This window comes from Macaca nemestrina, chromosome 17 (genome assembly GCF_043159975.1).
Source record: "Macaca nemestrina isolate mMacNem1 chromosome 17, mMacNem.hap1, whole genome shotgun sequence".
Lineage (NCBI taxonomy): Eukaryota > Metazoa > Chordata > Mammalia > Primates > Cercopithecidae > Macaca > Macaca nemestrina.
The window spans coordinates 61,229,119-61,368,067 of NC_092141.1; the positions used below are offsets into that span (position 1 = coordinate 61,229,119).

General features: G+C 50.7%; 5 protein-coding genes and 1 long non-coding RNA gene across 16 annotated transcripts in view; 3 read left to right on the forward strand and 3 right to left on the reverse strand.

Moving 5' to 3' along the window:
• Positions 1 to 1,300: 1,300 nt before the first annotated feature.
• Positions 1,301 to 22,390, reverse strand: LOC105472297 (CDK5 regulatory subunit associated protein 3). Of its 2 annotated transcripts, XM_011725410.3 has the most exons (17): positions 21,990 to 22,390; positions 20,985 to 21,160; positions 16,037 to 16,159; positions 13,154 to 13,264; positions 12,467 to 12,512; positions 9,487 to 9,618; positions 9,106 to 9,206; positions 8,693 to 8,741; positions 7,781 to 7,959; positions 7,439 to 7,578; positions 7,077 to 7,221; positions 6,270 to 6,380; positions 5,176 to 5,254; positions 4,159 to 4,247; positions 2,289 to 2,494; positions 1,750 to 1,921; positions 1,301 to 1,647 (listed from the first exon to the last, which is right to left on the reverse strand). In XM_011725410.3, exons 1-17 carry the CDS (start codon positions 22,273 to 22,275, stop codon positions 1,582 to 1,584), a joined length of 2,211 nt encoding a protein of 736 aa, XP_011723712.3. In that variant the 5' UTR covers positions 22,276 to 22,390; the 3' UTR covers positions 1,301 to 1,581. The 2 variants fall into 2 exon arrangements, with proteins under 2 accessions (XP_011723712.3, XP_011723711.1); XM_011725409.2 differs by lacking the exons at positions 13,154 to 13,264; positions 16,037 to 16,159; positions 20,985 to 21,160; positions 21,990 to 22,390 and adding an exon at positions 12,723 to 12,828.
• A 29-nt stretch (positions 22,391 to 22,419) lies between these two features.
• Positions 22,420 to 44,356, reverse strand: LOC105472300 (pyridoxamine 5'-phosphate oxidase). Of its 3 annotated transcripts, XM_011725418.3 has the most exons (8): positions 44,121 to 44,355; positions 42,761 to 42,885; positions 41,193 to 41,292; positions 40,297 to 40,350; positions 39,920 to 40,048; positions 39,532 to 39,602; positions 22,875 to 23,015; positions 22,420 to 22,569 (listed from the first exon to the last, which is right to left on the reverse strand). In XM_011725418.3, the coding sequence occupies exons 1-8, from the start codon at positions 44,256 to 44,258 to the stop codon at positions 22,551 to 22,553; spliced, it is 777 nt and encodes a 258-aa protein (XP_011723720.2). In that variant the 5' UTR covers positions 44,259 to 44,355; the 3' UTR covers positions 22,420 to 22,550. The 3 variants fall into 3 exon arrangements, with proteins under 3 accessions (XP_011723720.2, XP_070939124.1, XP_011723719.1); XM_071083023.1 differs by having other exon boundaries at positions 22,472 to 23,015; positions 44,121 to 44,356; XM_011725417.2 differs by lacking the exons at positions 22,420 to 22,569; positions 22,875 to 23,015 and adding an exon at positions 36,172 to 39,311 and having other exon boundaries at positions 44,121 to 44,349.
• On the forward strand, positions 27,003 to 32,876 carry LOC105472299 (proline rich 15 like). Of its 2 annotated transcripts, none has more exons than XM_011725411.2 (2): positions 27,003 to 27,229; positions 31,585 to 32,876. In XM_011725411.2, the coding sequence occupies exon 2, from the start codon at positions 31,614 to 31,616 to the stop codon at positions 31,923 to 31,925; it is 312 nt and encodes a 103-aa protein (XP_011723713.1). In that variant the 5' UTR covers positions 27,003 to 27,229; positions 31,585 to 31,613; the 3' UTR covers positions 31,926 to 32,876. The 2 variants fall into 2 exon arrangements, with proteins under 2 accessions (XP_011723713.1, XP_011723714.1); XM_011725412.2 differs by having other exon boundaries at positions 27,005 to 27,229; positions 31,582 to 32,876.
• Positions 44,357 to 44,461: 105 nt separating the features above from the next.
• On the forward strand, positions 44,462 to 95,708 carry LOC105472302 (uncharacterized). 4 transcript variants are annotated; one of them, XR_011615788.1, is made up of 5 exons: positions 44,462 to 44,597; positions 67,188 to 67,305; positions 85,703 to 88,871; positions 89,147 to 89,977; positions 95,372 to 95,708. It is a non-coding gene; the product is annotated as an uncharacterized lncRNA (long non-coding RNA). The 4 variants fall into 4 exon arrangements; XR_011615789.1 differs by having other exon boundaries at positions 85,703 to 85,892; positions 86,778 to 89,977; XR_003015943.2 differs by having other exon boundaries at positions 85,703 to 89,977.
• LOC105472301 (Sp2 transcription factor) lies at positions 53,713 to 89,872 on the reverse strand. Of its 3 annotated transcripts, none has more exons than XM_011725420.3 (9): positions 89,768 to 89,872; positions 70,280 to 70,356; positions 68,539 to 69,513; positions 62,953 to 63,265; positions 61,097 to 61,271; positions 60,650 to 60,843; positions 58,381 to 58,477; positions 57,140 to 57,264; positions 53,713 to 56,468 (listed from the first exon to the last, which is right to left on the reverse strand). In XM_011725420.3, exons 1-9 carry the CDS (start codon positions 89,772 to 89,774, stop codon positions 56,437 to 56,439), a joined length of 1,995 nt encoding a protein of 664 aa, XP_011723722.1. In that variant the 5' UTR covers positions 89,775 to 89,872; the 3' UTR covers positions 53,713 to 56,436. The 3 variants fall into 3 exon arrangements, with proteins under 3 accessions (XP_011723722.1, XP_011723721.1, XP_011723723.1); XM_011725419.3 differs by having other exon boundaries at positions 56,355 to 56,540; XM_011725421.3 differs by lacking the exons at positions 53,713 to 56,468; positions 57,140 to 57,264 and having other exon boundaries at positions 57,812 to 58,477; positions 89,768 to 89,870.
• A 36,511-nt stretch (positions 95,709 to 132,219) lies between the features above and the next one.
• Positions 132,220 to 138,949, forward strand: part of LOC105472296 (Sp6 transcription factor) — a 10,819-nt gene continuing 4,089 nt past the window's right edge. Inside the window, exon 1 of one of the 2 annotated variants that reach the window (XM_071081967.1) lies at positions 132,220 to 132,263. The gene's annotated coding sequence lies outside the window, so the exon portion shown is untranslated. Of the gene's footprint in view, positions 132,264 to 136,766; positions 137,028 to 138,949 lie in introns of those variants that run through there. The other variant, XM_011725407.2, reaches the window with a different exon arrangement.

Here is a 138,949-nt window from a genome sequence, read left to right on the forward strand (position 1 = left end):
TGGAGGCCTGAACCCGGTCTGCCACGGTCACCTGCTCCACAGGGCTTCTCCCTAAAGCTCCACTGCTGTAAGCAAGGGAGTCTGCGTAACAGCTGGTGACCGGGCAAGGGACATTAGAGTGGGCAAGGGTAGCATGCCTCAGTGAACTGACTGCTACTGCAAGAGGCCGGCCAGACGGCCAACAGAGCCAGCAGCGGAACAGGTGGGGTAGGAGCTAGCAGGCATTCTCCCAGAGGGAGAGGGACCAAGAGCAGCAGGCAGTTCACTAGGCCAAGAGCCTCCCTCCTGAGCTCTGAGGCCAGAGTGCAGTCCACTCACCTCTTCTAGACTCTGCTAGTCTGCGGAGTCTTACCTCCACGTTCAACACCAGTATTTTTCCTTTTTCAATTCCTGGACTTCTCATTTCGGCCCCGATCCCCCAAAAGGAGGTGACCAGGCAAAGATTGGGGGGAAGTGGTGGGTTGACATTAATTGATAGGAACGGCTTCGAGCAGTTCATGCTGCCTTATCTCTCTCTCCTTTGGATAGCGTATGTCCGCCGGAGTCCGCGGGGTCGGTGATTAATAGGGGCCATCACTCACTGTCCAGGGCGGCTGAAAGGCAGCAGGGAGGGGGCGGCCCTCCCCAGAACTGAGATAACAAGCAGCAGGAATAATGAGTGGTGTCACTCCACTTTTCATTTTGATGGAAAGTCATTACGGGAGTCAACGCCAGCGACAAAGAGCCATGAATCAACTGCTCTGCTATGAAATTAAAATCGAATTGCCGGCCACCCCCAACCCCTACCCTTCCTGGGAAATGGGGATGGGTAGGTGGCTTGGGAGAGGGCTGCTACTCTGGGGTGGGCTCTATCCGATCACAGAGCGGGCAGTTATGGGCAGGAAGTGGACAGGCAGCCAGGGAAGGTGACAGCTCCTGTCTCCACCTTGTTTATCGGACCCTTCCTCCCCAAACCGCATTTCCCTCTGCCTGGAGGTAAGCTGTGACTAAAAGGAAAATACAGCTTTGCCGGCTCCAACAAGGCTTCTGCTTGACTGCTCCCCCTGGGCTTCTGGCCTGAGTCGGGGAGCCTGGGCCTGGTCATGGAAAGGGGCCCACACACAGCCATCCCAGAGCCCCCTGCTGAACCATTTGTAGGTCTGGGGTCCTCCTTATCACCAGAAGCAAAGAGGAAAAGTCCTCAACTTGGGGATCCACAGTGACAGCTGATGGCCCGGGGAGCCCACAGGATCAAGAACCCCACAAAAACGGGTGTGGAGCCTCAACTGCAGGCTCGGAGAAGCAGCATAAGGAACTGTCAGTACTGAAGCAAGAGTTTTTTTCCTCTTTTATTAAGTCTGCTATACTAACTAGAAGGAGCAGCTGTGGTTTTTGCCTGACAGGCCACAGGGCCAATCACCACAGCTTCTTGTAGAGAACATGAAGAATGCCAAGATCACCATCAGGTACTGCTTCCTTCCTGTGGCTTTCCATCTTCCAGTTGGCCTGATCTTTTGCCTTGAAGGGCCTCAAAACATCAGCCCTGGCTATCATCTTCAGCCCAAAGGCTGAGAAGATGGGCAGGCAAGAACACGGAGGGTGTCACAGAGAGGTTCCCATCAGGTTCACAGGGCGCCCGCTGTACCTCTTGGAGATGTCAGCTTCAATCTGAAATAGTGATACCAAGTGGGCGGAAGCAGGGGTGTTCAGGGCCTCGCTCTGCACAGATTGGGAGTCCTCCCACTGGCAGGCCTCCCTTTCCCATCTCACCAGCTTCTGCAGCTCCTTGCTCTTCTCCAGCAGCAGGTCCAGCTTGGGCTCCAGAGCCGCCTGCTCCCCAAGTGCCTCCTGCTGCTTCTGCACCATCAGCTCTTTCTTCAAAGCCAGCAGCTGGGACTGCTTCAGTTTTTGCTGGAGGAATTCAGTCACTCGGTCCACATACCTGTGCGGGGCACTCAGGTGAGTGCTGGGGTAGCTGTGCACCCTGAGCATTCCCATTCAGCTGCTGGGGAGGTGAGAGGCTCGGAAACCAAACCCCCAGTTGGCCGCTTACCCTCATATCCTTAAACCCTTTCCTTCCTTTTAAGGAAAACCCACTCCCAGTTCCCCTGTCCTACTCAGGAAGCAAGCAGATTCTTCCTGTATATATCAAACCACCCCCTCTTGCCCCAAAGAGAACCCCTATCCCCAGTGGATGGCAACAGCCAGGAGGCAGGGACGGGGTCTAAGGGGTCGTGGAACAAGAGGAGGAATACAAGGAGGCAGAGTTGCTCAAGATGGCAGAGCCTTGCATCAAGGGGAAGCCAGACCTTGGTGAGGCCAGGATCATAAACAGGTGTTGCAGCTGAAGATTGGTGAGCTTGCCTATCAGATTATCCAGCACTGACACCATGGTAACCATCTTCTCTTTGGTCTGGCCCTGCAGGATGGCCGGAGCCAGCTGGAACTGGCTCACAGACAGGACGTCTGCCTCCTCACTCAACTCCACTGCTCTCTGGGCTAAGAAGATCTCAAGCTGAGGACAGAAGAAAAATTGGTTCAGGCTGTACCTGATGGCTCACACTTGCAATTCCAGCACTGTGGAAGGCCGAGGCGGGAGGATCACGTGAGGCCAGGATTTCAAGACCAGCCTGGGAAATAGTGAGACCCTGTCTCTAAAAAAATTTTAAAAATTAGCCAAACATGGTAGTGCATGCCTGTAATTCCAGCTACTCAGGAGGCTGAGGCAGAAGGATCACTTGAGCCCAGGAGTTCGAGGTTATAGTGAGCTATGATTGCTCCACTGCACTCAACTGGGTGACAGAGAAACTCTTTTTAAAAAAAAAGGAAGAAAGAAAAAAGATAAATTGGTTCAAACTGAGAAAAGAACTCAGAATCTAAGCCCTTAGACTACTTGAAATGCAAAAATGAGACATGAGGGCTAGACTCTAGGTAAGGTGGGGTTATTTCCTCTGAACACTGTAAGCGCTCGGAGAGACTACTGTCACCCTTCAGTCCCCCACTCCTTTCTCAGCCTAACCCCAGACCTCGGTCCTTTCTCCCAGCCTGGGATCAGATAACTGAGAATACAGAGACTCAAAGGGTTCTCTCTGCCCAGGGAAGATATTTATTTTGTCTCCATGGGAGGAATGAGATTCAGGGAACAGAAATACATGTTTGAGAAGCACTGGATTAAGGCAAAGCTGAAAAGAATACAAGAGCCAGTCACATTATCTTATCAATCCTATTCTGCCATTAAAACTTGACAGATATCTTTTGTCCTCTCCCCTCGAAGCCGGGAGGAGCCTCTGGGCAGAAAGAGGAGGGAACTGGGTGAGGACAGAACTTTCAGGAGGCTCTCTGAACCAGCAGGCTACTGGGAAGGGAGCAGATACAGAGATTAACAAAGACAGGACCCCATCCTCCCAGCCCTTTAACAAAGGTCCAAGAATGCTGGCTCCTTACGCTGGGCTGCTCAACACCTCAGCCACAGGGATCGTGCTTAAATACAAATGAGATCACGTTCCTAACCTGCCCAAAACCTCCAACAGCTTCCCAGGTCACTAAGAGGCAAACCAAAGTTCAGATGCTGTTTTTCTGAGCTCTTCTACTACCCACCAGCTCTCCCTCCTCAGCCACACCAGCCTCCATGTTGCTGGTCAACTGTGCAAGGCCTGCTCCCACCTCGAGACCTCTGCAGTTGCTCTCTCTGCCTGGGAAGCCCTTCTGCCAGACATCTGCATGGTTCTCTCTGCACCGCCTGCAGTCTTGATTACAGGTCACCTTCTCTGAGGCCTTCCCTGACCACCAGATACAAAACTATAGCCCTTCCCAACATCTCGTCATCCTTCCCTGCTTTCTTTTTCTCTGTGGCACTTAGTACCATCTAGCATCCTGCAAATTTTATTTATCTTCTTCGAGTCTGCATTCCCCATTAGAATATAAGCTCCATGAGGTCAAGGACTTTACCTGTCTTATTCACCACCTAAGTTCTGGTGCCTAAGACAGTGCCTGGTGCCTAGGAGGTACCTGATAAGTAACTGGATGAACGGGAGGCATCTAATATGTGAGGTTCCTGCTGCAGGACACAGAAAGCACTCACACCCTTCACACAAACAGGAGGGTCAGGTCAGGCGTCCGGAGTGAGGCCACCTGTGCTGGTGCCATGCCTCCCCCTGCATCTCCCAGAGATGATAGTACCTCCATGAGCTCATCAAGGAACTGATTCCGGGTCTCAGTGTACTCAAGAAGTGTCAGAGCATCTGGGCCCCTGGCAACACCTTCTGGAGCTGCCAGGAAGAGAGACAGAGAAGTGATAAAGGATCAGAGGACTGGAGAAGGAAAAGACCCTCAAGTTTGAGAAGCCCTGGAGGATCAATACGGACAGACTCACTGTGCTAAAGCCACTTCCTGTTCCAATCCAAGGGAGAAGGGTACCTTGTCCCAGGTGTCTCAGCTCTAATCAGGTACCACTTTTCAACCCCCAGCCTGAGAGAAGGACTAGAGCTGGGTTCAGAGGGGTAGAAAGGCGGGTTCTCTGTTCTGGTGGACGGTAGGAAGTAAAGTTTCATCCTGCACCGCCCTCTAGTGGCTCAGACACCACTACATTTTCTCGGCTGCTGGGGCGGGGGTCACGTCACACTCCAGTGCCCCCTGACCCCCCTAGCACCCTCCTACCATAACAGCTGGCCCACATTTGGTCTCTAAAAAGTTGAGAGTTTCTAAGCTCTCAACTTTTAAGAACCTCTCTTGGGCCAGGCGCAGTGGCTCACACCTGTAATCCCAGCATTTGGGAGGCCAAGGCAGGCGGATCACCTGAGGTCAGGAGTTTGAGACCAGCCTGACCAACATGGAGAAACCCTGTCTCTACTAAAAAAATATAAAATTAGCTGGGTATGGTGGTGTATGCCTGTAATCCCAGCTACTTGGGAGGCTGAGGCAGGAGAATCGCTTGAACCCAGGAGGTGGAGGTTGCGGTGAGCTGATACGCCATTGCACTCCAGCCTGGGCAACAAGAGTGAAACTCTGTCTCAAAAAAAAAAAAAAAGAAAGAACCTCTCTTGGTCCCCCTCAACTCACATCCTCATCAAGGTTTTCAGAAACAGTTAAACGTGCGAGAAGCCTCATCTTGGTGCTGCATTTTTTTTCTGTTTCTAGACACCTGGGGGCCCTTGAGCACCCCACTTTTGCCAGGGCTGCAGGGGATAGTGCACTTACCCTGGGTTCCTGCTTCCAGCACTGTGATCTGCAAAGCAACAGCATCGTCACCCCAGTCTATCCCATCACCTCCAGGGTCCTGGAAGGAGAGCAAAGAACCACAGCAATGGTGGGAGAATTTTCTTGAGCCAAGGAGCCAGAATAAACCAAAGCCCTTGATGAGGTCAATGGCTGCACGTTCCAACTCTATTAAGGACTTGCAGCCCTGAGTTAGGTGGCAAAGATGGCAGTAGGGCCCATCATCCCTGCTCTGTAGTGTTCCCACCTGCCTATACCCCTACATCCTGCACCAGACACCAGGCAGGAAAAAGGACACCAAAATTTAACTCTGACATGGGCTGGGTGCGGTGGCTCACGCCTGTAATCCCAGCACCTCAGGAGGCCAAGGCAGGTGGATCACCTGAGGTCAGGAGTTACCAGCATGGCCAACATGGCGAAACCCCAACTCTATCAAAAATACAAAAATTAGCCGGGCGTGGTGGCTCACGCCTATAATCCCAGCACTTTGGGAGGCTGAGGCAGGTGGATCACGAGGTCAGGAGATTGAGACCATCGTGGCCAACATGGTGAAACCCCGTCACTACTAAAAATACAAAAAAATTAGCAGGGTGTGGTGGCGGGCGCCTGTAGTCCCAGCTACTCAGGAGGCTGAGGCAGGAGAATGGCATGAGCCTGGGAGGCAGAGCTTATAGTGAGCCGAGATCGCACCACTGCACTCCAGCCTAGGTGACAGAGTGAGACACTGTCTCAAAAAACAAACAAACTACCAAAATACAAAAATTAGCAGGGTGTGATGGTGGGTGCCTATAATCCCAGCTACTTGGGAGGCTAAGGCAGGAGAATCACTTGAACTTGGGAGGCGGAAGTTGCAGTGAGCGGAGATTGCGCCACTGCACTCCAGCCTGAGGGGCAGAATGAGACTGCCTCAAAAAACAAAACAAAACCCTGACATGTAAGGTGTGAAACTCTGCCTCCCTTGGACTATACCTGGTCTTAGAGCTATGAACTTCAAGTGATGCCTTTACAGACACAAATGACACTTTTCTGATGGTTAGAGTAGTAATCAGAGAGACAGACTGAGAAGGCCTCCTCACCTTTGAATCTGATTCCAGGAAGACGCCCCAGTCGATTCCAGCAGCCTCGGCAGAGATGCCAGAGTCAGTCCCCTCAGACACTGCCTCTACCCCAAAGTCGCCCCAGTCAATCTGGAAAGGGAAAGAGAGTGTTAGCTCATGGAAGATGGATTTAAAAAGGGCCAGGCGTGGTGGCTCATGTCTGTAACCCCAGCACTTTGGCAGGCTGAGGAGAGGGGATTGTTTGAGCCCAGGAGTTTCAGACCAGCCTGGGCAATATGGCAAAACCCTATCCCTACAAAGATGTTAATAAAAAATTAGCTAGGAGTGGTGGCGCATGACTGTAATCCCAGCTTCTTGGGAGGCTGACTTGGGAGGATCGCTTGAGGCTGAGACGCAGAGGTTGCAGTCAGCTGAGATCATGCCACCGGACTCCAGCCTGGGCAACAGAGCAAGGCCCAGTCTCCAAAATAAATTAATTAAAAAGGAGGGGGGGACTGCCTTCCCAAAGGCCTCAGCTGCTTCTGTAGAGAGCACACTGTTCAAATGCAGTGGCCTCTAAGCTCCCCCAAAGAAAGCCCATCTTCAGAGAGCTCACATGATGGAGGCTCCCAGTTCAAACTGAACCACCTTGCAAAACCTCTGTGGCACTCACTCACCTATACTCAGAAAAATAAAGGAGTAGGGCCTCCTGGGCCCTTCTACCTACAGTCATTCTCACACAAATCCCCTTTCTTCCCTCTGGGTCTTGGGTTGGGCTGTTGGGGGTGGGGAGGGGACAAGCAGCTCCCACTACACTCCCACAGCTCATCACAAGGCCCATCTTACCGCGTCCTCTGCTATCTGCTCAGGAAGTTCCTCGAGGTGGGGTCGCTCCACCACAGAGGGCTCTGTCCCTGTCCTCCACTCATACACCGTTGAGTTTCCCCGCTTCTGCACGAACCGCAGCATTGGCAACACCTCCTCTGTGGGGCTTCAACAGAGCACACAACTGACTCTCCTGCAGACCATGCATGAGGCCAACACTGGCCTTTGGCCTGAGCCACATGGTCAAATGGGCAAGGCCCCCACAGGTTCAGGTGTGTAAAAAGAGTTCAAATGTTATATGGGAAAAAGACAATTGGAGAAGGGACATGAGCTGGGGAACACAGGCAAAGCACGCCCACCAGGAGAAGCTGAGGCCTCTTTACCTGTCACACACAAACCCCACAGAGGCCTGGTACACGTCGATGGCTTCCCCCAGGGACTGCTGAGCCGCTGCCCCAATCTCAGCCAGCTGACTCGGCAGGTCCTTCACCAGGGCCAGCAGTTCTCCTCGGACATTTTCGCCCTACAGAGGGGAGAAGATGGGGAGTGAGACAGAAGCGGTGAGAGGTGGAGTCCAACAGATTGAAGAAAACATCCAAAGACTGAAGAAAAGTAAGACACTGGCCCAAAGGGGACGCAACCGGGCTGAGGAGTCAGACGGGGTCAGAGGAAGACAAGCAGGGGCCCAGGTGTCCTCTGGCTTCGAAGAGGCTGCCGCTGCTCACCGTGATGCCATACTGCTTGCAGGAGTGGTAAAACTGCTCCCGCATCTCAGCAGCCCCTGCCTGGCACTCCTCCTCCTTGCGGCTGTATTCTTGCTGCAGCTGCTGGCACTTGGCAATCTGCTTCTTCAGTGAGGGGATCTCATAGTTGACATTCCGAACCAGGAGGCTAGAGAGTTCCACTGAGAAGGGCCCAAGAAATTCAGCCCAGGACACCCCCCTATGAGGCAGGCAGGCCCCAGCATGCACACACCCCCTTTGTGGTAGTGAAGAGCATGAGGTCAGCTTCCCAGCACCGCCTGTTCCCAGCTGTGGAGCCTAAGACAAGTTATTTAACCCCTCTAATCCAACGCTCATCTGTAAAACAGCGACAATAACATTTATCACGAAGATGCAAGAGAGAATCCAGACGACACACCAAGCACAATTCCTTGCGTTTAGTAGATGCTCAGTAAATATTAGCGATCATTACTATTTATACTAAACCCAACCCAAACACAGTTAGTCCTTTAGTTGCTCTCTCTCAGGCACTTGATATTGCTCCTAGGAAAACCTGTGCCTCTTCTGTCTTGTGTAGAATGGGGGTGCGGGGGTGGGGGTGGGCAGCACACTCCCGCTTACCAAGAAGAGGTGAGTGGTGGAGGACCCACACATGCCTGCTCGCTGAGGCACGGTGAATGCCCACTACCAGCCTGAACCTCTTCCTTCCCCCAGCACTCCACCCAGTGGAAAATCAATTTGTAGGTGGGAAAATCAATTCCATCAAAAACAATTGATTTTACCACCTACAAATAGGCAACATCTACACTCCAGTCTCTTCCCACTCACAGACTGTGCCTCCTATAAGCCTGGTATCTCAGAACTCTCAGTGGGCTTTCCCATGGATACCGGGGCTCCCAGGCTAGGCCACTTTACCTAAGTAGGTGTTGTCCTTCTCATACAGGGCTATAATCTCCTGCCAATCCTGAGTAAGAACAGAAAGATGATGTTAAGCCAGAAAAGCACTCAACAGCCACATCCCAGCTCAATCCCTAAACAGGGGAAGTTTTCCCAGCCTTCATGTTACATCAAACACAAACTCCTTGTCCTTTCAACTCTACTGGCTGGACCACCCACTTTAAGAGTGCAGGCGATCCCTAAAGCAGTGGGTTTGAAAATTAAACTCAGGGATAGGATCCACTTTGGAATAAGCTATAGAGACAGAGCAAAAGTTCAGGAAATATTCTATGTAGGCATCTCCACTGGAGCCTCAGAGAGACAACACAGGCTATGACTCCTTGGACTGGATGTCCCCAGGCACATACTACCAGCCCTTGGCCCACACTTGCCTTCATCCGCTGTGAAGAGTATCGGCCAAAAATATTTTTTGTGGAGGCCTCTGTGCCTTTGAGAAGGTCCACGATTCTTAGGCAGTGAAAGTAGTGAATGTCTAGAGAGCAAGAGACAGGATTTTGAGAACTAAAATATCTTCCTCACCTACTCTGGGCACTGCAGGTGGCTGATTCATGTATAATATACTGCCAGTAACTTTAGTGTGTAGCTCTTCCTTTCATCATATCATAGTGGAAGAAGCCAGCATCTATACCTCAAATAAAAATTGCTCCCTCTCTAAAGGCCAGCCCTGGTGTCTACATAACAAGGGAGTAGCTCAGCTGATACATACTACCTCAGCAAAGAAGGGACTCCAGTGACAGCCCCTAAGCACTCACAGGACCCAGACAGCAGCTGCGCAATCTCTTCGCTCTCTGGCATGTCCTGGATGGCAGCATTGATCTTCTCTCGGATCGTCAGCACCAGACTCTGCCATTTCAGGCTGCAGTGCCTTCTGTCCACCAGCCAATCTACATGAGAAGCACCCAAACTGGAGTATTCCCATTCACATCACCAAAATTCCTTCACTAATGGGAGTGAAATACACTGAAAATAGTCTAAAAGTTGTCTTTACATTGATTAATAAAGTATGGGGTTCTGGAAAGATGGGAATAAAGACAAGCCCAAAGAGATGCCTGGGGCTATACAGGCTCTGACAATCTGACTTCATTAGCAGTGTGATTTTTATAGAGCAATTGCCTCAACACAGGGATAACACAAAGTTTCAATTGGTCCTGACATGAAAGTGCCACTTTTGACCATTCTCAATTCCCCATAATATTTTTGCTTCTATGGGTAATTATATCTTTCTTCCTGACAGAGGATGCTGCTCAACTTCCATTTCCTCAGGGCTGGGATTAACCATGACAATGGAAAATGCAAGATGGTTATGCCAAGTACCGGATGAATGAACAGCTGCAAAGCCTCTAATACCTACAGCGCCCTAAGGACTAGATAACATGACTCTATTGTGAACAGTGAAGTGCCACCCTGTACATGTGAATACCAATGGGACTGACCTCTCAAAGTCTGGGCCCAGATTTGTGGCTTCAGAGCCATGCATATTTCCTCAGTGAGAGCTAAGAGCTGAGCTTTGTGGTCAGATGGTCCTGGGTTCTAGTTATTGTTATCAAGTTTCTTGAGCAAGTCTACTATTCTGTGCCTCAGTTTTCCCACATGTAAAATGGGGAATAATAAGACACTGACTAGAAAGGGGAATGCAGGTAAAACACTGAACAGTGTGCCTAAGACATGGCAAGGACTCAAAAAATCATAGTGATCATTTTTATCATGTTAAGTGCCTAAAACGGCACCTGGTACAAAACAAACCCTCAATGAATGGTAGTCATTTTATTGGTCCTTTTCATGACCAAGAACAAGCTCACACAGCAAGACTGCACATGGGCTGAAGGGCCAGTACAAATCTGAAGGGAGGCTAAAGAAGCCCCTCATGGCCACCAAGCAGGACAGACTAAATGGACCCACAGAGTGGTGAATTCAGAACCTGTACTCTGCCAACCAGTCAAACACTGGGGTCCCACACTAGTATCAGTTATACTCCCTCTGCTATATTCCTGTAAAGTTTTCAGAAAGAAAAATTATGTTGATGTCACAGAACTAGAAGCAATGGACTGGGGTAGTCAGATACCATCTTTTTTTTTTTTTTTTTTTTTTTGAGACAGAGTCTCGCTCTGCCACCCAGGCTGGAGTGCAGTGGCGTGATCTTGGCTCACTGCAAGCTCCGCCTCCCGGGTTCACGCCATTCTCCTGCCTCAGCCTCCCGAGTAGCTGGGACTACAGGCGCCCGCCACCTCGCCCGGCTAGTTTTTTTGTATTTTTTAGTAGAGACGGGGTTTCACTGTGTCAGCCAGGATGGTCTCGATCTCCTGACCTCGTGATCCGCCCGTCTCGGCCTCCCAAAGTGCTGGAATTACAGGCTTGAGCCACCGCGCCCGGCCTTTTTTTGTATTTTTTAGTGGAGACAGGGTTTCACCATGTTAGCCAGGATGGTCTCGGCCTCCCAAAGTGCTGGGATTACAGGCTTGAGCCACTGCGCCCGGCCGTCAGATACCATCTTAAGGACAAGACTGGCATCAAATCCATGAATCCAATAAGCATTTTAAAATGCCAGGAGCTGTGATCAGACAAAGAGGCCTTCCCTGATTATGAACTGGGGAGGAAGCATGCAGGCCCCATACAGATAACCTGGAGATGGCCTGGACACTAAAAGGTCTTCATTTCCAACTGGGTCTTAGGTCTCTCTTCCTCCTAAAATCAAGTGGGAGGTGAAGATTTTTAAATGAGGGGTGTTTTTTTTTTTTTTTCTGGCCTAATGCAAAGGGCATGGACAGTGGGTCAGACAGACTTAAGTTCCAAATGTGCCACTTAGTGGTTGACTGTTTTTTTGTTTTTTGTTTTTTGAGACGGAGTCTCGCTGTGTCGCTCGGGCTGGAGTGCAGTGGCCGGATCTCAGCTCACTGCAAGCTCCATCCACCTCCCAGGTTTACGCCATTGTCCTGCCTCAGCCTCCCGAGTAGCTGGGACTACAGGCGCCCGCCACCTCGCCCGGCTAGTTTTTTGTATTTTTTAGTAGAGACGGGGTTTCACCGTGTTAGCCAGGATGGTCTCGATCTCCTGACCTCCTGATCCGCCCATCTCGGCCTCCCAAAGTGCTGGGATTACAGGCTTGAGCCACCGCGCCCGGCCGGTTGACTGTTTTTTGTTTTATTTTTGAGATGGAGTTTCGCTCTTGCTGCCCAGGCTGGAGCACAATGGTGAGATCTCGGCTCACCGCAACATCTGCCTCCTGGGTTCAAGCGATTCTCCCGCCTCAGCCTCCCGAGTAGCTGGGATTACAGACATGTGCCACCAAGTCCGGCTAATTTTGTGTTTGTGTCTGTGTATTTTTAGTCATGGAGACATGGAGACAAGGTTTCTCCAGGTTGGTCAGGCTGGTCTCGAACTCCCGACCTCAGGTGATTCGCCAGCCTCGGCCTCCCAAAGTGCTGGGATTACAGGCATGAGCCACCGCGCCCGGCCGTGGTCGACTGTTTTTAAAGCGAGTCATTTATCCTATCCCTGAATGATAGATAACATATGTTATTAAAGGAGAAAACACAGGTCAAACAGACTCTACATATGGTTCCTTCCGGCTGCTCTCAGGGAAGCAGGTCTGGCCACACGTGGGGCGTAGAACGAAGCCAGTGGTCAGCACCTCGACCCCGGCTTTCAGGCGTCAGAGCTCCCAGCTGTTGGACACAGGGGGCAACGAACACGCCTCCCCCCGACAGCCAGCTAAGCGGTGGCGCCCCCTCCTACCGAGCAGCTTGCTGGTCTGGATGTCGATGGGCACGTGCTGATGGTCCTGGAGGGAAACACGGTGGGGAGGGGGGCGTGAGCGCGGCTGGGAGGACGAGCCACTCGCGCGCTTATTTCACGGTCCCAACCACCACCCTGCAGGGCCAGAACAAGGCCAGAGCGATGGGCTGGGTTGAGCCGCGCCCGGAGGGAGACCGGGGACATAGGTTAGGGGTCCGCGGCCAGTTCCCAGCACACCCAGCTCCTGTCCCCACACCTCCATCTTTCCTCCACTTCCGCTTCAGGCCGGAGACTCTGGCCCGCCCCCCCCCCACCACCAATCCAGTGGCGTTACGGCCGAGCCTCAGTTTAGACACAAACGGGCTTCCTTCGGCCACGTCGCCGCCTTCCGTACAGCCAATCAGGGTATACGCTCCACTCAGGCCTCCAGCCCCGCCCACCCCAAGGCTCCAAAAGGCTGAGCTCGGGAGGGGCGGGAGAATGGAGACAGCCAATCGGAGACGCGAGGCGGGCTCACGGCCGGGGACTGGCGGGGGTGCGCTGCAGCGGCCGTGCGATTGAGGCAGGCGGCGCCCGAGAGCCCAGCTTGGCAGCAGCTTCCCCAGGCGGGCACTGGGTCCTCTCCGTGCGGATTGAGGTGTCTGCTGGCGGGGTCCTAGCGCCGATCTGGGAGGCCGTTGCAAATGCCTTCTTCCCTTCTTGCGTCACTTTACCATCCAGAGCAGTGTACAGGTCTCTTGTGGCACTTGTCATGCTTTGCCTTCTCATTAAGTTTCTCAAGTAGACATGGTTGAGCACCTGCAACGTGTTGGGCGATTAGGGCAGGGAAGGGGAAGGAGGAGGATCAGTGAGACGTCCCAAAGAGAACACCTACATGGAGTCTAAACGAACAGCTGAAGATAGCTGGGTGATGTGGGAAGAGGAGTTTGCTGAAGATAGCTGGGTGATGTGGGAAGAGGAGTTTTAGATGGAGGAGACTACAGAGACACAGCTTAGGTGGCCACAAACTGCAAGAGGGGTGCAAGCAACAACAGGCAGGCTGGACGGGCAACGTAATTTGTGAGGTCCAGTGCAAAATGGAAATGCATGGCCCTTTGTTACAAAATGAAAAATTTCAAGATGAAGTCGACTCTGCGGGCAGGCCCGAGTGGCTAGAGGAGAGGCTGTAAAGGTGGAAAGGTCATATCAAAGGGAGCCTCATTAAGGAACTTGGACTTCATCTCTTCAGACAGAGGAATCACAGAAGGGGTTTGAGGCAGGGAGGAACCTGTACAGATAGGCTGCTGGGATGATGAATGCATGGGAGATAAGACTGGGGGCAGGGAGGCTGGAAGGAGGTTGTTATCGAGGGATTATAGCCTGAGCTGGGACACAAGGTATAGGGAGGAAGGGGAAGGGCTGGATCTGAGGAATATTTAGGAGGAAAATGGATAGGACTTGGCAATATGATTGGCTGTTTAGGTGGAGGAGAGAGACACCAAGGATGACACCTAGATGATTAGGTGGAAGCCACCACCTGAGACAGGAATGCAGGATGCTGAGCAGGTGTTGGGGAGGAGGGGGTCTAGCTTTGAACCTGGTCTGGCAATGCTGAGATACCCCCAGATGGAAAGTGTGCAGAAGGCACTTGGGTCTATAATTTTGGAGTTCAAAGGAGTTGTCGGGGCTGGAGATACAGCTTGGAGAGTCACAAGCTGGCTAATCTGTGGTCCGAATGGTGGCTGAAGCTAAGGGAGAGTTTGAGATTGGCCAAGAAGTGGGTAGGGTAAGGAGGGAGGGTGGGCTGAGGCCAGATTCCCCAGGATCTCACAAAGCTGGGTATGCCATTTCTTTTTTTTTTTTTTGAGACGGAGTCTTGCTCTGTCGTAGGGGCTGGAGTGCAGTGACACTATCTCGGCTCACTGCAAGCTCTGCCTCCTGGGTTCACGCCATTCTCCTGCCTCAGCCTCCCGAGTAGCTGGGACTATAGGTGCCCACCACCACGCCCGGCTAATTTTGTTTTTGTATTTTTAGTAGAGACGGGGTTTCACCGTGTTAGCCAGGATGGTCTCGACCTCGTGATCCACCCACCTTGGCATCCCAAAGTGCTGGGATTACAGGCATGAGCCACCGCGCCCGGCCCTGAGTGTGCCATTTCTAAATATTCCTTCCCCAGCTCCTGCTCACCACAGCACAACACTTGAGGCTTAGTAAATTTTTGATTGAAATGCATAGTGTGATACAGCAGCGGGAAGACCTAGATTCTGCTCAGTGAGGTCTTGGAGCATTTCTATACCCTATCTGATAGCCACAGTTTCCCCACATGGAGATAACAGCTATCCTATTTCAGGGTATTTCTGTTTAGAGGCATAAATAAACACACTAGTAACTCATGACAGTTTACAACATACTGTAGATATATTTCTCATGCTTTGTAAACTCTCCCTATATGAAATATCATATATGGGCCAGGCGTGGAGGCTCACGCCTATAATCCCAGCACTTTTGGGAGGCCAAGACAGGCAGATCACCCAAGGTCAGGAATTTGAGACCAGCTTGATCAACATGGTGAAATCCCATCTCTAAAACAAACAAACAAACAAAAACCACGCCAGGCACGGTAGCTCATGCCTGTAATCCCAGCACTTTAGGAGGCTGAGGTGGGTGGATCACGAGGTCAGGAGTTCGAGACCAGCCTGATCAACATGGTGAAACCCCGTCTTTACTAAAAATACAAAAATTAGCTGGGTGTGGTGGCGTATGCCTGTAATCCCAACTACTCAGGAGGCTGAGGCAGGAGAACTGCTTGAACTCGGGAGGCGGAGGTTGTAGTGAGCCGAGATTGTGCCACCGCACTCCAGCCTGGGCGACAGAGTGAGACCCTGTATCAAAAACAAAACAAAACAAAAAAATAAAAACAAACAAAAAAAAACCAAAAACCATCCTGGCGTGGTGGGTGCCTGTAGTCCCAGCTACTTGGCTACTCAGGAGGCTGAAGCAGAAGAATCACTTGAACCTGGGAGGTGGAGGTTGCAGTGAGCCGAGATTGTGCCACTGCACTCCAGCCTGGGCAACAGAGTAAGACTCCATTTCAAAAAAAAAAAAAAATATATATATATATATATATCATATATGATCATTATTATTATAGAACAAATTGAAAAACTGCTCTGAAAATGGCTCATAGGGCTGAACTAAGGGCCTTTTCAGGGATCTTTCATGGGAATTTGGCTCCCATCTGAGTCAGCCTGACTCAGGCTGTAGGAATTGCCCAGGCTCCTCCATGATTAAACAGACACTTAACTGGGCCCCAACTATGTGCTCGGGGCTCTCTGGGACATCCCAAGAAGCAAGGCACTGCCCTGCCCTCAAGGTGTATCTATCTCTCTTCCTGGGCAGAACAGGACAGGGCGGGTCTGGAAGACCCAGCCCAGGTGAGTTGATGGAAGCAAGGACCACCAGCCCTTAAACCCCACCCGCAGCTCCCCAAGGTGACTCACGTGGAGCAAAAGGATGTTTGAGAACAGTTCTGCCCAGCTACTGACTCCAGGGAGGCTGTCCTAAAGCCAGAGGCTCTGGGACAGAACCTACCTCTGCTGACTGCAGAGGCTCTGGGGGAGAGCCTGCCAAAGGCACATGCTTCTGTGTTCTCAAAGAGTGTACGAGCATTGGCGGGTGTCTACACTTTTCCAAGGCCACAGGGAACTTCAGGGCCTGTGGGCAGATAAGCACATAATTGGTCTGGCATCCAGGGCATCGACTCTGTCTACTTCAGGAGACTTTAGTCGTTGGGGCTCCCAGCAGCTAGAAGGAGGCAGAGAGAGGTATGGTAGGTTTCTGATCAGGAATCTCTCAGTTCTCTGCTGATTTAGCAGATGGGACCCTAGGAGAGGGGCAGCACATGTAGAGAGGTGAGGGAGGATATACCAGGGCTGTGCCAGCTTTGGACAAGGAAGCACAGAGCCCTGAGGCACTGTGTAGGCAGCCTGCCTTGCCATTCATTATTGTTGTTGTTAGCTTGCTTATTACGTGATAAACATGTCCACGTGCCAGTGTAGATCTAAATGTTTTACAAGCCCTATCTAATTTGATTCTTCTAACAACCTTATAATGTGGGTACCATCATTAACCAGATTTTAAAGGCAAGGAAGCCAAAGATTAATTACATAACATGTTGAAAATCATACAGTAGGTCAGGTACGGTGGTTCACGCCTGTAATCCCAACACTCTGGGAGGCCGAGGCGGGCGGATCACAAGGTCAGGAGATCAAGACCATCCTGGCTAACACGGTGAAATTCCGTCTCTACTAAAAACACAAAAAATTAGCTGGGTGTGGTGGCACATTGCCTGTAGTCCCAGCTACTCAGGAGGCTGATGCAGGAGAATTGCTTGAACCCAGGAGGCGGAGGTTGCAGTGAGCCGAGATCGCACCACTGCACTCCAGTCTGGGTGACAGAGCAAGACTCCATCTCAAAAAAATAAAAAAATATAAAAAATAAGAGAAAAGAAAAAGAAAAGAAAATCATACAGATCATACAGTGGGCCGGGCGCAGTGGCTCACTCCTGTAATCTCAACACTTTGGGAGGCCAAGGCGGGTGGATCACCTGAGGTCAGGAGTTTGAGACCAGCCTGGCCAACATGGTGAAACCCCATCTCTACTAAAAATACAAAATTAGATGGGTGTGGTGGCGCATGCCTGTAATTCCAGTTATTTAGGAGGCCGTGGCAGGAGAATCCCTTTAACCTGGGAGGTGGGGGTTGCGATGAGCCAAGATTGTGCCACTGCACCCCAGCCTGGGCAACAGAGAGACTCAATAAATAAATAAATAAATAAAAATAAAGGAAAATTGTACAGTGGGTAGTTGGTGGGCTGGGATTCAAACCCAGGCCTTTTGGGCTCCCCAGCCTGCATTCTTCTTCTCTGTGTGATGTGCCTTTGCTTCTCCTGTACCCCTGCCTGCCCCTTTGGCTCAGCCACAACAGCTTCAGATCTGTTCCTCCCTTGGACCTGATTCCTATTTTCTCCTCAGCTGTTGTGCCAGACACTTAGAACTCCCACCCCTGCAGGCCCTGCCCCTTTCCAAAGTTCATTCTTACCACACCCCATTCTGGGAAAGGGAGCCCATTACTTATCCTCCCGCAATATCCATAAAAAGAAGGCTTACCTTCGACATTCAAATAACTCATTTATTTTATCTGCTATATTTTTATTACTTTATGGTCTGTGTGTCTGCTCACAGCCACAGTGACTATGGGGTGTGGTGTGTGTGCCTGTGTGTGTGTGGTGTATCTGCCTGCCAGGCTGGAAGCTCTGGAAACATAGCAGCCTTGGGCCTCTTGCTGTGTGGAGTGTAACCTTGGTTGCTTTTTTCTTTTCTTTTTTTTTTTTTTTGAGACGGAGTCTCGCTCTGTCGCCCAGGCTGGAGTGCAGTGGAGTGCAGTGGCGCAATCTCGGCTCACTGCAAGCTCCGCCTCCCGGGTTCACGCCATTCTCCTGCCTCAGCCTCCCGAGTAGCTGGGACTACAGGCGCCCGCCCCTGCGCCCGGCTAATTTTTTCTATTTTTAGTAGAGACGGGGTTTCACCATGGTCTCGATCTCCTGACCTTGTGATCCGCCCACCTCGGCCTCCCAAAGTGCTGGGATTACAGGCGTAAGCCACCACGCCTGGCCTTGGTTGCTTTTTTCTTTCTTTCTTTTTTTTTTTTTGAGACGGAGTCTCGCTCTGTCACCCAGGCTGGAGTGCAGTGACGCGATCTCAGCTCACTGCAACCTCCGCCTCTCGGGTTCAAGCGATTCTCCTACCTCAGCCTCCCAAGTAGCTGGGATTACAGGCACACGCCACCATGCCCGGCTAATTTTTGTATTTTTAGTAGAGACGGGGTTTCACCATGTTGGCTAGGGTGGTCTTGAACTCCTGACCTTGTGATCTACCCACCTTGGCCTCCCAAAGTGCTGGGATTACAGGCGTGAGCCACGATGCCCTGCGTGTTGCTTTTTTCAGTCTGTCTCCCCACCTAATCTGCGAGTACCTGTGGGCAGGGAAGCCAAAGCAGACTTGTTCATCTCTATAACCCCAGCATCCGGCGTGACACTTGACATTGAGTGTCAGGAGCTTAATGGATGCTTATAATAAAGGAAGGCTGTGTGCAGGAAGGCATTTGATGATGGTGGTAGTTGTGATAAGTGGGGACCATGATTGCTTGGTCTTGGGACAAGAGGTTCGAGGTCCCCAGATCCTTCTCTCATCCTTTCCTCTACAGCTCAGGACTTGGAGTCAACATCCCCTGAGCCTCTTGGGAGTGAAGGGAGGAAATCAGGGAGAAGAAATTAGGGGTGGTCAGCTTCACAAGTTTGGTACAGACCAGTGAAAATCTATGTGGGGCCAGTCACCTGGGTCATGCTCTGGGGCCACTCATTGCACCCTTAACCCTGGCCACCCATGCCCTCCTGGCCACCTCATCCCTCCACCTTTGTTAGTCTTCTGGGAAAAAGAACTCCCTGGGTGGCTTCATGAAATGGGTCCTGTGTGTCATCTCCTAAGGATGCCACTGTACTTCATTATTTCATCACACTTATAATGGAAGGGAGTGGGAATCTAATCTGCTAAGAGAAGGAAAACCAAGGACACTACCAAACCACCCATCCATTTGCCTCTTTTCCCATGGAGTTCAACGTTATGCACCCTGAGCACCTTATCACGAAGACACAGTCCTAGGCCTCAAAGAAAGTAGCAGTATGTTGAGTGAGGGGCCCGCCACTTTCCAAATCCCATGACAGCATCTCCAGAGTGTGTCATCACAGAGTGTGAGAGTACTGTGCTCATGCATAGAAGGTGCTCAGAAAATCTATACAAAGCAAATAAGAGGCACCTGTAATCCCAGCACTTTGGGAGGCCAAGGCAGGCAGATCACCTGAGGTCAGGAGTTCGAGACCAGCCTGAAAAACATGGAGAAACCCTGTCTCTACTAAAAATACAAAATTAGCCAGGCGTGGTGGCACATGCCTGTAATCCCAGCTACTAGGGAGGCTGAGGCAGGAGATTCGCTTGAACCTGGGAGGTGGAGGTTGTGGTGAGCCGAGATCATGCCATTGCACTCCAGCCTGGGCAACAAGAGCAAAACCCAGTCTCAAAAAAAATAATAATAATAAAGCAAATAAGAGGTCCACTCAGAGATGCTCAGAGTGCTAAGGGAACAGAAAGAAGGAGAAGGAGTACCCAACTCAGCATGGGAAAAGGCAAGGGAGAAGGACAGAACACCACCAGAGCAGACTCTTAGGAGAAGTAACACTTGAGCTGAGTCTTGCAGGATGGCATGAATTGTAATAGAAGGGAGAGGAGAGAAAAGAGGAAGGGAAATGACAGGTGTCATTCTGGGGAAAAGGAAAAGCAAGGACAAAGCCCAGAGGTGAGAGAATGGCTGTTCCAGAAGGAAGAAGTTTATTATGGGAACATGGATGTTTATGGGATGAGTGGAGAGAAATTAGGCTGAAGAGATGGGCAAAGAGAGATCTTGAAGAACCTTCAGGTCCATCATAAAGGGTTGAAATGTAATCCCGTAGGTTAGGATTCCCAACCAATGGGCAAGCAGGTCCCTGGAAAGCTGTAGAATTATGCAAAGGTGGAAAGATCGCTTGAGCCAAGGAGTTTGAGGCATCAGTGAGCTATGACTGTGCAACTGTATTCCAGTCTGGGTGACAGAGGGAGACCCTGTGTATAAAAATAATAAATAAATAAATAAATAAATAAATAAATAAATAAATAAATAGAATTATGCAAAGGGGCCAGGGATCCATAAATACATTGATTTTTTTTTAAGTCAGCGGATACTAGAAAGACAACTCTCATGTGATGAGATGGAGAAGTTTTTCTACATTGAAAAAAATGATCATTTTGGCTGGGCATGGTAGCTCATGCTTGTAATCCCAGTATTTTGGGAGGTGGAAGCAGGAGGATCACTTGAGTCCTGGAGTTCGAAACCAACCTGGACAACATAGTGAGACCCTGACTCAGAAAAAAAAAAAAAAGAAAGAAAAACAGAGAGAGGAAGGAAGGAAGGGAAGAAGGAAGGAAAGATCATTTCAGAGAACATGATCAATAAATATATGAAAAGATGTCCAACCTTACTAGAAACAAGGTGTCTAGTTTCCCAGAGCTGTTGTAACAAATCATCACAAATTGGGTGGCTTAAAACATAGAAATTTACTCTCTCACAGGGCTGGCACAGTGGCTTACGCCTGTAATCCCAGCACTTTGGGAGGCTGAGGCGGGTGGATCACCTGAGGTCAGGAGATCGAGACCATTCTGGCTAACACAGTGAAACCCTGTCTCTACTAAAAATACAAAAAATTAGCTGGGCGTGGTGGCGGGCACCTGTAGTCCCAGCTACTCAGGAGGCTGAGGCAGGAGAATGGCGTGAACCCCGGGAGGTGGAGGGTGCAGTGAGCCGAGATCACACCAGTGCACTCCAGCCTGGGCGACAGAGCAAGACTCCGTTCCCCCCACCCCTGCAAAAAAAAAAGAAAGAAAGAAATTTACTCTGTCACAGTTCTGGAGGCTTGAAGTCTGAAATCCAGGTGTCAGCATGGTTGGTTCCTTGCAGAGGAGATGCTGTGCCTCTTTCCTGGCTTCTGTGGCTGCTGGCAGGCCCTGGTGTCCTTGGCTTGCAGGTACCTCCATTGTCACATGGTCTCCATTGTCACATGACATTCTTCCTGTAAGAACACTGCTCCTCAGCCTTAGGACCTACACTAACCCAGGATGACTACATCTGAAAACCACATCTGGAAACCTTATTTCCAATGCAGGTCACATTCTGGGGTTCTGAGTGAATGTGAATTTTCGGGGACACTATTAAATCCAGTACACTAGGGAAATGCTAATATAAAGGACACGGGCCAGGTGCAATGGTGCACACCTGTAATCCCAGCACTTTGGGAGGCCGAGGTGGGTGGATCACTTTAGGTCAGGAGTTCCAGACCAACTTGTCCAACATGGTGAAACCCCATCTCTACTAAAAATGCAAAAATTAGCTGGGTGTAGTGGTGCACACCTGTAAGTCCAGGTACTTAGGAGGCTGAGGTGGGAGAATCGCTTGAACCTGGGAGGTGAAGGTTGCAGTGAGCCACGATGGCACCACTGCACTCCAGCCTGGGAAACAGAGCAAGACTCCATCTCTAAATAAATGAACAAATAAATAACATGAGGAAGACCACTTCACTTCCATCATACTGGCAAAAATGGAAATGTCTGTGTCATGGGTTGCATTCTACAGAAGTAGGTGGTGTTTGGGGGGGCAAGATGTTTATTAGGAATCATTTCCTGTGAGAGGAACCAGATGGAAGCAGGACTGGGCAGAGGCAGAAATTCAACTGCACTGCAGGCCCAGCAAAGCTTCAGTCAATGTGGTGGGGGCCTCTGAGTGAATATTGCCCCGAGAATGTCCTTCATGGGGCTGAAATGGCTGGGCTTTATATTTCTAGAAGTGCACTGCCCCAGAATGGTAGCCCTCGGGCAAGTTGACTTTCTATCGCTGAGACAGACCTTGAAGGAGCTGATGGCCAACTGCTGACCACACTTCTGTGACCCGGCAGCAAGTCCTTCCCTGAAAAAGGATGTGGGAAGCACACTTACGTCTGACAATACAGAGAGGTGATCTGAATGAAGAATGTGGAAGGCTGAAAAATGATCCCTGCAAAGATAACCATGTCAAATCTCCAGAAGCTATGAGTGTGACCTTATTTGGAAAAAGACTCTTTACACACGTGATTATGTTAAACATCTTGAGATGAGAGAATCCTGGATCATCGGGGTGGACCCTAAATGCCATCCCAAGTATCCTTATAAGAGAGAGGTGGAGGGAGTTTAGCCAAACCCACAGAAGTGAAAACAAAGGAGGCAGAGATTGGAGTGATGTGGCCACAAGCCCAGGAGTGCCTGCAGTCACCAGGAGCTTGGAGCAATCAAGGACAGGTTCTCCCTGGAGCCTCCAGAGGGATCACAGCACTGGCAACTCCTTGGTCTTGACCAGTTAAACTCATTTCTGACTTCTGCCTTACTGGATAGGTCAGAAGAATCCATTTCTGTTGTTTCAAGCCATGGAGTTCATGGTAACTCATGGTAGCTACAGGAAACAAATGCAAACATCAACAGGAAAATTGCTGAGGGGGTGCAAATGGGTGTACTGGGTTAGAGAATCCACCTTAAGGGGCGGCTGTGGGGATCAAAATTTCACACCTATGGAACATTTGGAAGAGTGCCTGGAACACAGTCCCCCTAATATTGGCTGCTCACACCCCGACTCCCTGCTGAGATCTCCTTGAAGGGAACGCCTCGCATGAAAACAAGAGAGAGCCCCCTCCAATGGCAGCCCCACCACCCACCTCAGATCAGAATGCAGCTTCTGCCTGCCCCGCCTCCCCACGGCACCTGGTATAGCCCGCCAGAGACTGATCTTTGGTTTTGCCCCACTTGTCACCTCGACCAGGCTGGACACCCCCAGGATCTCCAATCTCCTGGCCTTCCAGAGAAGGGGGAACACTGAGGATAATGGCAGCACCTCTCTTCTCCCTGTTTTGGGGAAGAAATATCCCTGAAGCCTAGATCTACTTGCTGGGCAGAGGTCAGTAAAATGGGATGGATATGCCAGGCTGATTGGATTTGTAATTCAATGGGGCCCCATGGCTGTGCACCCCAAAAGGGCACCAAGGTCTTTGGGGCTCCCTTAGGTGAATTTAACTTGCTTTACTCAATGAGAACACATTTCTGAAAACGTGCACACTGCATGTATATGGCATGTTACACTTAAACCTAGTTTTAGGAAGGTGTGCTTAAAAGTGAATTTTTTTTTCTTTTTTTTTGAGACAGAGTTTCACTCTTGTTACCCAGGCTGGAGTGCAATGGCGCAATCTCAGCCTCACCTTCCAGGTTGAAGCGATTCTCCTGCCTCAGCCTCCCGAGTAGCTGGGATTACATGCATGCGCCACCATGCCTGGCTAATTTTGTATTTTTAGTAGAGACGGGGTTTCTCCATGTTGGTCAGGTTGGTCTCGAACTTCCAACCTCAGGTGATCCACCTGCCTCAGTCTCCCAAAGTGCTGGGATTACAGGCATGAGCCAGTGTGCCTGGCCAAAGGTGAAAATTTTTATAAAGCAATAAAGTGGGCCGGGCGCGGTGGCTCACGCCTGTAATCCCAGCACTTTGGGAGGCCAAGACGGGCGGATCACGAGGTCAGGAGATCGAGACCATCCTGGCTAACACGGTGAAACCCCGTCTCTACTAAAAAGAAGTACAAAAAAAAAAAACTAGCCGGGCGAGGTGGTGGGCGCCTGTAGTCCCAGCTACTCGGGAGGCTGAGGCAGGAGAATGGCGTAAACCCGGGAGGCGGAGCTTGCAGTGAGCGGAGATCCGGCCACTGCACTCCAGCCTGGGCGACAGAGCGAGACTCCGTCTCAAAAAAAAAAAAAAAAAAAAAAAAAAGCAATAAAGTGGCCTGTACGTGAGGAGTTATATTTGTAGCTCACAGTCTTATCTCAAACTCTCCTCCCAGTCCTGCTCCTCCCAGAAATAAATGCCCTTAAGGCCAGAGGTTGCGCCCCAGGCTGGCCCCTCCCTGGTAATGCGCTAGGGCCTCATACCTGCACCTGGTCCTGGTGGTGCTTGGGAAGGGAGAGCCACAGGTGGGCCTGCCATGGCACCTGGCAGGTGGGCCTGCCAGGTGGGCCTGCCATGGCTCCTTCTTCAGTGTGGGGTTAAGAGAACAAGAATCTGCTCCCCTGGGCTCAGACATCAGAGAGGCACGGGGAATGAGTGCCTCCAGGGCAAGTCCTTTCCTCTATGGAGGGAGAGCGGGGAACTGACTCTGAGTTACTGTCCCCCAGACCAAAGCCCATCCCACTAACCTTCTGGTCTCTTCCCAACACCTGAGCTGGAAGGAGTTTTTGTCTTCTGAACCAGATATCCACTCTGAGTGGACCAGGCTTTTATAGAAAGTGACAGATCTAGGAAGCTGTGGGCACCTTTCTGGGACAGCTGTGTGTACTTTGCACTAGAGGCAGGGGACCTTGCAAAATTATATCCTTCAATTCCAATCAACCCCCAGGGAGATGATGACATGACAGCAAGTCAGCTGTAGCTGGAACCACAAGAAGGCAAATAAATGGTTTTTTTTGTTTTTTTTTTTTTTTTTTCTGAGACGGAGTCTCCCTCTGCCGCCCAGGCTGGAGTGCAGTGGCCGGATCTCAGCTCACTGCAAGCTCCGTCTCCCGGGTTCACGCCATTCTCCTGCCTCAGCCTCCCGAGTAGCTGGGACTACAGGCTCCCGCCACCGCGCCCGGCTAGTTTTTTGTATTTTTTAGTAGAGACGGGGTTTCACCGTGTTAGCCAGGATGGTCTTGATCTCCTGACCTCGTGATCCGCCCGTCTCGGCCTCCCAAAGTGCTGGGATTACAGGCTTGAGCCACCGCGCCCGGCCATAAATGGGTTTTCCTGCACGTTTACCTGCCCCAGGGAGCGTGGGACAAAACAAGGGGCTATATTACCAGTTTCTTTGGGTAAAAACAATGTTTCTGTTTCTCATTTGTGTTTTCAAGCTTGCATAAGTACCTACTATATGTCAGGTCTGGATCAGTGATACATAATTCTGGAATCTAAGAGCTAAAAGTCTATAAGTGGAAATCAATCATGGTATACATATCGTGTTAAATAGAAGTATATGAGCAGGTTCTATAGGAACACAGAAGGGGAAACAAGAAAACTCCTGGTGGGGTGGGAGGTGTGATCATTAATTCAGGTTTTGAGGGATGAATAGGAGTTTATCTTAGGTCGCACAGGCGATGGGAAGACATTGTCACCCAAGAACACACCCAGCACTCCTAATCTCACCCTTCTAAGGCAGCCTCGTGCCTACAAAGGCAGGCAGAGAAGGGCCTAGTGTTCGGGGAGGGTTGGCAGGGGTGGGTGGGCACGAAAGGAGGCTGCAGAGGCCCCGTCCTAGGAGAGCCAGGCCAAGCGGGTTCTGCTGTGGGCTGTGGGGAGGCTTTGGAGGACTGTCTACCCAAGGACTCTTTAAGGGAAAGGGGGCTATTTCAGATGGAGGAGAATACAAACCCAAGAGGCCATCAGAAGCTGGAGTGAGTAGAAGCAGGATTGGAGATGGGGGACAGCTTTAAGAGTTGGTAAGCTGAGATTTCAAATGTAACTTAGAGGGAGAGCCAGGGAAAGGGGGATTTTATGCTTTTTCTCTACCCGTGCCTCACTCTGCCTGACACGCACACCTCTGGTACATGGAGGAAGGTAGCTGGTGGGTGAATTGGGCACCTAAGCTGGTAGCACTGGGCCCAGGAAGTGGCAGAGACACTGAGTATGCAGCAGACGTTTTCCACTCTCCAGAGATGCCCATCCGAGGGGAGAGAATGCCGGCGCAAACAGGACAGGCCACCTCCGGGTGGCTGCAAAACAACGTTCCCCAATCACGGAGCCATCTGCCAAGAGCAGCCCCAGCTGAGGGCTGCACACAGGCTTGGCCAATGGTGGGTTTGCAGGGGGAGTGAGACTGCAGATCAGTGAGGACAATGGCCCCTGTGCGCACACACTCTACCCTTGTCCCCAACCATGTGCCCATCCCCTGCCTTCTTGCCTTTCCTTCTCTTCCAGCCTCACTAGGGACCCATCTCTCCTTTCCTTGAGAACTTGCTCCAGCTTTTGCCAACTTCATAATACCCAGGAAGGCCTTTCAATAGGCTGCTGGACATCTGGGAGGAGTTGAAGCCAGTGGCACTTTGCTAATGGGGAGACTGTCACAGGTCTCTTTGAGAGTCTGATAAAAGTATAATCTATGCAGAAGAAGCAATGCCCCTCTGCCCACAAACATGGAATTCTGCATAAGATCTCAAGGGCCTTGAAGCCCACCTCCAAGCAAAGTGGGAGAGGAATGACGGTGTTTGAGGTTGTGGTGGGTCTGGAGAGCCTGGCCCGAGGAGAGGCTGGTGCCCATTTTTTTCTCCCTAGGAAGATTTTGAGGAGGGGCTCTTCAGGTCAGGAGGAAGCCACAGCCCCCAACCCAGTCCCCACTTTGTGGCTTCAGGCAGGGGAGGGACAGCCTGGGAACCGGTCTGCCAACCAGTTTAACCAGGGACTGGTTTCGACTCAGGGAGTTCAAAGGAAGCTGGGGTGCACCCCGTCCTACCCAGCCTGCCAATGGAAGCAGCAGCCCTTAACTCTTTCCTGGTTGTGCCCTGGGCAACATCCAGGTGGTGGTCCATACTGCAGAGGGGTCTGAGCCTCCTCAGAAGATGAAATGGGTGGGGTGACCTTGGCTATAGCTGGGGAGTGCAACCAGACACCCAAGAGTGGGGAAACAGAGACAGCCTCCTGTGCTCCCTGACCCCAGATCTCCCTTGGGATTCCCTCCTCCTGCGTGGCGGTCCCTGGAGGACCCTGGCTTCTGGGTGGATGCAGGGGCGCTGGGATTGGATTTCTGGCATAATGAATATTCATCAGCCTGAGCCAGCCTCTGCTTCTGTTTACTTAGCCGGGAGGGGCTGGGTTTCAGGTTCACCTTGACTCCAGGAGCTGCAGCAGAGCAGGTACCAGCTCCTGCACCTGTTTCTCTTGCACCTGACGTGCAGCTGCTCCTACCCACCTCTCCTGGCTGAGCCTTGCCTGATACAGCACCCCGGAGGCAACCCTTCCTCCCCGAGTCTCACCCTCCCAGGCAGCTCCTACACTCAACTGCTTCTCTAGGAAAGGTCTCACCTCCAGCCTGGAGCAGTCAGGATTACAGGTACAGGCAGAGGGGTGGTGGGTGGGGAAACCAAGGCACAGACTCCAGTCAGGGCATCCAGTTCTGCCTCCATGGCTGACAAGCCCAGCGGGAAAGAGGAACCCAGGCCTCTAACCTGGTCTCCACTCAGGACTCATCCCACTGCCTCTTGGAGTCAATCCAGGCCTCCAAGAGAGCGACTGCTGAGTAGTTTTCTGTTAACTCTTGCTGAACTGGAGCCCACCCCTCTGACCCCCCAGTCTGGAGCATTTTTCCAGCTGTCTGGTAGGAACATCTCCCCATTCCTATCCAGGGTACCCCCGTCTCATCCTGCAGGCCCCCTAAGTGCCATTGGGGCCCTGCAGAGGGATGGGGGAGGGAGTTCTGGGTTTTTGTCTTACAACATATTAGCTGACTTGCTTCCCCTATCTGTCCCCCTGCCCCTCCACCTCTGCCCCAGTCAATGGTTAACTTGACCCAGCTCAGGAGGGGCCTGGCTCAGTCTGGGCAAAGCCCTTCAGAGCAGCTCACTGAACCCAGCTGGGATGGAGGGGCCTGTCCTGGGACACCCATGTGCACGCTATAGCACTGGCCACCAAAGACCGGGGGTGGCAGGCTGTCCCATGAGGCCCTTCATGGCCCCAAAGCTGTGCAAACAGCAGAGGTGAAGCTGGCATCCTCAGGGGCTGATTTCCATCATCCCTGGATTGCAAGGCCCCAGGGCAAGGGCCCAGCCCTTAGCTTGGCCAGCTCAGGAACCTGCACGAGCGAACTGCAGGGCCCACCATGTGTCACCAAATGCTGGGTCTGTTTGAAGTCCCAAGCTACCTGCCCCTACTCCCCAAACCCCTTTCAGCCCTCTGTGATGAGGCACGGGCACACGGTTGTAGGTATCTTGTTCTTTGCAACTTTGAGAATCTGGGAAGTTTGGATATCACATCACCTTTTTTGTTTGCTTGTTTTTAAAGCAAATCAGATTTTACACTATTTTTTATGATGACTATTTACAGGATCCTACAGCTGGGTTATTTTGTAAAACAAAGAATAGTCTGCTAATTTTTCTGTTTTGCAAACTCAGATTTCCATAAGTCCGGCTTGCCTAATGGGGCAAACACCTGCTTACTGGTGCCCACATGTCCTCCTGGGCAGAACAGACAGGAAGGCCTGGCAAAAACAGTATTCTCTTTTTTTGTTGTTTGTTTTTTGAGACAGAGTCTCACTCTGTCACCCAGGCTGGAATGCAGTGGCATAATCTCAGCTCACTGCAACCTCTGCCTCCTGAGTTCAAGGGAATCTCGTGCCTCAGCCTACCGAGTAGTTGGGACTACAGGCACACGACACGACATCCGCCTAATTTTTTGTGTTTTTATATTTTTAGTAGAGATGAGGTTTCCCCAAGTTGGTCAGGCTAGTCTTAAACTCCTGGCCTTAAGCAATCCTCCTGCCTCAGCCTCCCAAAGTGCTAGGATTATAGTTTGAGCCACTGCACCTGGCCTCTGGCAGAGTATTCTAGAGAGACCAGAGTACAAGGCCAGAATGCAAGGGCATCAGAGCTGATGCTTTGATGGAGGCCCCAGGGCAGGGCATAAGGGCTGTTCCCATCTCTACAGTTTGCTGACAAGTTCCTCGTGATCTGTGGCTCCCTTTACGCCAAGGAGAGTTAAGCCCCAGGTTTGCCAACTTGAAATTCCTGTTAAAACAGGTGAATTTTAACGGGCACAGGCAGAAGCCCTTTTCTCTCCGGAGCTAGAAAATCTGGTGGTTATGACAGTCTCAGGAGCTGGATCTTCTGTTCTTCCATTCCCCAAGTTCCTTGGTAGCCCCAAATGGGCAGTGGTGGGGCTGTGGGCCTCATTCCAGACAAGGCAGTGACTGGGGCATCCACAGGCCAAGCAACTGCCCTGTTCCTCCTTCTCTGCTCTCCCCCACCTCCTTCCAGAAACCCATTCTGGAACACTAAGTTCTGTACAAGGCTGTGCTAAGCCCAGGTGGGGCAAGCTGCCAAAGCAAACCTCTCAGGCTGTCCCTAGGTGCGCTCACCTCTCCAGGGTGCCCTGGAAGTATTTATCAAGCCCCTCTCACCGCTCCTTCACTTTCTGAGCATGAGCTGCACAAGATCTCCCCTCAGCTTCTCTTGCTACTTGAGCCCAGCTAAAGGGACAGAGCTGGCAATGTGGGAGCTGCTTCCCAGACAGAGAGGTGTTGGAAGGAACCCACCGGCTGTGTGCTCTGAGGGAGGGGGTGGGGACATGGAGGATCAGGACACCAGAGCACGGGGGGTATGGATGCAGGCATTCAGCTCATTGTAAAGCCTAGGCCCACATCATGCTCTCCTCTTTCCTAAATTTGATATGCCCCCCAACCCTTAAATAATCTATACTAATTACGGAAATTCCAGAAATCAGAAAACTAGAGAAGAGAAATCCTCTACTCCTACACAAAGAAAGGCACTATTGGACTGGGCACGGTGACTCACGCCTGTAATCCCAACACTTTGGGAGACTGAGGCAGGCGGATCACCTGAGGTCAGGAGTTTGAGACCAGCCTGACCAACATGGAGAAACCCCGTCTCTACTAAAAATACAAAATTAGCTAGGCGTGGTGGTGCATGCCTGTAATCCCAACTACTTGGGAGGCTGAAGCAGGAGAGTCGCTTGAACCTGGGAGGCGGAGGTTGCGGTGAGCCGAGATCATGCTATTTTACTCCAGTCTGGGCAACAGAGCAAGACTCTGTCTCAAAAAAAAAAAAAAAAAAAGTCACTATAAAAATGCAGTGAACACCCCTCCAGTTTTTAAAAGGAGGTGATACCCTCTAGCTTTCTGGTGTATACCAGCTGCGCCTTCCTTCCTGGGAGCTTTCACAGCCGGCAGCTAGGCGTCCCGAGAACCAGACCACTGACCTCGCCAGTCATCACCGTTCCTCTACCTGTTCTGTCATTGATCTTCCTTCATCTAGCAGACTGTCATCTGCTTCTATCTTACATACCCCAGCTATCAATGATGTCCAGGCAACCTTATCTCCCAGAAGTTCTGCTAGCTCAGACAGCACCTTTGTGGAAATTAGTCAAAGGTGAGGCCCCCAGGGAAGGCAGCTCCATGGCAGGGCACATGGCCTGTGAGTGGAGAAGCCTGGATTTCAGCCCCAAGCCCCACCCTGAAAGGTACAACCCGTGATGACCATGTCTCCCTGTACTTCTGGGATCCTTCTAATTGCTTTCTGCCTTTTTAGCTCCCCTTCCAACTCCTGTCCTTGTGGAAGCTTGGTGGGGAAAGGGAACCATCCCTTAGTAATTATTCCCATTATCCTAAGTTTTACTTTGCAATGCATGGGTACCTCTGTGGGCAGGGACTAACAGTAGAGCTAAATACTAGGGCTGGATGGGATGGGTGAGGAGATGGAGGCCCAGAGAGGTGGTAGCTTGCCAGAGGTCATGAGGCTAGGACAGCCCCCAGGACTTCCCACTCCCAGCCTGAGGCTCTGACTCCTGCCTTAGGAACAGCCCAGCAGCTACTTTAGCCCTGCTGGGCACCACTGGGAAGTTCAAATTGCTTGAAATGTCACTAATTATATTTAATTTTGTAATGAATTCCAAGCAAAATGCACAGGGCGTTTCTCTCCCTATGCTACCAGTCAATGGTCTGCCCACACCTGGCTGCAGGGTCTGGTGGTGTAGTGGGAAGTTCGGGAAAAGCATCAAATGCCTGGATGCTGTGTGACTCGGGCAAGCTGTCCACCTGCCTATGGCCCTGAGGGGCCTGGCAGGAATTATCTCAAAGCTCCCGACAACCCTGCAGGGCAATGGTGTGTGCCTATCCCACTGCCTCTCTGTCTGGTGGGTGACTTCCCTGTCTTGACCTTGACTTTGACCCTTTTCTTGTCTCACACTCTCCAAAAGCATTGTGTCACCCCTACTGATTTCAGTCTTGGGTTTATTCAGCCCTACCTTAAATTCTTTCTTTAATTCTTCTTCTTCTTTTTTTTTTTTTTCTTTAAGACAAGTCTCGCTCTGTCACCCAGGCTGGAGTGCAGTGGTGCGATCTCAGCTCACGGCAACCTCTGCCTCCCGGGTTCAAGTGGTTCTCCTGCCTCAGCCTCCCGAGTAGCTGGGATTACAGGTGTGTGCCACCACGCCCAGCTAATTTTTAGTAGAGACGGGATTTCACCACATTGGCCAGACTGGTTGAACTCCTGGCCTCAGGTGATCCACCTGCCTTGGCCTCCCAAAGTGCTGGGATTATAGGTATGAGGAACCGCGCCCAGCCCTTTCTTTAATTCTTAAAACAGCCCATGATTAGGAGTCTACAGCACGCTGGTCCAAAGGCACCCACCCCCTTTTCCCACTGACCCCTTTGTCTCCCCGACCCTGCTCCAGCAGAAAGCCCCACCCTCGGCTTAGGGAGCGCCATGACGACTGAAATTGGTTGGTGGAAGCTGACTTTCCTCCGGAAAAAGAAATCCACTCCCAAGGTGCTGTATGAGATCCCTGACACCTATGCCCAAACAGAGGGAGGCGCAGAACCCCCAAGGCCTGACGCTGGAGGCCCCAACAGCGACTTTAACACCCGCCTGGAGAAGATCGTGGACAAGAGTACAAAGGGCAAGCACGTCAAGGTCTCCAACTCGGGACGCTTCAAGGAGAAGAAGAAAGTGAGAGCCACGCTGGCAGAGAACCCTAACCTTTTTGATGATCACGAGGAAGGACGGTCATCAAAGTGAAGGGCTGAGGAGGGTGCTAACACCTCCTGGCTCCCTGCCATCAGCCAGATCTGAGATAGGACTTTGCCACGCTGGCCTCTTTGGCCATAGCTGAAGCCGTGGGGGTAGTTGATACCTGCTGGCAGGAAATGACTGGTTTTTAGGTTTGTATTTATGTGCCTCCACTTTTGTAAGGCCTGGGAGATCCCAGGGTCCTCCCACCCTCCCCCCGACCACATATAAAGGCACTCTAGTTCAAGGGTGAAAACTCTCACCCAAGAGGAACAGCCCTCCTTGAAGCAATGGCAGGGCCAGCAGACAGGTGGGCATGGCAGAGAATGGAGTGAGCCAGACAGACTTCACCTCATCACTGGACACAGGGTCAAGGTCAAGTTTGAACTGCTCCTCCCTTTACGTTCTCTACCCGTGACTACTCCCTGGACCAATCCTGAGGAGGGCACATTTTCCAGAAGCCACGTGATAGGGGCTGGTTTCTGTGGAGCCAGAGGCAGAGACACTGAACTTGAGCTCACCTCCTAACACCGGCAGTAAACTTCCTGGAACTTTGCCCTCAAGTGTGGAGGGGGCAGAGGACACTGGCACTCTGTTAGGGTGCTGTAGAAGACTAGATTGATGGTAGTTTGGCCTTTTGGCTCCTGTTTTGGCCATGACTTGTGCAGGTGGCAAGTCACACACCCTCGAAGGGAAGCTACACGGGCCAAATTGGGGGAGTGGATGGGGAATTGTCTCCTCTCCCTCCCCTACTGTAATAGTATTTAAGACGTATCAGCTCCAGAGATGAGTCCTGGAGCCTTGAATTTTAACAAACTAATTGTAGGTTTCTCTCTTTGTAATAACAATGCTGGAAAAGCAGAGAACCTCTTTTATCCTCATGTCTTGCATTTATTGAGATGACTGTTTCTCATGCCTTTATCTTCCTTCATGTAAGTAAAGTGGACCTTTGTGCTCAAACTGTTCCTTTCAAGCTTCAGGAAGGGTTGCCAGGTGTGACAATATAGGAACTGGGTCACTAATTTTTACCATCAAACTAGCCTTAGTATGGGGATGGGGGAGCAGAAGGAGCTAGTTACACGTCAGTGGTCGGTTCTCTCCGGTTAACAGAGAGGCCATCAGGTGCTCTAAGAGAGTAGGGCAGACCTTTGGTGATTGACCCCAAAGAGTCAGTGGTTTGGTTTGGGATTAAGATTCAAACTCTGGCTCTACCCCTTAGTAGCTGGGTGACCTTGGGAACATCTGCTTGTACTCTGAGCCTGGGTTCCCTCTTCTGTAAAAGGGGGCTGAAATAATACCGATCACATAGGGACTGTCAGTATTAAGTGGCGTATGAGAGGCCCCATAGTAAGCACTCAGTTTAATACTGGCTTCCTTCCCCCTTACTTTATAAGGAACTCCACCATACCCTACAGCTTTGGTTTAAGAAAAAGGAGAAGGTGGGTATGGTGGCTCAGGCCTGTAATCCTAGCACTTTGGGAGGCTGAGGTGGGAGGATTGCTTAAGCCCAGGAGTTTGGACTAGCCTAGGCAACATAGTGAGACCCCATGTCTAAAAAAAGAAACCAACCAACAAACAAAAAGGAGCTGACTGTGCTGGCACATGCCTGTAGTCCTATCTACCTGGAAGGCTGAGGTGGGAGGATTGCTCGAGTCCAGGAGTTCAAGACTACAGTGAGCTATGATTGTAGCACTGCGCTACAACCTGGGTGACAGAACTAGATCTTATCTCCAGAAAAAAAAAAATGTTGGCCAGGCGCGGTGGCTCAAGCCTGTAATCCCAGCACTTTGGGAGGCCGAGACGGGCGGATCACGGGGTCAGGAGATCGAGACCATCCTGGCTAACACGGTGAAACCCCGTCTCTACTAAAAAAAAATACAAAAAACTAGCCGGGCGAGGTGGCGAGCGCCTGTAGTCCCAGCTACTCGGGAGGCTGAGGCAGGAGAATGGCGTAAACCCAGGAGGCGGAGCTTGCAGTGAGCAGAGGTCCGGCCACCGCACTCCAGCCTGGGTGACAGAGCGAGACTCCGTCTCAAAAAAAAAAAAAAAAAAAAGTCTTTTAATAAATAAGAAAGAGAGGCCGGGTGCGGTGGCTCATGCCTGTAATCCCAGCACTTTGGGAGGCTGAGGTGGGTGGATCACCTGAGGTTGGGAGTTCAAGACCAGCCTGGGCAACATGGAGAAACCCCATCTCTACTAAAAATACTCTACTAAAAATACAAAATTAGCCGAGTGTAGTGGTGCATGCCTGTAATCCCAGCTACTTGGGAGGCTGAGGCAGGAGAATCGCTTGAACCTGGGAGGCTGAGGTTGCGGTGAGCCGAGATCGCACCATTTGCACTCCAGCCTGGGCAACAAGAGCGAAACTCCATCTCAAAAATAAATAAATATGCCAGGCACGGTGGCTCTTGCCTGTAATCCCAGTACTTTGGGAGGCCGAGGTGGGTGGATCACGAGCTCAGGAGATGGAGACTATCCTGGCTAATACAGTGAAACCCCGTCTCTACAAAAATACAAAAAAATTAGCCAGGCGTGGTGGTGGGCACCTGTAGTCCCAGCTACTCGGGAAGGCTGAGGCAGGAGAATGGCGTGAACCTGGGAGGTGGAGCTTGCAGTGAGCCGAGATTGCGTCACTGCACTCCTGCCTGGACGACAGAGTGAGACTCTATCTCAAAAAATAAATAAATAAAAATAAATAAATAAGAAAGAAGAGAAAGCTGTCATCTTATGAGGCTAGGTCCAGCTCTTTCTGAAGCCATAAGAGCTGGGAATTAAAAAAACGTTGGCCAAATCTCTGGAGCTCGTGGTAGAAACACAGGGAGAGACCAAGGTGGTCACTAAACAATGTGGTCCTGTAGCTTCCAGGTCAGCTCCTGGCAGGCTGCTGGGCCACCCCACCCCAGGAGCTGTTGCTCAGGGAATTTATTACTGAAACAAACAGACCTATACAAGGGAGCCTTTGTTAGGTGCCTCACCCAGGCCAGGGGGACCTCAAATGATGAGTAAGGGAGACCAGGAGCTGGAGGGATGGAAGGCAGGCTTAGGGGTGCTGCCTTTCCCAAGGCCTCTTTCCACTACCCCTTCCCACTACACAGAACTTCCTAGGGTCTCACCAACTACTCAATCCATGAGACCTCCACAGAGGAGCTCAGACTTTCCCCACACCGCAGCCCTGCGGTTAATAGCTAACATTTAGAGCGTGCTTACAGCAGGCGGCCCCTAGAACAAGTTCTCCCTAAGCTTGTTCATTTAATCCTATCATCGCCTGAGACAGATACTGTCATTATCCCCATTTTTCAGACAAGTTGGCTGAGGCTTAGAGGTTAAATCACTCACCCCGGGGGCCAGGCACTGGCAGTGGTACAGCTGGCACTGAAGCCAGAGCTGGCTTGTACATGTGACCACTGTCCCACACAGCCACCTTCCACTCTTGATTCTCATCTGCTACGGGAACAGGAAACTGAAGCTCGGAACAAAGAAAAGCACAGACATCTTCTGCGGAAGGGGAATTTGGGAGGGAAGGGAGCAACCTCTGGGTCTTAGGATCCTGGGAGGTGAGCATCATTCGAGGGAACTGGACAAACTCTGGAAGCAGTTGGATAAAGCCAACCAGTTTTGAAGCTGAGTGTCCCTTAAGACCCTAGACTACAGGCATCTCCCACATCCGCCCATTCTCGGTTTCCCTGAGGTGGGAGATAAGGATGGGCCCTGGGCCACCAACCTAAGGCTCTAGATAATACTGGCACTGTACTGCCAGCTCCTCCAGTATCACCATTACCCCTCTGGGTTAGAGTATCCACAGCCCCTCTGCCCCTTGCTTGCTGACCCCGGCTCCATCTTCTAGGTAAAGTCTATCTATGTTTCTAAGCTGGGGTACCAGATAGATATGGGGTAGGTACTAGAAGCCAAAGGGAGATCTGGCTGCCCAGGGAAGCAGAGTGAGGCAGCTGCAAGTTTTCATGAGAACAGGCGAGGAGGAGGAACCGAGAGCGCAAATATGTGCGGGAACAGGGAGAGGCTATGGGTTATCGACCACAGTTTCACTGGGACGCGACCCAAGCGGATGAAGAGGGAGGCAGGGGAGGCCGGCTAGAAGTGGCTTTCACCGCCCGGAAGGGGCCGACACTGGGAGGAGGGCTCCCCCTGCTGGACGTACTGCCTACATGGTGGGGAGAAGAGGGGGCAGGAAAGTCGCTTAAATTTCCCAAGTCCCCGCCTTGGGGGTTGAGAGAGACCAGGCCGGGTTGAACATCAATAAAATGCACGGCTGACAGGCTTTTATTACAGACTGGGGGCAGTAACGGCTGGACAGAGAACAGAAAAGGAACATCTGAGACCAGGCTCAAAGCTGGGGGGGATACACAACCTCCAATAATACAAGGTGGGTGCAGCACTTCTAGACACACACACAGACACACATACACGTACTCATAAATGGCACAGCCTACGGTACAAGAAAAAGGGCAAGGTAGGTAAGGGCACCCGACACCCTCCTGCCTGCAGGGGGCCACAGGGTTAATGTGCCTTCCTGCAAGCAGGCTTAAGGGGGATAAACAAGGAGAGGGCTGCCGTTGGAGGAGCCCTGCGGATAACAGTGACTGATAACAGGTCCATGCAGGGGAAGGAAGCACAGTTCACAGAGTGGCAAGCTCAATGCCAGCCAGTGCAAGAAACAGTCAGTTCTCTGATCCTGGCTTAGTCACGGCAAATATTTACCCGGCTTGGCTCCTCTCCATAGCCAGCAGGTTGCTTGCTCATCCAGTCTGTCCCTGGTAAGCGGGCTTGTGCTCAACGAGAACAAACACAGTGACTCAGCTGAGGGTCACTAAAGGACCACAGACTGTGAGGGTGGGAGGTCATGGTTTAGAGGTTGAGTCTAGTGCAGCTGGTCACCTGGGATCTAGTGAAAATGCAGGGTCAGATTCAGTGGGTCTGGAGTCTGAAATCTCTAAGGGGCTGCCAAGTGATGCAGATGCTCCTGGCTTGTGGACCACACTGTGTACAGCAAAGCTCTAGACCAGGAGGTCTCAACCTTGGCTGCACAGAATTCTCTGGGGAGCTTTTAAATTTCCCAGTGCCCAGGCTGCACTCATATCTTGGCAGAGACAGAGTTTTGCCATGCTGGCCAGGCTGGTTCAATCATCTCTGAGGGTGGGACCCAGGCATCAGGGTTTTTAAAGCTCCCCAGGTAATTCCAGTGTGGGTGAAAAGCCAATGATCTAGGAATAATCAGCAGAGATGGGGAGTAAGGAAAGCAGATATGTGAATAGTCTGAAAAACATTATATCTATAATCATTTAATTTTTCTTTTTGGAAAATGTATCTATATATACACACAATTTCCATAAACAAACATAGATAGTAAAGCTGATTAAAATCTTCCTGTCCGGCCGGGCGCGGTGGCTCACGCCTGTAATCCCAGCACTTTGGGAGGCCGAGGCGGGCGGATCACAAGGTCAGGAGATGGAGACCACGGTGAAACCCCGTCTCTACTAAAACATACAAAAAATTAGCCAGGTGCTGTGGCGGGCACCTGTAATCCCAGCTAGTCCAGACGCTGAGGCAGGAGAATGGCGTGAACCCGGGAGACAGAGCTTGCGGTGAGCCGAGATCGCGCCACTGCACTCCAGCCTTGGGGACAGAGCGAGACTCCATCTCAAAAAAATAAAAATAAAAAAAAAAAGGCCGGGCGCGGTGGCTCAAGCCTGTAATCCCAGCACTTTGGGAGGCCGAGGCGGGTGGATCACGAGGTCAGGAGATCGAGACTATCCTGGCTAACATGGTGAAACCCCGTCTCTACTAAAAAATACAAAAAACTAGCCGGGCGTGGTGGCGGGCGCCTGTAGTCTCAGCTACTTGGGAGGCTGAGGCGGGAGAATGGCGTGAACCCGGGAGGCGGAGCTTGCAGTGAGCCGAGATCACGCCACTGCACTCCAGCCTGGGAGACACAGCGAGACTCCGTCTCAAAAAAAAAAAAAAAAAAAAAAAAAAAAATCTTCCTGTCCGATTGGTACCAGCACATGAAGCTCTTCTACAAAATCCCTGACTGACTGGGAATAAAATTTCCTAGTGACAGCCCATTCCTTCTTAGGCAGGTCTGACTGTTTGAAATCTCTCCCACTATTGAGATGAAACCTGCTTCCCTGTAACTTCCCTGTAACTCTACAGGTTCCTTGGAGCCACAGACAAGGCAGCAATCAGTAGGGGAAGTGCTATAAAAATATACTATCCTGGCTGGGCACGGTGGCTCATGTTTGTAATCCCAGCACTTTGGGAGGCTGAGGTGGGTGAATCATAAGGTCAAGAGATGGAGACCATCCTGGCCAACATGGTGAAACCCCGTCTCTACTAAAAATACAAACATTAGCTGGGTGTGGTGGGTGCCTGTAGTCCCAGCTACTCAGGAGGCTGAGGCAGGAGAATCGCTTGAACCCGGGAGGCAGAGGTTGCAGTGAGCCAAGATCACGCCACTGCACTCCAGCCTGGGCGACAGAGTGAGGCTCCGTCTAAAAAAAAAAAAAAAATCCTATCCATAAATGAGTTAAGTTGTAACCAACAGAAATATATTCTAGCTAGATTAAGTTAAAAAAAAATAGAGAGAGAGAGAGAGAGACTTTACAGATAGTGGGGTGTTTCAAGGCAGGGGGAGGAACTGCACGGCCCAGACCTGGGAGGGAGGGATCCTGGGAGTTGCAATAGCAGCAGGCAGAGGCTGTTGGTTCCTGTTGTTTCCTGGCTGCCATGAATGACTTGGCTTCAATGACTCCCAAGGTTCTGGATCCCTCCAGTTCAAATTTCAAATTACTGACAAAACAATCTGATTGGCCACGTTGGCTCAGGTGAATATGCTGGCACTAAGCTTTGGCCAGTATGACTCACATGGTAACAGACAGGGCTGCTGGGGCCCTCCCTGTCACCAGAAACGGAGTCACGCCGGTTGCTACCCCTAGAGGGAGCTATCCTAATCAATCATAGGCAGGGTCAAAAAAATAATTATGGAATGATTTTCCATTTGTGATTCTCTACACCACCATTACACTATACTTGACCAGCTAACTGAAAACCAACTGAGTACAAAGAACTTAGAGCATGAGCTCTGAAGAGTCCTCAATATAAAGGGTAGGGAGGGAAATGGGTTGAGCTTACAAAGAAGGGCCTGAGTCCCAATCCCACACCCTCTCTTGACACCCAGCCCTAGCTGCACTCTGGCCTGGCAGGTCCCAGAGTCAAGGTGCAAGTCTCTCATAGAGCCAGTCTTCCTCCCCGCGGTGGGTCATGGGCCCCAAAGGGGAATCTCCTGTGGGCAGGCCCCGCCGAAAGACTATCCGGTCATGCAGGCGGTTGGTTTGACCTTGCCAGAACTCCATCACCTGAGGGTACAGGACATAGCCACCCCTATAAGGAGAAGCAGAGGTTTCAGTGCTCTGTGGATTTTCCTAGCCAGGTCACTCTCCCACCCTCACCCCTCATCCCAGGGCCTCTTGAAGGAAGTTGCTGGGATGCATCTGATGAGGGTGGCCAGGGAGGAGGAGATCTGTGATTCCCCAGGCAGGTGGCTTCAAGTAAACACAGGGGCCTGGTGTCCCTTTCTAGATGACTACCAGATGTCACTCACCAGGATTTTGGCTTGGGCACCTCTTGATCCTCGTAGAGCTGTTCCAGTTCCTCATTTTTCTTTCTCAGATACTGTCCAGGGGAAGGAGTTAGAAGAAGGGCCAGGCCCAGTCAATGATTCATTAACAAGGACTTCCTGGGGATATGTGCTGGGGACACTGGTGAGCAGAGCAGACTGGCCTCTGCCTTCCAGGAGCACACAGTCAACGGGATGGCCAGATGGACAGAGGAGGCCTATTTTCCCTCTCCCTACCCCTATTTCCCTTCTCACTGCCCTTTTCACTGTTTTCACTGGGCTGGAGAGAGGAACGTGGCATCTCCTGGGGACAGCTTCTGGGGATAAGCCAAAGCCTCCGCCACCTGGAGGACTACAGTGGAGCCCCACTCACCTCCCGATCAGGGATCACAGAACTCTGGTGGCTGACCACAGCCCCAATCTGGCTGCTCTTGGGGCGGGAGTGGAAGTAGCACTCAGCCTCCTCCTCCGGCAGCTTCTTCACAGGGCCTTCCACACGCACCTGCTCAAGGATGGCTCTGGGTGAATGGCGTTCAATGCCACCTGCCCTTCCTACCAGCACAGGCCCTATTCCTCTCTATTCTATCGGCTGTCCCACCACTCTTGGCTCCAGCTAACTGAGGGCTATTATAGAGGCAGAGTGCCCAGCTGGGATGTTTGCCCAGTCTGGGGACCTTCACTAGACTTAGCCATAAACTCAGGCCCTGCCAACCCAGCCCATCCCAGGCTGTCCTGGGAAAATCCACTCACCTGACGGTTAAGTGGCTCCCAGTAGAAGACAAGGGAAGCAAAGGGATTCGAGTCCTAGAAGTAAAAGAGAATCCACAGCCAGTCATCAGGATAGGGAGAGGAGGCCTCCGGCATGCAGGGAAAAGGCAGGAGAGCTGTAGTGTGCAGGCCCACAGCAGATGCATCCACTGTATGAGCTCATTTAAACCCTCAAAAGTAGGCCTATTGTCACAGATACGGAGACAGGCTAAGTCACATGCCCAAGTTCCTGCAGTAAGTGGTGGAGCTAAGTTTAAGCCAGTCAGACTCCAAAGTGAGACCGGGTGATTTCTCTCACCCACAGATTTGCGAGTCTTGAGAAATGCATGTTTGGCTGGCATGGACTCAGGGAGGTTTACTCACTTTGGATTCATTCATTGAATGCACACGAAGTGCTTACTCTGGGTCTGACAACAGGAGACATGTGGGGGATACAGCAGAGATAAAACACAGCATCCTCCACTCCTGCAGAGCTTACTGTTCAGCAGAGGAGACAAATATCAGTTACATAATCACCCAAATAAAAGCTTAGTTACAAACTGAAGAAAATGATAAAAAGGAAAGTTGCAAGTTATAATGGCAGCAAACAACATGAGGGGCTGAGTCTGAGTCAGAGTCAAGGAAGGCCTTCCTGAGGAGGTAACATGTGGGCTGAGATCTGAAGGAACAGGTGATGGCTGATGGGGTGAGGTTGGTTAGAAAGTGCATTCATTCATTTATGGCAAAGAGCACAGCAAGTGCCAAGGCCTCATGGCAGGAGGGCACCTGCAGAGAGAGAGCAAGTAGACTGAGGGGTGGGGTAGCATGAGAAGGTGACTAAGGAGGAAAGGGCCAAATCCCACAGGCCCTGGGAAAGATTACCAGCTCTTTTCACACACCAGCTCTTTTCCTTTTCGACTCTCGAAGTTAGTGAAGAAGCGGAAGCCATCTTTCCCAAAGCCCTTCAGTAGCAACATGCGAGCAGAGGGTTTTCCATCTCTAGGAGCAAACAGCAGAGCACTGTGGTCAGAGCCTGCTTCAATGTTCTGGCTACAGTCCCTCTCCCCAAAAGATGTCTCAGCACCCCCTCCAGCTGTACCTCCTTTACTGGGCTGTTAGGCTGGGGCCCCCTCCCATGTGCTCCTGGGGGTTTGTCCTAGAGGTATGACACCACAGCCTAGGGCCCTGTTATGGACTGAATAGTGTCACCCAAAACCGCTGTGTTAAAGCCTTAAACCTCAATGTGACTGTATTTGGAGACAGGGACCTTATGGAGGTAATTAAGGTTAAATAATAAGGTCATGGGGTGGGGCCCTAATCCAATAGGACTGGTGTCACTGTAAGAGAAGAGGCACTTTAGAACCACCTCCCTTGCCCCCCACAACACACACAGGAAAGGCAGTATGAGGACATGGCAAAAAGCAGCTGTCTGCAAACCCCAAGCAGAGGCCTCACCAGAAACCACCCCTGATGGCACCTTGATCTTGGACTTCTAGCCACCAGAACTATAAGGAAATAAACTCCCGTGGTTTAAGCTATCCAGTCTACAGTATTTTGTTAAGACATCCCTAGTAAACTCATAAGACCCTAAGGGCAGGGACTAACAATAATGCAATCATCCAATGCTTCGGGATCACAGTGGTGCTACGAGATCAGCTCCTCTGCTCAGAGGTCTGGGAAATATCCACTCGCACAGTACAAGAGCGCTGGCTTCAAGGCCTTACACTTTAGCAAGGAGAATTGAATAATAGGCTAATACAAGTGATGTCTCAAAGGGCATATGATTGTCAAAGGAATGATATAGTCAAGTACTGTGCTAGATTTCGAGAGAGAGACAGAGCTTCACCAGAAGTAGCTCCTGAATGACAGACGAGGCTTGGGTAGATGGGGAGATGAGGGAGGCAAGGGGTTGCTTGTGGATATATCAAGGGCAGAGATGAACAAGCTACTGCATTTTTTTTTTTTTTTTTTTTTTTTTTGAGATGGAGTCTCACGCTCTGTCCCCCAGGCTGCAGCGCAGTGGCACGATCTTGGCTCACTGCAATCTCCACCTCCTGGGTTCACGCCATTCTTCTGCCTCAGCCTCGTGAGTAGCTGGGACTACCCACCCGGCTAATTTTTTGTATTTTCAGTAGAGACGGGGTTTCACCGTGTTAGCCAGGATGGTCTCGATCTCCTGACCTCATGATCCACCCGCCTGGGCCTCCGAAAGTGCTGGGATTACAGGCGTGAGCCACCGCGCCCAGTCTAAGGCATTGCATTTTTATCACTGAAATATAATTTTGTGTTCTGGTCTTTGGTTTATAGGTAAGGACACAGGCCCAGAGAGGACAAGCATCTCATCTAAAGCCACACAGCACATTAATAACAGAGCTGGAACCATAAAGTTGGCATCCAGAGTTGAGAGCTTCATAAGCTTCCTAGTTCATATGTATCCACCCAAAGAGGGGCCCACGGCCATGCCCACCTGGTACAGGTAGCCAGACACATGGCATTTGCTTCCCCTATGTCAGGACACTGAACAGCCTCCTCAAACCAGGCAGCAAACTGTTTCAGTGGGTCAAGGGAGGTCAGATGAGTCTCCTCAAATGCCTAGGAAGGGAGATTTATTCCATTTAATAAACATATATAGTGCTTACTAGGTACCTGGCACTGTTCTAATCATTTTTCAAATATCAACTCATTTAGTCCTCATGACAGTGACCTTAAAATAAAAAATAGTACGCAGTAAGAAGAATCTGTGCCCCATTTTACAGGTGAGGAAACAGGCATAAAAAGGTCAGACAACTTGCTGTCCCACAGCTAGTGATGGATAAATCAGGGTTTTCATGTCATGGGTAATCAAAACTGTCTGTGCATCAGAATCACCTGGGGAGCATAAAAAAAACTTTCTGGGCTCCACCCCCATAATTTCTCATTCAGCAGGTCTGAGGCTTAATCAAAAACTGCATTTTTATTTACTTATATGCTCGACTAATTTTATTTTTTTGTAGAGACAGGGTCTCACTATGTTGCCCAGGCTGGAAAAACTGCATTTTAAACAAGCATTTCTAGAAATGACCACAAGCAACCAGATTTGGCAACCAGGGCCCTGGACCCCAACTCCTAAAAGGTTCTCTTGGTTCCCCTCCTGAGAAGGGAAAAGGAAAAGAACTTCCCAGTGGTCAGCAGAAAGTACTGAAGGCAGTAAGCTAAGAGCTTTCTCCTCTCCTCCCACCTGAGGTTTGGGTGACCCCCAAACCTCCTTGCCCCAGGGGGTGGCCCCAGAAGCCCTGAGAGGCTGGTTCCTCCTACTCCCCTCCCCCTAGTAGATGACTCCGAGGACCACTCTTCCCCCGCCCTTGAGGGAGGCCCAGCACTGTCCTGACATCCATCACATGAAACCCTGATTCATCCATCACTAGCTGTGGGCCTGAGCAAGTTATCTGACCTTGCTACCTGTCGAGTAAGCAGGGTTCTAAGCACTTTACAAACATTTAAGACCATAACATCCCCGTAAGGCAGGTACTATCACTTCCCAGATGAGGAAACTGAGGCCCAGAGACACTAAGGATTCCAGCCCAGGCAGGCTCCAAAGTTCGAGCTCTCACCCATTACGAAAGGCTGCCTTTTGAACCCATTTCATTTGCGTTTTCCCGGAACTCCTCCCCCGGTGGGATGTCTTTGAAGCCCCCTTTTCCCACTGGGGGTGATCCCCAAACCTCCTTGCCCCACCGGGTGGCCCCAGAAGCCCGGAGGGGCTCCTCCTACTCCCCGCCCCGCTGTAGATGACTCCGGGGACCCCTTTTCCCCCGCCCCTGCAGGAGGCCTGGCCCTGGCGGCGGCACCTCTCGGTCCCCGCGGTAACTCTTGCGCATGGGTCCCAGGTCCATGGCAGCACTGCGACCACGCAGGTGACGGAGGTAGCCTGGCCACTCGGCAGGTCGCCCGAACGTCGCTGTGACGCCCCGCAGCCGGCACGTCATGGGGGCCGCCGGCCACGTGACCCGGCTGTGGCCCGGCGCTGGGTTCCTTTGAGTTCGGAACCAATTTCTCACCCTGGACTTCTACCCCGGGGAAGGAAGGATTTGCTAGTCGTCCAACCAAGCTAACAGGTCCTAAATCCTCGGAGCCAATGAGTTTCCAGGATCGGAGGAGGGAGACAGACATGGAGAGGTCATTGGTTGGAGCTTTTCGGTAGCAAGGCCAATTAGAGCGAGAACAGAGAAACCCAGCGACCAATGGGTAGCGCCTTTGGGGGCGGGAGCAGAGAGACAAGGAAATGCTGTCACCGCCGTTAACACGCACGTGGAGGTTGGTTAAAGGTATAGGAGGATCTCCTGCAGCTCAGGCGGGGTGGAGGATGTGTCCCGGGGGCTTGAGAGGAGTAGTCAGTATTAAGTGGCTGGCCCATAGTAGGTGCCTGTAGGCGAGCTTAGGGCAGGAAGTACCCCTTGGGAAGGGAGACTAGTGGAATGGGAAAAGAAAAATGGAAAATGGAATTAGGGGCCAGACTCTGAAGCAAGGTGATGGGGGCACATAGAGAAAAGGGTAATCTGGTTGTGGGGAGGAATTAGGGCATGAGAGTGGGAGAGGTTGAAATGACTTGTGGACCATGCCCCGAGTGGGGAGGTGCAGTGGGGTTAGGAAGAGACGGTGAGGTGAGAAGGAAGATGGCTTTGGGAAGGTCACAAAGGAAATTTGGTACCAAGGTTTCCCAGACCAGAGTGGTTTTCCTCTTCTAGTTTTGTTTTTGTTTTGTTTTGTTTTGTTTGAGACGGAGACTAGCTCTGTCACTCAGTTTGGAGTGCAGTGGCGCGATCTCGGCTTACTGCAACTTCCACCTCCCGGGTTCAAGCAATTCTCTGCCTCAGCCTCCCGGGTAGCTGGGATTACAGGCGCCTGCCACCACGCCTGGCTAATTTTTGTATTTTTAGTAGAGACGGGGTTTCACCATGTTGGCCAGGCTAGTCTTAAACTCCTGATCTCAGGTGATCCACCCGCCTCGGCCTCCCAAAGTGCTGGGATTATAGGCGTGAGCCACCGCGCCCGCCACCTCTTCTGGTTTTAAACCCCCTCCCTCCAACCTCATTTATTTAAGCAAGGGTCAGAGTACTTTGCTCCCTTTGCTCATGGTTTCCCCTGCAACGGTGCATTGGAGTTCATAGGAGCCAGTGACCTGGTAGATGGCGAGGCTGCCAATGTCCCATCTCTCCAGGGCCTCCCCCATCTTTGTCAAGCTTCCCTTTTTCCACATTTTGCCCTTGCTAGGTAGTAGGAGTCTAGCCCCTAGGTCAATGCAAGTAATTGCCAAGTGAGAGTACACGGAGCAGGTGGCTGTGAATAGCCCTTCCAGGCTGTGGATGCAAGGCTGAAAAATGGGAAACCCACTCGTGCCCAGTCCAATTCTGACCTGGCTGGGGCAGCCTTGGGTCGAGACCTCTCTGTAGCCCTGCTTTCCACCAGCATCAGGAAGGGGAACTGCAAGAGCCATCTAGGCAGGCACCCAGGACTGTGCCAGGTAAGGGGAACTTCCTGGCCTGGCCAGGTGTCTGCATTACAGCTGAGCTTCATGAAGCCCTACATTAGATACCTGTCATCCTTTATGTGTACATAGCTTGAGCCAGATAGAATCTGGAAGACAATTTTGCTGCAAAATAATAATACATGTCTCAAAACTTAATGATATTGGTCTATGGATTCTCCACTGGTTGAATTTTTTTGTGCTGCCGTCATTTTGCTCCATCAGCATAATTGAGAGGAAGCTGACTAGATTTACTTTCCTGTTGAAGTTATCTTTCTTTCTTTTTCTTTTTTTTGAGACAGAGTCTTGCTGTGTCGCCCACGCTGGAGTGCAGTGGTGTGATCTTGGCTCACTGCAAGCTCTGTCTCCCAGGTTCAGGTCATTCTCCTGCCTCAGCCTCCCGAGTAGCTAGGACTACAGGCGCCTGCCACCACGCCCGGCTAATTTTTTGTATTTTTAGTAGAGACGCGGTTTCACCATGTTAGCCAGGATGGTCTCAATCTCCTGACCTCGTGATCCACCCGCCTCAGCCTCCCAAAGTGCTGGGATTACAAGCGTGAGCCACCACAGCCAGACGAAGTTGTCTTTCTTTCTTTTTTTTTTTTTTTGAGATGGAGTCTCGCTCTGTTGCCCAGACTGGAGTGCAGTGGCCGGATCTCAGCTCACTGCAAGCTCCGCCTCCCGGGTTCACGCCATTCTCCTGCCTCAGCCTCCCTAGTAGCTGGGACTACTACAGGCGCCTGCCACCTCGCCCGGCTAGTTTTTTGTATTTTTTAGTAGAGACGGGGTTTCACCGTATTAGCCAGGATGGTCTCGATCTCCTGACCTTGTGATCCGCCCGTCTCGGCCTCCCAAAGTGCTGGGATTACAGGCTTGAGCCACCGCGCCCGGCCAAAGTTGTCTTTCTATACAAGAACATTGCTGTACTCCCGCCCTCTTAAGCCCCTGCAGTTAAACCTGTGTAAGCAGAGTAATGAGTGCACTTCAACTCAGGATGGGTTTTGTTCATGGGTTTTTTTTGTTGTTGTTGTTTGTTTGTTTGTTTTTTGAGACAGAGCCTCCCTCTGTCACTCAGGCTGGAGTGCAGTGGTGTGATCTCGGCTCATTGCAACCTCTGCCTCCCGGGTTCAAGCCATTCTCCTGCCTCAATCTCCCAAGTAGCTGGGATTACAGGCGTATGCCACCACACCTGGCTAATTTTTTGTAATTTTAGTAGTACAGATGGGGTTTCGCCATGTTGGCCAGGCTGGTGTGGAACTCCTGACCTCAAGTGATCCACCTACCTTGTCCTCCCAAAGTGCTGGGATTACAGACGTGAGCCACTGTGCCCGGCCATGGGGTTTTTCTTCACATTCTTTTAGTACTCCTGGGCTGCCGCTACCCTGGACCTGGATTCTAGGACACCAAGACTAAGCTCATCCATGTACTTAAAAGCCAACAGCTCATTGTAATGGAGGTAGATGTATATTTATGTATTAATTCAGTAGACATTTCTTTCTTTTTTTTTTTTTTTTTTAGACGGAGTCTCGCTCTGCCACCCAGGCTGGAGTGCAGTGGCCGGATCTCAGCTCACTGCAAGCTCCGCCTCCCGGGTTTACGCCATTCTCCTGCCTCAGCCTCCCAAGTAGCTGGGACTACAGGCGCCCGCCACCTCGCCCGGCTAGTTTTTTGTATTTTTTAGTAGAGACGGGGTTTCACCGTGTCAGCCAGGATGGTCTCGATCTCCTGACCTCGTGATCCGCCCGTCTCGGCCTCCCAAAGTGCTGGGATTACAGGCTTGAGCCACCGCGCCGGGCCTAAAGATAATAAGTAGACTTGTGTTACGCTTTTCTACTTAGTTGGATTTGGTTTCTGGATCACAAAGCAGCCCTGCAGTGCACAACCAGAAGGGAAACAAGCCTACTAGCTGTTTTTGCTACTGATGCAACCACCAGCAGGGACTTTCTGAGTGGGAGAAAGGAATTATTTTACTGTTCCAGTCTTCTCTTGAGAAAGTCTTAAATGAATAGAAAATACATAGCGACATTTTTATTGTACAGAGAGGCACACTGTTTTCTCAGGATGAAACAAAAAAGTCTGCATGGCTGGGTGTGGTGGCTCACGCCTGTAACGCCAGCACTTTGGGAGGCCGAGGTAGGTGGATCACTTGAGGTCAGGAGTTTGAGACCAGGCTGGCCAACATGGTGAAACCCTGTCTGCACTAAAAATACAAAAATTAGCCAGGCGTGGTGGCGGGCACCTGTAATCTCAGCTACCCAGGAGGCTGAGGCACAAGGATGGCTTGAACCCGGGAGGCAGAGGTTGCAGTGAGCTGAGATCGTGCCACTGCACTCCAGCATGGTCAACAGAGCAAGACTGAGTCTCAAAAGAAAAAAAAATCTGCATGTGGGTTTGGGGACTGTGCCTTGCCTGTTTTCTTCTAATGCTTTTCCTTTTTTTTGAGATGGAGTATCACTCTGTTGCCCAGGCTGGAGTGCAGTGGTGCAACCTGGGCTCACTGCAACCTCCACCTCCCGGGTTCAAGCAATTCTCCTTTCTCAGCCTCCTGAGTAGCTGGGATTACAGGCGGCCGCCACCACGCCTGGCTAATTTTTTGCATTTTTTTTTTTTTTTTTGAGACGGAGTCTCGCTCTGTCGCCCAGGCTGGAGTGCAGTGGCCGGATCTCAGCTCACTGCAAGCTCCGCCTCCCGGGTTCGGGCCATTCTCCTGTCTCAGCCTCCTGAGTAGCTGGGACTACAGGCGCCCGCCACCTCGCCCGGCTAGTTTTTTGTATTTTTTAGTAGAGACGGGGTTTCACCGTGTTAGCCAGGATGGTCTCGATCTCCTGACCTAGTGATCCGCCCGTCTCGGCCTCCCAAAGTGCTGGGATTACAGGCTTGAGCCACCGCGCCCGGCCATTTTTTGCATTTTTAGTAGAGACAGGGTTTCATCATGTTGGCCAGGCTGGTTTCGAACTCCTGGCCTCAAGTGATCCACCCTCCTTGGCCTCCCAAAGTGCTGGGATTATAGGCGTGAGCCACCATGCCCAGCCATGTTTACTTACTTTTTTTTTTTTTTCTGAGACGGAGTCTCCCTCTGTCGCCCAGGCTGGAGTGCAGTGGCCGGATCTCAGCTCACTGCAAGCTCCGCCTCCCGGGTTTACGCCATTCTCCTGCCTCAGCCTCCCGAGTAGCTGGGACTACAGGCACCCGCCACCTCGCCTGGCTAGTTTTTTGTATTTTTTTTAGTAAAGACGGGGTTTCACCGTGTTAGCCAGGATGGTCTCGATCTCCTGACCTCGTGATCCACCTGTCTCGGCCTCCCAAAGTCCTAGGATTACAGGCTTGAGCCACCGCACCTGGCCAATGTTTACTTTCTTAAACCACCTTTTTTTCTAATTATCTAACTAACTTATGTATTTCAGTTTTACTTTAGTGATTGGATTTGTGTTTTGGAACCTGGCTCTGGTGACCAAGTGGGTGATGAGCAAGGGAGGGTCAGGCTGGTGGCAGGGATAGGTTGGGAGAAGCTGCGGTGTTGTCCAAGTGGAAGGTGGGGGCAGGATCCTGATGCATGAGTATGGGGTAGGGCTTATGAAAAGGAGGGATCCACTCACCAGGGCTGGCTTTAGGTGACACGGGTGGTGCTGTTCATTGAAGTGGGGCATGTTGGAGGAGGAGGTTTGGGGGAAAGGTGAATTCCTTAGCAACATTTTGAGTGTGAGGGTTGATGGGACACCCACATTTGGCCAGGTTGGATAATGGAGTCTGGAGCTTAGTGGGGAGATCAGGGCTGATGATACTGGTTTAGGTAGCATGAGCCTCGAGGTGGCACTTAGAGCCGTGAGGGAGGATGAGAATGTCTGAGAAGGAAAGAGGGCCTGGGAGAGTTAGGGAGGGTGGTAGGGAAAGGGAGAGTCAAGGAGGAGTGGTAATGATGCTGGTGAAATATAGCGTCCAGCTTTCTTTTTACAATTTTTTATTTTTTTATTTTTTGAGATGGAGTTTTTTTCTTGTCACCTAGGCTGGAGTGCAGTGGCACGATCTCAGCCCACTGCAACTTCCACCTCCTGGGTTCAAGCAGTTCTTCTGTCCCAGCCTCCCGAGTAGCTGGGATTACAGGCACGCACCACCACACTGGGATAATTTTTGTATTTTTAGTAGAGATGGGGTTTCACCATGTTGGCCAGGCTGGTCTCAAACTCCTGACCTCAGGTGATCCACCTGCCTCAGCCTCCCAAAGTGCTGAGATTACAGGTGTGTGCCACCTGCCTGGCCAGTGTCCAGCTTTCTAAGAGGTGAGAGGAAGAAGGCTGATAGCAGAGCAAGGGGTGTGCTGGAGGGCCTGAAGCTCAGGAATTCTTGGGCCCAGCCTTGGGGTGAACTCAGCTTGGGGCCCCAAGGGTAGCAACACCAGGACTTACAGAAGGGTGTGTGCTTGATGCTCTGCCAGCAGATGCCTGAGCCCTGAGTAGATTTATCAGAGGCCCAAAGGTGGTGAGTCCTCAGAGGCTTGGGGCAAGATCAGAGGAGGCTGAACCTTACCAGTGTCCTGCCCATGGTGCTTGTGGCTAACCCCCTACACGATCCTTGCATGTGCTTATAGATGGCTTCCCAAATCCATTGTGTGTGGCTGGTATTCCCTGTTAAAATGGGAGCTCCTTGCCGAGAGGGACCACATCTCTTAACTTTCTCTGGCTCCTTCTCACAATCCTAGCCCACAAGGTGTGCTCAAAAAATGCTAATCTGTAATGTTTATGCATAAACCACTTTTGTTAAGCTTTTCAGTATGATGGGTGTTAGGTATGGTGAGTGGGGCATGGAACTTTTTTGCACCTGGTGGGAGCAGGGCTGAGTGTGTGTTTTTGTTTTTTGTTTTTTGTTTTTCTTTTCTTTCTTTCTTTCTTTTCTTTCTCTTTCTTTCTTTCTTTCTTTTTTTTTTTTTTTTTTTTTTTTTTTTTTGAGACAGGGTCTTACTCTGTTTCCCAGGCTGGAATGCAGTGGCACACTCATTGCTCACTGCAGCCTTGACCTCCTGGGCTCAAGAGATCCTCCCACCTCAGCCTCCTAAGTAGCTGCGACTGTAGGCACACACCACCATGCCTGGCTAATTTTTTTATTTTTGTAGAGGGGTCTCACTATGTTGCCCCTGGTCTCAAACCGCTGGGCTCAAGCAGTCCTCCTGCCTCAGCCTCCCAAAGTACTGAGATTATAGGCATGAGCCGCTGTCCCCGTCCACAAGTGTGTTTGTTGACTGGAGGGATGGTGAGCTTCAAAGGCCAAGTGAATTAAATCAGTTTCAGTCCCCAGACTACCTGTCTTGGTAATTATGGTGTGGGCCACAGGCAGTAAGTGAGGAGGCCTGGTGGTGGGTTTTCAGGCAGCCCCAAAGGACATGGCCTAGCGGCTTCCTAGTTTCCTTTGAGAAATCCTGCTTGGTCCCTGCATTTGGCTTGCCCTGTGGTCAGTTCTTATTTTCTTTTGCCCAAGGTCCCTATGAGCAGGTATTTGACCCTGTTCTCCAGGCCCTGAGTCACTACCATAGTCCACCATGGTTTGCTTCATTTTTTTTACCCACAGCCCTGTTCATTATTCCATCCTCCCAAGCTCACTTCCTGCCTCTTCTACTCCGTGAGGACCCCTTCACCTAGGAAACCCAATTGCCACCTGTCCTGAGATTACCGCAGTTCCTTCAGTGACTCACCCCAGCCCAAAGACCTTGGTTGAATTACAAGTGTTCTCTGTCCCAAGGCAGCATCTCATCCTGAGTTAGGTTCCTCGGCATCTGTGTTCTATCAGCCATGAGCCCCTGAGGGGTCTGGGGACCTGAGATGGTGCAAGTGGCAAGGGGCAGAATGAAGGTGGGGCCATAGCTGGCAAACTCTGTCTAACAGGTGCCCACACCTCTCATAATCTCCAGAATCTCAGGGTTCTAGTCACCATAGTATGTGCTGTCCACTCTGATTCTGATGCTGCTTGGGTGATCTTGTTCCATTTGCTTCATTTTTTACGTCTCTATTCCAGGTCTTCCATTCCATTCTATTTGTTAAAGTAATTTTAGACTTACAAAAAAGTTACCAATGTAGTTCAGAGATTTCCCATACACCCTTCACCTACCTTCCCCAAATATTAAGATCTTACTACCATAGCACAATTGTCTACATCAAGAAATTAACATTGGCACACCACTATTAATTAAACTACAGAGGCCGGGCATGGTGGCTCCTGCCTGTCATCCCAACACTTTGGGAGGCCTAGGTGAGCAGATCCTTGAGCTCAAGAGTTTGAGACCAGCCTGGGCAACATAGGGAGACTCCAACTCTACCAAAAAAATAAAAAATAAAAAAGCAAACTTGGGCTTTTTTGAGTTTCACCCCTTTTTCTCCCACTCATGTCCTTTTTCTGTTCCAGGACCCCACCTTGCATTTAGCAGTCCTGTCCCCTTAGTTTTCCATCCGTAACAGTTCTCAGTCTTTCGGCTGCTTCGTCCAGGTCTCCCCAACTGAAGAACGGGTGTGGTATGGGGAAATGGGTCCGCTCACTTTGGAAATGATATGGCAGCTTGTTTTTGGAGACAGGACAAGAGATAGGGTTGGTCTTGGGGAGGGTGAGTTTTCCTTAGGGCAGTGTGCACTAGGAAACTTCTGCCATACTCCCTTTTGCCTGGGGTAAAGGACGATGCTGCTAAGAAGTTGTATCTGTGTGCGTGACCACAGCCCACTTTCTCACCATGCCCACTTTCTCACCATGAGCTGGGGAGCCCAGGGTGTCCCCCCGAGGACTCCCAGTTATCACAGTTCTATTAAACTTTGGGCCTGTCTCCCTAAAAGCTCCCTGGCATCGGGTGGGTGGCCCTGCTGTGCTGAGTAAGACCACCTGCCTGTGGGAGGACAGTGTAGAAGACACACGCCTCATGGGACCCTGGTGTGGGCATTGCTGTAGGGGGTGGATCTAGCCCCCTCTGACTCTGCAGAGGGGTCTGTGTCCAGTCGACATCATGGCCGAGCTCTTCTAGGACTGGAAATTAGGAAGAGACTGAGACAATGTCAAGATTAATGACTGGGGACCAGGCCCTTTTACTGTACTGCAGGACAGCAGTGGACCTAAGGTAGAGCTGACCCCAAACTCAGGGGTGTACATCACGCAACTGCAGTCTGCAGAGCTGTCACAGGTATCACCTGAAAAGCCCAGGCTGATGACACAATGGATGCTCCACTACTTCTCCTGGGGGTCTGCGGCCTGTTCTTTCACTAACACATTCTTGCTGACACTGCCACCATGAAAAGCTGTTTGCCTGCCCACTGGAGGGGTCAGTGCTGGTCTAAGGTCCTCTAGGAAGAAAGGTCAGTGTGTTGGGGGCCTGGTGCAGGAGAGGAACTGAGAACCCTGTTCACCCCTTACAGGCAAGGAAAGCAGCAGAAGCAACAGGCACTTGAGCCTTTGGACACCGAGGCCAGTGGTCTAACCCCTAGGGGCTGTCCCACTTGCTTTGGGCAGTTGCCTCCTTCCACTTTGATAATCTCTTGGGCAGTAGGTTAAACTGTTTGGGGAGCTGGGCGCAGTGGCTCACGCCTGTAATCCTAGTGCTTCGGGAGGCCGAGGCAGGCACGTCACCTGAGGTCAGGAGTTCAAGAGCAGCCTGGCCAACATAGTGAAACCTCGTCTCTACTAAAAATACAAAAAATGAGGCTGGGCATGGTGGCTCACGCCTATAATCCTAGCATTTTGGAGGCCGAGGTGGGCAGATCACTTGAGGTCAGGAGTTTGAAACCAGCCTGGTGAACATGGTGAAACCTTGTCTCTATTTAAAAAAAAAAAAAAAAAAAAAAAAAAAAAAGGCTGGGCACGGTGGTGGACATCTGTAATCCCAGCTACTTGGGAGGCTGGGAACAGGAAAATTACATGAACCCAGGAGGCAGAGGTTGCAGTGAGCTGAGATCACGCCATCACACTCCAGCCTGGGCAACAGAGCAAGACCCTGTCTCAAAACAAACAAACAAAAAATGTTTTGGCCATTATGATCCTGTAATTTGGGGAAGGGAAGACTGAGAGGTAGGAGGTTGTCGGGGTAGAGAGGATGTCACTGGCCAGGGAAGAGGGGATGGATGATGCAGAAGTCAAAAACTGGTAGCTTGAGGGCTGAAACTGGTCCTGCTGTATTTTTAAACAATCGAGCCAACATTGGAAGATCAGATTCCACCCCAAACTCCACATTTCTGGCTTCTCTTACAAAAATCACAAGAGTTGGCATTCTCACACAGCACCAACTGGCCGAAGCAGAGTAGGGGCACCCCCTGTAGTGGGGGGTGGATGTCCCAGTTTTGCAGTCACACACTCCAACATTTGCCCTAAGCAGAGGGTCACTGACATTGACCACAGTACTTGCTTTGTTTTCCTTATGGTTGAAAACAGTTTCCCTCCTGGTCTCTGAGGTACTGGGGTTGCAGTGGGCCTGTGTTTAATTAAGGTACATGCAGGAGTCTATTTTGAAGCTGAAGAGGAAGAGGGGGGTTGAATAGCAGTAGGGCTTGAGGTGAAGCCCAGGAAGAAAAGAGAATAGCCGTGGGGATTAAGGTGAAGCCCATGCTGACTAGGAGGGCTCTGAAACACAGGTGGAGGGAGGAAGGCGAGGGGTCCCAGACCACTGCTCAGGAAGGTTCTAGTGATGAAGGAGCCAAGATCAGACCAGGTCTTAGGAGGCAGAGAAGATACCTTCATTTTTATTCAGAATTGAAATAACCAACAGCTTAACTTCTTTGGCCCAATTTCTGGGTGTGGAAACTTTAAGGGGCAACCTTAAAGGGGTCTCAGGTTTGGGCAGTGGTTCTCAAATGGAGAACCTGAACACCCCATTCTCTGCACTCAGACCAGGATAGCTTGCATCCATTCGCTTAGGGATCCTACACACCCACCCTGGGCTTGGGGCTAGGTCTGAACCCTTCTCTTGCTCCATCCTGTCTTCCTCAAAATATGTCATGTGTGGCGGGCTGTAACTTCAGCACTGTCATCAGACAAGCATGGGGCCTCAAAAGGGTACTGGAAAGATTATTATTTTCTTTCTTTTTTTTTTTTTTGAGACAGAGTCTTGCTCTGTCACCCAGGCTGGAGTGCAGTGGCACAATCTCGGCTCACTGCAACCTCTGCCTCCTGGGTTCAAGCAATTCTCCTGCCTGCCTCAGCCTCCCGAGTAGCTGGGACTACAGGCATGCGCCACCATGCCCGGCTAATTATTATATTTTTTAGTAGAGACAGGGTTTTGCTATGTTGGCCAGGCTGGTTTTGAACTCCTGACCTCAAGTGATCCACCTGCCTCGGCCTCCCAAAGTGCTGGGATCACAGGCATGAGCCACCGTGCCCGGCCAGAAAGATGATTGTGAAAATGGACTGGGTGGTTTGAAGGAAGGGCAAGGATGACCCATTTGCTGGTTTGGTTAAAGGAAAAAAAAATGAAGTATATATAATGTCTGAATTTGCCTTTGGGAGGGAAACCCTGCCCAGTCCCCCTTTCTTCCAGGCATGGAATCCTGGTCTCTGGGATAATGAGCGCAATGTCAAGTCTCAGCTGGACAGACAGGAGGGGCATGAGGGATAGGCTTTGGTGGACATGACGCTGGGGATGGTAGAGGACAGAGAAGGAACCACACATGAGGGACCCCCACCCTTGAGCTGCACCCAGATTTTCATCAAGGGCCCATCAGGATTAGGTGTCTGTGGGAGCCTCTTGCCCAGAGTGAGCTTAGACCACATCACACCTTCAACAGTTCCCCTGCAACTCTCAAATAATGGATAGGTTAAAGCCTGAGGAGGGTTAATTTGCCCACAAGTCTTTCTGTGCTTTCCTCGTGCCATCACTCAGCTAGGCAGAATACATTCTCTCGCTCTTAACTCAGCCATCCCAAGGGAGGCAGAGATGATCAGATACAACTTTTGAACCCCCATCTCACTGGAGAAGGCAAATCCTACACGGGACATGCTCGTCCTGCCCAGCTGGGGGCTGGCATCTTCATTTCCAAATGATGCTGGGAAGTCAGGTCAGTTTCTGTACTGGAAGCATAAAGCACATGGCTTGGAATCAGCTCCCAGGAAAGGATCATTCTTTGTGCCTGAGAGCAAAGCCAAGGGAAACATGTGGCAGAAAGAGGTCACTTTGTTAATATTCCCCTTCTCTCCACCAATCCCCTTATTCAGAACACAGCAAGGCAGTTTTCTAGTCATCCAGTCCACCCATGAGGAATAAATACACCTCATGTCCCCCTGCTGCCAGTGCAGTGATGAGATGCAGGGCTGAGGGGCTGAGGAAGACGCTTCTGTGTCAAGGTAGATTCCGCTGGTGGTCTAGTATTGCCCAAATGGCTTCAGTAGGGATAGGAAAGGCCCCCTGCTTGTTAACAAAGAGGAGGTGAAGGGCAGAGAACTTGGATCTATCTGAGATCCGTGGGCTTTTTACTTTTTCAGCCGTTTGAGGGTTGACTGGCTCTAAGGAAAAGCTGTTTGCTGGCAGACACAGGTGGCTGGTGACAAAGGGAACAGAGCAGGGGAATGGATAGCTCAAAACGAGCCTCACCACTCCTGAACAGAACAGCAATCCCAGCTGTGTCCTTCGAGGGTGAGTGAAAGCACATGCTGTCCTCTACATGCTTGAGGCGGACTTGCCTGTCTCTTCAGGCCGGATGCTCTTCGGGGCCCTGTGGGGCTTAAACACATGTACTGAGCTAGCTCCAATCTTAATCTGCACAACATCGCAACCCCTGAGTTCCTATTAGCTCTGCAAAACAAAGCAAAACAGATCCCACCAAAATTTCAGATTTGCAGCATCTGCTAAAACCAAAAGGCACAATCAACTTGTCGTCCTCTCTGGGTTACTGGGCAGGGATATAGAAGGAACCAGAATCTGTGGCCAGAGTCCTCTCTCGGGTAGAGCTGGGCTCCAGGCCCCTCTAGCTGCCAGGCCCTCCCAGGAACCTGCCTGGCCCTTCACTTTGGGAAGGGACCTTGGCCCTTGGGGAAATGCATTTTTGCCAGACTGTAGCCTTTTGGAGGGGACTGAGCCAAGGCCCCACTGGCTCTCCTCTCTAAGCCTCTTGCTAATGGGCTCTGAGGCCAATGCCTTCCTCCAGGGGTTGGGGAGGTGGGTGGAGAAGTTAACTTGCTGGCTGAGGTCACTGCTGTGACTTGGCTCTTTGTATCTGATTTGTGTACAGGCAAAACTGGCTTACAGAAGAAAAAGGCAGGAACACCTGCACTGGGCCCTGGCCCTTGGAGGTGCTCTGGGGGCTCGTGCCAGTGTCGTGAGGTACATGTGGCTGCGGCCCCTTTTGGGCATGTGGCCTGGGTTTGCTGAGGGTCAGGAGGGTAAGGTCCTACCTTGATCCCAGTGTGGATCGCTCTGAGAGACCACAGCTCCCTCCTCTGGAGTCTCCTCTCCGAGCTCTCCAAGGGAAAAGACAAAGGAAGCCGAACTGCCAAGTTGAAGATTTTGCCTCAGGCAACTAAATTTATTAGCAAGAAAAAATTTTTGTCAGCCCAGTGCTGACCAACAAAGTACGTTAATAAAGGATAACAAATCTGTCACTTAATTCATAAAACATACCTCAAGCAGTTACAACTAAAAATAAAGTTGGATTTTTGTTTAATTTAAAAGCCTCAAAAATAACAAGCAATATGTTTTTAAACATGTAGTAGACACAATTGTCTATTATACAATATACACTGTACACAAGTAGAGCTTGGGCCGGGCAGGGGTGAGGTGAAGGGAGAGGGAAGAGGTGCAGGATGGGCAGGTGCTGTTATCTGAATCCAGATTTGAGTTTAAATGCTGTGTCATTTAGAAAAGGGAATTGCTAGAGTGAGAAAAAAATTCATATGCTCATCATTGCCCCCAACCCTCAACTGAAAGCAGGCATTGGGGAGGTGAATAACAAGGAAAGGAAGAAGGGAGCAATTAAATAAAACTTCTTTAAAGCACACACAGTACACAGTGTTCATCATCTGAAGTAGAGAGTATAAGGCAACGTTCTCCATAGAAAAAGAGGGGGATCAGGAGGAGTCGGTGGGTGTCTTTACTTTTTAAACAGAGCTGGAATGTGCTGGAGGAGAGGTTGTGGCGGGGCTGGGCACATGGAGTGGAGGTGGCCCCGAGTCTCTCCAGAGGTGGGTGCCAAGCCCCAGGGCGTCCACAGTGGCCGGCAGGGCCAGGGAGGTGCAGGAGAGTGGGCATGGCACGATGCGACTCCGGCAGTGTTGGGAGCGGGGATTGGGGTGGGGGGTGGGGGCTCACTTTGCTCCTCGACGGAGTGAAATGCATGTTTTTCCTTTGGAAATAAGGGTTCCCACGCGTCCTGGTTTAGAACGTCTCATTGGGCACGGCCAGTGTCCACAGTCTGGGCAGGCCGGGAGCTCGTGGTGAGGGGAAGGGCCAAGGCGGAGCCAAGGGGCTTCAGAAGGAGGACAGGGAGCAGAGCCCCTTCCTGTGGGGACAGTTGCAGAACAGGAGTGGGGCTGAGGGCAGGCCCAGGGCAGCCACAGGGCTCCTTTCCACCAGGGGCCCAGGGAGGACACAGGCGGGGGATTGCATCTTCAGGGCCTCCCGCCGCAGTTGGCCTTACAAGTTCTTCGTGACCAGGTGGGTCTTGTAATGCTTGGTGAGGTGGTCACTCCTCATGAAGCGCTTCTGACACTGGGCGCACTCGAAGCGTTTGTCCCCTGGGAAGAGGAGATGCCCATCACCCACATACCCTGGGCACAGACCCTGTCTCTGCCCAAAAAGGTGGGGTGTGTGTGAGGGGCACCCAAACAAGCTGACGTAGCCTTGTCACCACATTCTGCCCACCTCCTGCTCTCACATTTGCTCCCTGGTGCCTACTCATCTAAATCTTTTTTTTTTTTTTTTTTTGAGATGGAGTCTCACTCTGTTGGCCAGGCTGGCATGCAGTGGTACAATCTCCGTTCACTGCAACCTCCACCTCCCAGGTCAAGCAATTCTCCTGCCTCAGCCTCTCAAGTAGTTGGGACTACAGATGCCCGCCACTGCGCCCAGCTAATTTTTGTATTTTTGTAGAGACAGGGTTTCACCATGTTGGCCAGGCTGGTCCTGAACTCCTGACCTCAAGTGATCCGCCCACCTTGGCCTCCCAAAGTGCTGGGATTATAGGCATGAGCCACCACGCTTGGCCCCCTACTCATCTAAATCTTTTTATCAATTCTCATTTCTCTCTGCCCCCATTTGACCTCTGCAGTCTATTTTGTTCCCATTCCTTGTCCCTGGAGCCCCTGCACCTAAGAGTCTTCCGTGCAGGGTTGTCCGCCTGCTTTCTTCTTCTGTCTCTCTGACTTTGAACCTGGATCAGCATCCTCCCCATCGCAGGAAAATCCCGCTCCACCCTGACCCTGCCAGCCCTGAGCACTCACTTAGTTGGAACCATGTTGACCCCAACTGCTTTCCTGTGGAGTGCTGGCTCCTCTGCCTTTTGGGGAGTAGGACCTGTCTCACCACACTGGCCGGGAGCTGGAGCTCTGGGTCAAGCTTCCCTCAGCCCTCTAGCCCCAGGACAGGTGTCTGCTCACTGCAGGCATTCACTATAGCAGTGTTTGCCAAAGTGTGTGTGTGTACCACTGTGGATACCCAGGACAATTTCAGGTGGCAGATGTATGAACTTTTTTTTTTTAAGAGATGGGCTCTCGCTATATTGCCCTGGCTGATCAAACTCCTGGGCTCAAGTGATCACCTGCCTCAGCCTCCCAAAGTGCTAGGATTACAGATGTGAGCCACTGTGCCCAGCCTGGAGCAATATTTTTAATAGTTTTGCATTGATTTGCTAGTACCTAAAACTATAACTGTGATATCTCACTTTGGGAGGTAGAAAAGGGAGGATCAGCTGAGCCCAGAAGTTTGAGACCAGCCTGGGCAACACAGTAAGACCCTGTCTCTACAAAAATTTTAAAATTAGCCAGGTGTGGTGGTGCACGCCTGTAGTCCTAGCTACTCAGGAGGTTGAGGTGGGAGAATTGCTTGAGCCCAGGAGTTCAAGACTGCAGTGAGCCAAGATTGTGCTACTGCACTCCAGCCTGGGTGACAGAGTGAGACCCTGTCTCAAAAAAAAAAAAGAAAGAAAAAAAGCTGTGGCAGGGCCTGGGTTTGAACCTGGCTGCACCAGTCACTAGCTGTGTGACTGGGCCACTTCTCCATGCCTCAGTAAAATAGGCATCAACAGGCCGGTGCAATGGCTCATGTGTGTATTCCTAGCACTTTGGGTGGCTGAGGTGGGTGGATCACCTGATGTCAGGGGTTCGAGACCAGCCTGGACAACATCGTGAAACCCCGTCTATACTGAAAATACAAAAATTAGCTGGGCATGGTGGTGGGTGCCTGTAGTCTCAGCTACTTGAGAAGCTGAGGCAGGAGAATTGCTTGAACCTGGGGGGCAGAGGCTGCAGTGAGCCAAGATCATATCACTTCACTCCAGCCTGGGCAAAAGAATGAAACTCCATCTCAAAAAAAAAAAAAAGGCATAAACATAAACAAAGTATCCTCCCATAAAGTCCTTACCAGGATCAACTGAGGTAATCAGTAAAGTGCTTAGTACTGTGCCTGGCACACCATGTCAGTGTTTGTTAAATAACTATGCTGACATGGCAAAAGTCATCAGGTTGTGTCATGCAACGACAACTATTCCTTTCCTATTACGTGGAGAAACAACAGTGATAACGGAATGGCTTGAAAATAATTTCCTATGTCGTCCCTGGACAGTCTGTAGCTCTTGCTCAGTGTGGCAGTTCCAGGAGTGTCAATGTTGCTAAAGCCGGTAGAGTGGGGGTGGAGGGACAGGCAGGAAGTTGACCTGTGTGGTTGAAGGGTCCCGAAGGCAGGGGGCTGACCTGTGTGGGTGCGAGCGTGCCGCTGGAGCTCGTCACTCCGTGTGAACCTCTTCCCACAGAAGAACCAGTTGCAGACAAAGGGCCGCTCGCCAGTGTGCAGGCGCACGTGGGCACGCAGCAAGGACGTCTTACGGAACGTCTTGCCACAGTCGGGGATGTGGCACACGTGCTTCTTCTTGCCCTGCTCTCCAGACCTGAGAATTGGGGTGAGGGTAGAGTGGACGGAATAGGAAGAGGAGAGAAAAAAGGTAGAGGATGGGGCAGGAACAGGATGCAGTGAGGATGTGGGGTCAGGTCAGAGAGCACAAGGAGGCAAGGGGCAAGGTGGCACAGAGCTGCCAGCTCCTCCCTGCCTGATCTATGCCAGTTGCAGCTCTGGACAACTGTTCAGGAGGAGCTTGGGGAACACAGGCCAGCTTTGTGGCTTGGCCCCTCTCCTTGAATTACCTCTTCTCCCCATCCTTGCAGTTGGGACATGTGCAGGCCATGCGGCGCCGCTTCTCCCCAGGCTGGGTCTCTCCGGCCAGGGCTTGTTCCATTTGCAGCTGGATCTGGGTGGGGCTCAGCCCACTGATGGTCAGGTTGTTCCCAGAAACATTCTGCACTGTCAGCTGCTGCTGCCCTGTGGGGACAAAGAGGGCAGAGTTCAGGGCGAGGAAGCCTGAAACCTCGAGTCAACCCTTCTGCCCTTCTGCACATGACAAAGATGATAATCATAGCAGCTATTTTTGAGAGCCTGCTATACGGTGGATACCGTTTTAGGGACCTTGTATGTATTCACTCATTTAATCTTCATGACCCTATAAAATAGGTACTATCAGCACTTTACAGATGAAGAAACTGAGGCTCAATAACATAGCAAGATCACACAGCTAGTAAGTGGTAGAACACAGATCTGAACCCAGGAAGCCCATTTCAAAGTCGGTGCCCTGAACCACTGTACTATGTAGGCAGAATTTGCTTCAAAATATTGCCCACATGATTTCAGTTGGGAAGGGACTTGTCTTAAGACATTTCTTCCTGAATCTCCTCCAACCTTAGGCCCTTGTGAGATACCAACTCTGCTTTTAGGAAAGTCTCCAGGAATTTCTGTTAAAAAGACAGAGGTCACAGGCTAGGTACAGTGGCTCATACCTGTAATCTCAGCACTCTGGCAGGCAGGACAATTGCTTGGGCCCAGGAGTTCAAGACCAGCCTGGGCAACATAGGGAGACCCCCACCTGTACAAAAAACTAAAAAATTGGCTGGGCATGGTGCTACATGCCTGTATTCCCAGCTACTCAGGAAGCAGAAGTAGGAGGACTGCTTGAGCCCAGGAGGCTGAGGCTGCACTGAGCCATGATCTTGCCACTGCACTTCAGCAAGGATGATAGAGCGAGGCCCTGAGGCCATGTCTTTAAAACAAACACACACACACACACACACACACACACACACACACACAAAAGAGGACACAGTTCTATGGGCTTTGGGAAAAATCAGATGCTCTAGGATGCCTTATCCTCTTGGGGGTCACCTCAAGAGGGAAAAGCAAATGTGTTAAAGTGCTAAAAATTCATTAAGGATGGGCTGGATATGGTGGCTCGCGCCTGTAATCCCAGCACTTTGGGTGGCTGAGGTGGATGGATCACAAGGTCAGGAGTTCAAGACCAGCCTGGCCAAGATGGTGAAACCCCGTCTCTACTAAGAATACAAAAATTAGTGGGGCATGGTGGTGGGCGCCTATAATCCCAGCTACTCGGGAGGCTGAGGCACAGATTGCGCCACTGCACTCCAGCCTGGGCAACGGAGCGAGACTCCGTCTCAAAAAAAAAAAAAAAAAAAAAAAATCATTAAGGATGAAGAGAAATTAAGAGAGCTCCCCCTACATAAGGAGCCATTTTTGCTAGGTTGCTCCAATTTTTCCTCTGGTTATTTGCAAGGCTGGTTTCACAGCATAAATCTCACCACTGAACTGAAGTGCAGCACAAACTGTTCCGACTGCCAGGGCCTCCCTTTTCTTCCAACCTTAACTCAAACCTTTCTCCTCCAAGAAGCCGTTTTTGCGTTTGGATGTTAGTTGGAAAGTTTTCCGAGTACATCTGTCTTCTCTGTTTTCAGCTGTCAGATGGGGACATGTGCCTTAAACTATCTCTGAGTGCTATCGTAAGGACTAGGTGAGAAGCTGCAGGTGGACGTACCCTTAAGCTATGATGGACAGCATCCTCACTATTGTTACTGGAAATCCCGGGGCCAGCCCATAGTTTCCACCTGCTAGGAGCAGGTACCACTGCCAACACCCTGGCCACAGGGGCCATCCTCACCGCCTGTGTTGGTGATAGTGACAGGCACGCCCTGGACCTGGACACCATTGATGTTGATGGTCTGCATTGCCTGGGCAGCTGCCGCCAACTGAGCTGCATTCAGGCTGATGATGCTCCCGGCGGGGGCAATCTTTGGCAGGGGGCGCTCTTTTCGGAGAATTGCAGCTGAGTGCTTTTTGCTGGTCCCACTCAGATGGGGAGCACGGGATGCAGGGCTGCTACAGGTGGTGTTAGAGGTGGCTGCAGCTGTTGCTGGGGGGCTGTCCTGGACAAGGACTGTCTGCACCTCACCGGAAGGCGTGCGGATGTAGACCTGGGAGGGGCCAGAGGAAAAAAAGTCAGTGACCAGAAAAGACTGGGTTCCTGGGGCTTTCAAATGTCCCTGCCCAAGTGAGAACTGGGGGCGCCTGACAGCTAAAAGTCTCTTCAATTCACCCAAACCTACATTTATACACAGCTAATGCTCAACAAAGGGCTGCTGGCATCCTATACTATGCTGGCGAATGTTGACTACTGATTTGAAATCAAACGTTGAATTTACTTAGCATGGAAAAAGATAATTGCCAAGAATCAGAATTGGAGATTTAGAAGGCAGTGCACTGTGAATGACCATCAACCAAATGACACAGGTTCACTTTAGTTTTTAAGAGCCACATATTACAGCCCACGAATTCCAGGTTATAGTGAGCTATGATCCCTCTACTGCACTTAGCTTGGGTGACAGAGCAAGATGCTGTCTCAAAAAAAAAAAAGTTTCTGGTCTTTGTAATCAGAAGAAGAAGAAGAAGAAAGAGCTACATATTAATGAAAAACAACTTTTCTCCAATTCAGATTGGAGAAAAATAAAATATGCTCATTGTTGGTGAGAGAGCAGAAAACAGGCACTTACTCGTATATTAGGCGTGGAAGTATGATGTGGGCTAACCTTGCTGGAAGGAAATTTGGGAATATGTATCAAAAACCTTAAAAATATGCATGTTAGAGGCTGAGTGGGACAAGGAGGGCATTTGTAGCGGGGAGGAGGGTGTCCGTGGTGGGTAGGGAATGGCGGTGGCAGGCTAAGGAGGGTGTCCCTATGGGAAAGCTAATGACTGTGGGAGACTGGCTGCATACCTAGGACTTATCCAGAAAGGAAGTATGTTAAGGATAATAGGAGTGAGGGCTCTCACTGTCACAGAAGGGAGTTATGGAAAGGGAGAAGGCTAGACGGAAGGCTGTGGTGCTAGATGGGAATTAGAGACATTGGTGGAAACTCATGGGTTTCAATATATACAGACAAAGAAATACAGATTCAAATGTGTGTATATGTGTATGTGTATATATTTGTGTGTGTCCTTATATAAGTTTATCTACATCTATCCATGTAGGCATTGCTTCGGTACGTCTGTTTATACATACTTCCTAGCTGTGTCCATTGAGAAGGGCTAGGACCAGCCATGCCCAGTAGCAATGAGCTTACCTAGCACCCAGGCCTTAGCTTGTAACTCACATGCTCCACTTAAAGGAATCCAGGCTCCTTGGAGAAATAGCTGATTCCAGGGTTGGGGCAGGGAAGGTACAAGAAAAGCTTGGAACACTTGTACTAGAAAGTAAAGGAATGCTTACAGAATGGTGGGGACTTGAAAAGATACAAGCCAGCTTAAAGGGGAACCCACTGGCCAAATCTAGGTCAATGAAAACATCGAAATAATCTTTACGGATTATAACCCAGTGAAAAAAACAGGAATCTGGCCAGGTGCGGTAGCTCATGCCTATAATCCCAGCACTGTGGGAGGCAGAGGCAGGCAGATCACTTGAGGTCAGTGGTTTCATACCAGCCTGGTCAACTTGGTGAAACCCTGTCTCTACTGAAAATGCAAAAAATTAGGTGGGAGTGATGGCGCACGCCTGTAATTCCAGCTACTGGAGAGGCTGAGGCAAGAGAAGTGCTTGAACCCGGGAGGTGGAGGTTGCAGTGAGTTGAGACTGTGCCACTGCACTCCAGCCTGGGTGACAAGAGTGAGACTCCATTTCAAAACACAAAAAAAGCAGCAATCTGTGAGTCCATAATGACGTAAATAAATAAATGAGGAGGAAGAGGATGACAGAATTAAAAGAGGCTATCACATCCTTCAATGAGAGAAACCAGGAATCTGAGAAGAAATGGTTGACCCTAAGGCTGAGGTTGGGAAAATGTAAGGAATGAAGTTCAGAGACATGCTACAACAGGATGAACCTTGAAACATTATGCTAAGTGAAAGAAGCCAGTCACCAGACACATGCTACAACATGGATGAACCTTGAAAACATTACAAATAGACTAGTAGTTGCCAGGGGCTGCTGCAGGAGGAAATAAATGGGGAGTGATGGCTAAAGGGAGTTTCTTTTTGGGGTGATGAAAATGTTCTAAAATTATATAGAGGTAATGGCTGCACAACTCTGTGAATATACTAAAAATCACTGAATTGTATACTTTAAAAGGGTGAGTTTCATAGTATGTGAATGTCTCAATAAAGCTGATTTTATTTAAAAAAAAAAAAAAAGAATGAGAGCCTGTTAAAGGGATATAAGAGCCGACCTGAAGGCCGGGTGTGGTGGCTCGCGCCTGTAATCCCAGCACTTTGGGAGGTCAAGGCGGATGGATCACGAGGTCAGGAGTTCAAGACCAGCCTGGCCAAGATGGTAAAATCCCGTCTCTATTAAAAAAATACAAAAATTGGCCGGGTGTGGTGGCTCACGCCTGTAATCCCAGCACTTTGTGAGGCTGAGGTGGGCAGATCACGAAGTCACCATCCTGGCTAACATGGTGAAACCGTGTCTCTACTAAAAATACAAAAAACCATCTGGGCGTGGTGGCACTCGCCTGTAGTCTCAGCTACTCGAGAGGCTGAAGCAGGAGAACTGCTTGAACTCAGGAGGCAGAAGTTTCAGTGAGCTGAGATGGCGCCACTGCACTCCAGCCTGGATGACAGAGCAAGACTCAAAAAAATAAAATAAAATAAAAAGAATGAGGAAGTGTTTCAGATCAAAAGAGGCTAAGGAGACAACTAAACGTAATGTGTAATACTGGATCAGATCCTTTTGCCACAAAGGAATTAGTGGGGCAAGTGGTGAAAACAGAGTGGGGTCTTGGAATTAGTAGTGTGTTTCATTGCTAATTTTCTGGGTTTGACAATTGTATTGTGGTAATGTAGAATGTCCTTGTGTGTAGGAATTAAAGCATTCAGAAGTGACAATCATGGTGGCATGGAGGATCATGGTGGCAATTTACACTCAAATGAGTCAAAAGGAAAAAAGTTCTTTGTAAAAAAAAAATCCTGCTGTGATTTTGATTGGGGTTATTTTTAATTCCTGGATTATTTATGACTGTGCTTCTTCTCACTTAAACACTAATAAACATCTCATCTCTTAAATTTTTTTTTTTTTTATAGAGACAGGGTCTCTGTCACCCAGGCTAAAATGCAGTGGAATGATCATAGTTCACTGCAGCCTCAAACCCACGGGTTCAAGTGATCCTCCCACCTCAGCCTCCCGAATAGCTGGGATTACAGATGTGCACCACCACGCCTAATTTTTTAATTTTTTGTAGAGATGGGGTCTTGCTATCTTTCCCAGGCTGGTCTTGAATTCCTGGGTTCAAGCGATCTCTAGCCTCAGCCTCCCAAAGTGCTGGGATTACAGGCATAAACTACCTCACTTGGCCCATTTCTTAGTAAATATGCAAATCTCATTCCCAGTTTTCTGATATGTGCCCCTTTTTCAAATCACTGATATTTTTTGTCTGATTTTGTGTGTATATGTGCGTATGCATGCATGCGTATGTGTATTTGCATCTGAAGGTTCAGCAAGCTTTTTTTATAAAGGGCCGGAGAGTAAATATTTTAGGCTTTGTGGGGCATATTGTCTCTGCTTCTTAACTCTGCTACTACTGTTGTGCAAGGGCAACACAAATGGACGTGTCTGCACTCCAGTTAAACTTTTTTTACAAAAACAGGTGGCTGGGCTAGATTTGGCTTGAAAGTTGGTCACAGACTGCAAACCTCTAATATAGAATACAAATTTTTAAAAAATGTATGTGTCCTTGACCCACTTTTAGGGATTTATTTAGCTATAAGATTGGAAACAGCTTAGATATATACAGTTAACAAGGTATCAGTTGTATAATAATCCGCATGTTGGGATGATATAAAGCTGTGTAGTATGAAAAAATAATGCTGTAGCTAAATCTTTCTGCATATGCATCATTATTTCCTTAGGGAAGACCTGGGATTAAGTCCTGTCCCATCAACCTCAAGATATGGAACCTCATGGAAGGGAGGGAGGCAATGCCGAGGATGTGCTCCTGAGCAGGTGCCACAATTCTTCACCCGTCAGGTAGGTCTGATCATGGGAATTCACAGATACTGTGATAAACGACTTATAAAAAAATCACCTGGCAACATAAAAGATACCAGAAGGGTGAATTCCTGTGTGACTTCTGTGTCCACAGTTCAAATTCAAGGGCTGTCTTCTCCACCTGGGAAATGATACAACTTCCCACTCTCAGTCATTCGGTTCTCCCTCTATAGACAACGAGGTCATAAATTCCTCAATGGCAGGAACTTTTTTATATATTAAAAAATAAAACTCCCCAATTTTAATGGTAGCACCTGCTACACATAAGACACGAGAGTCAAGGTGGAAGATGGAAGAGTGTGGGGTCTGAAGTTACAAATCTCAGCTGACTCCTGGTTCCTGTCATTTGTGCCCTATTTGATCCTGGAAACTTCATAAATGATCTGAGTTCTGGGTTCTCCATCTGCAACATGGGCACAATTACTGGCACTTAGTAGGCATGCACAAAGAATAAAACTTGCCTCACAGAGCCAAAGAGATTCCAGAGTATTAGAGCACATTAATAAATGCCAAAAATAAGAACATTCTTGTTGGATTCAGCATCCCAGTTTGGCAGGAAGCAGTGGCTCAGCCTGGCATGGTGGCATACACCTGTAGTCCTGGCTACTCAGGCTGAGGTGGGAGGATTGCTTGAGCCCAGGAGATTGAGACTGTAATGATCACATCACTGCACTCCAGCCAGGACAACCGAGTAAGACCCTATCTCAAAAAAAAACACCCTAAAACAAACAAACATTCCAGATGAATCTAGCCGAAATATTCCTGCTATAAAGCTAGGCTGCTCTTCCTGTTTTTATCTTGTCATTAATAATGATCAGCATTTTTCTCATTAATTTTCTTACTTTACATAAAATTCTATGGACTGGAATGTTTTCATTCTTGTTAATGTTTTGAGTATATAATTCTATAATCAAAAATAAGTGTTATTAAAAAGTATGTATCTGTCCCCTTTCCATCCCCTGAAAAAAAACCCATAAAGAAAAAGGGCCAAAATATCCCTATGTTTCATCTAATTTCTAAAGATAAGCAGTACTTGGCCCTATGAACTAAAGAGAGCCCATTGGTCAGGTAGAAACGGCCACTTACTGCCCATCCCAAAAGATACTGACTCTCAAAGGTCAGATTAAGCTGGGAGATGATCAGCATCATCTTCAGAGCAAGCCAAAAAGACATAACCAGAGGAGGAGGAGGACAGTACAGGGAGTGTGGTACCTGAGTAGGTGTCGGCTCAGCTGCCTGGATCTGAAAGTTCTGGGAGGGCTTCTGGGGGACAGTGGGGAGGGTGGCAGATGCCGCCTGCACCACCCGCAGAGCCTGCTGGGGGATCTGCACCACCTGCTGCTGCTCGGCCTTGGGGGGCACCACCTGGACCTGCTGGACCACAGCTGGCTGGCCCCCCCCAGGGCTCTGAACAATGAGCAGGTTATTTCCTGCTTGGATGATGTTGTCCGCGGTGGTCTCGATCAGCACCGTCTCCACCTGCTCAGCCACAGCCACAGGGGGCTGGGAGGCAGGAAGGCTCTTCTTCCTTGCTTTCTTGTTAGTCTTAGACAGTGGGGTTGGGGGGCTTTCAGTGAGGAGCTGAGTGGGGGCCCCGGTGTCACTGGCGTTCACGAGGTTGTTGACAGGCAGAGTGAGCGTCACATTGCCGCCCCCACCTGTCAACTTCACCACATTGGCCCCACTCTGCACGGGGGTGGTGGTCGTACTTGACTTCTGGATGGGGGCTGGCTTGATGGGGACAGGCTTGTGACTGGACGGTGAGGGGGTGATGATGGCTTGGTTGGTGCCAGGGATAATCTGGATCTGGTTGGTGAGATTGGGCTGTACTTGGATGGTTTGGGAACTGCTTGCCTGAATCTGAGGGACTGCCTGGTACTGGATATTGGCATTTGATCGGGTCCCTTTGTTGATCATGGTGGGATTCTGGATAGCAAACACCAGCTGCCCTCCAGGATAGGAGGCGCTCAGTTGTGACCCCTGAATCTGAAGTATATTTCCTTTGGAGGACAAGATTCCAAAGCTATTCTTGCCGGGGCTGAGAGGGAGAGGGGCAGGTTTGATAGGGACAAGTTTCCGCGGTGTGGGCTGTGGGGGAGCAGGAGGTGTCACAGCAGCTTCAACTGCTGGAGGGCCAATTTTGCTACATGTTGCAGCAAGCAGGGCTAAGGGAGATGGCTGGGAGTCCTGCAAAAAAACAGCAGAGAAAACGAATGAGACAGGAAGGCCCGCTGCCCAGCCGCCTCTGTCCATGATCTTCTCTTCTTGGCGGTATTCCACGCCACTCTTCCCCACCTCCGTGGCAGGCATGTTGCCAGCACCCTCCCCTGCTTGGCTGCTGTCTCCCCTTCTCTACTGGTTTCTCCATTAAGTGAGGGAGAAAAGGTGGACAGTGTCTTTCTCAGGAAGGAATCCCTGGCCGCACCCCACAGACAGGGTAAACTAACAATGTGAGCTGACTTCCTACTCCCCACTGGCCTTGTTTCTAAGGACAGTGAAGCATGTTTGGCTCTTAGATGGAGTTTTGTTAGCCCACCCCAGGGACTGAGGGGTCCCTGATTGCTCAACTGAGGAAATGAGGGAGGAAAAAAGAAATGGAGGGGCAACAGGAGGAATAAATACTTCAGTAAAGGGCTTTTTAGTACTCAGAACATGTAACTTTACAGATTGGGCTACACTTTCAAGACAATGAGAGAGCCTCTGTTTTCCTTTTCCTTTTTTAGTGAGGTCTGGTGGAAGGAACACAGAGTTTAATCCTTGTTTTTCCGGCAGCCCAACTGTGGCACCTTAGGTAAATGGCCATGGTTTCTCAGTAAAGAAAATGTGGCTAACTGAACCTTCCCCAGTCTCATAACCTAGGGTATTTATAGTGAGACAGTGAAGATAAAGTGTTTTCGGTGAGTCTGTCCAGGATGCTGCAGCCCCAAGCCCTCGGAGCCCGGTGCCTACTCGCCTGTGTGGTGGAGGCAGCAGGCTGCAGGTAGTCACTGGGACTGACAGCAGCAGTGGCAGCCATGCTGGTCTGTGGATCTGTTGGAAGAAAAGAGATGGAGTAATGTATAAGATGCCCAAAAAGAACGCAAGCCCACTTGCCTCAGATTTTCTTTCTTTTCTTTGAGACGGAGTTTTTGCTCTTGTTGTCCAGGCTGGAGTGCAGTGGTGTGATCTCGGCTCATGGCAACCTCCCCCTTCTAGATTCAAGCAATTCTCCTGCTTCAGCCTTCTGAGTAGCTGGGATTACAGGTGCCACCACCATGCCCAGCTAATTTTTGTATTTTCAGTAGAGATGGGGTTTCACGATGTTGTCCAGGCTGGTCTCGAACTCCTGACTTCAGGTGATTCACCTGCCTCGGCTTCCCAAAGTGCTGGGATTACAAGCATGAGCCACCACACCTAGCCATATTTTCTTTTTGCCTCTATTTGTTGCTGCTTCTCCAAGGGAAGTTAAAGACTTTTCCCCAGACTTCCCCACCCTGGGTTGACAGCCTTACATCTATTTCAGTAGATTACTTTCTCCTCTCCTCAGACTCAGCCATCTGAGGCTGTGAGGACAGCTGGTCCTGCTGTCGTTGGACTGCCCCCTCCAGCCACCACAGAGTCTAGATAACACAAAAATAACCAAGACTATACCAGGACTCTCTTCTGTAACTCAGCTATGCCCTCTCTGATGGGCACTGCTGGCTCTCCATAGCTAAACTGGAACTCCTCTATGGTGGGCAAGGGGAGCTCCCCAGCTAATCCTCTAGCTCAAACTCAAGCCTCCTGTTCACTCCTGCTGTAGACAGATGCCAAAACTGAGAGGGAAGTATTGCTCAGTCAGTTTTTCGGACAAGGAGGACACACCTGCTCCATTCCCAAATCTTGGGTGTTTTATGCTCAGCCTTCACCACAAAGGCTGTTGTCCCCAGGCAGCATATACAGCACATGGGTCAATTCTTTTTTTTTTTTTTTTTTTTTGAGAAGGAGTTTCACTCTTGTTGCCCAGGCTGGAGTGCAATGGTGCGATCTTGGCTCACTGTAACCTCCACCTCCCAGGTTCAAGCGATTCTCCTGTCTCAGTCTCCTGAGTAGTTGGGATTACAGGCATATGCCACCATGCCTGGCCAATTTTTGTATTTTTAAGAGAGACAGGGTTTCACCATGTTGGTCAGGCTGTTCTCAAACTCCTGACCTCAGGCGATCCACCTGCCTCGGCCTCCCAAAGTGCTGGGATTACAGGTGTGAACCACTGCGCCCGGCCTCATGGGTCAATTATTTACGTGAATTTACACTTTTTACATAGTACAATAGGCATGGCCCCACAGGCATCAACCAAGACTCGGTAGAGCTAATGACTAACTGGATATAACAAGGAGAATGAAAACAGAGTAAATTCTATTTTTGTTTAAATGTGTATATATTTCTATACATGAATATAACCAAATAGGAAAATGTCTTAAGCCATTATCTCCTAGTGGTTGAGTTTTGTTTGACTTAAATTTATTTTGCACCTTGTTTTTCTGTACTTTTTCATTTTCCCATGATAAATATATTCTACTGTACTTTTTTTCTTAAATAAAGAAAAATAGGCCGGGCGCGGTGGCTAAAGCCTGTAATCCCAGCACTTTGGGAGGCCGAGACGGGCGGATCACGAGGTCAGGAGTTTGAGACCATCCTGGCTAACACGGTGAAACCCCGTCTCTACTAAAAAATACAAAAAAACTAGCCGGGCGAGGTGGTGGGCGCCTGTAGTCCCGGCTACTCGGGAGGCTGAGGCAGGAGAATGGCGTAAAAACCCAGGAGGCAGAGCTTGCAGTGAGCTGAGATCCGGCCACTGCACTCCAGCCTGGGCGACACAGCGAGACTCCGTCTCAAAAAAAAAAAAAAAAAAAAGAAAAATATAGTTGAGGAAGTAATGAAGGGACTCTCTACTGTGCACTTAAGTCATCTAAAAGAGGCCAGGTACAGTAGCTCATGCATGTAATCCCAGCACTTTGGGAAGCCAAGGTGGGAGGATCGCTTGAGCCCAGGAGTTCAAGACCAGCCTAAGCAACACAGTTAGGCCCTGTCCCTAATAAAAATTTTTTAAAAAGAAAGAAAAACAAGATCAGGAAAATGAAAGTCATGAGAATTTTAGGAGAAAGAATCTATGCCATCTTAAAGTTCATAAATCACTAAAGAAAAGAATACCAGGCAGAATCAGATTTCGATCCTGGACCTTTGGAAAGCAGATTTCACTAAGTACAGAAATAAGAGGGGTATTACTTTGAAGACTCAAAGAGACAAAAAGGCTCAGGGTGCATTCTGCTTGGAAGGCTGAGACGGAAGGATCACTCAAAGCCAGGAATTTGAGGCTGCAGTGCCCTATTATCACACCTGTGAATAGACAAAACACTCCTGCCTGGGCAACATAGCAAGACCCCATCTCTTAATAAAACAAACAAAAAAGCTCAGGGGTTGAGTCCTTGTAAGGAATTTGGCAAAAAGAGGACAGATATTGGGCTGGGTGTGGTGGTTCACGCCTGTAATCCTAGCATTTTGGGAGGCTGAGGCAGGCAGACTGAGCTCAGGAGTTAGAGACCAGCCAGGGCAGCATGGTGAAACCCCATCTCTACTAAACATACAAAAAATTAGCCAGGCGTGGTGGCAGGTACCTGTAATCCCAGCTAAACGGGAAGATGAGGCAGAATCATTTGAACCCAGGAGATGGAGGTTGCAGTGAGCTGAGATCGCACCACTGCACTCCAGCCTGGGCAAGAGTGAGACTGTCTCTAAAACAAACAAACAGACAAACAGAGGATAGACACTGGGAAAGCTTCTCTGGAAGAACAATTCTTAAATGGGGAAAGGTAAAGAAAAGGTGAAGGCACTGGACGCAGTGACTCATGCCTTTAATTCCAAAACTTCGGGAAGGCGAAGTGGGAGGATTGCTTGAGGCCAGGAATTGGAGACCAGCCTGGGCAACAAAGGGAAACCCTGTCTCTACAAAAAATTTAAAAATTAGCCACACATGGTGGCACATGCCTGTGGTCCCAGTTACTCAGAAGGCTGAGGTGGGAGGATCACTTGAACCTGGGAGGTCGAGGCTAGAGTGAGCCGTGATCACATCACTGCACTCCAGCCTGGGTGATGGAGCAAGACCCCATCTCCATTAAAAAAAAAAAAAAAAAAGATGAAGTGGAAACTGAAGCCCTGGATAGGTGATGAGCTGGTAAGAAAGCACACCAGTGCCTTAAATGGTTACCAGGACTGAAGTTCACACAAACTACTCCAGAGGGGGAGACTTTGCAGACACAACTGCAAATGTGTGTGGAGCCAGAGGGCAGCTCTGGGCAAAATTATATATGCAGATCCTGTAATATTACAGGCACTGATCCTTGGCAAAATCCTAGAACAAATGATTGAATAGTACTGTAACTACTGAGGAAAGGAAGGAGTGACCACAAGGAACAGCATTATAATATAGAAGAACAGGTCATGCTGAACAAATCTGTTTCTTTTTATAGGGTTTTGGAAGGATACATCAAGAGCATGGTATACACCAGGGATTTTATTTCAATAGGCATCTGGCTGACATTTTCATAATATTCTTGTGAACAAACAGGGAGGAAACTTGAGCAATATGATAGTCTAGTTTGGGGCTAAACTGAGCATGCCTCCACCTAAGTGCTGAGAAGTCTGCTGCTGCAAGGTGTCTTGAACTGGGGTGGGTCTCAGGACCAGGGTTCACAGGCATCTCCACAGAGGCATTTTTATTCTTTTCTTATGTTTTCACTGTGATGATTTTTTTTCTTTCTTTTTGAGACGGAGTCTCACTCTGTTGCCCAGGCTGGAGTGCAGTGGTGCCACCTCTGCTCACTGCAAGCTCCACCTCCCGGGTTCACGCCATTCTCCTGCCTCAGCCTCCCCAGTAGCTGGGATTACAGGTGCCTGCCACTATGCCCGGCTAATTTTTTGTATTTTTAGTAGAGACGGGGTTTTATCATGTTAGCCAGGATGGTCTTGATCTCCTGACCTCATGATCCACCCGCTTCGGCCTCCCAAAGTACTGGGATTACAGGCGTGAGCCACCGCGCCTGGCTGATCTTTTAGTATTTTTAGTAGAGACGGGGTTTTGCCTTGTTAACCAGGCTGCTCTCAAATTCCTGACCTCAAGTGATCCACCCACCTCGGCCTCCCAAAGTGCTGGGATTACAGGCATGAGTCACCGTGACCAGCCACAACAAAGATTTTTATTTGTTTGTTTATATTTATGTAGAAACAAGGTCTTACTCTATCACCCTGGCTGGAGAGCAGTGGCATGATCTCAGCTCACTGAACCTCTGCCTCCTGGGCTCATGTGATCCTCCCACTTCAGCCCCTCAAGTAGCTGGGATCACTGGTGCACATCACCACACCCGGCTAATTTTTATATATTTTCTAGAGACGGGGTTTCACCATGTTGCCCAGTCTTTTCTCGAACTCCTGGACTCAAGCAATCCCATTGCTTCAGCCTCTGAAAGTCCTGGGATTACAGGCATGAACCGCCACGCCCAGCCCAGTCATCTTTTTAAAAATGAACATATATCATAGATCACCAGATAACTGCTGCATAACCAAGTCCTGCACATTTCAGGGCCTGTGTGTGTGTTTACAAGTGCACTGTGTGGGCTAATTAGGACAACTTCATTCTGCACATTTAGTTCACAATACATCTGTGCAAAGTGAAAGATGACATAACTTCAGAAGCAGTGGGAAGACTGTGTCACCCTGACTGACACACTACAGGATGCGTGTGCAGAACTCAAGGAGCCTAAGTGTCAAGTCTGTGCCGTGCTTACAAGGAAAAGCAATGATTTGGGTTCAGTCAAACATCACCCTCTCAGAATGATGCTGATAATTTGAATTTTACTGGCTTTTTTTGTAGTTACATATGTGAACTTTACAGGAGCTAGATCGGTGAGCTGACACACAGATTCATGTTCATACAAAATTAAGTTGTAATATTGTAATGAAAATAATCTAAGCCAACCCCAAACCATTTTTCCTTTAGAGTGGTGGTGTTCAAACTATCAGACCACAAACCACAGTTACAAAAACAATTTGCACCAAGACCCACCATATGCATACATACACCACACATTCCTGTCACATGCTCACGCAATGAAAGTTTCCTGAAACAAAACTCTCTTATTACATGTGATAGACTGTGATATTTTTCTATTCTATTTCAATTTTTTAAATGCTGGCTGCGACCCACTAAATTGGTTTTGTGCCCTACAGGCTGGAAAACTTAGGCTTTAGAATGGTATTCACCACCCAAGTTCGGCAAAGATCTAGATGACAAGTAAAACTTGCGGATGTTGGAGGGCCTGTAATCCTAGCACTTTGGGAGGTTGAGGTAGGTGGATCATTTGAGGTCAGGAGTTCTTACCAGCCTGGCCAACATGGTGAAATCCTGTCTCTACTAAAAATACAAAAAAATTAGCCAGGTGTGGTGGCACATGCCTGCAGTCCCAGCTACCTGGGAGGCTGAAGCAGGAGAATTGCTTGAACCTTGGAGGTGGAGGCTGCAGTGAGCCGAGATCATGCCACTGCACTCCCGCCTGGGTAACAGAGCAAGACTCGGTATCAAAAAACAAACAAAAAAACCCTGCAGATGTCACAAAAGTGAGAAGGATTGTAAACACAATGGGTATCGGTAATAGGGTTCAAGGACATCTTAAAAAACTGGTAGGTACAATGTTTAAGAACATCAGGCTCCATACCTAAATGAGATTCTGACTGTGTGGTTCATTAGTGGGATGGTCCCTCTTAGCCTCCTCCAGTGCCCTCTGTAAAACAAAGGTAATGTCATCCTTCTAGGATTTCTGTGAGGCTCTAATAATTTATATGACAGCATCAAGGGTTTAAAGGCTATATAGGCTTTAAAGTTTAAGAAGTCTTGGCCAGATGTGGTGGCTCACGCCTGTAATCCCAGCACTCTGGGAGGCCAACGTGAGCAGATCTCTTGAGCTCAGATGTTTGAGACCAGCCTGGGCAACATGGTGAAACCTTTTCTGTATATTAAAAAAAATAAAAAAGTTGAGTAAGTCCTCCACTTAGGTTAAAAAGCCAATCACATGCATAGAGGGAAGAAAGAGCCTAATAGTGCCACGTGGAAAAGCCCCAGAGGTTTTTGACTTTAAGCTGAATGGGGGCCAGCACAATCTAGATATGGCTGCCAAAAAGGCTACTGCAATCTTGGATTGCATTTCTAAAAGTTCAGTTATAGAACAAAAAAATAATATCCTCCTGTAGTCTGCACACTTGGGCCACATCTGGAGCATCAGATTCTGTTCTGAGGGACATTTTAAAAGGGGGATTTTCAGCTGGAGCTTGTTCAGAAGACAGCAGCAATGGTTGTGGCCAGGGTGCCAGAGTGGGGACATGGGTTCAAAGGGTAGAACCAAGACTCCTGTGTGGACATTTTGAGGTAGATTTTAGTTAACACAAGAGAGAACTTTGCAAAGATGAAAATCAGTTGCCTTCCGAGGTACTATGTTCTCCCTTCTCTGGAATCACTTAACCAGAGGCAGGACATGTGTCCCTGCTGGAGTCAGGATGTTGAGATGGGGTGGAAAGTTGGACCAAATGATCTTTAAGATTTTTATTCACAGCCGGGTGCAGTGGCTCATGCCTATAATCCCAGCACTCTGGGAGGCCAAGGCAGGCGGATCACCTGAGCTTAGGAATTCGAGACCAGCCCGGCCAACATGGGGAAACTCCGTCTCTACTAAAACTACAAAAATTAGCTGGGCATGGTGGTGCACACCTGTAACCCCAACTACTCAGGAGGCTGAGGCAGGGGAATCACTTGAACCTGGGAGGCGGACGTTGCAGTGAGCCAAGTTCGTGCCACTGTAGTCCACCTGAGCGACAAGAGCAAGACTCCGTCTCAAAAAAAAAAAAAGATTTTTATTCACTGGAAGAAAGTACAGTGATTTAAAATAAGTTTTTTTAAAAAAAGATTTTTAGACTCCTCAGACCATGTTGCTGATAAAAATACAAGATGAGTTTGTTGCTGGCAGAACTGCAAAGGAAGGCAATGGCTCTCCCAGGAGGCTCCCCCAGGGCTCAGGTTTGCTTAGCTAAAATTAGTGAATGACTCTCTTAGACATCCTCTATTATAAAACAGAAGGGCCATAGGATCCATGCAGAGTGTAAATGAAATGAGACAAAATAAAAACTGGCCTAGTGTTGGCCGGGCGCGGTGGCTCAAGCCTGTAATCCCTGCACTTTGGGAGGCCGAGGCGGGTGGATCACGAGGTCAGGAGATCGAGACCATCCTGGCTAACACGGTGAAACCCTGTCTCTACTAAAATACAAAAAAAAAAAAAAAAAATTAGCCGGGCGCGGTGGCGGGCGCCTGTAGTCCCAGCTACTCGGGAGGCTGAGGCAGGAGAATGGCGCGAACCCGGGAGGTGGAGCTTGCAGTGAGCCAAGATCGCGCCACTGCACTCCAGCCTGGGCGACAGAGTGAAGACTTCGCCTCAAAAAAAAACAAAAAACAAAAAACAAAAAACTGGCCTAGTGTTTCTTCATCATCTGCCTCTCTCCCTTCTCTGTAGTCCTTATTACCCTGGACTCAAACTGTTTGGACACTGGGCTGGGTTCTGAGTGATTCTTCAGTTAGGAGGTTAAAGCAGAATCTACTGAAGCTGCAGACTGCTGGTGCTCGACGTTGCACCATTTCAGCTTGTTTCATTTTCCTTCCCAGCTGGTTCCTGAAATGCTCCTATAGATCTCAAACCAACGTTTGCAAGTATCTTCCCTAGTGTCACTCAGAGCTTTATGGCCACAGGCTGCAGACCTGGGCAACCAAAAGAGAGACCGATCTCCCTGCCACTACAGAATTAACCTCCTGGAATTAACCATGAAAAGGAAAAGAGAGGCATTTCCCACTGATGTTTGGAAATGAAAAGTGGTTAAGAAGAGGTAGCATAGATACCTAATTGTAAGGCTATGATCAAAGGCACTTTAGAACCTCATGAATTTGGAACCTTACATTTAAAATATACAATTTGGATATAAATTGTGCTTAACTTTTCTTTCATACTATTTTTTTGTTATTGTTCTTGGGTTTTTTTTTTGAGACGGAGTCTCGCTCTGTCACCCAGGCTGGAGTTCAGTGGCACGATCTCGGCTCACTCCAAGCTCTGCCTCCCGGGTTCACGCCATTCTCCTGCCTCAGCCTCCCGAGTAGCTGGGATTACAGGCATCCACCACCACGCCCGGCTATTTTTTGTATTTTTAGTAGAGACGGGGTTTCACCGTGTCAGCCAGGATGGTCTCGATCTCCTGACCTCGTGATCCACCCGCCTCGGCCTCCCAAAGTGCTGGGATTACAGACATGAGCCAAGGCGCCTGGCCTCTTTCATACTATTTAAAGCGAGCCTAAATGGTGTTTGAAGATTGCAAAAGGACTCTTAGTAAGAATAATTGTTTTATATCACTTCCGCTATTTTAATAGTGCCACTTGCTTTTAACAGTAGTTTACATCCAGTCACTGAAACCGACACCTAACAACATAGGTAAGTGGGATTAGTGCATATTCTTGAAAAGAAAAAGCTGCACTGCTTTCCAAGTTATATCATTCAGACTTTTCATTAAGTTAGGTTGGCTAAAACTTTCCCAAGAGTCCCGAGGCTGGTGAAGTTTTACAATGATTTACTATACAAGCAATAGTACCTCTCTTAGGCTCCAAGGAAAACTGCAGGGGCATCAAACAAGGTTTGAAGGCAGCATGGGGTAGGGATGGAGTTGCAGGTGCCTGAAGGGACCACACACAACATTTCTTTCCCATATTGGAAACCAATTTAATTCCAAAACCAGCAGAAAAGCATCCCGAGTTTCTGGACTCTTGATGTACTACTGATCATCCACCTCTACCTCCTGTTCCCTCCAGCACAGCCTCACTTCTTACCCCCTTAGCCAAACTTGGTAGAAAAACTGCTGGCACCCTGCTGTCCCCTCCCTCCTTCCCTACTTACTCATTTCCCGGCAGCATTAGGACGTCTACCCTGGCACTGTGCTCATGCTGCACCTGCCCAGGTCGCCAGCGACCTCCGTGCTGCTCAATCCAGCAGCCCCTCCGATGAGTGCCTCCTCCTCGAAATTCCCATGGATATTCTCCCACCTCTCCTGCCACCTCTTCCCCTTGTGGGCTCCTCTTCCTTTGCCACCCCTTTTTTTTTTTTTTTTTTTTTTGAGACGGAGTCTGGCTCTGTCGCCCAGGCTGAAGTGCAGTGGCTGGATGGATCTCTGCTCACTGCAAGCTCCGCCTCCCGGGTTCACGCCATTCTCCTGCCTCAGCCTCCCGAGTAGCTGGGACTACAGGCGCCCACCACCTCGCCCGGCTAGTTTTTTTGTATTTTTTTAGTAGAGACGGGGTTTCACCGTGTTAGCCAGGATGGTCTCGATCTCCTGACCTCGTGATCCGCCCGTCTCGGCCTCCCAAAGTGCTGGGATTACAGGCTTGAGCCACCGCGCCCGGCCTTGCCACCCCTTAAATACTGATGTTCCCCAATATCTGTCCTTTCTCCTCACCCAGCACCCTTTCCCTGGGTGACCATGCCTATTCGCATGGCTTTACGTACCTTCCACAGGCTGGCAACTCATAGGCCTGTGTCTGGTCCAGATCTCTGCTCCACGTGTTAGACCTGTACATCCAGCCCTCTGTGCGTCTTCCACTAGGGCTGGCCACAGACACTTGGAACATTGAGCTGTCAGTTTTGCCCATTCTTTCTCCAGCTTTCTTACCCTCAGCCACCACAGGCCTTCTTCTAGATCCTTGAAAAACTTTCATCTCTGCAGCTGTCTTTCCTTGCTTACAACTCTTTCTGTTCTCTTCACTAGCTAAGACCTCACCCTTCAGGTCTCTGGCTGTTTGACTTTCCCAGCATAATTTAAGAGCCATTATGTAACAGGCATGCCATTTCCTCAGAGTGGCCTTTCTGGACCCCTGAGACGAGGTTAACTCCTTTGGGAACACTCACTACCCATTAACTAATCGTGAGCCCGATGTATGCGAGGGCTCCCCAGGGTGGGCCATGTCTGTTTGCACCACTGAACTGTAGACACCAAGCCCGGCACATGGCTCACGGCCACCTTCAGTGCCTATGGGCTGTATGAATACCCTGGGTTAAAGCAGCCTCTCTTCTGGTATCTCCAATCAGGACAAAACCTGAGTATCCCCCTCACTGCCAACCAATCATCAAGTCCTCATGACTCCACTTCATAGACAAACCTCCCTGTAGTGTACCCAGGCTCCCCATCCTCATCACCATGATCCACCTGAGATATTGCCCACGGCCTCCAAAACTGCTTCCTGGCCTCTGGCCTCCCCCTTAGCCAGCCTCCACAATTTGGTCAGAAGGCTCTTTTTAAAGTGCAAATCCCATCCAGCTACTCTCCTAATTAACCCCCTCAATTGTTCCCACAATGCTCTTGTGATAAACTTATAAAGGCCAGAACAAGCTGTCCCTCCCTGGTCCACCCCCCTGACCTCTTGCCCTTCCACCTCTCCCAACACACACTTCAGCTTTTCATTTCTGGAATTAAAACATGCCACCCTGTCTCACTTGGAGCCTGAAGCACACTCTCTCCCATTTGCCTGGTCAGCTCCTGTCCTTCAGAGCTCATTTATACTCTTACTCAGGGAAAGCCTCTCCTGACCTCCTCCCACCTCAAGTCTGGGGCAGGTGACCCTGCTGCCTGCCAGTGCATACTCCAGGCACACTTCCACACTGTCCCACCAACAGAGCTGGGAGTGTGTCCCTGTCTCACAGGTCTTTCTAGGCCTGACTCGGGGAGAGCACGTAACAGGAAGAGAGACCTCTGAGCCCTGGCCACCAGGCTTCAGGCTGTTCGACCGGTCCTTTCACTGAGAATGCTACTCTTGAGACCCAGCAAATGAGAAAGGGCGCCTACAGAAATACCACAACAGTAGGCTTTAGGAAGCTTTTCCTTCTGGAGAGAACTTGGCTCCATCTCCACAACCCAGGCCTTGGGGGTAACGGCTTTTTTTGCCTGTGGGTTCCTGCCATCGTGGCTCTGGCTTTCTTGGCCTTTTGCTATGGTATTTCCCCTGGAGGAATTTCACACTGTGCAAACAGTCTTTCTGTTGGCTATTTTGGTCAGCTCAGCTGGGCCTTAAGCCAACAAAGCAGTTTCTAAGCCCAGGCTTTTCCAGTTGCCTAGCCTGGAAGAATTCAGAGCTGGTGAGGGAAAAGCATGCCCTGGCTGGTTTTAGAGAACAAAGTTGGACCTCAAAGAAAGCTGACAAATGAGGTAAAAGAATTCATTTGGATGAAGAGAGCAGCAACCTTGGTAGTGAAAGACTCCAAATTGTGCTGAATATTTCAATGAGAAGCAAACCTTAGCAATCACAATAGCCATTATGTGGCTCGGTGGGCATGGTGGCTCATGCCTGTCATACCAGCACTTTGGGAGGCCGAGACAGGAGGATCACTTGAGGTCAGGGGTTCAAGACTAGCCTGGGCCACACAGCAAGATGCCATCTCTACAAAAAATGTTTACAAACTAGCTGAGTATGGTGGTGTGTGCCTGTAGTCCCAGCTCCTTAGGAGGCCAAGGTGAGAGGATTGCTTGAGTCCAGGAAGTCGAGGCTGCAGTGAGCTATGATTGCACCACTGTGCTCTGGCCTGGGTGACAGAGTGAGACCCTGTCTTTAAATAATAATAATAATAATGTTAAATAAACAAATGAATTAAAACCATGATAAAAGAGCCCAATAACAGTAAAACAAATTTCAATGGCTTTCATTAAACGAGAACACCTCTGGGCAGTGGCTTGCTAATGCCACAGGCTGAAGGAAGGAAGAAGGTGAGTAAGGAATGGAGATCTTGTCTCCACATTAACCCTTTACTGAGCTTCTCATCTCCCCCCACCCCCCCCCATCTCAGACCCCCAGCCTCAGGCAATGACCCTTAGGTATGTCCACGATTTCACCAAGAAGTTAAAATTTCCCTCATCAGCTAAGATCCATTATGTCTTCCCTTCTCCTCAAGCAAAACTCCTTGCAAGAGTTACCTATATTTCTCTCCTGCTAGCTTTTCTTAAACCTGCTCCAACCAAGCTGCACCCTCCCGAGGCATGCCACCAAAACTGTTCATGCCACCTCAGCCTCCCGAGGAGGTGGGATTACAGGCATGAGCCACTGCGCCTGGCCTCTTCTTCCTTGAAACACTTTCTTTTTTTTTTTTTTTTTTTTTTTTGAGACGGAGTCTCGCTCTGTCACCCAGGCTGGAGTGCAGTGGCCGGATCTCAGCTCACTGCAAGCTCCGCCTCCCGGGTTCACGCCATTCTCCTGCCTCAGCCTCCCGAGTAGCTGGGACTACAGGCGCCTGCCACCTCGCCCGGCTAAGTTTTGTTTTGTATTTTTAGTAGAGACGGGGTTTCACTGTGTTAGCCAGGATGGTCTCGATCTCCTGACCTCGTGATCCGCCCATCTCGGCCTCCCAAAGTGCTGGGATTACAGGCTTGAGCCACCGTGCCCGGCCAGGATCTTTCTTCTGTCTACACCTGTTTCCTAGCTGATTTTGTCTAGTCTCGTGGGTTTAGAAACCAGTAAGATACAGATTCTATATAATTTTAACTCTCACATTTCTATCTCGACTTGTATATCCAACTGCCTACTGATATCTCCACTTGGATGTATTAATAGGCATCGTAAATCTAACTAGCCCCAGCTGGGCGCGGTGGCTCACGCCTGTAATCCCAGCACTTTGGGAGGCCGAGGCAGGTGGATCACCTGAGATCAGGAGTTGGAGACCAGCCTGGCCAACATGGCGAAACCTCATCTCTACTAAAAATAAAAAAATTAGCCAGGTGTGGTGGCGAACGCCTGTAATCCCAGCTCCTCGGGAGGCTGACGAAGGAGAATCGCTTGAACCCGGGAGGTAGAGGTTGCAGTGACCCAAGATTGTGCCACTGTACTCCAGACTGCGTGACAGGAGCGAGACTCCATCTCAAAAAACAAAACAAAACAAAAATCTAACTAGCCCCAAACAGTGCTCCCGATATTGTCCTAATCCTGTGACTCCTTCAAAATTCCCCACTGCAGTGAATGAATAGTAACTCCATCTTTCCAGCTGCTCAGCCCTAAAACCTTGAGAGTTATCCTTATCTTTTTTCCACACCCTACATTTGACAGCAAACACTCGTATCTTCAAAATATATGCCCAAGCTGACTGCTTCTACCACCTCCTCTGCCATCACCTAGGTCCAGGTTTCTATCATGTCTCCCATGGATTAACCTCCTAGCTGCGCTTCTGACCTTGACCCCATCAGTCTATTCTCAACACATCTAGAGTAAGACCCATCACACTTAAATGAAACCGTGTTATTTCTCTGCTCAGAAGCCCCCAATACCATCCCATCTCCCACTCAAAGTAAGAGCCAAAATCTCCATCGTGACACAGAAGGCCCCTGGGGGACCTGACCTCTTTCACCTGCCCTGTCACTCTCCCTCTCTCACTGCTTTAGCCATGCTGGCTCCCTGCTGTTCCTGAACATACCAAGTATGACCCCTGCTGAGGGCCTTTGCATTGCTCTTCTCTCTGCTGAGTTCTCACCCTCCTCCCCTCACCCCAGACAGAACAAGGCTCAATCTCCTCCCCACTCCTTCAGGGTTTTATTCAGATGTCACTTTATCATTGAGACCTTCCCTGATCACCCTATGTAAATTGCCACCTCCCCCTTTTTTTCCTTATCCTCGTTTTGCCTCCTTAGCACTTCTCACTGTCTAACAAATATCTATTAGTTATTCATTGTCTCCCACTAAGATGTAAGCTTCCTAAAGGTAGGGACTTCTCTGCGTTACTCACTGATGTATTCCAGTCCCTGGCACATGGTAGGTGCTTAACAATCTATGTTTGTTGAATAAGTGAATGAGTAAATCCTGGAGGCTTTACAGCATGAGAGCCTAAAGGGAGTGTAGGAACCAAAGTAGAAAAGCTGCAGATTTGCATACCCTGGCACTAGGTCAGGATCCACTCCACAGCTGACCCAGACCCTGATGGGTTTTAGCTGATGGAACCCTCAACCCCACCAGTCACCTCACATGTGGGCCAGTGCAGTCCAGTCCTGCTCCTGGCCAAAAACTTCAAAGCGCACAACTCTCATCACCACATACCAGGTACTACTGCATTTCAATGCTTCTCTCAATTGACATGCATTATTAATGCTTCTCTCAATTGACAAGCATTGGCGGAGCCAGGATTGCACCACTGCACTCCAGCCTGGAACTCCATCTCAAAAAAAAAACAAAACAAAAACAAAACAACAACAACAACAAACATAGCCGGGCGAGTGGTTCATGCCTGTAATCCCAGCACTTTGGGAGGCTGAGGCGGGCAGATCATGAGGTCAAGAGTTGGAGATCATCCTGGCCAACCCAGTGAAACCCTCTCTCTTCTAAAAATACAAAATTAGCTGGGCGTGGTGGCGCATGCCTATAGTCCCAGCTACTTGGGAGGCTGAGACTTGAATCGCTTGAACCCGGGAGGCGGAAGTTGCAATGAGCCAAGATCGCGCCATTGCACTTCAGCCTGGCAACGGAGCGAGACTCTGTCTCAAAAAAAAAAGATAATGAAGGCACTCGAATTTGGATACCACCTGTCTGTCTCCACCCTTAATTCTTCTTTCCAAAACGTGACTATGTCATTTGCTAGTTTGCATCCTGACTGGGTCATATCCCATTGTACTGGAAGGGACTCTGGAAATGTGTGGGGGTGGGGACAGCATAAACAGAACCTGATCAAAGCAGGCCCAAGAAACAGCATCAAGTTTTTTTGTCAAAGAATACTGGGCCTCAGAATTCTTAGAGAACAGGAGGAAAAAAAAGCAAGATACACTTTTTCCCCTAAAGAATCTCATTATGTGCTTTGGCACATTTATTTGTGAGTAACTCCCCACACTTATCCTGGGCCAGGATCAGCTTTTTGTTTGTTTGTTTGTTTTGAGAGTCTTGCTCTGTCGCCCAGGCTTGGGTACAGTGGTGCACTCTCGGCTCACTGCAATCTCCGCCTCCTGGGTTCAAGTGATTCCCGTGCCTCAGCCTCCGGAATAGCTGGGACTACAGGTGTGTGCCACTACATGTGGCTAATTTTTGTATCTTTAGCAGAGATGGGGTTTTGCCATGTTAGCCAGGCTGGTCTCGAACTCCTGACCTTAAGTGATCTGCCTGCCTCAGCCTCCCAAAGTGCTGGGATTACAGGCATGATTACCAAGCCCAGCCCCAGGCCAGAATCAGCTTCTGAAATGAGTGGTGATTTCATTTCCCCTGAGAAGACAGGGCTGGCTTACCATTTACTTTTTTGGAGGCTGGGAAATGTCTTGGTTTGTTTTCTTCTAGGCTGATCTAAGAAGATTCCTAATTATCAACTGGGAGCAGAAATATTCCACTTCCAATTACATGGCCCTGCTTGCTCACTCTTACTTCCTATTCACACTCTCTTGGAGGCCACTTTGTGATTCTACCAAATCCTGTAGGAGAGGTGACAACGCTAAAGAGAAGGCTCTAGAAAGATGACATTTGGAAATGTGTAAGTTAGTGTCTGCTGGCTCCTCCTGAGCCACTTCTACTCTGTGATTGAGAGGAAAGGCCACCTAACTGCCTAAATCACCACACAGGGACAAACTGGTATCTAAGAGCACTCAGCAGCAAAAACAAGTAAGCTAAGCCTTTGCACTGCAATGTGGCAGGGCTTCTGGCTAGGTATAGCAAGCAATTCTGATGTGGAGACAAACAGCAGCAACGGGAATGAAATGCCAATGAAGGATTCCAACCATTGGGTCTGCAAGCATGCTTGTCCTGTGACACAAACAGCCTAGACATCTCAGCACTGCTTGGAGCTGCTCACTGGGGGAGCCTGAGAAACATCAGCCCTTTCACAACCCCTTGCTCCTGAGCAGAGCTCATCTCCCAAGAGCAAATCAGCCTGCAGCCCAGTTGGATGAGAAGCACAGTGTTCCCCTGTGCCAGTGGCAGCCTCAGAGCATCCTGAAAGAGCGCTTCCTAGACACGCAGTGGAAGCCATGACTTCCCCTAAGCTGCCAGTGCTGCTTCTGAACTCGCGTGGAGGTTCTTTTTTCAGTGTCCCCAGAGGCAGTAGAAAAATCCGTTTTCCATTTTGGAATCTATCAAGTAGGACAAATCTGCCACCTGGGAGCATCTCCTCAAGGGCAATCTCTACGCCCTTTCCCACATAGCCTGACAATACCCTCGAGTTAGAAATATCCCTTGTTGGCTAGGCACAGTGGCTCATGCCTGTAATCCCAGCACTTTGGGAGGCTGAGGTGGGAGGATTACTTGAGGCCAGGAGTTTGAGACCAGCCTGGCATAGAGAGACTATGCCTCTATTATTTTTAAAAAAGAAACGTCCCATATTTTTACCCTCTTCACTCATCTTTCCACCTTGCTCCAATAGATTGCTGACAGAAAAGTGAGATCTCCTCCACCCCGAGGTCTCCTAAGAGAATGCTGCTAGCCAAAAAAAGATCTGCTGATTATTGAGGAAGAGCATCTTTAAAAAGACACTCAACTACATTTCAGAAAGATAAAGATCTAAGTGTTGGCTCTATGAGGGAAGAAATAAAGAGAAAGAACTTTTTTTCCTCCTACAACAGGTCTAGACAATGTCATACAAGGAGCTACAAGCATATCCAAAACAAAAGCAAGGCAAAAACAAGCAAAAAAGCAACAAATGCATTCCAAAATGATCTTCATTTCTCAGCCCAGAAATGTACTGGATACTGGTTTAGTTCAGCCTGTAGGTGGTGGGAAGAAATTCACAAATCCAAGTCAGTTGCAAAAAGGGAATACTCCAGACATATCACCCAATGAACCTGTAAGAAAGTATGCGAGCTTCTCTGAACAGATTTTACTCCAGGTTTGCAGCCCACAAGGTTTAAGATCGGGCCATGAGGTTAAATCTGGTAAACTCAGAAATGTTCATGCTACTGCATCCCTAAACTTTGTAATTCTCTGCGTACCCTTTAAAGCAGTGTTTCTCTGCATCTTTTATTCCATAGCCATTGTCCACCTGATCCAAAATATCCTAAATTTTTCTATGTTTGGAAGCAGGGTTTCCAATTTTTGTGTATACAGAAAAGGGGTGTGTGTGAAAAAAATAGGTATTAGAAAAAGAACACGTTACGTATATATCACAGAAATGAGTGGGCAAGATTTAGAAGATTGCTGAAACAAAGCCAATACTAAGGTCTACTAGTTGGTTGCAACAAGTTTAAAATGTCTTCAGAAGGGCCCTGGTTGGGCAATACTATACTTGCTGACAGCAAGCTTGGGAACTGACACAGACCTATAGCAAAGGACTGTCCAACTTCTCCAAAAAGCTGGTATTAACCACCAGAAGAAATAAGAAGTTCAAGGCCAAAATATCCAAATGAACCAACCACTCTACTTGCTGAAATGCCATAAAGCTTCTTTACCCCAGACATTTACCCAAATCTTATAATTTCTTTTCTCCTCTCTGACAGGCCTCCACAGGCCCAAACTTTAATAGAATCTGAGAGAAAAAAGTGGCCAGTCCATCTGCTGTCCAGAGTGATGCCAAACTCTTTCTCCTGGAACCAGTTCTACCTGTTGGGCAGTCAGATGAGGGTCCGATTATTAACAAACTCTACCTGGGTCTCCTTGGTAGAGTTTGTGGCTTCAGCAGCCTAGTTCAGGGGGGTTCATAATTATGTCAGACTAGTTTTTTTTCTTGTAGTTGCTTTTAACCAAAGAGGTTAAGCCTCTGTACAACCAAGAGGAAGAACTAGAATTAGAAAACTTACCAATCGTCCCAGCCAATGATAATCCATTTCCAACAGGTATTAACGCCTGTTAGAAGCCACTGGAACACTAACATCATCAGCCCAATTGATAGGTTGTCTGATAGATTCCCCCCCTTCATCGCACACAAGAATTTAAAACAAAACAAGACACTGCAGTTATATTCATTATTGCAGACAATGGGTTTCTTTGTGTTAGTAATTGAAATTACTGCTGTGCTCTGGACTCCATTATTCCCTTTGCAGCCTGTGAGCTGGCCAACACTCTAAACTTTCGAGCCCTAAAAATTGTATCATCCAGAATACCAACTCGGTACAGCCCTCCAATGTGAAACTGAATGCCTTCTGGGGTACAGCATGAAACTGTTTTAGACAGTGCAGGCCAGTGCACCTTGAAACAGTGTCCTTCCAACTGTAATGAAATCTGTAAACGGGAAACTTGGGCCAATTCATTGTTTAAAGCAGATCTACTGGCTCATACCTTTCTCTAGGAAACAATAAGTGAACAAGAAGTAACCTCAGAGCAAGAAAGAACTTCGGGAGAATGCACTGAGAAAGGCCAGACTGAGTCCCCTTGGATGAAGTTAATTAAGAAACAAACATGACAGGATATTGCAATCAAAACCAAGGAATGCAGTGAGGATAGGTTTCTCAGTTGCCCAGAGAAGACATAGTTCCTTTTGAACTAAAATTAGAAAGCCGCTGGGAAGGAAACCTAAGAAGCATGGGTAAGAGGCTGAAAACCGTAAGTCAGCAATGGGGATGCAGGTGGGTGGAGGAAGAAAGCAAGTATCTATTTTATTTCTTCTGTAATTCCTTAAGATTGTTTGCGCCTGAGCTTTGGGACTGCAGTAGTCTTCCCCCACGGGGCGTCAGGTAACAGGCTGGGAGCTCTGGCAAGAAGTTCTCAAACTTCTCACAATTCTGCTAAGAGCTTGCATCTAGCTGGAGGATCAATGATCCAAGTGAAAACATTAAAGGAAGGTTTTTGCCCACTCCCCAGTGAGAGATCATCTGCCCAGAGAGTGCCCTCGTGTCCTGACACCATCGACCGACTGGGATACATCAGTAACCGGGCTGTCGTCGATGCCGAGCAGTGCCCATCTGGTTGGCAGCGTCCGGATCTCAAGCGTTCCCTTGCCCCTCTGTACTTCGGGGAGCCCTGAATCGCTGGTGGGCATCTACAGTTAAGAGTGCAGGAAGGCCTCTCAGACACGGGGCGAACACGAGGGCTGTTGGCTGCCTCCTCGGAGCCGACCCAGGCATAGTCAGCCCAGGCGGGAGAGCGGCGCTGAGGTGGGTCGGCACCCGGCTGAGAGGTGCCAGGCCACCCCGGTGCCCGCTCCTCTCGCCGGCCCCCGGAAGCGCCGCCCTCCCGTCCGGCGGGCTCCGAGGGGGCGGGGAGTCGAACGCCCCCTTCCGGGTGCCTCCGCCCGGCTGGCCAGCCCCGCTCCTCCTCCGGGCGGGAATCCTCCCTCCCCCGCCCCTCCCGAAGCCGGGCCCCGGCGCCAGGCCCGGCCCCAGGGGGGAACCCCCGGCCTCGGCTCCCTCTCCCCGCGGCCTCTGCCCGTCTTCCCGACCCTTGGAGGCCGGGAAGACCCCGCCGGCAGCGGCCGGGACCCACCGCTCATTACGACATCTTCCTCCCTGGCCTCCGCCGCCTCCGCCGCCACCGAGAGCCTGACACCGCCCGCCAAGCACCCGCCAATCCCGGAGCCCGCCACCGCCCGAGCGACGGCAGCCTTCACCAATAAGGGCTTGGAACATTGGGGACCGACAGCACTATTAACCAATCAACCAGAGGCGTCTAGAGCGACGTTGATTTGACCAATAGGTCTGTGCAATGTCACTGATGGACGGTAGACCGCACCAACCGAAAACCAATTGAATAATGAATGACATGTTTATCAGCCAATTGGAGGGAGGCAAAGTCCCGCCTACTGGGTGGTTGATGGACAGCGACAGGAAGCTGGGAGGGGAGGGGCTTAGTCGAAGAGTGCTTTTGTATTGGTCGTGGTTGACCTTCCACCCACCTCTAACCCAGAGGATGAGTGATAGATCTGCCCTGAAGCCAATCAGAAGTCCTTAGGGTGAGGCCCACAAATGCCCCAGAAATAGCATATACATTGCACCCTAAGTCCAGTCTCGCCCAGGTGTGGCAAGAGCTTTTACCTGCTCTTCGGCAGTAGGCGGCTGCCACTCAACCCCATGCCTGGTGAGTGGAAAGCCATCAACCTTTTATTTAGTCCCTCGCTCGTTGTCGCCTCGGGAGGGGCGACTTTGTACAGTGAAGCACTGGGGTCCGGCACCATAGTCAGAGTTGGGGCTGTTTACGCGACACTTCTGAAGGGATTTTCACAATCGGTTAAGCCCCCGTTAATCTTCACATGGTTATTGCGGCGACCCCCATAGCCCACGGTCCCAAACGTGTGCATCTGAATCATCCGAAGCTCTTTCTAAAGGCAGGTTCCCCGGGCCGCCTCTCCTAATCCGACTCGGTACTTCACGGGGCGTGCCTAGAATCTGCATTTTAGCAAGGGCCTGGCATGGACAGAGTTGCACGCTTGAGTTTGAGAAGTACTGCTTGGCCTCTGCCCCATTACCCTTATCTTCTTGAGATGAGGTAAAGCACTTGGTAGGCACTATCTGGATAGGTTTATCTTTGCTCCCAAGTCTCTTCCGAGAACTTGGGAAGGCTGCCTAGCTTAGTGAGGGAATCCATTCTGGCTTCAGACCAGTCTGGGTTTGAAACCTACACGTCCTACTAACTTAGGCAGGGTACCGAAACTCCCTGAGCCTCGTGTCCTCATCAGTAAAACGAGGTTAATCACACCTACACCTTAGCGCAATGGCTTAAAACAAAACAAAACAAAACAAAACATAGCCCATCAAGAGAAATACATTTTGCATACTGACCAGTACACTACTGTTTGAGAGTGTCACAAAGTTTCCGAAAACAATGCTTACTACTTGTGATACACTGATAGTTTCTATGCCTATCCTATCTTATTCTCCTTCTTGTTGATCATGACTGGCAATTTGAAAAACACTGCTAGGAAAGGTTGGTTGATAATACAAAATGCGGAGCAGAATTCCGGGTACACAGTAATTGCTGAAAAAATGTTAATAGCCTCTTCCAGTCTACTCCTCTCAGTGTTAGCATTTGAAAAACAAGACTTTAGACGATAACACTCCTCTAGTAAAGATCCTTCATGGGATCCGTATCTCCTGGATAAAGCCCAAACTTCTTTTTTTTTTTGAGACGGAGTCTCACGCTGTTGCCCAGGCTGGAGTGCAGTGGCGCGATCTCGGCTCACTGCAAGCTCCGCCTCCCGGGTTCCCGCCATTCTCCTGCCTCAGCCTCCTGAGTAGCTGGGACTACAGGCGCCCGCCACCGCGCCCGGCTAATTTTTTGTATTTTTAGTAGAGACGGGGTTTCACTGTGGTCTCGATCTCCTGACCTTGTGATCCGCCCGCCTCGGCCTCCCAAAGTGCTGGGATTACAGGCTTGAGCCACCGCGCCCGGCCAAGCCCAAACTTCTTTCTAGGCAAATTCCTCCCACTCTTTTTTCTTCTTAACCTCAGCATCCACCAGAGGACACACTCTTACTGGTGTATCTTTCATGCTTTATCTCCTCCCTGTACCCCCATTCCCTTCCTACAAATCCTACCCTTTTCCCTCCAGGAAAGATTCCAGGTTCCTAAACACGCTTTTTTCCACTAGTTGACTTTCTATCTTACCCTTCCCTTCTGGTAAACCCCTATGCATCCATGGCCAGATGTGGTGGCTCACACCTGTATTCCTAGCGCTTTGGGAAGCCAGAGGCAGGTGGATCGCTTGAACCCAGGATTTCGAGACCCAGCCTGGGCAACATGGCGAAACCCTGTCTCTACAAAAAAGCCGCATGGGGCGGTGCACACTTGTAGTTCTAGCTACCTGGGAAGCTGAGGTGAGTGGATCACTTGAGCCTAGGAGTTTGAACTTAAAATGAGCTATGATCACACCACTGCACTCCAGCCTAGGTGACAGAGCGGGACCCTGTCTCTCAGAAAAATAGATAAACTCCTATGCATGCTTCAAGACTCTGCTGTAAGTCTGCATACCTCACTCCTGCCTAGCTATAGCTTCTTCCTCCTCTGCGCTGCCCTGGCACATGCAAAAGGGCTTCTCTCTCACACACTATTTCCGCACTTTTATTCTCACTTCTTGCTCTCTTGCTAGACTGAGCTGTGATAGGATTGAGGCCAGCATAGAGGAGGATCAGCAGGAAATGTAAGCTGAGTTAAAGAATGAATATTTGCATACAATGACATCTGCATGACTTGTTTATATAGTCCATACATTCTGTTCCCAGGCCATTTTTCAAGTTTAGATTGCTTCACTGTCAAACCAAGGACTCCACCCAGGTTCCATGACTCACCTGTATTAGGGTGCAGGGATTTGGGGGGGAGGTAGGTGGGGTTGAATATCCTGCTGGGCCACTGTCAAACCTCTTCTGGGAGAAAAACTGGGGGTAACTATGCTTCTAACCTAGAGGCCCCATCTTGAAGACCGCAGAGGTGAAAAAAAAAAAAAAAAAGTGTGCACACACGGGGCGGAGGACAGGGCGTGAAAACTTGGAAGAATTCTGCAGTCGTTTTGAATTATTTGATTGGTTTTGCCCTTTTAAAGGTCACCTTATCTTTTGTTTGTTTTTGTTTTTGTTTTGTTTCTAGGCTGTCTGACTCTTCTTACTAGAGACACAGCCAAAGAAGGGGAGGACCCTTTGGGTTTTTTTTGTTTTTTCTTTCTTTCTTTCTTTCTTTCTTTTTTTTCTGGAGATGGAGTCTTTCTCTGTCACCCAGGCTGCAGTGCTGTGGTGCGATCTCAGCTCACTGCAACCTCCGCCTCCCAGGTTCAAGCGATTCTCCTGCCTCAGCCTCCTGAGTAGCTGGGATTACAGGCGTGCGCCACCAAGCCCGGCCAATTTTGGTGTTATTAGTAGAGACAGGGTTTCACCATGTTGGCCAGGCTGGTCTCAAACTCCTGACCTCAAGTGATCCACCCACCTCAGTCTCCTAAAGTGCTGGGATTGCAGACATGAGTCACTGCGCCCGGCGGAAGGGGACACTTTCTTTTCTTTCTTTTTTTTTTTTGAGATGGAGTCTCGCTCTGTCGCCCAAGCTGGAGTACAGTGGTGCGATCTCGGCTCACTGCAAGCTCCGCCTCCTGGGTTTACACCATTCTCCTGCCTCAACTTCCCAAGTACCTGGGACTACAGGTGCCCACCACCACGCCCGGCTAATTTTTTGTGTTTTTAATAGAGACGGGGTTTTACCGTGTTAGTCAGGATGGTCTCGATCTCCTGGCCTCATGATCCACCCACCTCGGCCTCCCAAAGTGCTGGGATTACAGGCGTGAGCCACTGTGGGAAGGGGACACTTTCTAAGAAGAAGACCTCGTTCATACTTTTGTCAGGCCCGTTGGAGTCTTAGAGCCTCGTTCACAAACACCCCCGCTCCCCCAACGACCACACAACTCCTCAGAGATTTTTTCTTTCAAGATGGCCCCTGTCCTCAACAGAGAGGGAGAAGGTCAGACAACGGCTTGGAAATGCTTGTGGTCTCTCTGGCCACACTTTATTATTTATTTATTTATTTATTTAGAGACGGAGTCACGCAGGTTTGAGTGCGGTGGCGCTATCTCAGCTCACTGCAATCTCTGCCTCGCGGGTTTAAGCGATTCTCCTGCCTCAGTTTCCTGAGTAGCTGGGATTACAGATACGCGCCACTACGGCCGGCTATTTTTTGTATTTTTAGTAGAGATGGGGTTTCACTGTGTTGGTCAGGCTGGTCTCAAACTCCTGACCTCATGATCCGCCTCCCCTCGGCCTCCCAAAGTGCTGGGATTACAAGCATGAACCACTGTGCCCTCCCTTTATTTTTATTATTTTTGAGACAGAGTCTCTGAAGCCTCAATCTCCTGAGCCCAAGTGATCCTCCCGCCTCTTGAGTAGCTGGGACTACAGGTGTGCGCCACCATGCCCAGCTAATTTTTAAATTTTTTGTAGAGCTGGGGTCTCCCTATGTTGCGCAGGCTGGTTTCAAACTCCTGAACTCAAGCGACCCTCCTGCCTCAGTCTCCCAAAGTGCTAGGTTTATAGGCATGAGCCACTGCACCTGGCCATGGCCACACTTGAGACTCACTAAAAGAGCTTTTAATAGGTTCTGAAGTCTGGGTCCCATCCCAGGAAATTGGACTCTCTGGGGGCATCAGTATTAAGGAGTTCCTCAGGTGATTCCAATGGGCAGCCAAATGTGGAAAAGGACTCCTTAGCCCAAAGATACCTTCCCACTGGGGGTGCCCAAGTGAAAAACAAGGAAAAGTCTGTGCCCTCCACCCCCACCCACTCCTGTCCCTCCCCTTTCTGAATTTCTCCTCTTCCTACCCTATCTGCTGCCATCTTCACAGAGCCAGGGCCAGTGGGTGGTTCTGAGTGTGTGTGTCAACCTCAACCAGGGGCGACATCTCCTCCCTGGTGTGTCTGGAGGCAGGTTCTCTCAGTGATATTTCCCTTTTGTCTCCAACTGCTTTCAGTTTCTTTCTACTCCACATTGTCACTTTCTCTACATTTCTAACTTGCAAAGCTACACATTCCCCACCGCTAAAAACCCCATGCTCGTCTTGTCTACCATGGCACCTTCCGTTCCCAGCACATTGCTTGATTATAGTAGGTGCACAGTAAATGTTTGCTGACTGACTAAATGACTATATCCTTTTAACACTTCTCAGGGACTTACCCCTTCTCTTTCAGGCCCAGCTTCTTCCACTTCCACTTCTCCTTCCATGTCTACCTCTGAATCCCCTTCTTTTTTTTTTTTTTTTTTTTCCCTGAGATGGAGTTTCACTCTTGTTGCCCAGGCTGGAGTGCAATGGCACGATCTCAGCTCACCTCAACCTCCACCTCCCAGGTTCAAGCGATTCTCCTGCCTTAGCCTCCCTAGTGGCTGGGATTATAGGCATGTGCCACCATGCCTGGCCAATTTTGTATTTTTAGTAAAGACAGAGTTTCTCCATGTTGGTCAGGCTGGTCTCGAACTCCTGACCTCAGGTGATCCACCCGCCTCGGCCTCCCAAAGTGCTGGGATTACAGGCTTGAGCCACTGCGCTCAGCCTGAATCCCCTTCTTTCTTCACTTTCCTGTGCTTTTCCTGCTTCCTGACATTCTCTTTGTCCTTTTTTGCACAGGGCTGTCCTCATCTAATCCATCAGTACCAGACAGTGAACATCTCTCCCCCAGGATGCTGAGGAAGGGTGCTGGACGGAAGGATGTGGAACTACAGCCTCTGCTCTCAAGATGCTCAGATCTGGGCAGGGAACATCACACATCTGGGCCTGTCAGGGGGTTGGGGGCTGGGGGAGGGATAGCATTAGGAGAAATATCTAATGTAAATGACAAGTTGATGGGTGCAGCAAACCAGCATGGCACATGTATACCTATGTAACAAACCTGCATGTTGTGCACGTATACTCTAGAACTTAAAGTATAATTAAAAAAAAAAAAAAAGCTTCAGATCCCTCCTGGAGCCTCCTATGAAACCACATGGTATAGCTGGTGCTGTTGGTCCAGAAACTAGAAGAATATCAGGCCAACCGTCTTGACTCTCTGTTGGGCCTCACTCATAGCTACAACCCAACCTTTATTGTTGGTGTTTATCTTTGAGGAGTTACAGCCAACCCAGCCTTCTAAAGACGGCTTGTTTTGCCTTAAGGATTTCCCAGTAACCTCTGCTTCTCCCTTTTCCCTCCTATGGTTTTCTATGTTCTCATCTCTTCCCTTTCTACCTATGGGGAAACCAAAATTGCAAATTTTTTTTTTTTTTTTTTTTTTTTTGAGACTGTCTTGCTCTGTTGCCCAGGCTGGAGCACAATGATGAGGTCTCGGCTCACTGCAACCTCCACCTCCCAGGTTCAAGCAATTCTCGGCCGGGCGCGGTGGCTCAAGCCTGTAATCTCAGCACTTTGGGAGGCCGAGATGGGCGGATCGTGAGGTCAGGAGATCAAGACCATCCTGGCTAACACGTTGAAACCCCTCTCTACTAAAAAATACAAAAAAGTAGCCGGGTGAGGTGACGGGCGCCTGTAGTCCCAGCTACTCGGGAGGCTGAGGCAGGAGAATGGCATAAACCCGGGAGGCGGAGCTTGCAGTGAGCTGAGATCTGGCCACTGCACCCCAGCCTGGGCGACAGAGCAAGACTCCGTCTCAAAAAAAAAAAAAAGAAAAAAAAAAGCAATTCTCTTGCCTCAGCCTCCTGAGTAGCTGGGATTACAGGTGGGTGTCACCACGCCCAGCTAATTTTTATATTTTTAGTAGAGATGGAGTTTCATCATTTTGGCCAGGCTTGTCTCGAACTCTTGACCTCAGGTGATCCATGTGCCTCGGCCTCCCAAAGTTCTGGGATTACAGGCATGAGCCACTGCTCCCAGCCCAGAGTTGCAGACTTTTGTAACCCAGACTCTCTCATATGCAGACCCACAAAACTATTTGATGGGACAAACACCTAGCTTGGATGAATTTGGGTTATTTTTTTTTTCCTCCTAGGGTCCATCAATGATTTCAGGGATCTAGGTTTCCTCAGTCTTCTGTGAACATGAAACATTGACAAAGGCCATAAGATGTATCTCCCTGTTACACCACACCCCGGGTGCACACATACAGACACACCTCTGTCCTCACTGCTGGGGATGCCACTCCTGACTCCTGCCCTAACACATCAACTTCCTCTGCCCCTGGTTCCCCTGTCCCCTGATGGCTCCCCACCAACTGCCATGGAATCTTCCAGCAAGAACATTCCACTCATCCTTCCCCACAGGGTTCTTCCTTCTTTGCTGCTTCTTTCTACCCCCAGTCTCCCTGGGGTGGGATCTGTGGAGCCTCAGGGAGAAAGGGCAGGGCCCCAGGTAAAAGGAGCCCTTTAAGGCGGAAGGCATGGGTGCCTCCTCTGCCTTTGTGTGTCACCACCAGGGGGCACCCAAGGCATTTCCAAAGCAGCTGCCCAGTGTTCACCTTACAGGAACACAGGGCGGGCAGGGAGATCCAGCTTGACAAGCAGCTATTCCCCCAGGAATGGGGCCTGTTTCATTCAGAGACTGAGAGTGGGTTCCAGCCTCTACAAAGAAACTCCTTAAAAAGAGTCTTTGGGGCCAGGTGCAGTGGCTTACCCCTGTAATCCCAGCATTTTGGGAGGCTGAGGTGGGTGGATCACCTGAGGCCAGGTATTCAAGACCAGCCTGGCCAACATGGCGAAACCCCATCTCTACTAAAAATACAAAAATTAGCCAGGTGTGGTGGCACGTTCTTGTAGTCCCAGCTACTTGAGAGACTGAGGCAGTAGAATCACTTGAATCTGGGAGGCGGAGGTTGCAGTGAGCCGAGATCTTGCCACTGCACTCCAGGCTGGGTGACAGAGTGGGACTCCATTTAAAAAAAAAAAAGACAAAACAACAAAAAAAGAGCCATTTGGGCCAGGCATGGTGGCTCATGCCTGTAACCCCAGTACTTGGGGGAGCCTCGGGCAGGATTGCTTCTTGAGCCCAGAAGTTAGAGATTAGCCTGGGCAACATAGTGAGACCCCCATCTCTACAAAAATTTTAAAAATTAGCCAGACTTGGTGGCTCTCAACTGTAGTCCCAGCTACTTGGGAGGCTGAGGCGGGAGGATCCCTTGAGCCTAGGAATTCGAGGCTGTAGTGAGCTGTGTTTGCAACACTGTACTCCGCCCTGGGTGACAAAGCAAAACCATGTCTCCCTGTCTGAAAACAAAAACAAACAAACACATTTACCTCTTCAAGGAATTTGTTTCCTACCAACCACCTCCTCTTACCTCCCCTGGTAGCATTATCTTCTCTCTGCCTCAGCCCCTCACCTGCACTCCCCTGCTCCCCACCTTTCCTGATCCCATCGACCACAGCTCCACGTGGCGCCCAGTCTGCTTCTCTGAGTCCCAGCCCACTGCAGACCGGAAGCGTCCCCAGGGACAAAGGGAGGCTGAGAGTGTCCCTGACCAGGCACTGCCCTCTCTGCCTCTGCCCCTCTCCCTCCTAGGCCCTCACTTCTGTCAAAACCACATCTCAGTCCCATTGCTAGCCTCCTGAGGGTTCCCAGAGACCCTGAGTGTGGAGGGTGTGGGTTCAGAAGGACCAGGGCTGGGAACAGGGGCTGGAGGCTGGGCTCAGGAGCAGCACTTGTCACCTGAAAGCACTGACCCAGCTGGGAGAGACTCGGGAAGTGGGCCATGGGGGCGATAACAATAACAATAATCATATTAATAATAACACTGGGGCCCACAAAACGGCTGTGAAATACCCGCTAATGATCCCTTATATTTATAGATCTTCTCCTCCTAGACACTTCAGAGCCATTGCCCAATTAACCCTCCTAGATTCCCTAGAAGGGACAATTAACCCCATATTTTATGGCCGGGGAAACCTAGGCTCTGAGAACGTGATGCAGTTGGCGGAGGTCGTCCATTCCATTAGTGACAGCAGAATTTGTGGAGCAGCCCTCTCTCCTTCCTTTCATCTACATCCAGATGCACTTATGCTGGGCACAGTGGCTCATGCCCACAGTCCCACCAGCACTTTGGGAGGCTGATGGATCGCTTGAGCTCAGGAGTTTGAGACCAGCCTGGGCAATATGGTGAGACACTGTCTCTACCAAAACTACAAAAAAAAAAAAATTAGCTGGGCATGGTGGTGCATGCCTGTGTTCCCAGTTACTCAGGAGGCTGAGGTGGGAGGATCACTTGAGCCTGGTGGGAGGAAGTTGCAGTGAGCTGAGATTGAACCACTGCACCCAAGCCTGGGAGACAGAGCGAGATCCTGTCTCAAAACAAAAAAGCTGGTGGCTCATACCTGTAATCCCAGCACTTTGGGAGGCCAAGGTGGGCGGGTCACCTGAGGTCAGGAGTTTAGACCAGCCTGGCCAACATGATAAAACCCCGTCACTACTAAAAATACTACTAAATCTCTACTATAAATAAAGAAAATTGTTTTCTTTTCTTTTCTTTTTTTTTGAGATGGAGTCTTGCTCTGTCACCCAGTCTGGAGTGCAGTGGCAGCATCTCAGCTTACTGCAACCTCTGCCTCCCAGGTTCAAGCAATTCTCCTACCTCAGCCTCCCGAGTAGCTGGGATTACAGGCGCCTGCCACCAGCCACCACGCCAGGCTAATTTTTCGTATTTTTAGTACAGACAGGGTTTCTCCTTATTGGTCAGGCTGGTCTCAAATTCCCGATCTCAGGTGATCCACCTATCTCGGCCTCCCAAAGTGCTGGGATTATAGGCGTGAGCCCCGGCACCCAGCCCCAAGAAGGTGCTTTTTTCATTTTTTTCATTTTTTTCTTTTTTTCTTTTTTTTTTTTTTTGGAGATGGAGTCTCACTCTGTCACCCAGGCTGTAGTGCAGTGGCGCAATTTCAGTTCACTGCAAACTCCGCCTCCTGGATTTGAGCGATTCTCCTGTCTCAGCCTCCTGAGTAGCTGGGATTACAGGCGCCTGCCACCAAGCCCAGCTAATCTTTGTATTTTTAGTAGAGATGGGGTTTCACCATGTTGGCTAGGCTGGTCTCGAACTCCTGAGTTCAGGTGATCCACCCACCTCGGCCTCCCAAAGTGGTGGGATTACAGGCGTGAGTCACCATGCCCTGCCAAAGGTGCTTTTTGCTAATCTGAACTCGGACATGTAAAGTGGGAATGTGCTGTGTTTGAAGCAGGAGGGAGTAAAGTTACCTAATCTAAGAACTTCCTTGTTATATAAGGTTATGCAGCCTAGACAACGTAGCCAGACCCCCCCATTTCTACAAAAAAAAAAAAAAGTAAAAATTATCTGAGTGGGTCGGGCGCGATGGCTCACAACTACAATCCCAGCACTTTGGGAGGTCAAGGCGGGCGGATCACGAGGTCAGGAGTTCGAGACCAGCCTGATCAACCTGATGAAACTCTGTCTCTACTAAAAATACAAAAATTTGCCAGGCATAGTGTCATGCGCCTGTAATCTCAGCTACTCAGGAGGCTGAGCCAGGATAATCGCTTGAACCTGGGAGGCAAAGGTTGCAGTGAGCTGAGATGGCACCACTGCACTTTAGCCTGGGTGACAGAGTAGCAAGACTCCTGAAAAAAAAAAAAAATACTGGATGTGGTGGCACAAGTCTGTCATTCCAGCTACTTGGGAGGTGAGGTGGGAGGATCACTTGAGCTCAGGAGGTCGAGGTCACAGCAAGCACTGAAGGCTTCACTCCACTCTAGCCTGGGTGACAGAATGAGACCCTGTCTCAAAAACTATAATAATAAAATTTAAAAACAGTCCAGGAGTGGTGGTTCACGCTTGTAATCCCAGCACTTTGGGAGGCTGAGAATGGCAGATCACCTGAGGTCAGGAATTCGAGACCAGCCTGGCTAACATGGTGAAACCCCATCTGTACTAAAATTACAAAAATTAGCTGGGCATAGTGGCAGGCGCCTGTAATCCCAGCTACTTGGGAGGCTGAGGCAGGAGAATCGCTTGAACCTGGGAGATGGAGGTTGCAGTGAGCCAACACCGCACCACTGAACTCCAGCCTGGGCGACAAGATTGAAACTCCGTCGGAAAATAAAATAAAATAAGGCTGGGTGTGGTGGCTCATGCCTATAATTCCAGCACTTTGGGAGGCCGAGGCAGGTGGATCACGAGGTCTGGAGATCAAGACCATCCTGACTAACACGATGAAACCCTGTCTCTACTTAAAATACAAAAAATTGGGCTGGGCACGGTGGTTCACACCTGTAATCCCAGCATTTTGGGAGGCCGAGGTGGGCGGTTCACAAGGTCAGGAGTTCAAGACCAGCCTGACCAACATGGTGAAACCCTGTCTCTACTAAATATACAAAAATTAGCTGGGCATGGTGATCCCAGGTGATCCCATGGTGATCCTGGTGCCTGTAATCCCAGCTACTCAGGAGGCTGAGGCAGGAGAATCACTTGAACCTGGGAGGCAGAGGTTGCGGTGAGCCGAGATCGCACCACTGCACTCCAGCCTGGGCGACAGAGTGAGACTCCATCTCAAATAGTAATAATAATAATAATAATACAAAAAATTAGCTAGGCGTCGTGGTACACGCCTGTAGTCTCAGCTACTCTGGAGGCTGAAGCAAGAGAATCGCTTGAACCCAGGACGCGGACGTTACAATGAGCCGAGATCGCACCATTGCACTCCAGCCTGGGTGACAGAGCGAGACTCCATCTCAAAAATAAATAAATAAAGTGATGCACTGGAGCAGGTGACCAATGGGGGCAGTGAGGCAATGGGGGCAATATGAATACAGGCCTGGAGAGAAGTTTCTGAATGACTTGGATGCTGGGGTGTGGGGGGGTTCCACGTGGGTGGGTCCCTGCATTGTGAGAGCTGCCTTGCACACCAAGGTTACCACAGACTTGCCTGCATTTTTCAAGTTGCTGGTTCTTCTCGCGGTGCCCCACCCACCAGCTCCACTCCTGAATCTTGGTCTCCACTCCCCCTCTGGCCTCTGACCCCTGCAGCCTGGGCCTGAGATGGTCCCTCCCCCAGCTCCTGGTTTCACCTCTGAAACTCCAAGGCTCCACATTGCTGAGATTTTACTATGGCTCCCAGCTGGGTCCTACCTTTGATCTGGCTTCAAAAAATAAAAAGCAGTACCGGGAGAGTAATTTTCCCGACCTGCTGGGTAGGAAGGCAGGCTGGAGGCAGGTCCTGACCAGCCCGGCCCACTCCTGGAGCCTGGAGTCAGAAGCTGGTGGCAGAGGGGGCGGGGGCCAGGGGAGCAAAGCCATCTTTCCTCATTAACTTCCTCCCCTTCCTTTCTGGGGCACTGACCTGTGTCTTCTTTCCATTCCCAGCCTGCCAATCAGCAGGGAAAAGGATGATACAGCTGCTTCCCCCGCACCCCCGCCCCACCGAGGCTCTCCCCACTCAACCTCTTGCCTCTTGGGCAGCAGTGCCTCAGTTCTCTCTCTCCACTATTCCCTGGGCCTGTCCCTGGGGTGTGGGGACCGAGCACTCAGGGTGGGGCCTGGTAAGGCGCAAGTCTGTGCCCCCTGGCTGAGCTCCTGAGACATTACTCAGTTGGCTGTCTCAGCGCCAGCTCTGGTCTTGAGGGACTGGACTGAGGGGTGGGAAGGGGAAGGTCCAGCTTTTTATGGGGCTTCCTGCCCACCCCTCTCCCATGGTGCTGCAAGCCCTGGCCCAGGATTTCCATCTTTCAGCAGCAGCACCTGCCCCTCCCAGTTCAAAGGCTCTGGCTCCTCACCTGTTCCCAGGATGCTTGCCTGGCCCTTTTAAGTGGTTAGCAATGCACCCCACCCCCACCCAGCTGAGGGTCTGGGCTTCTCCATGCAGGTGGGGAACCAAGGTGATGGGGCACAGGGTACAGAAGAGGCAAAAACACGCTTCAACCAGCTGAGCTGTCCCCAGTAGGCACAGGGCTACTGCCCTTTGTTTCAGTGGGTAGGGAAGGAGCCGGGGTCTGGCCCAAGAGAAAACTGGCAGCTGGGTTTGGTGGAGCAAGGACAGAGGGCACGGGGCTGGGGCTGGGCACCTTCCATTTGAGAAATTCCCGTCTCAGCTTTTTGGCTCATTGGCTGAAATGAGAGATGGCCGCTAAGCACAGGGACATTCTATGTTTCCGTGTCTTTATTTTCCCATCCTTGCCCCCTGTCAGGTAAGACTCCTACCCACATGCTCATTGTGAAAGCATCCCCTAAATATTGGAGCTGGCAGAACCCACTCACTGCTCCCTCCCAGGCCCCCAGGCTTGTCAGGGGTTCTGGCCACTGCTGTGCATTCTTTGTGTGGGTAGAGGAACAGTGACAGCCCGAGCCCCACTTTCTCCAGGGGTAGACCCCTTCTGGAAGTTGCCCCACCTCCGCTCTCCCCTCGCCTTGCCCCAGGCACCTCTCCCTGACCTGGGGGCAGAGAGGAGAGTTCAGGGAGGGGGAGGAAGTTGGGAGCCACCTCGTCTCCAGGTGGGGCGGGGTCCCAGCGGCGATAACCATCTTCTTGGCAGCTCCAACCTGTTCTATTGGTAATTTTTTTTTTTTTTCCTAGAGGAGAAAGGTGAAGGCCTTGGCGGGGAGTTACTCTGGCTCTGAAGTGTCCTTGCAGCTCCCCAGGCCCCTGCAGGCCTTGTGCAAGAGCTGTAAATCTCTTACCACCCACAGGCCTGGGGGCGCCTGCCGCTGGGACTTTCATGTCCTGAGGTTTTATGCCTTTGCTCCTCTGTTGGGCTCCATAGCTCCTGCCTGGGGCCTCTCCCTAGCCTGTAAAAATCCAGTCCCATAAATCTCTGCTGCCCCCCAGGAGCCAAGCAGAGTTCTTCCCACTCCAACTCCCACCCATAAGCGTCTCTCCCCTCAAGAGACCGCAGTGAAGTGGCAAGGCAGAGGCAGAAGGTTTCCGAGAAGGGCAGCAACTAAATGGGGGGTCTTCCTGGGACCTCCTCCAGCATCAGTCACTGCTTGGGTGGGATTGGACTCTGTAACTGAATGGTCTGTTTCCAGCTTCAATGCTGGAGGGGCTTCTGGGGGTCTCTTGGCCTCCACTGCCTGTTAGTATCCACCTGAGCCTCTCGAGACAGGTGGCTGTCTGTCTGCCAAGCCCCCAGGTGCATTGGAGGTGGCAGGCAGCCCAGTGACTATGCTGCTTTCCTGGATCAAAATGGGAAACCCAAGGAAAGGGAAAGGGGTAACAGTAGCTGAGGCCTGGAAGGTCATGGATGGACTGCACGGTCCAGTGGATTCTGGGGTAAAACATAGTGCTTAACTTCTTAGTCCGATGGGGGAGACTGGGCACTCGTCCAGGACCTGGGCATTGAGAAGGGGGCCAGATTTCCGGACCTGGGTAGGACTCAGGGCAGGGACAATACTGTGCCTGGGAACGTCCCACTAGAGAAGAGGAGCACCAGACTGGCTTGGGAAGGAGGAAGAGGAGAGAGCTGCAAAGGGAGCAGGGTGTCTCCAGCAGAAAGAACAGTTTGTTCGCAGGTTCCTAGGGAAGAGGTTGTGACCTGGGTGGGGGGACGCCAGCAGGTTTGCCAGGAAGGTGAGGAGTCTGTGCCTGGCTCCACCCTTCCTGGAAATACATGGGAAGGAGAGAGCGGCCTTCATGCTGAGGGTGGGGAGAGGCAAGGTGGGTGGTGGGAGGGAGGGCTCTATGGTGGAAGGGCTTGAGTGGGATGCAGCTGCTCAGGAGAGAACCCAGGCCAAACTCTCACTGACCCTCCTGGCTTACTGGGATCTCACTGCCAGATGAGCAGACATTGGGAAGCCCAGGATCTCGGTTCAGAAGTCATCTCACTCACCCACCCCCATCCCTGCCATGTCCAGATTCTGACTTGCATCCCATCTCCCCATGCCCACTGCCAGGCTGAGCTAGTGCTCGTGGCTACCATTTATTGAGCGCCTACTGCATGCCAGGCATTGCTCCAAGCTCTTTACTTACATTGACTCATTCAAGCCCATTTTCCCTATGAGATAAGTCCTATGATCAGCCCCATTTTGCAGAGGAGAAAACTGAGCTTAAGTAACTTGCTCAAGATCACACCACTGGCTTCACACAGTCAGGATTCTAGCCAGGCGTCTGGCTCTGGAGCCCATGTCTCCACCTCTGCCCTCTGCTGCAGAAGAGGCTTCGCCACCAAGGCCCGGGGAAAGGGTGTCCTCTGTGCCTCCCAACTCCTTCAGAGGCCAGTGGGGTTGGCCCTGGGCATTTGGAGAGAAGCCTGCCAGTTGTCCTCTTTCCACAGGGAAGGGGCAGATGTAGCCTAATGTTCTGGTGCTTTCTAGGGGTCCTCTGCCTTTTGGGGGATGCTCACCTCAGAGGCAGCATCAGGGACTAGCTCCTGATTCCCACGGGGTGCCCTGCTTCCGCTAGTGCCCAGCAACCATGGGGAAACTGGGCAATAGCAAAAGTGAAACTGACTCAGCCGGTTTCCCACCCCCGCCAAGGGAAATGGGGAGCAGCCTCGGCTGGACAACAACCAATTAGGCACTTTTTATTGCCCACGCTGTCATAATCCTCAGAGCTTGGCTAGGATGAAGGAGAGGAAATAGGATAGGATGGAATTCCAAGATGCCTTTAGAGATCATCCCAGCCATTCCCCTGCTTCTAGATGGGAAAGTTCAAATACCATCCACAAGAACTTTCCTCCAAGTGAGGCTCTTAACCCTGCAAGTCAATAGGCCTTTGCATCTATTGCATCTAACAAGAATCCTTCAACCTCATAGAGGGGTTTTCTCCTGTCCTTTGCTCCGGCGACTCAGGGAAGAGGAATCTTAGTTGTGTTTTTTCCTAGGACACGGTGGGTGAGGAGCTAGGCTCATGCAGTCGTGAAGACCTCTGGTACCACCTGGATGGTGGCATTAGGGATCAGGGAACTACTGATTTTTCAAGTGCAATCTGACTCCTCTCTCAGACTAGCAACTCCCAGAGGACAGAGGTCTTGTCTCCTCCCTCAGACTGAAAGCTCCTGGAGAAACTGCCTTCTCTCGCTTCCCTCTCTTGTCCCCTGCCCCTTCTCTCAGTTGCCCAGGGCAGAGCTTTGTCCACAGAGGGCCACTCCTGCTGTCCATAGAACCTTGACTGTGTGGGTGACTCAGAGGAGGCTGCATTCTGATTGGGAGGTGTTACCGTGGTCTGTCGGTGCCTCTGTTTCCTCTTGTGTAGAAAGGAGTTGTAATGAAGATTAATTTTTTTTTTTTTTTTGAGATGGAGTCACGCTTTGTTGCCCAGGCTGGAGTGCAGTGGCGCGATCTTGGCTCACCGCAAGCTCCACCTCCTAGGTTCACACCATTCTCCTGCCTCAGCCTCCAGAGTAGCTGGGACTACAGGCGCCCGCCACCACGCCTGGCTAATTTTTTGTATTTTTAGTAGAGATGGGGGTTTCACCGTGTTAGCCAGGATGGTCTCGATCTCCTGACCTCGTGATTTGCCTGCCTCAGCCTTCCAAAGTGCTGGGATTACAGGCGTGAGCCACCACTCCCGGCCATGAAGATTAAATTTTTAAAAAGCATGTGCCTGGCTCGTGGTAAGGGCTCAGTAAATGAGAGCTTTCATTGCCTTCAGGAGAGCCCCTTCTAGCTTTCTGCTTATCAGAAATCAGGATGGGGAGATCCAGCAGCCTGAGCTTAGAAAGGTAGCCTTCAAAATGAGAATCACAGAAGCCAGCCAGTCTAGCAGCCCTTTGCGGGTCTTGGGCTGAGACCCTGGTGGACAAGTCAAGTCCATTATCTCCAGGAGGTGGCGAGGAGATCCGTGGTCAGCGTGGGCAACCTCAGAGATCTTCAGCAGACAGGGTGGCAACGAAGACGGATTTCAAGTTAGGACCCAACTGCCAAGGCAGGGCAGAGCAAACAAGGGAGAGTACATTTCGTTGCTTCAGAAGACCTGGGAGGGGTGTGGTGGTTCCTTTTCCAAGGTGGTGGTCGTCTCAAACCTAAAAGAGATGTTCGTCAGCATGCTGGGGGGTTGGGGCAGAGGTCGGGAGAGGGATGCAGTGACCTCTCTAAGATCAGGGATTCCATAATCACCTGAAGAAGGGGAGGAGACGGAGAGAGGTGAAAAGCACACCCAGGCTGAGCAAACATCCACCTTCCTTGTCTTTTTTTTTTTTTTTTTTTTCTTTTTCTGAGGCGGAGTTTCACTCAGTCACCCAGGCTGGAGTGCAGTGGCATGATCTCAGCTCGCTGCAACCTTCACCTCGTGGGTTCAAGCAATTCTCTTGCCTCAGCCTCCTGAGTAGCTGGGATTACAGGCGCACGCCACTACATTGGCTAATTTTTTGTATTTTTACTAGAGATGGGTTTCACCATGTTGGCCAGGCTGGTCTCGAACTCCTGACCTCATGTGATCCGTCCGCCTGGGCCTCCCAAAGTGCTGGGATTACAGACGTGAGCCAACGTGCCCGGCTGCACCTTCCCTGTCATGGGCAGACATACACCCCTGGGTTCAGAGTGTGTTCATGCATGCATGGATGCAGGGCACAGAAGGGGATCTAGAGGTTGACAGCTACTGTGAGGAAGAGGAGACATTGTCTCCCGAGTTGGTTCTGTCCTGAATAAGGACCCTGAGTGAGGCTGAGCAGGTGACACCTGGCATGGGGCCAGGGCCCTCAGGTGGGCAGGGTGGGCAAGTGGGAGGAGGGGAAGTGCAACACGACTTTATGAGAGATGAGGCAGACCCCTACAGCCTTCTGTCTTGGGTGTCCAAGGAAAGAGCAAGTGGGAATGGGGAGGTGGGGCAGGAGGAGGGATTCTGAAGCTCTCTGGAAAATCCTGAGTGTGGGGGAGAATAACTCACTCCTCTTTTTCTCAGCATCAACTTAATAAGTCATGTCCCAGCCTGGGCAACATACCAAGAACCTGTCTCTAAAAAAAAAAAAAATTAAAAATTAGCTGGTGTGGTGGCACGTGCCTGTAGTCCCAGCTACTCAGAAGACTGAGGCTGGAGGATCGCTTGAGCCCAGGAGTTTGAGGATGCATTGAGCTATGGTCACGCCACTGCACTCCAGCCTGAGCGACAGAGTGAGACCCCAACTCAATAAATAAATAAATAAAATAAAATCATGTTCACTGCTAAATATACAATTGTAATTGGCCAATTAAACAAAAAATAAGCTGGGTGCAGTGGCTCATGCCTGTAATCCTGGCACTTTAGGAGGCTGAGGTGGGAGGATCACTTGAACTCAGGAGTTCAAGACCAGCCTGGGCAACATAGGATGACCCCATATCTACATTTTTATTTATTTTTTAATTAGCTGGGTGTGGTGGTGTGCACTTATAGTACCAGCTACTTGGATGGCTGAGATGGGAGGATTGTTTGAGCCTGGGAGGTTGAGGCTACAGTGAGCTGGGATCACACCACTGCACTCCAGCCTGGGTGACAGAGCGAGACCCTGTCTCAAAAAAAACAAAAAACAAACAAATAAACAACAACAACAAAAAACACATTGAAATAAAAAAGTCACCTCCACTGGGAATTCTTTCCCTTATGCTTCCATGTCTCCCTGACTTCCTTTGGGTGATCTGCCTACTTGTGAAAATCTTTCCCGAGTGGACAGGTGGAGGTGCCTCCCCTCTGCTGCCTCCTCCCCTGCCAGCAGTCAGCTTCCTGTGCTCAGTGCAGGGAGCAGATCTAGAGGAGACCCCATCAGGCAGTGGTGGTCAGATAGGGGAGGCGTAGTTCTTGACCACAGAGATGTCTCAGCCTGAGTGGGAAGACAGAATACATCCCTGATTCATCAACAGAGACCAGAAACAAGGGCAGACAGCAACTGAATGGAATTATTGAGGTAGTGCTGGGAGAATGGGAAGAAGATACAGGAAAGGGGCTGAGTGGAGTTATTGGGGAAAAGCTTTCTAGAGGAGAATCTGAAATTGATTTGGCAGGGGGTTGGGGGAGAGGCCAGTAAATGCCATTTACCCCCAAACTATTGCCCGTTCACAGGGGGAAGAAACCACCTAGGACTTCACTGCAAATCTGAGCCAGGATTGCAGATCACCCCCTTTTCCCCAGGCTCGGGTGTGTGTGCTCAGACAAGGTGCCAATAATGGGGTGGGGCCATGGGAGGGGGAAACATGTTGCTTTCGTTAAGTTCCTCCCTGGCTTCCTGGCCCATGGATGACCCAAAGTCGCTTAAATGAAAAAGAGAGGGGCGAGTTGAGCAGGTCCCAGTCTGGGTCTGGCCACTGTGAGTCAGCGAGCCGGGCAGTCTGATCCCATGAGCCAAATCCCCGAATCTCTGGGGCTTTAAAGGCTCTGAGTGTCCGGCCTCAAAGCCACCGACAGGTATGGATCTGCCCCCTCCCTGACCCCCTCTGCTTCCTGCCCTTTTGGTGCTCTTTGATCTCTGACCCTGGGGCCCAAGGAACCCACTCTCTCTGTAAGGCTGAGTCACTTCTGCCCTCATGCAGAGATTTGGGGTAGACCTGGGTAAAGATGGCAGAATGAAGGGGCACTGGCAGACAGACACAGGGCAGGGAGAGGGAACTGAAGCAATCAGGGAAGTCAGAGAGCCCCATGTTTCCCAGCTGATGGGAGGCGGGGCTATTCCTGGTGTCCCCTCCAGCAGCCACAGTGAAATTTAACCCTTCATTGGAGGGTGGCAGGAGCAGGTCTGTGAAAGTGGGGATGGGTAAGGAGAAGGTGGAGGTGGAGAAAATGGAGCAATTAAGATGGGTCCCCAAAGACCCCTTTATTTGAGTGTTAATTGCTGTTAGAGAAAGTAAATTTGACGGAAACGTCAGGAGGCAGCACCCTTCAGCTCTGGGTCTGACCCCTTAGGGACATCATGGGGTCCCCCATCAATCAACCCTGCTCTGGATAGACCCAAGTTGGGGCAGCCCAGGGTGTCTCTTCAGGGACTTCCCAAGTCAAGGCCTTTGAAGTGTCCATCTTCTCAAGAGGAAGGACACCCTGTTTTTTTGGGGGAGGGAGAGAGGGTGTCTATTGAGCCTCTGGACACTCTCCTCTAGCCCAGAGGAGCTGGCACTGCCTGACCACCTAAGGGAGGCTTGGAGCCTGGCTGGGCCCCAGTCTTAGGAGGGAGGGAAGAGGGTGGCGAGGGAGTGGGATGTCTCTTCCGCCTGGTAGATTAGTGACTCTGAGACAGGAGAGGGCCTGTCACTGGGCCCATAAATAAAGCAGCCGAGTCTCTCCCTCCATCTGTGTTTATCTGTCTGGCCTTGAGTTTCCGGGAGAGGAGATGTCTCGGCACCCCCGGCATCAAACACCGAGCGCTGGAGGGGAGGAGGGGCAGCCTCCCTCCTTTCGCCTTCCCTCTCAACCTCTATTCCTGCTTCCTCAAATCTCATCCTCTCAGGCTCTCCCTCTTCAGCCTAGACACTGACTCCAGGAAGCCCTCTGAGACCAGGGGTCAGGGCTACAGAGTGGGGAGTGTGGTCTGGGGTCTCTGCCACCTTTTCCCATTAATGCCCACCCTTTATAGACTCAGGAGAAGGTGCCCTGGGGCCCGGAGAGAAATGAAAGGTGGAAATCAACAGGTGCTTGGAGGCCTCAGTGTGGAAGACCCTCTGATCCCAGGGAAGGGTCCAGGAAGGCCCCTGAGTGATGGTGAAGGGCCATGGGGGATCTGCAGGCAGAGAGAGCCTGGTGGATCCCCAGCTCCTCTCAAGGCATGGCAGGCCATGAGGAGAAGACCCTGCCTGTCACCTCCTACCCTGGCTAACTCTTCTTGACAACACCCTCTCTCCCTCCCTCCCTCCCTCCCTCCCTCTTTCTACCTCCATGAATCCCTGAAACTCCAGGCTGTTCTTAGAACTCTGGACCTGCCACCAGGGCTTTTCAAAGTGTGGTCACAAGACCACCTACAGCTACATCACTGGGAAAGGGAAGGGGAAATGCTTGTTTCAGTGCAGATTCCTGGGCCCCATAGACTCACTGGATCAACAGAGGCTTGGGGACATGGGTTTTTGTTTTCTTTTCTTTTCCTTTTTTCTTTTTTGAGACGGATTTCACTCTTGTTGCCCAGGCTGGAGTGCAATGGTGCGATCTCGGCTCACCGCAACCTCAACTTCCCAGGTTCAGACGATTCTCTTGCCTCAGCCTCCCGAGTAGTTAGGATTACAGGCATGTGCCACCATGCCTGGCTAATTTTTGCATTTTTAGTAGAGATGCGGTTTTGCCATGTTGACCAGGCTGGTCTCAAACTCCTGACCTCAGGTGATCCGCCCGCCTTGGCCACCCAAAGTGCTGGGATTACAGGTGTGAGCCACCACGCCCAGCTGGGCACTTGGGTTTTAATGATCATCCATGGTGATGCTGGTGTAATTCAAGCTTGAGAAACACCTATTGTCCTACATGAAGCCAGTCACTCTTGTTCACCCCAACCCCCATGCCCAGCTCGGGGCCCAGGACATAGTAAGTGTTCAATAAACATCTGTTGATTGAATGCATTTCTAGACAGTGTCTATTCCTTTTTCCACTCCAGGTCTTCTTCTCTTCTTCAACCATCCCAAATCTACCAGAGGATCCCAAGTCCCTGCTTTCTGCTAAGGTGATAATTCCAGAATATGTCAGCCAGACCCACAGTGACACATGTCTTTAAACAGAACATGGTACTCACAGAAACACTCTAATGGTAGGGATTTTCTGGTAACAGGGCAGGTTAGTGGGGAGCTCACTGGGACAGGGGAGGCTCCTCCTCAGAGTCCACAGGAACCACCTGCTTCACTCACCCTCAGGGAATGATGGTGGGGTGCAGGGCTCCTGTGCTGAGGGCAAGGAATGTCAGGACCCTGAAGATCAGAGGGAAGGAAAAAGATCGAAAGTGTGTGAAAGAAGAGCCACAGTTAAAGGAGGTCTAAGGGCAAAAGGAGAGCGCTGTTACACAACTCAGGTCAGTGGCCCTGGAAAGTTTTCAGAGAATCAGGCATCCCCGCCAGGAATGCATGAGCAAGGAATGCACTTCTCTCCAGCCTCGGTTTCCCTGAATGTCCATCTCTGGAAAAAGAGGTTCTTCCAGACGTTGAGTCCTCTCCTGGCTTCAGGGCCATCCAGTTGCTGCTTCTGGTTTGGATTGTATTTGCATTAATTTGCTTGGGCTGCACCAACAAGTATATGCAAATGGATATGAAGTGGCGGGGTCTCAGGGCAGGGAGTCTCCCTGAGGTGAAGATGGAGACCTGGAGGAGGGACACATGGGGAGATGCCCGCACTAGAGGGCCCCCCCTAGGCTTGCTCTGACAGCCTCTCTGGCTCCAGAGGGGTGAGGGCAGCCTAGGATGTTAATAGCCCTGGCACTGCAAGCCCCAGGAGGCCTTGGGGGGACTGGGGAACAAAGGACTCAGGCATTCCGAGGGTGGCAAGGGCAGCTCTGATGGTATAGGGCAGATGAACAGGGTTCTCAGACCCCCCAGGGAAGCAGGGAGCCTGGGAGCCAGCCCCAGGAATGTACGCACATGGCAGATGGCAAATAATTGCCCTGAGGCCCTGGAGAGGGATGAGGGTGGTGGGAAGCTGGGAGAAGAGGAGGAGGAGGAGGTAGATGCCAGGCCAGAGTTTCAGAGAAGAGAAGAAGCCTGGTGGGAGAGGGGAAATGACAAAGCTGCCCCCCTGGTGGTGGCAGGGGCCCAGTAAAAGGGGTGACAGGGGAGCTGAGAAAGCAGTCAGTGAAGACCTGGGAGAGGCAGCTGTCTGGGCCCCTCTCCCCTATGGAATGGCTCCTGCTGACCCCAGGTTTGGGCAGGTGGAGGGGGCAGAGTCCTCAACTTTAGGGGAAAGTATTAATGATAGAGACACAGTCCCATCCTAACAGGGGCTCTCTGGCCTCAGAGAGCTACAATATACTGGAAAAGACACAGGCTGTGTTCTTGCAAAGCCCCCAGTCTAACATAAGAGATAGTCTCTGTCTCCATCCTGGGTGCAGGTGGGGGCACAATGAGGACCCCACATACACTCTCCAAATTACTTAGGAGCTCTCCCAGCCCATATCAGCAAGGGCAAATGTACAGGACCAGTGAGCCCATCCTAGGTGGAGAGAACCCCAACATCAGCAGCAACCAGAGGCCAGCAGGGCTAACCCAGTGAGGTCTGCTGAAGGGAACTGTTTTTTCTTCTTTTAGAGAGGAGGTCTTGCTCTGTTGTCCAGGCTAGACTCAAACTCCTGGGCTCAAGCAGTCCTTCTACCTCAGCCTCCCAAGTAGCTGGAATTACAGGCATGTACCCCCTGCCTGGCTCCTAAAGTGAATTTTGAGGAAGATTTTGAAAATGGGGCTGAGTGTGGTGGCTCACACCTATAATCCTAGCACTTTGAGAGGCCAAGGCAGGAGGATCACTTGAGCCCAGGAGTTCGAGACCAGCCTGGGCAATAAAATGAAACCCAGCCTCCACAGAAAACAATTTTTAAAAATTAGCTGGGTGTGGTGGTGCACACCTGTACTCCTAGCTACTCAGGAAGGTGAGATGGGAGGATTACTTGAGCCAGGGAGGTTGGCGCTGCAGTGAGTTATGATTGCTCCACTGCACTCCAGCCTGGGTGACAGAGTGAGACTGTCTCAAAAAAACAAAAAAGAAGGAGGAGGAGGAGGAGAAGGAGGAGGAGGGAAGAAGGAGGGAGGAAGGAGAAGAAGAAGAGAAAGAAGAAGAAAGAGAAAGAAAGAAGAAAGGAGGAGGGAAGAAGAGGGGAGAAGGGAGAAGAGGGGAGGAGCAGGGAGAAGAAGAAGGAGGAGGAGGGGAGGAGGAGGAAGAAGAAGGAGGAGGAGGAGGAAGAAGAAGAGGAGGAGGAGGAAAGAGAGAAGGAAGGAAGGAAGGGGGAGGGAGGGAGAGAAGGAGAGAGAGAAGAGAAGAGAAGAAAAAAGAAAAGGGGAGGACAATGGCTGGGGTTCATCCTCTGTTGGCCTGAGGCAGAGAGTGGTGAGAGCTGGGAATGGTGACGAGATCACCCAGCAACTTAGAGGTAAAGCCAAGACCAGAGATCAGATTTTAGGACTCCCAGTTCTGTGCTCTTTCCCCTCCCCCGCTGGCATGCTGTTAACCTAGGGCTGTTGTCAGAAGGTTCCAGGAGGGCTGTTAGAGCAGGGGAAAGTACCTTAATCTCTTAAGGCCTTTTTTTCCCCATCTGTACTTTGGGCTCTTTCATCTGAAGAGGGGAAAGTCCTTTGTAGGTGGGTCCCAGGTGAATCCAAGGTATGGTACGACTCAGTTTTCCTGTAGGGATGGGTGGGTGGAAAGGGAGAAGGAGGCAAGCAGAGGCTGGGGGTCCTCCAGCTGATCAGTCATGGCCTTCTACCAAATATGCTTGATTTGACGATTTTCGAAGGGGAGATAAAAGAAGATGTATTTGCATTTGGTTTGCATAGCAATTGTGTGAATTCCAGGCCTGGGCCGGAGCTCTGGAATCTCCCTGGCTCCTGCTCCCTCCTCTGTGGTTTCCCCACCTGCCTGAGAGCCTCCCGGTTGCCAGTTGTGTGGCCACAGCTGGAGAAAGGGGGTTCAGATGTTGGCCACTGGCTTCTCCAGGACCCAAAAAAACCCTTCCGCCCTCTCCAGCCCCAGTCCCAGGACATTCTCGCTTCCCTGTGGGGTCCCCAGGAGGTCTCCTGGAGGCCTTGTGGGAGGCTCCGGGCTGGCTAAGGGCCGGCTCTAATCAGGCTGGGGCCTCCTACGGCTCTGCCTTCCCCATCTGGGACCTCCTCTAAGGGTAACCCAGCGGGAGTCCCTCGGGGCCCTGCCCCTGCCGCCGGGGGGCTGGAGAGAGGGTCTCTGCACCCCACCCTCCGCGTCCTCAACGGAGGCTGGGTGCTCAGCTGCAGTGGGCCGGCAAAGGGCTGTCCCCTCCCACTGGAGCCAAATAATTGCCTCCTGCTTTGTTGTGTGGTGTCTGGGGCCCGGGGCCTCTCATTTGTGGGGACGTGCTGTGGCGAGAGCCTCCCTGCTAATTATCCTCCTCCCCATCGCCGCCGCCGCCGCCGCCACTGAGCCTCCTGCGTCCGCTGGGCCTTACTCACCCCCCGCCCGGCCTGTAGCTCCCCCCACGACCCAGACGCAGGGAACTCCCCTCCGCGGTCCCAAACTGTCCTTTCCCGGCAAACAACCTCGCTGGCTTCCCCCAATACGCCTGCAAGCTGACTCCGGGAGGAGCAGACCCGGCCGGGGTTTGTCTCAGGGAGAGAGACCTGAAAGGATATTTCTGGTTTGGATACATCCCCAACCCGGACCTCTGCCCGGGAACCGATCTGGGATTGGGCTCTGGGCACGCGCCTGCATTGTGCAACATCTGGACAGGGGTTGCACCTGTTGGGACTTGTTCCCAGTTGAGGTTGGAGCTACCTGCGACCCTGATACCTGGGAGAAAACACCCCACGATAGCTTTTCTTTTTTTCCTCCCTTTTTCCTATTTCTCAACCACTTGTTTACCTATTTGCTGTAAAGGAAATGAAAGACAGGGAGACAGTGAAAGAGATCGGGCCTGAGACAAACCCACAACCCAAGGAATCAGACCTAGAGAGGGGCTCCCAAGACAGAGCGAATCCTCCAGCAAAGAAACGAAGACCAGAGGCCAGGCGCAGTGGCTGACGTCTGTAATCCCAGCACTTCGGGAGGCTGAGGCAGGCGGATTGCCTGAGCTCAGGGGTTCAAAACCAGCCTGGGCAACATGGTGAAACCCCGTCTCTACTAAAAATACAAAAAATTAGTCGGGCGTGGTGGCAGGCGCCTGTAGTCCCAGCTACTGGGGAGGCTGAGGCAGGAGAATCGCTTGAATCTGGGAGGCAGAGGTTCCAGTGAGCCAAGATCGCACCACTGCACTCCAGCCTGGGCGACAGGGCAAAACTCTGTCTCAAAAAAGAAAGAAAGAAAGAAAGAAAGAGAGAAAGAGAAGGAGAGAAGGAGAGAAGGAGAGAGAGAGAGAGAGAGAAAGAAAAGAAAAGAAAGAAAAGAAAGGAAAGAAAGAAAGAAAGAGAGAGAGAGAGAGAGAAAGAGAGAGAGAGAGAAAGAAAGAAAGGAAGGAAGGCCAGGCGTGGTGGCTCACGCCTGTAATCCCAGCACTCTGGGAGGCCGAGGCGGGTGGATCATGAGGTCAGGAGATCAAGACCATCCTGGCTAACACAGTGAAACCCCGTCTCTACTAAAAAACACAAAAAATTAGCCAGGCGTAGTGGCAGGCGCCTGTGGTCCCAGCTACTCGGGAGGCTGAGGCAGCAGAATGGCGTGAACCCGGGAGGCAGAGCTTGCAGTGAGCCGAGATCGTGCCACTGCACTCTAGCCTGGAAAAAAAGAAAGAAAGAAAGAAAGAAAGAAAGAAAGAAAGAAAGAAAGAAAGAAAGAAAGAAAGAAAGAAAGAAAGAAAGAAAGAAAGAAAGAAAGAAAGAAAGCAAACAGAAAGAAAGAAAGAAAGAAAGAAAGAAGGAAAGAAAGAAAGAAAGAAAGAAAGAAAGAAAGAAAGAAAGAAAGCAAACAAACAGAAACAGAGACCAGAGAGGGATAGAGAGGCGGGGACAAATGCTATGCAGAGAGCTGGAGGTACAGAGACAAAAAGAGAAATGGAGAGGTTTTCACTTCTCTTAAATGGCGACAAAAGAACTAGAACAAACAATTATAATCACAGAAAGCAAACTTCTCATTCTTATTAAATCTTGAGTAACTCTTAAGAAATGGGCCACTAAAGTTGAATGAAGACTGGACTTGGAGGGAGAAGTGGGGACAGATAGTAAGAGGTATTGGGATGAGCTAAGACTCTTAAGTTATGAAGAGACAGTCACATATCACAATGGTTTGCACACACTAGGTGCTCAATAAATGATTACTGATGCAGGCAGATAGCTGACTTCTCTTTTCTAGGACCAGAGCTGAAAACTTTAATGATAGTAATAGGGATATAGGATGGGCTTCTGGAGGAACTTTCCAAGCGTGAGCACCGTTCATTCATCCAGTAAACATTTATAGAATGCCTACTGTGTGCCAGACATTGTTCTGGGTGCTTACAATGCAATTAGTGAACAAAACAAAAATCCCTGGAATACTCGAGGGTTATGGACTCTACCTGCTGGAAGGAGGGTCAGAAGAGAACAGTCCCTCTTCTTAGCACATTTTAGGGGAGCTAATTAGAGAGGATGAATTTGGGCAGGGGGTACGAATTTTCCAGAAAGCTAGGGAAGGTGAACCCCAGACTCTAGGTTATAGAGCCCATCAAACCAGTGGAGACCAAGTTGCCAGTGGGACATCGATGAATTCAGCACAGGAGGAGGTGGATGCTTCTGGTCACATGAAACCGACAAAGTTTCAGTCTGGCATGGCTTGGAGTTCTGGGGTGCCAATTAGGAAACATGGATTTTTAGGATCCCTTCCCAGTTGGATACTCTATGTCAGGAGCAAGTACCTCCATGTGTTCATGCTTGGGTGGTGAAGTTCTTTGCAGTGAAAACCCAGCAAGCTTAGGACCCCATAAACTGATCTCATCTCTCCCTGTCTCCAGATAGGTCAGCCTTTAAATAATCCTGGCTTTTGTTCACCCCCTCCAAGGACTTCTTACCACCCCAGTTATCAGGAAGTCCAGCTCGAAGCCCTCTGCCTCAGTGGCAGGAGGGGAAATCAATGCCTCCTGCCTTTTTCCTGGGTGGAGGGAAAGAAGCAGGGATGTCATTTGATGAGGTGGGGACCAGCAGCTTCTTCACAAACACCCTCCACCCCTCCAAAGCTATCTCTTTTAGACCCTGAAGCAGAGGAGGGAGATGAAAGGGGCAGAGCTGACCACCAGAGGTGGAGAGGGTAGGACCCTGACTGGGAACAGATTTCAGGAGCAGATAGTGGAGGTGGGGTAGAGAAGAGCAGGGATCCCAGTGATCTCATTGGTTCCCTTGGCATCAAAGCATTCATTGGTTTTTAGCGAAGTGAAAAAGGTTAGTGTGTCTGAGGATTGCAGTAGGGTGGGGGGGAGGTAGGGAATAAGGTGTATCAATGTGTTGGCTCTGCACAGCCTCCCATCTTTCTTCCCCCAACACACATACAGTCCAGAAATTCTCTGAGAATCTGGCCTCATCAGGTCTTCATTCTGGAGCAAACTCTTTGATCTTCCAGCTGAGGAAAGAGACAAATGTGAGAGCCCCTTAAAGGAATCATAAGACAAAGTATTGACTTGATATGTAAAATGTTTAATGTAAATGTTTATTGAACTATGAAATGCATATAGAAAAGTGTTATGCATATAGAACATACATAAATCATAAGCACAAAACTGGATGAATTTTCACAAATTGAACATACCTGGGTAGCCAACACTCAGCTCAAGAAACAGAAGGTTACCAGTACCCCAAAGCACCCTTGATACCACCTTCAGGTTGTTAACCCCCCCAAAAATAAGGCATTTCTATTCTGATTTCAAAGAGTGTAGATTAGTTTTTCTGGCTGTTTTTGACCTTCATGTAGGTGGGATCATGCACTGCTTACACCTGTAGAGCCAGCCTCTTCCACTCTGCATGCTCATGAGATTCGTCCTTTGCTTGAGTTTGAACCCACCTGCAATAGGAGGGACAGGATGCATCAGGGATTATCCCCCTTTGGGTGTCAAACTCAGATCCCCTGAGATCCCCGTCAGTCCCCTTTTCAGTTTGGTGTTAGCACCCTCAATGTGCTGTACCTCCACACTCCCAGATCCCAAACAGGATGAGGACTGGGAGATCCTGCCCTCTTGTGCTCCTATCCAAGCTGAGATCTGGGAACTGCTGGTACCAGACCACACCCCTCCAAAGGGACTCCAGAGGAAGTCCCCAACTTGGGCAGGGTTAATTAGATGGCGCTTTGAGATCTCAGGATGAAAGGACTGCCTAGGGCCATTGTCCTTGGCCTCCTGTCCAGCTTGGCAGGGGAGGGGAGGCAGTACCCTGTCCCTTCAGGCCCCAAGGATGGGGCGTCAGTTTATTGGGAGTGGCACTGCCAGGCTCTGGAGGACTCTGTTCTGAGAAGCTCCTGTTCATAGAAGCAGGAAGCCCAGGGCCGAGATATGGAGGAGTGGGGAGTCAAAGGCTCACACCCTGGGGTCTGCCTCCCCGCCTCCTGGGCAGCACCCAGACAGCCCGGCTCTGGTGCCGTGTGTGGTTTCAGGATAAGCTGCCGATGCCACCCAGAGCGCCCTGCTGACAGACAAGGATCTCGCCTGTTTTCAAAGACGCCCTTTCATCTGCCAGGGCTAATTACACCTGCAGAGCGGAGAAGAGGGCACTGGAGCCAGCCCCCTCCTTCTTCCCCCATCCCGCTCCCAAGCCCCCTACCTCAGGAACCCTTCCCCTCCCTCCCCTCTGCCTGTTTCAAAGCTCTGTGACAGCCTCAGCACCTGCCAATTATGGCTCCTCTAGTGACAAGTGGCTCTGGCTCCTTGGAGGGAGGGTGTGTGAGAGCAGAGGGCTTGAAGATGGGTCTATGCGTGTGCATGACGGTCGGGGTTGGGAGGGTCTGGCTGGCATTAGGAGGCTACTAGGGAGTAGGTGAGGGCCTCGTGAGTGTGAAAGCTCTGCCCCTGATGGAGGCAGCTTGGTGGAGGTCAGGAGCACTTTGGCTCTGATGCAGGCAGCCCTGCGTTGGCTGCCCAGGTATGAAAGTGGGAAGGCTCAGTGCCTCCCACTGGCTGTGTAGGCAAGTGGCTTCCAAGACTTGGGTCGTCCCCATGGTACTTGATGTTTTTTCCTCTTCCAACACTTCGAGTGCTGCTTTGCAACACTCTGCTCATGTGACTGAGTCTCCCACCACCTTGTAAACATGTGTGTCCAGGAGGCGCCATGTTGGTCCATCTTTGCATTTCATTATCCTAGTAGGTGCTCACTGCACACACTTGCCCGAATGGGAGTGGAGAGTGTGTGAGGGAGCACATGGGTGAAGGGGACCCCGGGATTGTGTGGGGGCCTCTTGGCATGGCGAAGCTCTGTGCCGCAGTGAGTGGGGTGTGCCTGCTCCAGTGGTCACTGTGGGTTGCTGTGGCCACAGTGTATGCCTGCACTGGGGTCTGGATGAACCTCTGGGTAAGTGATGACCTAAGAGGGTGTGTGACTGAGTGAGGGTGTGTGTGCATGTGTGTGCGCGTGTGCATGCTGGTGGAGGCTCTGTGTGTTGGCTGCATGTCATGCTCTGTTCGGGAGGAACTATATCTGCCTGTGAGGGGCAGTTAGGGGGGACACAGGCAGTGTGGCTGTGCCTGAGGATCTGCCAAAGGCTTCCAGTGGGGGTGAGATCTTTAGAAGGGCAGATAAAGTCTTCAAACAGATTCTTCCTTCCCAGGCTCCTCACCTCAAAACTGGGAGAGAAAAAACAGTACGAGCCCATTTTCTTCCCCAGAGTGGGATAAGTGAGAGGGAGCTACACCATAGCCACAGTGCCTTACTCCGCTCCTGGTCCAAAGGAACAGATGAAATGCCAGCAGTGGGTTTCCACGGAGGCCCAGGAAGCTGAGTGGTCCCATGGGGGTGGGGGTCAGAGGATGGGAGCCTCCACTGGCTGTGTGGCCAAGTGGTGGTCTACCCTTGCACGAGAGGCGTGATTCCACACTTTCTGAGATCATTGTGGGTTCTTCTCTCAGTCTCTTAAGGTCCCTACCACCCAAAAGCAAATAAGTTGTGGTGTCTAACCCAACTCCTCTAGAGGTATTCCAGGCCTAGCCAGGGCCCTGCCCTCCCACTGTCAGAATTCTTAGATAGACACGAAGAATTGACAACCCGACCCTGGATCCTCAGATCAGGGTCACTGATATGATGGTTTCTCCACTTTCCCTCTAAGCCTCATCGCTTCTCTTCATCCTCCCATATCCCCTCTTCTGACCCCGCCTGTCTCTGGGAAATGTCATTCCCTGAGCTTCTCCTGACAGCAGGTCCTTCTGGCATCTAACCGACTTATCTCATGCTCTCAGGCCCTGTTTGGGGGCTGGTGCAGGGGGACCCTCACTGGGGCAGCGCGATAAGACGGGGTCTGACGGCCTGGCTGAGGTCATCAGCCGCCGAAGTACGTCAGCGATGGGTGTGTACGTCCCAGCCGGCCGCACAACCTCGCTTTCATCCTTTGTTCCTGCCAGCCCGGCCCATTCCCACCACAGATTCTCAGATTCCCAGCGTGGCGTGTCCGATGAGCAGGAGTCTTCGCCCGGACACGATCCTCTCCTGGCCCTGCCCTCTGCTCACCTCCCCCTCCCTGTCTCCCGCCCAGCCACTTTCAGAGGGGCAGTCGCTTTCCATCTCCCCACTGCCCTCTCCTTGCCAAGCCTCCAAAGGCCACCAGAGGAATTGTGGTTGGACACAAGGGAGAACGTTTGGGGTTGCCGCCAAGCAGGGAACTTGGCAGGTGGTGGGCCCCCCTTTCCAGAGTGCCGATCAGCGGGTTGGGTGGGAAAGAAACACGTGTGCCTGGGGGGAGAGGGGTGGGCAAGGTGATTTCTCCATCTCCCATCAGGCCTCAAATGCGATCCCAGAGCCTTTGTTCACAGTGGCTGTCTGGCTGCTCCGGTCCGGCAGCCAATCCCCAAACATTTCTCCATTCACCCTGGCTTAAAACTACGTTTCCACATCACTGGAATGGTTGTTTGTATTTGGCCCTCCCACTTGCCTGCGTCATCTCTGGCAGGGATTTGAACCCTATCTCCTGGCTCCCAGCCCCTTCCCAGGCATCACCGTGGCCCCCAACCTGGGCCCATCTTCCTCCTTGTCTCCAAGCAGTCTGTAGTTTTGATTTTCTACTCCGTACCCCTCCTCACATCTTCCTTGCCCTCCTTCTCCAAGAAACCCTCTCAGACACCCCTCCCTGGCCCTGCCTCTGCCTTTGTTCCCTGCCCTCTGTCTCCTCATCCTGATACCCATGTTCTTTCCAGCCAGAGTCTTCCCGTTTCTCTTCTCTTCTAGGTGCTTGTGAGTGTCGGGTCTATATACCCTCCCACCCCAGTCAGGTGCTCCTCAGGGAAAGGAACCTTTATATTTCCCCCAGTTCCTAGAAAAGCCATGAGACGAGAGCTTGGAGAAGTGAGGGAGGGGAGGAGGGCAATTATCAGGGGAGGTGATGAAAAATTGGTAAGAGCTGAAGCATAAAGACGAAGCATGTCTCCCCTGAGCCCTGGCCCAGTGATCAGCATAGAGAAGAGAAAGGAAGAGCTATGAACATTTAATGGGGTAGATGGGGTGGGAGAAGAAAAATTACCCATCATTCCTCTTGTGGGTCTGAAGGGAGGTCCCCTGGAAGTTTTTCAAAGCGAAGACCAGGAGAGGTGAAAGGGCATGGTTGGGGCAGAATGGGGGCCTGATGACTGGGGGTGGAGGGAGCCCACTGCACCAGCTCCTCTTTCTAGACTTTTCTCCTAGGGATAGCAGCAGCATTTGGATGCTGTTTGCTCACTGGAGCAACCCAGTGTCATAAAGGTGCTAACAAAAGTCCCCAGGCGCCCTCTGATCCTGGCCTGGAAGAGAACCCACTGGTTCTTATCCTGGATCTGCCATTAATTAATTTGCTGAGTGATCTCTGGCAAGTCTCTCAACTTCTCTGGGCCTCCCTTTCCTGTCCTCACCCCTCCACAGCAGGAACAGGTGCCTGAGGTGGGGAGGTGGAGCCTTCCCCAGGCTAGCTTGGAGGCAAGAGGATGGAGGAGGGATGGACCCTCTCAGAGGCTCTTTCAGTCCTGGTGGTTGGAGCCAAGCGGTACCTTCTTGGATCCTTTCCCTGGTCAGTCAGGGAGGTTGACAAGGGAGACACAGTGCCGTTTCACTCCTGAGAGGAGCATGAATCTCTCTAAAGCTTCTCTTCCTACCCCTCCTTAGGGTGGCTCCCGGGAATCCCTTTTGCACCCTAGGTCCCCTCCCCTAATATTTCCCCTCCTCCTGCACAAGAGCAGGAGCACACCCTCAGGAGAGAGACTAGCCCAGCACTCCTGATGAGCAATAATTTGTTTTATGACAGAAAAGGAAATTGTCTTCAGTTTCACAAGAGCGAAACGAATTCGTTTGAAGTAGTTTGCCCTGCGGCAGGCAGGAGAAGAAGGTTTCTCTCTAGAGCTTGCTTTCGCTCTCCTTCTCTCCCCCTCTCTCCCTCTCCCCTTCTAATTACTGCAGCTTCCAAGCTGTTGGCATGAGTCGATGCCAGGCTGTCAGATGCCAACTGCCCCAGGATCTCACCTCTTGGGTGTGGATAGGGGGATGGAGCCACAGTCACAAGGTGGGGTGGCTCTCAGTTCAGCCTCTGCCATGCCTGAAGCCTTACCTGGCACCATTAGGTAGGGAGGAGGAGGGCAGGGGCAAAGGGCAGCAAGACAGGGCCCAGGACAGCAATCACATCCTGGACCTTGGAAGACCACTGGCACCTTCGATGCTCAGAGAGGGCCTGTTAGAGGCTGGGGGGCTTTCCTGTAAGAGTTACCCATATTTCTAGATCAGCCTTCTTTCTTCATTCTCTGTGATTGCAGCCTGGAAGCTGAAGTCCCTATGGCATCTGGGCAAGGAACTGGACCATGACCACCTACTGGTGTCAAGACTCAAAGATTTGGCAGGGTGCCATGGCTCACATCTGTAATCCCAGCACTTTGGGAGGCTAAGATGGGAGGATCACTTGAAGCCAGGAGTTTGAGACCAGCTTGGATAACACAGTGAGACACCCATCTCTACAAAAAATAAATAAATAAATAAATAAATAGCTGGATGTGGTGGCACACCTGTAGTCCCAGCTACTTGGAAGGCTGAGTCAGGAGGATTGCTTGAGCCCAGGAGTTAGAGGCTTCTGTAAGCTATGATGGTGCCACTGCACTCCAACCTGGGAAATAGAGTAAAATCTTGTCTCTTAAAAAACAAACAGACAGGCCGGGCGCGGTGGCTCAAGCCTGTAATCCCAGCACTTTGGGAGGCCGAGACGGGCGGATCACGAGGTCAGGAGATCGAGACCATCCTGGCTAACACGGTGAAACCCTGTCTCTACTAAAAAATACAAAAACCTAGCCGGGCGAGGTGGCGGGCGTCTGTAGTCCCAGCTACTCGGGAGGCTGAGGCAGGAGAAAGGCGTGAACCCGGGAGGCGGAGCTTGCAGTGAGCTGAGATCCGACCACTGCACTCCAGTCTGGGCGACAAAGCGAGACTCTGTCTCAACAACAACAACAACAAAAAAAAACAAAAAACAAACAGACAAACAAACAAAAAGGAAAAAAAGACTCAAAGTTTCATTCAGAGGTGGACAGAATGGAATGGAGAGGACAGCACTTGTGGATCATCAATGCTGTCATTAAGAAGTCCAGTGTAGGCCGGGTGTGTTGGCTCACACCTGTAATCCCAGCACTTTGGGAGGCCAAGGTGGGCGGATCACCTGAGGTCAGGAGTTGGAGACCAGCCTGACCAACATGGTGAAACCCCATCTCTACTCTCTCTCTCTCTCTCTCTCTCTCTCTCTCTCTCTCTATATATATATATATATATATATATATACACACACACACACACACATACACACACAATTAGTAGGGCATGGTGGCACATGCCTGTAATCCCAGCTACTTGGGAGGCTGAGGCAGGAGAATTGCTTGAACCCAGGAGGCAGAGGTTGCAGTGAGCGGAGATCGCGCCATTGCACTCCAGCCTGGGCAACAAGAGGAAAACTCCATCTCAAAAAAAAAAAAAAAGAAGTCCAGTATACTGAAAAATCATGGACCCTCTTATGCCTGCTTTAAAGGCCCCCTTCTCCCCTCCCTTCCTTCTTTCCTTCCTTCTTTCCTTCCTTTCTTCCTTCCTTCCTTCCTTCCCTCCCTCCCTCTTTCTTTCCTCCTCCTCCTCCTTCTTTCCTTCCTTGCTTCCTTCCTTCTTTCCTTCCTTCCTTCCTTCCTTCCTTCCTTCCTTCCTTCCTTCCTTCCTTCCTTTCTTCCTTCCTTCCTTCCTTCCTTCCTTCCTTCCTTCCTTCCTTCCTTCCTTCCTTCCTTCTATCTATTCATCCTTCCATTAACTTATTCAACAAACATACAAAGCACTTATAGAGTCCCAGGCACCATTCCAAGCACTGGGAGTACTGCAATGAATGAAACCCCCTGCCTCCATGAAGCTTACATTCTAGTGAGGACAATGTTAGCTTGTAACTCGGTACAAGAGGCTGTACCGAGCACATGCCTGGAACAGAGAAGGCACTTAAAAATATTTGTGGAATGAGTGACTAAATGCCCAGAATGAATCAGAGGTGACACTGCAAATGTTCAGCTGGTGGGTAAAAAAGAACCACTTGCTTAACTCATTCCCTGCCATGTTCCACCCCATCCTCCCTTCCTGTCCAGAGGACCCTCCTGCTGTGGTCCAAGGGGCAGCTGGCTGTGCAGAGAGCAGGCAGACATCAGGCTCCAGGGCTGCCAACCTGGCACCGCTGCTTGGCGCTGGGCGCCCTCTAAAACAACAAACTTCGTGTCTCTAATTTGGCGCTTCCTGTTTATCTTGATATTATCTCCTGTCCTTGAAGCCCACAGGCCCAATCAAGGATGAGGCAAAGGGCCAGAACTTTGGGGACTCAGAGATGGAAGAGGCAAGGGTGCCCTCCCTCCCAGGGTTCTAGGTTGTGCCCACAGGCACTGGGCAGAGGTCCGAAGTCCAATGCTCCAGGCACTAGAGGAGGCTGAGTCTCCTCTGCACCTACACAGCAGGAAGTCCCACATGCTGGATTCTAGTTGTCCCAGGTTCATAGATCAATGCCACTTTTTCCCCTCTATGACTCTTGGTTTTGTGAACACCACAGAACGGGAAGGATTCAGCAGGGGACTCCCCTAGCTTCACTGCTCTCTCTTTCTCATCCCCACATGGAGTGCAGTGGCGCGATCTCGGCTCACTGCAACCTTCGCTTCCCAGGTTCAAACCATTCCTGTGCCTCAGCCTCCCAAGTAGCTTGGACTACAGGTGTGTGCCACCATGCCCAATTCTTTTCTTTTTTTTTTTTTGAGACAAAGTCTTGTTCTGTCATCCAGTCTGGAGGGCAGTGGCACGATCTCATCTCATTGCAACCTCTGCCTCCCAGGTTCAAGCAATTCTTCTGCCTCAGCCTCCCAAGTAGCTGGGATTACAGGTGCAAGCCACCACGCCTGGCTAATTTTTGTATTTGATAGAGATGGGGTTTCACCACGTTGGCCAGGCTGGTCTTGAACTCCTGACCTGAGGTGATCCACCCGTCTTGGCCTCCCAAAGTGTTGGGATTACAGGCGTGAGCCACCACCATGCCAGGCCTTTTTGTGTGTGTGGGGGGGAGGGGCAGGGTCTCATTCTGTCTCCCAGGCTGGAATGCAGTGGTGTGATCATAGCTCACTGCAGCCTTGACCTCCTGGGCTCAGGTGATCCTCCTACCTCAGCCTCCCAAGTAACTGGGACTACAGGCACCCCCACCATGCCCAACTAATTTTTGTACTTTTTGTAGAAATGGGGTCTGGCTATGTTGCCCAGGCTGGTCTTGAATACCTGGGCTTAAGCAGTCTGCCCACTTTGGCCTCCTAAAGTGCTGGGATTATAGGTGTGAGCCACCATGGCTAGCTGTCTCAGGTTCTTTTGGTTTTTTTCAAAGGGAGTCTCACTCTGTCTGAGTGAGACCCAGACTGGAGTGCTGTGGTGTGATCTCAGCTCACTGCAACCTCTGCCTCCTGGGTTCAAGAGATTCTTGTGCCTCAGCCTCCCAAGTAGCTGGGACTACAGGCATGCACCACCATGCCTGGCTAATTTTTGTATTTTGGGTAAAGATGGGTTTTTGCCATGTTGGCCAAGCTGATCTCGAACTCCTGACCTCAAGTGATCCACCCGCCTCGGCTTCCCAAAGTGCTGGGATTACAGGCGTGAGCCACCACGCCTGGCCCTTCAGGTTCTTGAATCCATAATCTAGGCACTTGAAAGATGAAGCTTCCTCTAGACATTGAAGTCCACCTGGGATCAGCTGACTCTTGGAACCAAGTGAGTGTGTCCACTATGCTGGGCATCAAGATGGCTGCCCTGTGGGTGGAAGGATCAGGGCAGATTCCAGACAGGCCCCCACCCCGGCCAGAGGGGCAGCCTCTGCCACCCCCAGAGCTCCAGGTAATAACCTAGGGGCCACGCCAGGCTCGCCAGCACCTGAGCCACCGGCAGCAGATAATGACGGGGGAGCTGGGCAGTCAGAGCCAACCCTTCAATCAGGAAGCAAATTAAAAAGGGGAGGAATCTCCCAGACAGACCACAACAATGAGACCGGCCCCCTTTCCAGGGCACTGCCCTCCCTCCCCCTACCCGCCTGATTCCGCCTGCCAGGTCCTGATACCCAGCCTCCTCTCTAATTCCCCTCTCGTGGGATCCTGCTGGAGGTTCTCTGGATGACCCTGGCTGAGGGTTGGTGGCCGTGCCCAGCTGACCAGGACACGGGGCCTCTCATGGAGCCTCGTCTGCCAGCCCTGATCTTGGATTCCTGACAGGGCACTGGGCACAGTGTCAGGGTGAAAGAGGAAGGGTCAGGGCATGTTTTTGATGCAGTGTCTTCAAGGTCATGAGGCCGACTCTCAGTGACATGACAAAAGGGATTTATTTATTTATTTTAACCTTTTTTTTTTTTGTAGAGTCAGAGTCTCGCTATGTTGCCCAGTCTGGTCTGCAACTCCTGGCCTTGAGTAATCCTCCTGCCTCTGCCTCCCAAAGTGCTGGGGTTACAGGCATGAGCCACTGCACCCAGCCAAAAAAGGGGTTTATAGAGAACTCACCAACCTCTGACCTGGCAGCCCCTTGTCCTCTGCAAAGGGTGTAAATTCAATCCAGTGCAACATGTACTTATTGCACACTCAGTACTAGTTGCTGTATAAGATGCTGGGGGAGATACAAAGATGAACAGAAATTTCCAGTCCCTCAAGGAACCCATGATCTGACACATGCATACAGCTAATTGTATTACCCATCAGAAAATATTAAATGCTCTATATTTTACAACTATGGGAGCACAGAAACGTATAACTTGAAAAACTAGAGAAGGCTTTAGAGAGCATGGGGACATAGGAGTCGGGATTTAAAAGATCAGTAGGAGCTCATCAGGCAGAGAAATGGGGAAGAGCATTTCACACATGGAACAGTGTGGGGTGTAAAAGTATGTGGATGGTAAGGATGGAGTAGAAGCCTCCTGGGGAGTGGGAAGGGATGTGGCTGGAAAGGGAGGCTGAGGCCAGATGGGGAATGGGGCTTCAATTCTAGGCCTAAGAGTGTAGATTTTCTCCTGTAGGTAATGGGGAGCTATTGAATGTTTTTGAGCTGAGGCATGCCATGATTGGGATCTTTCCACCCTTGTAAGAAGTTTAAATTCCTACTGAGGGACTAAGAGGATTCTCCTTTTTCTGCCTGCCTATCTCCGTGACTGACACCCAGCCAGCCTTTTCCCTCAGCTCCACTTACACGCCTTGCTCCTTTGCCCCAAACCTCCAATTCTTTGTTCCAAGCATCCCAAACCTCCAATTCCTTGTTCCAAGCAGGGTGACAGGGTGGGGGGCTTCACTCTCCCTCAGCCCCCACTCCAACCCTGCATGTCCCAGACACTCTCTGGGTCCTTCCACCTCCGTCACACAACCAGGGCCAGCCAGGGGGACAGTAGGAAGTTGTGTGTGCTTGCTTCACGGATCTTTCGGTTTTAAGTCCCCCTGACCCAGGCTTCTCCCTTCACTGATGCCTTCCCCCAGCTGAGGAGCTTCTGGAAGCTGGGATTCTGGGGAGCCCTTTCTCTAATTCACTCAGCTGTGGCTTATCCACCCCTTTCTCAAAGAAAGGCTCTGGGCTGAGGACCCTGTGGCATGAAAAGGATATAGTTCTTGCCCTCAAGGATCCAACCAGTAGAGGAGATAAGAAAACAAGCCCATGGAAGCAGAGCATGAGGCAATAAGTGCTGAGGAAGTTCAGAGAAGCACGCCAGTGATGTGCTGATAAGAGAAGCCTTTGCAGAGAAAGCCGCCTATGTGCCAGCCAGGAGCTTGAAGGATAATGTGCTTTCTGGAGGCAAGAATGGCTGGCAGGGGTGGAAATGATTTCAACAAAGGTAGGAAGGTTGGACACGTTTGGCGAACATTAAGTCTGTTGGGCTGAGCTGGGCTGTAGGGTTTTTACGAGGACCAGCGGGAGACAAGACTGCATAGGTGAAGTAGGAGGGTCCTGGATGGCACAGTTAGCACTGTGGAGTCACTGGACGTGTTGGAGATGGGAAGTGCCAAGATGGAGTGGCATTTTAGGATGCTTAGACCAGGCATCATGTCTCATGCCTGTAATCCCAGCACTTTGGGAGGCTGAGGCAGGCGGATCACTTGAGGCCAGGAGTTCGAGATGAGCCCGGTCAACATGGTGAAACTCCGTCTTTACTAAAAATACAAAAATTAGCCAGGCATGGTGGCGGGTGCCTGTAATCCAGTTACTCAGGAGGTTGAGGCATGAGAATCGCTCGAACCTGGGAGGCGGAGATTGCAGTGAGCCAAGATGGTGCCACTGCACTCCAGTCTGGGTGATAGAGGAAGACTCTGTTTCAAAAAGAAAAAGAAAAAAAAAGGGTGCTTAATCTGTCATTGATTAGGTGCAGGAAAGCTTAGGTTGGTAGGTGCAATAGGAGACCTGAAAATTAATCGAGACAAGAAGTAATTTTTGTCAGCAAGTTGACACTTCCAGAGAATTTCCACAGACCAGTGCCCATTTCCACCTCATTTGTCAATTCAACGAGTATTTGTAAAATACTTGCTAAGTACCAGACACCATTTTAGGCTCTTTCTTCATCATCTTTCCCTGCCCTAAGATAAAAAGATGAAGGTAAACTCTCACCTGCACACACTTGGGAGACCTCACTTAGCCCAGCCTCCCCCTTGCAGCCTAAGCGAATGCAGTAGCTTCTGTCTTTGGAGCAGGTATATTGAGAAAACTCAGAGAACTACATGCAGTAAGGATTTGGGGGACAGTGAGGTAAGCAAGCTTAGGGGTGGGAGGAAGAGTAGCTTGGAAAGCAGAAAGCAGTTGGTGGGTGGGAAAAGGGGAGTTGACAGCCGAGTGTAGGGGAGCCCTGGGATCTTTAGGGGAGGGAGGCTGGGCAAGGAGGAGAAAGATGGAAGGAAGAACAGCAGGAGATGGGCCTCTGGGGCTGAGGATGGGGGCCGGAGGGATGAACAAATTAGAGAGCTGAAGAAGGAAGTAGAGTCTTAGCAGCTAGGGGCGGGAGGAGGAGGTGGGAGACCGAGAGGCGAGGGCAGAGGAAATAGGCCCAGGCACTGGAGACGAAAGTCTGGGAGTCTGAGCCGCTGAGGAGCCACCTGGAAGGTGCAGGCAGCGGCAACATCAAACCTGAGATTCGAGGGTTGGCGCTGGGAGTGAGCTGGAGTTGGGGGAGGTGGCTCGGTGTGGGGGGCCAGGGGGTGGGTAGGGGAGCTGAGATCAAGAGAGAGGGGCTTGAATTGAATCTACCCTTAGCCCCACTTGGTCTTCAGCTTCCTCAGCCCCCTCCCCTCTTCTGGCTCCAAAGGCCAGAAGCCAGGACTCTGGAGTCCCGCCCCCCACTCCAAGCTATAGGCCCCATGGCACCCACCCCTGGCTTTCCCAGCTCCTCTCTCCCGCCCATCACTGATGTTGGGAAAGCACATTGTCTGGAGGTGTGAATAGAGGAGGAAAGGGGGTCTCCTGCCAAGTAGGCTGCTGGCTGTGTTCATTGCTGTCCAGGCAGGGTCTCCACACACCCCTGACTGATCCAAAGGCCAGGGGAAGGTGTGTGGGCCTGAAGGTCCAGGTTGAGGGCTGGGTGTTTTTCCTCTCCCAAACTCCCCCCAACCCCAAGATTCTCCCATCTTTTGGACTGGACCTGCTACCTAAGCATATGGAACCGATTGAAAGAATTTGTATGCTCACCTTATAATTTATGCAAATCAACTCTGTAATTAACTATAATTTGGAGGCATCCTTTGGTATTTGAGACATTTATCCATGAGGAAATGCCCTAGTGATAATGCTCCTGTATTAACATTATTTACTCCACCTGTGTGGTCTCCTCAGCTTGTTTCCCCTCCCCACTCTGATTTTCTGTGCTGGAAAGTGGGGAGGGACAGGGAAGCCCCTCCCTGGAGCCTGCCTCAGTCCTGACGCCTGGGTTCCCCCAGGGGATTGTGCTGGCTCTGTCCTCCCAATTTTGCCTAAGATTGAAGAAAGGGGTCCAGCTGTGCCTCCTAAGCCCTCTACTACTCTATTCTCTCCTGCTTGATGGGTGGCTTTCTGCTGACCTTTTACCTCTTCAGGGCCTCAGTGTTCTCATCTCTGAAATGGGGAGAGGAAGGACCTGTCGGGGCCTTTATGGGATAATTGCTGAAAAGTTAATGAAGAGACTGGGAATCCCCAGTCTAGGGGTTGCTGAGGGTATAGGGGAGGAGCAGGAGAAGAGTTTTGGGTGAAGACTCCCTGGCTCATCCTGAGAGGGAGGTAGCATGCAAGTCTTGGGGTACTGGGTTCTAGTGTGTGTAGAGGGGGTACAACTGCTCCTGTCCTTTGCCAAGGGCACTGGGCTATGGTCAAAATTGGGATGTCATTCCAGGAAAAGTCCTCAGGCCACTCTCCTATGAGGGTCAGAGTTCCCAGCTTCAGTGAGCTTTGGGAAACAACTCTTACTCTGTTTCATCTCCATTCTCCTTCCTGGTCTTTTGTCCATCTCTGCCCTAGGACATGTTTTTGTTAGCCAGTATACCTAAACTTACAACCACCCTAAAATTAGGCTCATATAAATAGAGATCCAGGGGCTCCCCCTAAATTCACCTTCAGGTCCTTTCTCCCTTTTCCAGGCCACCTTCCCACCCTCTTCACCCTCCTGGAGTTCCAGGAGTCCTGGACTCTCTGTAACAGTTCTTGGCTGGACTCTGCCTCTGGTCTTTCTGGTCTTAGGTGACCTCTTGTCCATCCTAAGCTGCCCCACTCCATCTGAAGTCAGGGAAAAGGTCCTCCCTTCCCATTTGACAATGAGAGATCCCAGGTCCAAAAGATAGATTACCCCAGGTCCAAAAGATAGATTACCCTCGGTCCTCCTGGGGGATCCAAGTTGGGAAGTGAGTATGTAAAAAGAGGATGAAAAGGGAGAGAGAGAAATTGTGGCTCTGAGAGGCCAACAACACTGACATGAAGCTCTGCAAGGAGGAACTGACTTGAAGCTGTGTGGTGTATGTGTGTTGGGTGGTGGGCATGCGCCTTCTAGGTCTCAAATATGGAACTTCTTTCTTTCTTACCAAGTCCATGGAGGAAACCTCAGGAAGAGGGGATGGAATTTGGAGAGTTCCAGCCATCCCAGCTCTCCACCCTAGCAATGCTGTCATTTCCTCCACCCTGCAAGAACTGCTTTGTCCCTCTCCCGCTGCCCAACCAACTCTGGGGAAGGAAGGAAGTGCCCCCAGCCCCCACTCCCAGCTGAAATCCTCCTTTCCTGGCAGACCTCACGGACTCAGATCTCACCCCCTACCACTCCCCTAGGAGAGCTGGGGGCCACTGTTTCCTGGATTATCCTAAAAGCTTCCGAGGCCATGAGGACTTGGCAGCATCCCTGCTCCCTCCTTCACCTCCCCCTTTGGCACTGCCTGTCGCCTCCTTTATAAAGCTTGGCTCTTTTATCACTGCCACTTGGCCCTCACTGCTGCCGCCAGCTCTGGGCTCCATGGACTGGTAAGAGAGGCTGTTCCCTGTCCAGTACAGGGAACCTCCATAAAGAGGATCAGGTCTCCACTCTAAAGTGGGGGTCATAGAGAAGGCTCTGGTTCTCTCTGAACTGGGAAGGGGGAGATAAGAAGGAGATCTTGGTGGGGTTTGCATGGAGAACCAAAGGGATCCCTTGGAGGTCTTTTGACTGGGCTGGGGTAGTCAGCCCAGTGGAGAAGTGGGGTAGGGATTCATAGCTGGGTACTTTATTCTGAGAGAAAGGAAGGGCAAATAAATGTTAATAGAAATACAGGGCACACACACTCACCGCCTGGAAGATCTTGAATGACAGAACACCTGCAAGGATAGTAAGGGAGAAACCACTACCCACATCCTATGGGGAACTGCGTTTATGATGGAGGAGAGAAGACATTCTATACTCCAGCCCACAGGTACACACAGGCATGATATGTACACACATTTGTAGATATACACACACCAACACACAGATGCACTACCCTCAGGCGGGTTCATCTTCTAGACTGAAAAGGGATGGTGGTAGCTAGCAATTTTGAAATTTATAATAAAATTAGTGTCCAGCATTGTGCTTGACCTTAAGTATACCCTCAATAAGTGTTTGTTGAACGAATAAAGGATGAATGAAAGAAAACTATTTGACCCCAGCTCTAGGCTCTACCTGGTTTTCTAGGAATCAGGGAAGTGTGGTGGGGAGAGGAGGGGAAATAAAGAATATGTTGGCATCCAGGGTCATCAGCTTGCAGGCTTGGAAGTGCAGCCTGGAGGTGGGAGTGGGAAATAGAGGAGAGGAGTGAGTGAGAAGAGGAAAACAGGACCAGACCCTGGTCTGGTTTCAGCTCTGCTTCTAACTTGCTACTAACTTCCCTGTTTTGGGGTTTGGTTTCTCTACCAGTAAAACGAGGGCTTGGACTAGACAATTTGGGGCTAGACCAGCTTTGATATTCTCATAGTGCAATCTCTACAGGACAGTTGAGGTTTGGAAGGGATCACAAGTGCAGAGTCTGACTTGTCTCAGCAATTCAAGATGGGATCAGTTTGTCCATTAGACTCAAGATAGGAGATGGCTTTGATCTAGGCATTCGTTTAAGAATGCTGTCTCCTCTGCCTTCAGGCTCTAGGGGAGCTGGACTTCCAGGGTCATCAATTCTGCCATATTGAGGCCAGAAGGACTAGCAGGCAGAATATGGGCTTTGGAACCTGAGAGATCTGAACTCAGTTTCTTCTTCTGTCTTTCAACAACTCTGTAATCTTGGGTAGATCATTTAACTTCTTTAATCTTTGGCTTCCTCATGTGTACAATAGGAATAATAATAATTACTTTGCTGCATGATCATGAGAATTAGAGATATTTGTGTAAAGCACCTGGAACATAGTAGGTGCTCAGTAAATAAATGCTGGTTGTGATAAACACACAGACTAATGAGGTTTCTCCAGGTACAAAGTGGGTCACTGACCATAGATGAAGCTTCAGAAGAAGTGGGGTGGCAGGAATGGGGGTTGGACACTTGCAGGGGAAATCTATTTATTTGAGGGAATGAGGAGGAGCAGCAGAAATGGCCCAAGTTCAAGACAGATCTCAGTTTATACAGGAGATGTGATGGGCTGCGTTGTTCAATTTTGAGTAGCAATAAGTATATGGGCAATGGGCTGTGGTCACCTTGCTCATTATGTCAGCATCAGACCATGGGCCATCATTCAGTGGGAAAACATTTAGCAAGTGCAAACCAAAAGGGCTGGAAGCAAAGGACTGCAAGTAGAGGGGGACTGGAGGAAGGATAGTGCCAGTACCCTGAGTGAGCAGCAGAAACCTAGGCAGAGCAGGAAATCAGAATGGCCGAGAGTTTCCAGAGACAACTGCACTGTTGTTGAATTTCCTGCTGATGAGCTGCAGGCAGATGGAGGGTCCTTGCTCATGGGATTCCAGATGGTTACAGGTATGGTTGGATTGGGGTAGGGCTAAAGGGGGCCTAGAGTGAAAGTAGCGGGGAATGTCTACCATCCTCAGGCTGAATCCCTGTTGCTTTCCAGGGAAAGACAGAAGGGGCCAGGAAGAGAAGGCAATCTGATGCATATAAATGGGAGGGGGAACTTGGTCCCCCCCACCCAGAGTCAGACCCCTGCACAGGCTTTAGCACCTTAGGAACACTAGATACAGCACAAGCAGGCAGCTTGGAGGAGGAGGCAGGAATGCCCAGAGGTCAAATCAGGAACCAGAGTCCCCCATTGGGAGCTGTTTTGGTCCTGATGAACTTCTACTCCAACCCAGAGGTAGCTGTGAACTAGGATACAAACCCAACTGGCCAGGATTTGTAGGCTGAATGGATGGAGAGAAAGTTGCGTTGATGAAGAAGATTGTCAATTTAGCTGTGGCCACAAAGATCCAGAGCAGTTCCTGTGAATCCACATCCAGGGCCCCAAGTAACAAGAAGGCAAAAAGCAAACCCCGACTGATCAGAAATCTCAATCCCCTGATGTTAGGCGATGCCTCCGGCTTCCAAATGCCTGTCAGTTCTCTAGCATGGTGGCTGCTCTTACAGCATTTCACAAAGGAGGAAACTGAGGCTTAGAGGCACCTGACCTGCCAAGGTCAGGTTAGCAGGTGCAGGGCTGGGGCTAGAATTTAAATCCGTCAACTTCTAGTCCACAGGTCTTTGTGCATATACCTTAATCCAACAATATTTACTGGGAACTGACTTATTTAATAATTATAACAAGGATATCTTCCATTTACCTGGTACTTACCAGGGGCCCCGTGGGCTAAGCATTTTTAGGCACAGCAATTCCTTTATGCCCCCAGGAGACCCTACCCATGTGTACCCAGATTGTCCGGATGAGGGAAATGAGCCTTAGAAAAGAGGGACATGCACAGATGAATCCGACGTCGATTCTGGATGAGAACGTGTGCGTGTCTGGGAGGTACCACACATATACGCATACACACATGGATTGATTTTCACCCCACTTGTGCACTCCGTTTAGCTATTTTTGAGTTACCGTTTGAGAGTGTCCCAAACGGGGATGCAGGACAGGTAAACCAATGGTGGTGGAATAGGGTCTGTAGAGGCGAGATTAAATCAGCCTAAATTCAAATATGAAATCGACTGTAAAGAGGAAAACGAAATTTCAAAAAGCCGACGGCAAAGCGCACAGGGGAGACCAACCAGCAAAATGAAAGAAATAGGAAAATTAATTGGCATTCCCCTGCAAAAAAAAAAAGGGTCACATGGAGAGATCAACACTGCTGCATGGGAGGTATCAATCCGGAAAGAAGCATGGGGCCACCTCGGCGCCCAGGCAGAAGGATGGGTGGGTGGGGTGGGGATGGAACTTCCCTACCCACCGGTGCTTGACAGGTCTCGGAAATGTCGACCTATCCAGATCTTGAGAGAAGTTTTTGTGAGCTCCGTAAGCGCGCTGAAATTTTACCAGAATATTGCACTGGGCATGTGCATTTTTCTCAAAGGAATCCAAGACCCTTCCCCAAAGTTAAGAACCTTGGGTTTAGACATTCTGGTGAGAATTAGGAAGGAATGGTGGCAAGGGATAGCTCAATTCCTTCCAGAAGTGTCCCTTCCCAAGGCCATTCAGGCGCCTGCCCATTCTTCAGAACCGGCTGCTGGGGGCAAGGGTGTGAGCAGGCTGAGCACTTCCCGAAGGACAGGAGGGCGAGGAGAGGCGGATTTGAGAGGTGGATTTCGGAGGCACTGGGGTTGCTGCCTAAGGGGAGGGGCAGAGTGAGAGCTGCTGGGACCTGGGACCGGAGTGGGGGCGGCAGAGACCGGTTGCGGGGGCGGAGGCTGGGAGAGGGGAGGAGAGGAGGTGGTCGCCCAGAAATGTCAGAGAGGGAGACCCCTAAAGCGAGAGGGAAAAAAGGACAGGGAAGGGTGGTGGTGGAGAGAAGCGGCTAGGGGTGCGGGGGTTGAGGCGGGGCAGGCGACCAGGGGTCGGGGGAATGGCGAAGGAGGGCAGCCAAGACAAATTTCACACGGCCTAAGCCTGGAGGCGAACTGGACACATACTTGGCGCTCAATGCTGTTTCATTCTTTCCTCCCAGTTCCGGGGCAGCGCTGCCCATCCAGAGAGGGTGGGTCAAGGGCCATCGAGGCAACTAAGGGTTGCTGCCTAAGGGTGGCTCTGTATCACCCCCAGGACCTGCCCCCTTATCCATTCCCCCCAGGTCTTAGTTCTGCGTCCTCTGATAGACCGAGCCAGCTCGAGGGCAGTTTTCCACCCGGCGGGGCGGGTCTTAGAACCTGGGAATCACCCCACCCGGGCCCCTCGCCTTGGGAGTGGAGGGGACCAGGGAGGAGCGAGGGAGCGGGCGGCGTACGCCCTAGTTAACTATCCTCCCCCACTCCCGCCCGCCCCCTCCTCGAGGCCGGGCTGGGCCTCCAGTCCAGCCGAGCCCGCAAGGGTTAAAGGCGGCAGCAGGTGAGGTGGGCGGGGCCGCGAGATCTGGGGAAAAAGCAGCGCTGGGGAGAGGATGAAGGCAGAGAGCGCGGGTGAGTCACGGGCGGAGCTGGCCTCGCTCGTTCGCTGGCTCCTGCCCGCCCTCCGTCCTCCGCCCTCTCGCCAGCGCTCACCTCCTCCGCCGCCCGCCGCCCGCCGCCCGCCTCCTGCCGCCAGCTGCCGGGTCTGGCTCGCCTGGGCTCCTGCCCCTCACCGCTCGAGAGCTCGCCGGCGCACAGGACCCATGAGCGCCTGTCTGTAGTGCACCAGCCAACCGTGCCCGGAGCCCGCCGCAGCCTCGAGGTAGGAGCGCGGGTCGGGGTGGCCAGGGGTGAGCGCTACGGAGATCGTCTCGAAAAAACGCACTCCGAACGCGCCCCAGCCTCCTATGACCTTGGGAGCGGGGTAGTCCTAAAGGATTTGAGGGGTTAGAACCCCGATGGAGGGAAAACCGGGCAGAGGGGAGAGACTGGAGGGACCGAGGAGGCTGTTAAACTGGGGCAACTGGAGAGACTGGGACAACCAGAGGACCGGGACATTGAGAACTGGGAGTACTAGCCAGTGATTCGGAGAGGCAGAGCGGAATGGGGCATAAGGGTGCCCCGACTCGCCTTCCCACTTCAGGGCTTGGGAAGCCTGCGATGTGCGCCATGCTCTCTCCTTTCCTGAAATCTTTCTAGGCCTGGAAGTGAATCGGACACATACTTGGCACTCAATCCTGTTCCCTTCTTTCCTCTCAGTTCTGGGGCAGGGCAGTGCTGCCCATCTGGGGCAGGTGGGTCAAGGACCACAGAGGCAACCTAAGGGTTGCCACCTAAGGGTGGCTCCATATCACCCCCAGGACCTGCCCCCTCCTCTATTCTCCTGGGTCTTAGTCTTGCATCTTCTGCTAGACTGAGCCAGCTCCAGGGCAGTTTTCCACCCAGTGGGACCGGTCTTAGAACCTGACAATCACCCCGCTTTGGGTTTCCGAAATCTTGGTAGCAGGCCATTGCATCCCAGACCTGGGCTCTTCAGCTCTCTGCCAGAAGCCACTCCAGAGCCCAGATTATTCTAGGCTTCCCACTCTCCAGCCCCTGGGGCAGTTCCCAGGTGCCAAAAGCTGTTAGGGTCCCCGGCCTCACAGCTTGTGCCAGCCCCTTCTGTGCTTCCCCGCCCCGGCTCCGGCTCCGTTCCTGCAGCTTCACCCTGTTTTTGTCTTGTGGTGAGGCAGCCAGAGCCTGAGTAGGTGCCCCCGTCCTCCTCTCCCTCCCTATCCCAGGTTATCAGTGCCACCTCCCTGGTCCCAGAGGCAGAAGATGGTACCATCAGCTAAGCCCTGCTGTGGGAAGGAAGCAATCCTGCCTTAAGTCACCGGTCTCCTCTCCCACCGGTAGAGAAGACCCAGGCACACAAACCTGCCCAGCTGAGGCACCAGGTCTTCCAGGCCTTAGGGAGAGGTGGTGAGAAGAGAGTGACCTTCAAGCCACAGATATGTGGTTGAGAAAGGGTTGGGGGTCTCTAGGGTTCTAATGGTTTACAGAAAGCTTGGTTTACAGAAAGTAACAGACTGGGAGTCCAGGAGTTAGGAGACCTGGTTGATTGAATGAAAAAATGAACATCCTTGCCCAAGTCACTGTGGCAAGTCATTCAGCCTGCTTCCTCCTCTTCAAAATAAGAAGATTGGCCTGGAGCAGTGGTTCTCAACATTGGCTGCATGGAAGAATCACCCAGGGGTGATCCATGCCTGGGATGCACTTGCTCATGTCATCTTTTTGGGCAATTTTTGCTCTTAAGTTCTGTGATTTTGACTTCCCTTGTTGCCCTCCTCTTCCTGCACTCTAACCCTGTATCACTTAAAGGGGTGCAACTGTCCCTTCCAGAGCTTGCTGTCAAGCTCTTCTCTGGGGAAGCCATTCCCTCCCAACTTTATACCTGGGCCTCCCCTAGCATGGAGAAGAGGATGGGTAGCAGTCAGAGAATTGCCTGGCACTGGTATGAGTCAGGAGAGGGATGGGAATTTGGTTTTCTCTGGTGGGGGTGCCTCCCAGATTCCAGGGGGTATCTGGTGGCCAGAAAGCTGCTCCCCAGGGAGGTGAAGTCCCTGCTTGAGGGAAGGGGGTGGGGGCATGGGAGTCCGTTTAGTGGGCCTGATGTGACCAGGACAGGCGGGGAGCAGTGTAGACGGAGAAATGCTTTTCATTACTGAACATGCTTTGGGAATGGCATGAGAACTCTTTCTCTAA

What these genes read in the sequence shown, in the direction of transcription:
- LOC105472301 (XM_011725419.3), bottom strand. An exon ending in TGCAAGGATGGGGAGAAGAG is followed by an intron (nt 60,844 to 61,096) that starts GTAATTCAAGGA and finishes CCCAATTCTCAG; the next exon opens with GTCTGGAGAGCAGGGCAAGA. An exon ending in CACCTGGTCACGAAGAACTT is followed by an intron (nt 57,265 to 58,380) that starts GTAAGGCCAACT and finishes TAATAAATTTAG; the next exon opens with TTGCCTGAGGCAAAATCTTC.
- LOC105472299 (XM_011725411.2), top strand. Translation starts at nt 31,614, where the DNA reads ATGACGACTGAAATTGGTTGGTGGAAGCTGACTTTCCTCCGGAAAAAG.
- LOC105472297 (XM_011725410.3), bottom strand. Translation starts at nt 22,275, where the DNA reads ATGGCATTTAGGGTCCACCCCGATGATCCAGGATTCTCTCATCTCAAG. An exon ending in GAAGGACAACACCTACTTAG is followed by an intron (nt 7,960 to 8,692) that starts GTAAAGTGGCCT and finishes GGCCCTTCTCAG; the next exon opens with TGGAACTCTCTAGCCTCCTG. An exon ending in TCCTTGATGAGCTCATGGAG is followed by an intron (nt 2,495 to 4,158) that starts GTACTATCATCT and finishes TTCTGTCCTCAG; the next exon opens with CTTGAGATCTTCTTAGCCCA.
- LOC105472300 (XM_071083023.1), bottom strand. Translation starts at nt 44,258, where the DNA reads ATGACGTGCCGGCTGCGGGGCGTCACAGCGACGTTCGGGCGACCTGCC. An exon ending in GTTACCGCGGGGACCGAGAG is followed by an intron (nt 42,886 to 44,120) that starts GTGCCGCCGCCA and finishes CTCCCTTCCTAG; the next exon opens with GCATTTGAGGAGACTCATCT. An exon ending in TGTCTGGCTACCTGTACCAG is followed by an intron (nt 41,293 to 42,760) that starts GTGGGCATGGCC and finishes GTTTGCTCCTAG; the next exon opens with AGATGGAAAACCCTCTGCTC.